The sequence below is a fragment of the Candoia aspera genome, chromosome 3 (assembly GCF_035149785.1).
Source record: "Candoia aspera isolate rCanAsp1 chromosome 3, rCanAsp1.hap2, whole genome shotgun sequence".
In the NCBI taxonomy this organism is placed as follows: domain Eukaryota; kingdom Metazoa; phylum Chordata; class Lepidosauria; order Squamata; family Boidae; genus Candoia; species Candoia aspera.
Genome location: NC_086155.1, coordinates 94,615,272 through 94,759,450, shown reverse-complemented (window position 1 = coordinate 94,759,450; position 144,179 = coordinate 94,615,272). Strand labels below are relative to the sequence as shown.

Here is a 144,179-nt window from a genome sequence, read left to right as displayed (position 1 = left end):
CATTATGGCTGCTCATACCAGCAGACTTTGGGCAGCTTACCAAATCCAAAAACAGTAAAAATTGTTAAAAACAAAAAACGCAGGCAACCCAGACTAAAACAGCCATAACACTAACAGGAAACCACAACAGGGTCCCCACAAACACATTAACCCAAGGCCTGGAACCAAAGCCATGTCTTAAGGCTCTTCTGGAACCCCAGGAAAGTGGATGCCATTTGAATCTCTGGGAGGATGCTGTTCCAGAGGGTGGGAGCTGGACAGAGAAGGCACACTTCCTTGGTCCCACATGATGACAACGTTTAATTGAGTGGCCCTGGAGCACTGCTAGAATGTACAAAATAATTGGGCAAAAATAATTGGAGATAGGTGGTCCCACAGGTAACCAGGCCCTACGCTATAAAGGGCTTTATAGGAGATGACTGGCATCTTGAATTGCACCCGGAAGCTGACTGGCAGTCAATGCAACTCTCATAGCAGTGGTGACACATGGGCATACCAGGAAGTGCCCACTGCATTTTGAATCAGCTGTAGCTTCAGCATGGTCTTCAAGGGCAGCCCCATGTAGAGCACATTGCAATAGTCCATTGTGAGGTAACCAGAGTATGAATAACCAACTGAAGTAACCATCATAATAAAACCAACATTTTAATGCCCATCCAACTAGACTGAGGCTGTCCTTTTATAATTCTTTGGAAGCTGTTCCCTTTCTTTAACTATTGTGAATAATTTGATGTGAGCCACAACTTGGCCATTTTGGAGGTAATATCCTGTGGATAATAAAAGAAGTATGTTAACACATTCTAAAGCAAAAACTTCACTTTTTATATTCATCCATTGTGAAATTGATTTGTTGATTATGCATCAAGTCAGTGTCAACACTTAGTGACCACAAAGATAGATTTTTTTCCATGATCTGTCCCTAACCTGGTCTTTCAGGACTCCCAATGGTACACCCATCATTCTTACTCTCTGCTTGTTTGTTGAAAAGTTACTATTTGATCCCATGACTCCTAAATTTGCTTAGGTGCTTTTGATGAGGAGTTTTGTCAAAAGGTTTTTGAGGACCTTAAACCGTAAACTATAAAGAATCATCTTTACTGATACACAATTTTGGAGGCACGATATAGGGCCTTTGTTCTGTGCCACTTAACTAATTTCCAAAGACCTGGGAGAGAGGGCTAAAATCTGAATCTAAAATCTAATGTTGCTCCAGCAACTGAAAGCTATATTAATAAAAATACTGTACTTTTGTTCCTCAGAAAGCTTTAGTCTTTTTTCAGTAGAAAGAGTGATCCACAGCATTAGTGAAGTTGGCATATTCATTAAGGGCTTCTTCTCTATTATGGGATCTAAAATTAGCATCAGGTAATAATTTCCTTGCTAAAATTCACAGAGAAACAATAAAGCTAGTGTTGCTTCGTCTTTTAATTTGCCCAATTCCCTTTATAAAGATCTATTGCTCCTACAGAATAATATTGATATATAATTTTGGAGAAAAAATAGAACTAATATATATAAGGGCCTTTTGCGATGATAAAAGGAGAACCTATGGAAGACTACTGCAGGATATGGTTTGAGGGCATTTTCTCTGTCCAGTAGCACAGCTGTCCTTAAAACCACAGGGGACAAGAGAGACTCCAGTCCACTAAGCCGAGAAATCTGCACCAGGTTTGAGTCACCACCCAGTTCTGCTAGAATAAAATCTTAGCAAGCACAAATGCTTTTTAAATCGAACTCTGCAGGTTTGCTGTTCATGCTGGCAAGGGGCAGAAGCAGAGATGGCATGCATTGGACCCTGTCCCTTGACTGTCTTTCTGGGCTCAGGGCAGGAGTAGAAAGCAACAAACATCCATGCCCTGTGTAACTGGAAACTTTGAAAGAAGATGTTCTATTGGGATGACTAATATGGCTCAGTCAAGAACTAATTTTCTTCTCTTCTACCTCAATTTCTTGCTGCTCTTCAGTTTAAAAAGTAAGCATTAACCCTCTTTCTCCTGTCATTGTTTAAGGCCTGTGTGTCTGAAAAGAGCTAAACTATTCTAGCACTGAAGGTAATTTCCATATTTTAATTTTAAATATTGAAAGGGAAGCTCCTTAGTCACATGAATCCATAGAATAGATGGTTTTGAAGCCACTGGAGTTCAAGATGTTTAATCAGACAGGAAAAAGTTTTGAACAAATGGCACTTCTGGAATACTCATACATACAATAGTGTTAAACTTCATTGTTTTTAGATACATGTGTGCACCATTATAAAAGCTCACAGTGTTTAAAATAATCTCTTAAAAGGTGCCTCTGTGTGTGTGTGTACCTCTATATATACAGGTATATCCTACTATTCTAATGTAATAACATCTATTTTTGATTGGTTTCATTCTTAGATTTGTTATAAATTAAAGTAATAAAACATTATTAAAAACCTCAGAAAACAAAGGACTTAAAAAAAAGCTTTAAATATCATATAGTTAGTTTCACCTTTGTAAACATGATGTTCCATTAGGAGGACAAAATAAGCATGTGCATTTGATTCTTCTTTTTGTTATGGTCTTTTTAAAGAAGCCATTTGAATAAACTCCTGCTTTACCGGAGAATATTTTTCTAAAGCTTTCAAAATGGTCTTCTTTCATCATTTTGTCAGAAGGATGACAGCTATGTACAAGATGTAAAAAAATAAAAAGAGGTCAAACTGGCAAGATTGATGCGTGTTTATGAAAGAAAGGATCTGCTGAACAGGTCTGGAAACTGCATGTGTTTGAAGAGGCTGTTGTGATTTGTGCCTGTCGAATGTGAATCTTAATCAGAGAAGCTTACAGCAGCTGCTGTTAAACAAGATTTGGTATTAGCATACAATGCCATGTAATCTGGGTCACCTTCTGTTGCTGAATCCATCAGATTGTTGTGCTGAACATAGTTTTATAGTTGGGTATAAAGCAGATGCTAAGACCAGTTAGCCATGGACAACTAAATAAATCAGTAGAAGGAAAACTTTAAACAAAGAGTATGGGTCTGAGTAACTTTTTGAACAATTCTCTCCTATGAATGACTTAGTGTCACCATGGCTAATATAGCAACCTGGCATTCAACTTTTATCTGTTTGATAAAGAGTTCTATATTACCAAAGAGTTTTGCATCTTTTTATTTCTATGAGCAGTGATTTCCCAAAGATAGAAATGGTTGAATCTGTAAGAAGTTAAGAAAAAAGACAGTCATGATGAACTTTTCCATTTATGTCTCTTTTGTAACTTTCTATCTTCTTAATCCTCAGCTTTTTAAAGTGATGTTTTAAAAACAATTAAAATACTTACTTCCCATTCACACTTCTCTTATCCAATCTGTAACTTACCTGACGTCTCTCATGTTAAGACTAAAAAGAATAAATATTCCCTTCCCTATAATTTCTTAAACACTCAAAAGTTCAGTAACAACATCCAAGGCACTTAGTTTTTGTCTGTGTTTCTTTTTTTACTTTATGTTATGTTATTACAAAGGCTTCCATTATAGTCTCCAGAAGTAAAGCACAGCACTTTATGTGCCTTGGATTTGCTGTCAAAGAGACGTGAGATAGAAGGGGAAAAAAAATGGGGAAGGGAAAGGAAAAAGGCAGGTTCAAGCATGATTTCACAAAAGTAATTAATAGTTCTTATAGTTCTTATATAATAACCAAATGGAATAGAAACTCTTTATGGGAGAGGAAGAACCTAGCACTGCTGATGTGTCAAAGGATTTGAAAGATGGATAGAAAAGCCCTGCTTTCAAACTCTTTTTTTTTTTTTTGCTGCAGCTGCTGAAGTTGCTGTGGCCTGATGATAGTTCAGAGAGGAGCTCAAGTTTGTATTAGTGGAGACTGAAGTGAAAAGAGCAGGACTACCACCAAGACAAGACTGTGGAATGAATGTCTAGGGCCTCTGTTAGAAGAATGAGCATATAATATTACCTTCGGAAGCAGATCCTTCTCTAAGGCTATTAGTCAGAATATAAAATTATCAAAGCCCATCACTGGGAAACAGCAAGGCCTCATGGTGGGATGAGACGTTGAACACTAATGACACTAAGCCTGTGCTTTCCTATCATTTGAATATGTGTGAAAATCGTTTCTGTGGCATGCTTTTATATAAGTCAATTTATTTCACAATATGTACCTGTTATTTTCTCAGGCATAGAAACAAATTATCTCCAAATATATTGTACAGCAAGTTGACTATCAGCTTCAGGCTGTGGGTGCCTACTTTCAGTATTTAAAGTCAAAAGTCTTCTAAGCCCCACTAGCTTTTGCCAGTGTTCAAGGAAGATAACCATGAAGTGAAAAACAATCTGTAAGAACTTTGGTTTGATATCGCAATCATGCCTTCAACTAAGCTATCATTGAATTAGCCCATCCTTCTTCCAAAGATTTCAGAACATTTTATGGAACAATTTGGCCTAACCCAATTCAGTTTCAACTTTCCTTGACCATGTGCAGTGGACTCAGTCCAGATTGGGCCACCAGACAATTACTCATAGAGAAAATTAATAAGGGCATCTGCAACTGCATATATAATTTATTTGGTAGTTTAATCCATTAAAATGGTGGTCTCGGCATGCTTGTGGTTGAGTAGGAATTTTGACATAGCTCTTCCCAGTCCAAGTCCTACAACTTTGCTGACCATTTCTTTTTCCATCAGACCAAAGGGAATATGGTGGCATCTTCAGAGAGGGTGGGCTGACATGGTTATTCTTTCAGTATTGGTGGAAATATTAAACTGTAATAGGTACTCTAAGTCTATTAAGGATTGAACTCACATCTTTTCTTTAGTGTCCCATCAAAATGATGGGCTGGATATAGTATGACTGTTACTAGGCAGTATGGTTGTGCCATGCTTTAGATTCAGAAAAGTATTTCATATCCCATAGGGCATGAATATGACATCTGATTACAACTCTTTAAAGTAGACATGTCTTGTTGTCAGCTAGGGAGTATAGCCACACAATCCTGGGAAAAGATTGTGTTGGTTTAATGAGTTGCTGACAAATGCTAAGTGCCATGTTATAGGATGGCATTAGAATTGGTCTACTATTCAAAAATCTGGGGACTTTCTAATGCTTTATACATAATGAACATTAAAACCCCTAACTTCCTGTACATGAAGTTTGTATTTACAAATACGAGTGAAAGGACTGCTACTAGATGAATCCTGCAGAACATACTGGTCAAGAAGCTATCATTGGAAATGAGAACTGGACTGTAGGATAATCATAAGGTGAATATCTGAAGCAATGGGACAAGAACAGTTGTCAGTGGATAGTATGTCGTTCTCTACAGAAAACACAATGAGAAATGTATCCAGGAAAGCATTCACTGCAAACATGTACATGCGAATCAGTATATGGGGATTGATGTACAACACAGGGATGGGCTACCTGAAAACTATGGGCCCCTTTTGCATCTCCTTTGAAGAACTACTAAATTTCAGCAGGCAAATCTTTAGAAACTTCAAGACTGATCTGCTCTGTCAGTTTTCATATAGTAGCAATCCTTCCACTCATTTGTGTAAATACAAATTTCATCTAGGGATATAATTTTGACTAATTTTAATATGTCTAGAGCATTCGAAAGCCACCAGGTTTTTTTGGACAGTAGAGCAATCTCTAATGCCAGCCTGTACCATGAGATCCATTTTAATATGCCTTTCTTTTCTTACAAACTTTCCTGCTCCTCTTTGGTTTCCTTATTATCTTTCTCTGAGTTATTATAGGCAACCAGCCAAGCATGGTGAAACTTTATATGGATTGTATACAAAGTATAAGGTGTACACTTTATACTGTAAAAGGGAAGAAATGTCATCATTAAATTTTTCATATGCAGTATCAATAGCACATAGAAAACTGGTGTGTCTTTTCAATCTAAGCTGATGATTTTTAAGCTTTCTGTGCTCAGGAATATATAGAAAAGCATTCCATGATGACATCTTCACCTACATCTAAAACAATAAAGCCCAAGAATCTCATATTTTGTAATATATTTGAAAGGTATTCTCTTTCTCACTCTTTTTCTCTTTCCATCACATATAAAACTTAAAAGAAAAATAAAGAGAGTCGTGGTGGTGGTGCTTTAATATGACTCACCTTGGATCAGAGCAAAAGACAGATCCATCAGTTTAAGACTGTGCACACAATTGTCATCTTTTGAATTGGCCATTGTAGTGGTGACCTCACTATAACCTTGATGCACCTCCATTAGCAGGCAATAATAGCTATTTCCGTGCTGTGAAAACTCTCACCAGCTAAGTTCAACAGAAAAAAAAATGCTGCTAAAGGCACATGGGTAGGCTCAGTTTTTATGATTAGTTGGCACCCCTACCAGCTTATTTGTCTGGCATCTCTTTGACCATGCATGGAAGTGCTTTCATGTTCCAGCAAATGTGAAATACAGCCAAATGTTACATCTGGGCACATTTGTGAACATTTTAAAGTGTTCTAAAAGGCAATTGGAATATGTTCTCAGTGGTTCTATATCCTGTGAAGAGGAACGCAAAATAATATGTAATACAAAGATCTATTGATTGGTTGTGAAAGCCAACAATCCCTTAAAACCACAGCAGCACAGTTTTCCTCTTTGAACAAAAGGTGCGATATGATTTCCTAACACCATATTTTTTCAAGAGGACAGTTTCTGACACTCTGCAAAACATCTAATTAATGTAATTATTGTGGGAGGATAAGAGGTCAATTGAGAAAGAGAGATGTAGTTGTTGCTCTGGCTGGTGAACATCCCTTGCTTGCAAAGAAGGCAGAGAGAGGCACCATCGTTGGGTGACCAGCTCCTATGACTGCTGGTGCTTCAGTGGACCATCATTAGCTGATACAGAAAGAAATGCCAGCATGACTGATATTCTGAGGACCAGGGCTATTCCTGTAGGCAAACTGGCTGGCTATCAGAAAATATTTTACCCTTAGTACAAACAAACACAGCCTGTGTCCTTGGGTAGCTTCTCAGAAAAGAAAAAATATATATATTGTGTGTTAAACAAAAGTGCCTGGATAATGAGCTAAGTCGCTATTTCACTTCTTTGCTCTCACTTTCATTAATAGCTCCCCTCATCAGTACATTCAGACCTTTCACCCCGGTCCTTTTGTTTGAACCCAGCTGGGGACAGTGTTTTAGCATCCTACTAATGTAAAATTTGATTCCTTCAAAATGGAGTCAGTTCAAACAAATAGGGCTTTTGAGCAATTACCTCAGCAGGTAGTAACACCTGGCTAACCTTGTCATGCTCAGGCCTGGTTAGTGCTTGGATGGAGATCTTCAGGGAATTGCAGGGCTGTAAACTGGACCAAGAAGCCACAGAAACATCCTGCAAGTGGCAAACCAGTCCCATGTTGTTCCCAAAATATTGGCATGGAGTAGTCCATGATATCACCAGATTGAGAGTGGCTCAAAGGAAACTTTTTTCATGTCACTTTTTTTGAGCAATTCACTCAAAATATTTGTTCCTGGAATTACTTTGGGTTACTATAAGAATTATGGAAAGAGTCATAACTGAAATAAAATAGGACTGAACCATTTGATATCCTCAGACTGCAAGGCCCACCAGTCCCAGCCAGCATGAACAATAGTAACCTGTAGCCTGCAGGTTCATAGATTTTCTGTCCCTGATTGAAAGCATATTGTTGCCCCTTTGTACAGAAAGTGGGAGGGGGATGAAATTTTAAATGAGAATTATTATTCTCCTCTGATTGTATTTCTGCACTTTACCTATTCAGTGAGGATGGGAGAAAAAAGACTCTCTAAATTTGTTGAAAAAGTTGCAGCAGTTCCAGTAGTTAGGATGGCAATAACTACTGGTGATAATCATAATTATGAAGAAACTTGTGATAGTAATAATGATTATAATAATAGTAATGTTAACAATAATTATGAGGGAGGTACAGTTTTAAAGCAAAGGCCTTTAGCACAAGGTACTTAGGGTGTTATAATGCCACACCCTTGCTACCAATGTTTCAATACTTTAAGTATTCTAAAATATTTATTTATTTGTTTGTTTGTTCAATTTATAGAGCTGCCCATTGCACTTTTATGTGACCCTAGGTGGCTTGCAATAAAACAAATAAAAACACAAAATACATAATAGAAAACAAAAATAAAAACACATAGCAGGCAGGCATGATCTAACCTATCATCCATACAACCGGGAGACAGGCTCTAACCCACATCCAGGGCCCCAGGCTTGGGCACAAAGCCAAGTTTTCAAGGCCTTACAAAAGGCCAATAGTGACGGGGCCAATCTAATCTCAGGGGGAACAATGTTCCAAAGGGCAGGTGCTGTCACGCGTACTGATGGTGAGCAGGAGGGGGCCACTATCCAGGGGCGAAAACACATGCGTAGTTTAGAGAGTTTGAGCTGTCATTCAAAAAGACACAGAACAGACCTGCCTTGACTCTTGGGGGTTTATCTGTCTGGGTTTTCCCACGCTTCTTCAGTTTGGTAGGATTTTCTGTCTACTATAGCAAAAATAAAGCACTAGAGACTTCATCCACACCTCGGCGTGGTTCTTGCTTAGTCAGGACAGGTGCCAAGGCAAAAAAGGCTCTCCTTCTGGGCCCCGCAGGTTGACACTCCCTAGCTGATGGTATCTGGAACATGCCCTTCCTGCCAAATCGGATAGGTTAGGTAGAAACAATTGGGGAGAGATGGTCCCATATGTAACCCAGTCCTAAGCTGTGAAAGGCTTTAAAGGTGAAAATCAGCACCTTGAATTGCACCTGGAAGCCCACCAGAAGCCAGTGCAGCTCACAGAAGAGTGGTGTCATATGTGCCAAGTAACTGGCACCAGTAACTGCCTATACTGCTGCATTTTGCACCGGTTGAAGGTTCCGAATACTCTTCAAGGGCAGCCCCACATAAAGCACATTGCAGTAGTCCAATCTGGAGATCACAAAGGCATGAGTGACCATAACCAAGGCCCCCCAGGAATGGGTGCAATTGACGCATAGTCCTAAGGTGTGTAAAGGCCCTCCTAGCCACAGCAGCCACCTGCTATTTCAGCAGGAGCTGTGAGTCCAGGAGAAGCCCCAGATTGTGCACCGGGTCTGTTTGAGGCTGTGTCACCCCATCCGGAACCAAAGATGGAAGGTTCCTAGAACCAGGAGGTCCAAAAATCCAGAATCACTCAGTCTTACTTGGTTTGAGCTGAAGCCTGTTGTGCCCCATCCAGGTCTCCACAGCCTCCAGGCTCTGAGGCAGAACCTCCACGCCATCACCAGGCAGCCTGGGGTGGAGATAAAAAGCTGGGTATCATCAGCATACTGATGATACTTCACCCCAAACCATTGGATGACCTCATCCAGTGGCTTCATGTACGTGTTAAACAGGAGGGGAGAGAGTACTGAGCCCTGAGGCACTCCACAAAGGAGGGGCTGCAGGCTGGATCTCTCCCCCTCCCCCATCAACACTGACCAGAACCAACCCCGGAGGAAGGAGGAGAACCAGCACAACACTGTGATGCCCACCCCCAACTCCCAGAGCTGGTACAGTGGGATACCATATTGATTTTAAAGGATATTTTAAAATTCATTTAAATTAATATCATAGATAAGTTACTGCTTATCTCTTAAGGCTGTGAACCATTCTTGCCATAAATATAGGAAAGAATAATTGTAAGTATTGCTAATGCACTCTCTGCCAGCGTTCACATAGCAGTCTTAATCAGTCACAAACCTAGCAGCTGCATTTGTGCAACCTGCTAAGATTGCTTAGTTTTAACCATGATTACAATGCTGCATTTTTTGCTGCTGCTACTTAGTGTGTTACGTGAATCCAATCCATTTAGTTAGTTTATTGTTCAATGATTTATGAAAACCCAGTCATTATTTAATTTGCTACCATGTTTTGCATTACAGTGACAATCCTTATAGACTTGTGTTTCTCAACCTCAGCAACTTTAGAAGTGTGGACCGAATTCTGGGAGTTGAAGTCCATACATCTTAAAGTGCTGAGGTTGAGAAACACTACAATAGACTCAGTTCAAACTCCACTCTGTCAGAAAGCTGATTAGGTGATCTTGGGCCTGTCAGAGTAGCCTTGTTCAAGACATCCTGTAAGTGGAACTGAAGAGCGTATAGCAATCTTTAGTGGGAAGTTTTTGCGTACAAACAACTCCAAAGTTTGCATGTGTTTTTCTGTTCTTTCTTCATGTTGTGTCTGTCTGTGTACAATAATGGACTTTTCATGGCCTGGGAAAGAGGATGGCAGTTTGCAAACTACAGACAAATTTTGTATTTTTTTCCAATATCAGGAAGTCAAGTAGCAACCTGCCCACTGCTTTGAGAGGCAATCAGCAAGAGGATCAAAGAATCCCCACCTTAATGCATGTACTGATAAAAGGGGAGCTAAAGTACACATACTGAGTTTCCAAGATTAATGTCAGGCATTAATTTCAACCTACCTAGCCCTTAAATATTTTAGTAAATTCACACACACACACACACAGTATATATATATATTGTGTGTATGTATGTATGTATGTGTGTGTGTGTGTGTATATATATATAAGTAAAATCTAATGCAAACTAAAAGAAAAGGAAATAGGAGTAAAAAGTGCAAGGAAAAAGAAACAAGAAAAGAAAAAGAAAAGATATAATAAAGAGAAAAGAAATATATAAAGAAGTGACTTCCAACCTTCATCACAAGTATAAACAAATCTAGTAATTCTTCACTCTCTCTAATGTTACGAACATTTATCTCTTCATCCCCATCTCTTATCTATAAATAAATCCATAAAATATAATCTTTTCAGTCCTGGTGTCAGCAGAAAGTCCAAAAAGGGTAGCCAGAAGTAACAATATATCTTGTTTTAACCTTGATCAAATAAACCAACTTTATATTCCTTTCTTTTACTTCTAACAGTCTTAATCTTTAGTTTGTTCAAATAGTGTTTTAGGATTTGACTTCTCTTCATTTCTTCTTTGTCCCATTGCACAGAGTTTTTCAAGGCTTTATCAAGCCTCTTTCGTAAATCCAGTAAGAAAAATTATCCAGGTCACTGTCTTGGTTTGTCATTTTTATTTCCTTTTTAATTTATATTTCCTTTCTGTTTCATTTGTATCATTTGTATTTCCTTTCCATTTCTTTTGTAGATCCAGTGAAGGATCCTTTTCTATATCATTCTCTTGGCCTGCCAGTTGTAAATCCACTTTTGATACCATCTCTATCTTGTCAGATAAAATTTGTTCTGCATATGATATTTCTTCAATAACATCTTTTGGACATAGTCTATCCATAGAAACAGACATCATTACTAACATTGTTGATATTGTGGCTACTACTTTCTGATTCAATTCTTCAAAAGTCTCCTTCAGTATTTTTATTGTCATAACCAACTTGCAGACCTGTATATCTTTCCTCTATGTAAAAACTTCAGTCCCCTTTATTTATCTATGTTGTGTCTTGTAAAAACCAAAACAGGATCTATTTCCCACAAGAAGCTGTTTGTACTTTATAATTAATTCCAAAATCTTATTGTAAAAGTTTCAATATTCCAATTTTATCTGGACCCTTAGTCTGTTTATAACTTTCTAAGATCAAAACCTTATTTATCTTTTTGCTGTTTATTTCATATTCTTTAAATTCTTAAGTTTATAATTAAAGTTTTCTTTTGTTCAGGATTAAAGGCAGACTGGCATTTTCAAACTTGTCATTCTGAAGGTCTGTAAGAGCTTAGAAGTAATTAATGAGCAAATCCCAAAAGTGATTAGAAAGTGAGGCTTGTGAATTTAGTGTCCTTTAAAAGTCTCTGCAACGGTTTCAAGCAAGATGGCTAATCCCATCATCTCCTGGCATTCAGAGCCACAGAAAACCACTGTCCTGTGGTCTCCTCATGAGGAACAGCTTTCCAGAGCACATGTGGACGATCTCCCATCCTTCCCTTATCTGGAGTGGTTCCAAGGGACCGGTCTACTCACTGGTTCCTTGGTGTTTGCCAAGGCTGTTGGCTCTCTTTTGCAGAGCCATCTTCAGTTTGCCATACCTCCCCCAGAAGCCCCGATTCAGGAAATGTATCACTTTTAACTGATTGTGAATTGACTCATTGAACTTATTGAACTTACATATTACCAAAATCTCAATAACCGTCTTTTTTATTCTTTCGAACCCAATGGATGTTGGAAAGAAATTATGTAAAGGCACTTGAAACTTTGTCTATCATAGGATAACTCTCTGAGAACAGAACAGAACAGAAGCAAATTTGGTATGCAGGGGAGAAGCCAGTAACAGAAACAAATGAATTTAAAAATGGACTGGATCAGGCCAGAGACTATGGAGAAAAGAAAAAAAAATCATACATATACAAAATACCCACTGATGCTACATGATGGGAGAACAGAAACATACCCAGAGATATAACATATTAGATTGTAACATAGAAAAAAATATAGACACCTTCTAGGCCACTGATGGTACTGGGCTGGAAAAAAAAAATCAGAAGCCATGTGCTGCATGGTCTCCCTTCCTTATTAAGAAACTACAAATATGTGAAACATTTCCAAACAACAAACTGAATGGGGGGGAAAGCTTCCATTTTCCTTCTTTACACTTACTGTTGTGTTGGTTTTATTGTTACATGTAAAATGCAGCTTCATTGTGATGTTTGAAGAACCTTAGTTAAATGAAAAAAGAAAATGACAGGATGACAGGATCAATTTTCCAGAAGTGCTAATAACTGTAACCACCCTTCTCATTTTCTGTCTTGCTGTAAACCCATATTATTTATCATTTCCAAGAAGCGAGAAAAGAGGGAGGAATAAGAAAGCATTGCTCAGCAGCCTCTGCTACAATGAAGAAGCCAGCCCTGTGTTTGAGAGCTGAATCCTCCTTGAGATTTGCCACACAAAATGTCTTCTAACTCCTATAGCATTTATTCTCATCAAGCCTGCCACTAAACCTTTCAACCAGCAGGGACTCTAAGGAGCAACTCCTCTCCCCACTACCCCCATTGGCCCAGTAAGACCCAAGATACACTTTGGTTGTGAGCAAACCACTTTTCTTTGCTAGTTGGCATTCAGAACCATAACACTGAAAAGAGGTCCCCTTTACTCCTTGCATTAAAACAATAACCATAGAACTCTACAGCCAGATTTATGCAGATACAAGAATAACCTTATGCAATAATAGCCAATAAACCTCTCACCCCAGTCCTGAGAGGCAGACTTGGAGAATTCAGCCCCTCTCTGTCACTCAACAGCCAGGTATGCTCTTTTTAAAACCCAGTATATTTTAAACCTCCAACATATTCACACAATTTAACAACATTTGTCATCATGCAAAAGTCACATGGAGCAGTTTCCTCTCCGTTCTTCCTGGCTCTGCTTGAGTCTCTTGCACCTCCTTCTGGCTGGCCCTGATTCAAATCCAGGTCAGCTGCTCATTGGGTCTTGCAGCCACATTCTGCTTCCCCAGCCCGCACACGTGGGGTGCACCTCACCCCCTTGACCTGAATTCTCTCTCCAGCTGATACGTTGGATTGGTTCCCTTCACAGGAGGAACTTGCCAATGCATCTCCCTTGAACCCAAGCTGTAGGCAGGCATGCCAGCAGGGTACACAGCAGGGGGACAAACTTGTGCATTCTCCCTTCATCTCTTGCTCATAAGTAATCTTTCTGTCACTCCCCCAACTGGAAGGCTTTGTCTGTTATCTCCCTTTTGTCTTTTGCCTGACTCACCAGTAATTTCTCTTGCGCTTTAAAGCGTTGTTCCCATCTCCCTTACTTTCTTGTGCTTTTCCTGTCTCTCCGACTCATCTATTTCCTCAGGTTGCTTCACAGAGCTAACCCCTTCTTTTTCCTAACCATTTCTCCTAAATAGAAGAAATAGAGTCCCTGTATCTGTATGATTTTACAGCTCCACACTTTTTATAATTTCCCAAACTCTGAGTTTCATTCCTCCCTCCCAGCGTTTCCTTATCCACTCTCAGAAGGACCCCAACTCGTTCCTTGCAGGCTCTACTTTATGAGCTAAGGTGCCCCTTATCTCATCCCATGAACCTTATTTCTCCTCTTAACTTCCTCTTTCCTACTGCTAATTACAAGGCCTGGCACTCAGATTAGTAGCACCCAAGGCATTTCCTTGCTTCTTACAGCAAACCCCTACCACTGTGCACTACCTTCACTCATTTCCCCAATTTTATTGTGACTCCCAGGTTACAAAACGATAGCAGGAAGCTTGAATCAGGGACTGAGGACAGGAAAGGATATTATATGACTGAAAATCTAAATATCAGATACAAAAAGTCAACAGGTGATAAAGATATAAAAGCATATTACTCATAACTGCACAATATCCGTGTGCAAGCGCTAACATTTTGGGGCCAAAATTGTAGTGGAGGATTATTCCTGTCAAAGCCTTACTTGAAAACCAGTTAGGGATGTTTGGCTGCTCACTGTCAACTATATCAAGGCTTTTTTCCTACTTTCCTAGAATGAAACTCCACTGAGTACCAAAGAACTTACATAGTCTGAACTGATAAAGAACTTTATGATAAGGAGAAGGGGTTGTCCCTTGATCTGAGCAATCTTAACTTGGAAGCCTATATTTCATTTATGTAATTGATCACATGAATCAGAACCCCACCCTTGTCACTGCATTCTTAATGCAAGTATTATTTGTGGATTCAGAGGAAGATCTGATGAGGAGTATCTTGTTTTATATATATGGGCTCCCTTGTAATTCATAATTCTTTGTGATCAGAGTTCCATATCACAAGTGAAATCTATGACCCAATATATGATCAGCAGATGGAGGATTTGAGGACCCAGGCTAGTAGATGTGGTCTGTCTCCAGGTCCATGCTGTTATTTATTATGTGGTTTGAATGTAGGTATACCATATATGACCTGCAAAACTCCAGACAATTGATAGATGGCAGCAAAGAGCTAGCATATTCCGACTGTTCATCTGGATTTTTGCAGCCCAGCTGTATTATGCCTACTGAATGTCCAAATATGGTTTATGGTTTTTCTCAACTTCCAATGTAGTAATTCAAACCTGAGTACTTGAAAGAGTGTGTATGTATTTTACTAATAGTCCAAAGAGAAATCTTTATCCTCAACTCTTTGCACAAAATCAAGTATTCTTGATTATTTCAGTAGCAGTACACAATCCTGCTCTGTGTTATGAAGCAACAGGGAAATGATAAAAAGCATTAGAAAAGTATTTTTCATTGTGTGATGAAACCAAATGTATTTGGAAAAGTTCCATTTAAATTTTAAAGTGGGGAATTCTTGTAGATGCCCTGCAGTTCTCCCACTCTGAAAATATCTTGGCAGCCTAGATAAAATAGAAAGAGATAATGAAATGTTAATGAGCATGTAATCTTTTTTCTGCCAGAGTTTTAAACACATGGTTGAAAAATGATCAAGACCATTAGTAATAACAACTGCAAGGGCAAAATAAGTTCTTACTCTTTAATTGAAGGAGAAGTACAAACTAAACACCACACTGAAAATACAGTGGGGTACTGATACCTTTCTGGAAAGAACATTTGTCTTGAGGATTGCCCTTGAAACAACTGAATCCATTGTAGCCTCTCATTGGTGACACATTCAAGAGATAAATCAAGACTGAAGATGTGCTGCAAGAAAAATTATTATTCATTTATACTAATTTATACACCATCTGTCTATTTGAATAAATGTTCAAGGCCACTAACAGAATAAAAAGAACAATAAAAATGAAAAACATAAATTAAAGCTAACATTAAAATCAATTAACAATTAAAAAGAGTTGGGCATTTACAGATTTTCTAGATGCTAAGAATGTGGACATCAAAAACATTCTCAAGAGAGTGCTTTCCATAGCTTGGAAAACCTGTCTTGTATGCCAGATAGATCAGCCTCAGATCATGGGGTCATAATTGGAAGGACCTCTCCAGATGATTGCTACTTGAGAATCCAAGGGACTTGCACTTTCAAGAAGAGATCTGCTTTTTCAAGCAGAGTGCAACTCTATCCAAAACAGGCTGAATCCCCATCTCATAGTCCATTTCCTGTTTACCAACAGCATTTCTGTTTGATATGGATTAATCACATCTTGTCCTCTCTCTTCCAGCCTACTTTTGAAATTATTCAACATTCAGGGGTATCAGATGCTCCAATGGGTAATTGGATGGCAAAGAGTAGCAGAATTTGGGTGTCATCATCCAGCATTCACAGAAGTTTCATGTGGAAGTTGAACAGGGAAATGAAATAGACCCTTGTGTGACATCATAGGTCAATGGCCTAGATGTCAAACAATAATCCCTTAGCATGACTTTCTGGCATGGCTTGCTAAAAAGGACCAGAATCACTTCAAAATAGACCACCAAGAAGAATACCATAATTTCTGGCATAAGTAATCGACCAAGGCAAATAAAGAAGTTTCAGAATCATATGCTGGCTGAAAACCTAAAATGGATCTAGAAAAATCAATGTATTCAATTGCAACTAGAATTGCAAAAACGCCACCTTCTCAATTAGCTTTCCCAGAAATGAAATGTGGGTATCTGAGAATGTATAAAAGAACAGAGATTATGGGAATGATCCATTCTCTCTGTCTGTCTCTCTCTCTCTCTCCCTCTCTGTATTCAGCCATGAAGGATTGCCAGCATCTGCACAAAATCTATATTTATTTAGCTTTATGCTTTATTTAAGAATGAATGAGTTGCAGCACCTGCTTTACAATTACATTGTTTATTTCCATCAACTAATTTATACAGAAAAGGTTGTTGTTGTAGACATCAAGAATACTTAGTCACCAGCTGTGCTTCCAGCTTTGGATGTCTTTTTTTCCCTGGTTGTGAATTAGACTGAAATGGAAAATGTTATTATGTGCCTTCATGGGAGTCTGCTTTTTTTTCTGCAATTTATCATTTAAAACTTATACTTTCCAAGGCTACTGCACTTAAACTGCACTTAAATAAATCTACACATTCATACATGCTCATTTGGAGAGCAAGTGGGAGAACAGTAAAACTTCAAGAACAATTCTGAGAGCAGCATACAAAAAAGCAATGACATTTTTCTTTAACTCTAACTCATTGCTTCAAAGAGGTTTATAATTTAGATTTTTCGCTGAACAGCTCCTCTTGTTGAAAATATTTAATAGTTTGTTTGTTTATTTATTTGCCCAATTCATGTACTTCTCATCTCAAAATGGTAGGAAATCACTCATATAATTTTCTGAATTCTGCAAAATTCAGCAGTAGACCCCTGAGCTACTATTTGGTATTAAATAGATACAAAGAGCCAGTTTGGTCTAGTGATTAAGGCACCAGGCAACTGTGAGTTCTAGTCCTGCCTTAGGCATGAAAGCCAGCTGGGTAACTTTGGGCCAGTCTCTCTTTCTCAGCCCAGCTCACCTCACAGAGTTGTTGTTGTTGTGGGGAAAATAGGAGGAAGGAGTATGAGGTATGTTCCCCACCCTGAGTTATTTATAAAAATAATAAAGGTGGGATAAAAATTCTAAAAAAAAAGTAGCAAGTTGTCCATCTGTGATGTAGATTTATGCCAAGTTCTGAGTTATCAAGCAGAAGATATGGGGTTTTTAAAGTATTTTTATTATATTCCCAGCAGTTACCCAAGTCATGAAGGTCATCTCAGCTGCCCAGTTAAAGCAAGAAAACACTTAAGTTGATGGTGATATAAGATCTCTATTTATCTATCTATTATCTATCATCTTTCTATCATATAAACTATATAGTTGAAGGCAATGGCAAACCACCCTGCTATAGTCTGCCAAGAAAATGTCATGAAAGCGGTCTCCCTCCAAAGGGTCAGACATGACTCGGTGCTTGCACAGGGGACCTTTCACCATTTATCCAAAGAACTCCTAGGGCCTACCAGATGACACTGCTCCACTGATGGGACATAAGAATGCCTACTCCGCCAGATCTAGAGGGATGGGAAGAAACCACTGGGGATAGGTGGCCTTTCAAGTAACCTGGCTGCATGCCATGTAGAGCTTTTAACAAGCAGCACCTTGAATTGCACCCAAAAGCCCACTGGGAGCCAGTGCAGCTCATATAGCAATGGTATTATGTGAGTGTTATTGAGTGTATCATGGTGCATCCAACACTGCACATGCCACCATGCTTTGCCCAAGCTGAAGTTTCTGAATGCTCTTCAAAGGCAGCCCCATGTTGCAATAGTCCAGTCAGGAGGTGGCTAAGGCATGAGTCACTGTGAGAAGTACTTCACAATTTGGGATGGGAGAAACTGGTGCACAAGATGCACCTGTGCAAATGTCCTCCTGGCCACAGCCATTACTTGCTCCTCAAGCAAGAATCATGAGTCCAGGAGAACCCCCAGATTGCATACCAATTCTACCTGTGGGAATGTGACTCCATTTAAGTTAATTATGAAAAATCATTAGATATGGGTGACCCTAAAACTACAGCCAGTTAGTCTTGTCAGGGTTGAGCCAAAGCCAATTCTTTACCATCCAGTCCTGCACAGCCTTCAGGCACCGAGAAAGCACTTCAGTGGCATCACTTGAATAGCCCAGAGCTGAGATGTATACAGATGAAAGTTATGTACTGTAGATATTAGCTAGGGAAGTTGAGTTCTGTGGCACACTCCTAAGCAGAGGCTTAGGACTGGACCGCTCCCCACCAACACTGACTAGAACACCAACACCAGCACTGACTAGAAATGACCTTGCAGAAAGGAGGACAGCCAGCAAAGAACCATACCTCTCACTGTCAACTCTGTTTCTTGGTCTTTAGCAATCTCTTTTCACATCCATCTTTTTTTTAAAAAATTCATTCCATGGTTCTTTGGTTCTCTATCAATGAGATTCAGGTCTTCAAAACCATTGCTGATGTTCTTGAAAATTGTGGATATGTGGTCTAGCTGAACTGAAGATGAGCATGGTTTTAAGCAGGAGGAATAAGCATCAATAACCTATGCTATGCCGATGACACTATTCTGATGGCTGAAAATGTAAATGATCTGCAAGTTTTAGTAATTTAAGTCAAGGAGAACAATGAAAAAATGGGACTAAAATTAAATATAAAGAAGAACAACTAATAACAGGTACAGCAAGCATCCTCAGAACTGACAATAAAGATACTGAAGCTGTGGATAACTTTTAAGGATCAACTATCCTGCCAACCTAGCAGTTTGAAAACATGCAAATGTGAGTAGATTAATAGGTATCGCTTCGGCGGGCAGGTAACAGCATTCTGTTTAGTCATGCCGGCCACATGACCATGGAGGAAGTGTCTATGGACAAACACCGGCTCTTCGGCTTTGAAACGGAGATGAGCACCACCCCCTAGGGTCGAACATGACTGGACTTAATGTCAAGGGAAACCTTTACCTTTACCTATCAACAGTAAAGGAACCAGCACTCAAGAAATACACTGCAGACCAGTCCTTTGTAGGGTAGCAATGAAGGCCTTGAAAGGGATATTCAGATGCCATGATGTGTCTGTACTTACAAAGATCAGAATCGTCCTGGCAATGGTTTTCCCTGTGACACTCTATGATGGCAAAAGTTGAACTTTGAAGAAGCAGAAAAGAAAGTGTATTGATGCTCTTGAAAATTGGTGTTGGAGAAGACTTCACATTAACTCAGAAGTAAGTCCAAGGCATCTAGGCAAGCATGTTGCAGAATACAATCTTGTAAAGAGATTTGACTTAATTTCTACTCAGAATTAAGCCCTGCTGAATTCAAAATAGCTTAGATCAAAAAGTATATTTAGGACTTTATATTTCACAGAAAGAAGCACATGAATTTTTGGTATTTCTAAGAGGTTTCCCCAAACAACAGGATAAGTGATCAACTTTCAGTGTGCCATTCCTCCCTTATTCCAGCTGTTACATGCTTCATTTCAGTTAATCTCTTTTAATTAGTTCTGCTTCTCAGATAATTTCTTTAAAAAGTAAACATTTCTCCATGATGCTCAGGGCTTTGATTGCTATTCTGTCGGCAAAGCTCATTTTTCACGGAGTGCTCCTGATGATGAATCTTATTTCCAATTGCCTGGCAAGACTTTCAAATGACATTTTACTAATCACAGTTAATTAAAACAGAGGTCAGGACTAAAGTGAAGCACAGCTTTATCAAAAGGCTCTAGTGCTTACTTACAATGCTCAGTTTGGTAGTTTTTTTTCTATTTATGCAAAGAGCTTTAACTCCAATAAATAAATCAGAGCTACCAAAGTTTTCAAGAGTTGAAATCCATCACATCTGGAGGTCAGCAGATTGGAAAAATCTTCTGTGGAGAAAACAAAACTAGAGATGAGATAAATTCCCTAAGTGTTATGAAACAGCTCCCACAAAATAAATAGCTGAAGTCCAATGAGTCAGAGGATAACAGCTTTTGTTAGGGTTACCATTAGGGTTTCCCATGTAATGGCTGCAGAAATATGGACAACCACTAGATAACAGCAAAGCACTAGAATTATCTACAAGTATATCTCTTTGCTGCCCATCTAGTGATCATCCAGATTTTTGCAGCCCAGGTACAGTTGCCCTACTTTCATTTAGCCCTTGAACTGAGTAGCTTTACTGAGTTTCTTCTTTGTCTTTCTTTTTAAAGGTGATATAGCACACAATTTTATACAGGAGGAAAGGTATTTATTTTTTAAACAAGAATAATTAAAGTTCAAAATAGTGACGTTATTGGTTTAGATACTTATTTTATGTGACTACATTTCCTAATTACTATTTCTATTTTTTAAGGTCTATGTTGATCTGCAATGATTATTGGCTTGACAATTGGTAGATGACATGTTAAACTTTCAACTTTTGGTTGCTTTTCAGTGGTAAACAAAAAGTATCAACCATACTATTTCTGATTATTATTGATATCTCCAAATACTAAGTTAATAAGGCAGGGCTTACTTATATAGAACACCATTGGAACTATTTTCCAACACTAACCAGGTTTACCTGATTTGCTTTTCAAGATCAGCAAAGGTCAGCTAGGAACCACTACTTCACTGGGCTAGTATGGGAATAAAAATGGCACTATCAGAGAAAAAAACATGAAGGACCGTAATATAATGTAATATATTACATATTTGTACTTAGATATACTAACTAGAGCTAAGGAAAGGAGAAAAAAATCCCACAAACTACAATAAACATATAGCTACAGCTTATAAATATTCTAAAGAAAAATATTCTAAATTATATTGAATTGAACAAGGAGAGGATTGTCTTTTTTCCCTTTTTTATGCATACAATAGAATAAAACATACAAAAAATGAATAAAAGATTATTGCTCCTCCAAGACCTATTTTACAAGTAATTTGTCACACTGAAAAACACTTGCTTTGTTAGGGTTTTTACAAATGTACTGTGTGAAATTAAGATAGCTCAAGTATAACTTTTAAAAAGAGGGGAAAATCTGAAAAATGGCGTGATCACAACCTGTGAATTCCTAGGATACAGACACTTAGGAATTAGATAAGGTAAAGGTAAAGGTTTCCCTTGACATTAAGTCCAGTCATGTCCGACTCTATGGGGCGGTGCTCATCTCCGTTTCAAAGCCGAAGAGCGGGCGTTTGTTTGTAGACGCTTCCATGGTCATGTGGCCGACATGACTAAATGGAATGCCATTACCTGCCCTCCGAAGTGATACCTATTAAACTACTCACATTTGCACGTTTTTGAACTGCTAGGTTGGCAGGAGCTGGGACTAGCAATGGGAGCTCACCCCGTCACATGGATTCGAACCACCGACCTTCCGATCGGCAAGCTCAGCAGCTCAGCGGTTTAACCCACAGCGCCACCACACAGGAATAATTTACTTGCTTAAATTCATAACCATTTATAGTGAAGCTTCCTAAGAAAGCGTTAGTTGGAAGGGGCTTGATATGAGCTTGATATTTTAGAAGAAAGAAAAAGAAATATGTCACCTTTTATATTTTTGTTCTCTCTAAACCTCACTTCACTTCACCTCACCTCAGTTTTGTGCATCTCCAGACTTTATTTTGACAGAGTCCATTGGAGTTGGGCAGCTAATACCTTTAACATAATAATGATAATGATAATGGTATATAGTGATAAAACCCTTATTTTACTGATATCTAGTAAAACTTGAAGCCTCTAGTTTTATGCCTGAATTTTCCCCTTCCATGTAACGCATCCCCTACAATCCAAGAGGCATATTGGAGGCTGTTTGGACCTTGAACAAAGGCTCTGCAGTCAGATGTGTGTCCCTCTTCTTTTACATATTAGATAATAAAACAATGATAAACATTCAGTGTGGCAAATGCTACCTAAATAACTAGTGAATTGCCTTAAATGGGTTAAGAGATTAGAATAGTTCTTTGACTATATGATACTAGTATCAACTTCGTTCACTAACCCATTTCACCTTTGATAGGAAAACCTGGGATGGAGTTTCAGAATAAATGTTCAAACAAACCTTCTTATCTCTAAGAATCTATAAATGGTAGGCCTGGAGAGTTAATGTTCTATGAAAAATGAATACTACTGTCTCCTATGAGAAAGGAAGAATACATTACATTTGAAGGCTCCTGTGGTGAACTCACAGACTGCTCTCTGCTATAAGTCTGCTTAATTCAGCATCTTGTTCTGATCAGGAGGCATACCAAGCACAGAAATTCCTGCAGATACATAAGGAAGAACTTTGCTGGACAGGGGATAATTCTTATTTTTATAAATTCCAAAGATAATCCCCTGCTCTTTGAGGCATGCCATGTAATTGCACCACCACAGTCTCAGAAGTTGGCCAAATGTCCTTATCCATGAAGATATTTGAAAAGGTCAGAAAGGCATTGGCTGCCATCCTATTTGAGGTAATGATAGAATGGGAAATGAAATTGTATACTCCCTCCTTTAAGCCATTTCCCCACTTGTAATCTACAGCATCTTCATAGCATCACCAAGAGATCACTGAAGTAATCTAAAGTCCTTCTTCATTATTGTTATTTTGGCACAATGATGATTGGATGAATGGATAAATTTGAGAGACTCCCTGAGGGTATCTGCCTGTCCCCCAGGTCATATAGCTGGGTGCACTCCAGTCCCCATTTCTTAAATGTTCACCTAGTGGAACCTAGGAGGCATGACTTCTCCATATCAGCTTCTGGAACAGCCTCCCTCCTGAGATCTAGAGAGCCCCTTTCCTCTTAGCCTTCCAGAAGACTATGAAGACCTGGTTCTTTCCCCAAGCATCGGGCTGTATAGGAGTTGAACCCAGCAAACATGGAGTTGGTGTGATGATGTCAGGGTGCCATGGTAGGAAGTTTGATGTTCTTTGTATAGTGTGGGATTATTGTTTAATTTGTTTATATTGGGAATTGTTGTGAGCTGACTGGGGTTATTGTATATAAGATGGGTGGCCATGTAAGTCTTTTAAATTAATTAATTAAAATATTGTGTATGATAAAGAGACTCAGAGTAACTCTGTGTTAATAATGCTATGTATAAAATTGATCTGGAAAATTGCTCTGGCAGGCTTTCAAGTTTCTATTACATTACCCCACTAGCAATACAGATCATTCAGTCCAAGTGGTTTCTGTTTCCTGAGTTTGCCAGCTTTGAAAAGCTTGAATGTTAGATTGCAGAAGACACTTGATTTTGTGAGGAATCCTCCTTGAATCCTTCTTACAAATAATATATCATCCTTGGAACATCCTTCCCCCAGAGGTGAGACAAGCCCCCTCGCCCCTGGACTTCCACAAAAGATTAAAGACCTGGTTTTGTAGGCAGGCTTGGAATGGGAGGGCAAATAATTACACCTAGGGATGGCTAGTGCCATGAAGTGATCCGGAGAGACCTACCACACTGAAGGACTGATTAAGATCTCTTCACCATGTAGATTTTATTATATTTATATTTTTATTGTATTTTTAATTGTGATGGTTTTATATTTTAATCTTGTTTTATTGTAAGCCGCCCAGAGTCCCCCTGTTGGGGAGAGATGGGCAGTGAATAAATTTATAAATAAATAAAATAAATAAATAAATATCCATCTATCTCACTATCTCTCTATCATACATCTATATATCTATATCTATCATCTGTCTATCCTGTTGGGATATTGATCAAGTAGCAGGTAAGGAACTTCAGATAAATGATTGTGATGATGAGGCCAGATTCCCCACCCGCACCCGCTCTTCCTTCTTCTCCATTAATGATCCTGTATCATCAGATGCTGCACTGTCTGTCTTTTTCCTGTTTCTGTTGGTGTGCTTCCATCGTTGTCTGCCCCTAGAGTTCTTCTTGATTGTTTTGGCTTTTCTTACAGCTGACTAAACCTCATGGCTACTCATTTGCTGCATATACAGTACAGTGGATTTGGAGGACAGGGAGGGTACAGAAGTCTTGTCTTATTAGTTGATGGAGTTCTGGGACGGGCCATAGCTGTAGGTGCTTAAACCATTGGTGCCGTAGAGCTGAAATGATGTGAGTCTAGCAGGGTTTGATAGATCCCTGAAGGACATTGGTGTTATCAGAATACTAACTGGGCTGTTGCTTGTACTGTGATAGAGCTATCAACCTCTTTTGTGGAAGAGAAGATGATGTTGCCTAGAATGTTTTGCTCTCGGAATACATTATCAACGGTTTAAAGGCATCTCAACTCTTCCCTTTCAATATATTTGATGTACAAAATCCAGTGTAACATAGCTAAGGTGGTAGGGGAAGGGAGTGAAAATGAGTGATTTCGGCTCTCTTAATCAGCTGTCACATCATCACCAGTTCCCATCATCATCATATGACACAGTGGTGATGACCCTATAATGGTAACAGCCCAGAGGGAGTTTCAACAGTGCCGGCAATCAACATTAGTGGTGGCAGATGTTGTCACTCTACCTCCAGTCCCTGCTTGTTGCTCGTTTTCCAAACCTGCCATTCCATTTGGAAAGATCCATATGGTAGGCCAGAAGTTGACTGGTGCAAATTCTGCAGGCCTCTGGTCCATTCAAATTAGTGTCACCCACCCACAATTCCTTTGCATGCACACATACACATTAAGTTGGGCTTACTTTCTGAATAGAAGGCATACTTAAGAATAATTCTTACTTGTATATATTCAGCATGCCTTCAAATTTAATTTTAAAAACTTCCATTAAAAAAAATAGAAAGCACTGGTCTTAATGATGGTAGGATTGGACTTTGGGTTGCCCTGCAATCTAAAGGCCCCAAAGACCACACAGAGCATGATGAACAGGGTAGCAGTAAATAAAATACATTTATTTTTTGAACTAGGGCCCCATCTCTGATGCCTGGCTGATTTGGCAAAGGAAAGAGGCTAGTGATATAATGTTGACCTAGCTGCACTCAGCACTGGGAAGGATGTCCAAGTTTCAACCATAAAAAAACCCACTTGTTCCCTATGCATTAAAAGTTGGGGAACAGTGCTTCTAGAACTGAGCAGGAAGACCAAGCTAAAAGAAGAGAGCTTGCAGCAGACCAAGCTGATTTTGCTGGTGAACTGAAGCTGACCTTCAGGATGTTTTGCTGCCATGGCTACTTGATTCTTATATCATTTACACACCATGAGACAAGGAAAAACTTTGCCAAGTGACTCCTTTCTATACATTCACATTGCACCACTGTAAGCAAAATCGAGCACGTGGTGACTGTTTTGCAGAGCAAACCGTCATTTTACATATCCTGTCTCTTGCTGGTACCAAAGTTGCTATATTTGTAAGACAGGCTCAGGCTGATATACAGTACTTCTAAGATAGGAACAGCAAGGACAATACATAAATAAAACAGTAGTGTAAGAAAAGGAACCTTACAGTTCACATTGTCTTCTCCTCCTCCTCCTCCTCCTCCTTCTCCTTCTCCTTGATGGTTCTTAATGATTGTTTTTTCAAGTTGTTGTTTGCCGCTCAAAGTCTGTATGGATTGGGAAAGCCTATGAGTAGTGGTTTGGGGGGGGGGTTAGATTTTTTTATCCTGCCTTTATTATTTTTATAAATAACTCAAGGTGGGGAACATACCCAATACTCCTTCCTCCTCCTATTTTCCCCTCAACAACAACCCTGTGAGATGATTTGGGCTGAGGGAGACTGGCCCAAAGTCACCCAGCTGGCTTTCATGCCTAGGTGGGACTAGAACTCACGGTCTCCTGAATTCTAACCTGGACCCTTTTTTTTAAATAGTAAATTTTATTAAGTTTCAAGAGAAGAATAAAAACTACAGAAAAACAAAAAGCTACAAAGAAAGGAAAAAAACTAATTTTTTTCAAATTTACAAAAAGACGTGGCTTCTGACTTTTAACAGCAAGGATATACAAAATTTTTCCATTATCAATCTCTTACTCTATATTAAACCAGAACACCATATTATTTCTATAAATCATTCAACTCTAACACATAATAAAATCACTAAGTATAGTTACTCCTCCCCCTCATATTAAAATAAAGAAAAAAGATCATATAAACCTCCTAAACATCTTTCTCCCCTCCAAAAGATTACACCTATTTAATTATTCCCTTCCTACCACTATTTCATACATTTCTGTCTACTATAATAATTTTTAATCAAATTAAAAAGCACATAAGTTGTCTGCTATTACACTTAATAATAAAACAATTTTAATAATCCCAATCTTAATAAACCCCAAAAACAAAAACAATTCAAAACAGTAATTCCATATCTTTAAAAGTGAATAACATCAATTAAATCCTTAAAGCAAACCAGATAAACATTCTTTAACCCTAATACAACAGTTTTAATAGTTTTAATCTTAATAAACCCAAAAAACAAAGACAATTCAAAACAGTAAATCCAAATCTTTAAAAGCAGATAGCATCAATCAAATCCTTAAAGCAAACCAGATGAACATTCTTCAACCCTTATCCCACTTCAAAATAAACCAGAGCATTTATATATCCCCACAATGTGTGCAGAGCTTTCCTCTTGAAAGAATCAAACAGCCCAACTGTGCCCCGCAAAGATTCCAGGTTCTTTTCATGGCATTCCACCAGGAGACTGATTTTACTTATGGCTTGCAGATCACTCTCTCCCTTAGATTTCTCCAACTCCACTATCCAATCTTCATCCAGCATCTTGATAAAAATCCCAATCAAACTCTTTTAAAAAAAGACTCTTACTCTTAAATTCCTCAGTTTCATCCACCACATCCCCAACCTGATGGCACATTTTAGCTCTCATATTTTCCATAATTTCCTGGATATCTTGCATAGAAGCTTGATAGAAGTCAGAAGAAATCTCTTTAAAATCCTGGTGAAAGTCAGAAAGAATCTGTTTGAAATCCTCCATGTCTCAGGCAGTAGATTATGGCACCCCCTAGGAGCTTAACCAGCGAAAGTCAAAGATATGGAAGAGTTCCAGAGTGTGTTTACATAAAGTGAAGGTGAGATAAGCAGACATTCTCAAGGGTAAGGGAGAACAGAAAGCTGAAGGTTCAAATCAGCCGATTCAACGTGTAGGAAAATGCTAATATCTTCAAATTTAATTCAAAAATAATAACAGAAAGAGAATTGTTTACTCTCAATCCTCCTTTATATTTGGAAGGAAAATGAAATCCAAAACTAAAAAAAAAATTTAAAAAGTAATCCCAAAAATAATGTTAAGCACTTTCCTCGCTGTAGAAAGCCTCTCTTGGGGTACATATACTTAAAAATATATATAAATAGGTGATGAGGTGGCTGGTCTTAGTGTCCCTTTAAGGCTACAGCACAGCTTGGAAAGTGATGAAATCCCTGCCTCCCAGCTGGCTCTTACCAGTCGAATGCAAAACAGTGTTTGCGATCTTCTGGCTGCAAGCAGCCGTCCAGAGGACAGATGGGGTGATTCCAGGGATTTCCTTGATCCAGAGAATGTTTCTGGGCTTCAGGAAAAGCTGCCTGAGCCCCAAAAAAGTTACTGTGTTGTCAGCTCCAACTGCTGAACCCGCAGACACAGCGGTTCATTCCACCATTCCCTCCAGAAGCCTAACCTGGAGCCTTAACCACTACACCAAACTGTTAATAAACAAACCAACAAATAAATAAGGCTTCAGGGGCCATATGTGGCCTGGGGACCATATGCAGCCCATTCCTACCTTGTATCATTCTTGGGTAATTCCATGACCAGTTAGGCTAATTTTGGCTTTAGAAAACATTTTTCTCTCTTCCAGCCTATGTGGTTTATTGCATGGATAGACAGCCTGCAGTCTGGTGTTTTATACACAACCCCCTTAGGCCCCTGTCCCCCTTTTCAGCTTCTAGTTTTAGTAAATAAGTTACAATTAAACTTAGAGCTCAGATGGGAGAGTCTGGGGAGGGGGGATAAACCCTTTGCTGAGGTTTACTGTATTACCCCAGCTTTAGTATTTTCAATTAGTCACTATTTTCACAAGAGTAAAAAACAATAAATAAATAAATATAGAATTAGACATACAGCTAGCAAATTAACTAAAACATAATCAAAATGCAAGAATAAAAAGCATGGTCCATCCAAATTGAAAACATACCAGTTTGAATGCCAAATATTATATTAAAATTCTCTGCTTTTTTTCAATTGTTTGTATTATCATACCAGATTCTCCATGCTAGACAATGTTGGTGTTGCTTTGTTTTTTCACTTGTACAAATATGGAGTTTCCTTTGTCTTTTCTGATTTAAATGCTTTTGGGGAAATAAAATAATTGGCTCTTCCTTACGGAAACAGAACGGCTTCTTCCTTTTATTGCCATTGCTATTGTTTTTGTTGGTTTCCATGGCAATGTTCTTCATTCAAGGCAATAAGCCACGCATAAGGTTTCCATGGTAATCTATGAGGATGCTTCAAAAAACAGGCCTGGAGTAAATAAATTCTATATTTAGTGCCTTGATGTTTTTATGGCCATAATGTTTCTACATCTGCACAAGGCATGACCCAAAGGCTTGTTCATTTTTCTTTTGTGATCCAATTTGTCATTAGCCTTCTGGAAAATATAAGGAATGTCTTCCTAGTTATTTATTTATTTACTGTCCTGCTGCTGCTACTCTTCATCTTTTCTTTTCTTCTACCCCTCCTTTTGTATTTCCAATCTTTGCCTCACTATCTTCACCCTTATTTGGGACAAAGAATGGATATATTTCCTCCATAGCTGGAATTTGCTACAAAGTGATGCTACTTTGAGAGCCAGTTTGGTGGCACCAGGCCAGAAAGCACCAGGCCAGAAACCGGGAGACTGTGAGTTCTAGTCCCACCTTAGGCACAAAGCCAGCTGGGTGACCTTGGGCCAGTCACTCTCTCTGAGCCCTAGGAAGCAGGCAATAGCAAACCACTTCAGAAAAACCTTGCCAAGAAAACTGCAGGGACTTGTCCAGGCAATCTCTGAGAACTGGACACGATTGAACGGCTTAAAAAAAAAAGCTACTTTGGAATGTGGGGTGCTATGAGTCTTATATTTTCTAGCCATCAGGGCAAGTCTGGCCTGGAAGAGCAGGAAGTTATAGATCATTTAGAAAAGAATATAAACACAGGGCATAACGGAAATAAAATGGGTTGCAGGATGGGAGGAGGAAAGAGTAAAGAAAAGAGCCTGCCAATGTTGTAGCTGCACACTTAGATCACATGGGTGAGAGTTATGGACTTCGTCATTTGTCTGTTGGAGTTGAGAAGATTATTTAGCTCATACTCCATTGGAACAGACAGTGCATTTGTATTTTGTCTATGAATGTACAGCAAGGGGCTTAAGTGAGCCTTACTCCTAGGAAAAAGATGCTAAGAACAGGATAATGGACATGATGAATGTGATGGGGCTAAGTCCTGAACACACAGTCCTATAATCAAAGCCAGTCTTCCCAAATCTGACATAAAATGCCCAGGATCAGGTTGTAGCATGCCACAAACTACAGCACCACCATATGCTTATCAACAGTATTGCCTGTGATACACAACAGAAAAGTTCAGCAGCTACTACTTTGTGATCCAGAAAGAACTTTGGCTGGATAAAAATGTCAGATTTGTGCCTTTCTGTTGCCCCTCTGCACTAATTTGTGTTTTCTTTGGCTTATTTTTATGTGTTGCCTACTATTCTATGTGATCCAAATATCACATCTCTCTTTCTTTTCATATTGTATATGACTGAGAAACAGTATTCTTGTCTCTTAGGCTCTTCATAATGTTACATGCTTATGTTCTTATTCTTTTTGGCACTTCCTTAAGAGCCATTATGTAGCACTAGAAAACTCAGGATAGCATAGCGTACATGGTCTTCTGGGTTTGATTTGCCAGGGAGTTGTTAGTAGATTTACAGGATGCCCTTTCCACTATCTGTCACAACCTATTGCAAATAAGTTGACACATGCCTAGGTGTATCATATACCAAAGCAAAGAATTTGCTAGTGCCATGCTGAACACCTTGGGCAATAAATATACGTCCAATAAAATATGTTGCTTCAATTCCTATTTAGGGCCAAAGGATTTGAAAATATTTCATTGGCACCATGAATGAATATGGTTGGGTATAATCTCAATGGCAGGCTGGGTTCCTTTAAATAACCAGTTGAGCACTAAGAATATTTTAGTACTATGCTAAGGCTTGGCCCCATGGAAGAAAAAAAACTTAGCTGATGCATAGAAATCAGGTCTAGTTGTGGCTCAGTTTAATTTTAGGGACTATTTCAAAAGTGTTTTTATTATTTACTGAATGTTTATCTTGCTAAACAGTTATTGAGTCCCCAAATAATGGAGATAATGATATAAAAAGAGGAATAAAGTCTGTTGCTGTTAGGCTCAGTTTAAAAAGTCAAGGTACACAAGGAACTGGGATAAAGGAAGGAGGGGCACTTTCAAGAAGGCAAGTATAAGATGGCATTTATAATGAAGTGGCCTGTTGGATCTTCTCTTACTACTTTTCTTTCTTGAACAATTATCAATAAGTTTTGCTCAGTAAATGCTGAAAGTCCTGTCTGGAAGGAAGGAACAAAGTATGTTTGCTGCAACTACAGTACCAGTTCTTTGGCCACAGTAAGGGATACGTTCATTGCTATGATGTTCTTAACCAGTTGCAAAGCATGGGTTTACATGAATGCTACTTGCTGCATACACCACTCTAGCCTACCATCCTGCAGAACATTCCTTACTATTCTTGATTCCTTTTGTTATTTTCCTGAACAGTGGATCCACATCCAAACACAGACTAAGCAGTAGCCACCAGTCATTTTTATTTTCTCAAAGAGTGAATGGAAGCCATTGGAGGCCCAGGGGCACCCTTCAATAAAAGATTATGTTAGAGCTGACTGTGGCCAAATAATTGGTACTGTAGTTGCAGCATTGCAGCTTAACAGTCCTTAAATTAAATTATTTTTAATGTAGAAAAATTATACATATCTGGAAGCCAGGAGGTGACAAAGGAGGTGTCCATGGCTGCATTGGCACTCTCAAGTGCCACATTGAAAATTCTTGCACTATGGCAGGCTGATATACAGTATTGGTCATTGACAGCCCAGATGGCCACTGTGTTGATCTTTCTGGAAATACTAACAGGATTTGCATAGAAGAAATGGCAACTATTATTGTATGCTGGGGTGCGATTCTTAAGATATTTGTGTCCATAAGATGAAACAAATGGAAGGCTGAAATTGCATACAAGCCTAGGTACAGTAATAAAATATAAGTGTAAATATAACTTGTGAATTGAGAAAAAGGTAGGAACATTGGAATTTTTTTTCATATACAATATGAATTAACATTTTATGTGTCGCCTTCCCTAATATCTAAACTACTGTATACTTGTCCCATCATACACATTTTTATACATTATATTATATTATTCTAGTGGATTCACTAGAATAATATAATATACATATATACATAATTACAGAAATGATGGATTCTGTTTTGGTTTATTACACCATTTCACTTGAAAAGAATCCATTATAGATTATTCTGATATCTCTACTCTGGCATGAAAAAATGATCCCTCTCTATGGTTTCAGTTCCCTGTAGGTCTGAATTCTCCAATAGATAGAAGGATTCACAGGCTGGTACATTCTGGCAAAGTTAGCGACTACTTAATGATCTAGGGAAGGGAGTGAAAAGCATGTCCCATAGGCCCTAGAATGTCTTCTATTACTCCATGAGTCCCATAGAGTAAGAATTCAGAGATTAGAGTAGAAGAGGAACATTAAGACTTGCAGAGATTTAAAGCATTCATTTCATGCTTTAAAAACCCTGAATACCTACCCTAAATCATTTTCTGAATATCCTGCCCACCCTAAGAATGCAGACCTCAATATAATGCATGTCTGATGCATCCCTGGAGCCAACAAAGCACATTCTTGATCTAGAAAAAAAATTACCAAAAACTAAAGTTGTCCTTAAATTGAACCCAGTTTCTAGAGACAGATAGATTTATTACTTTATTTATTTATTTAATTTCTGTAGCCGCCCATCTCACATTTATTGTTCTGGGCAGCTCACATAAGTAAAATAAGCAAATAACCAGTAAACAAAATACAGAAACCAATAACTAACACAATAACTCCCCTTTAAAACCCAATTAAAACCCAAAGTTAAAATTGAGAAACATAAAAGACAGGTAAGTGAAAGTCATGGATCAACCAGTATAGTTCTGAATCATAACTGGATCCCCAGGCACATTGACACAACCGTGCCTTTAGAGCTTTTCAAAAGGTAAGCAGGGTTGGGGCAAATCTAACCTCCTGGGGGATGATATTCCAAAGAGCAGTTACTGTGGAAGAAAATGTTCTCCTCCTGGGTCCCATCAGATGACACTCCATAATAGATGGGACCTCTAACATACCTTTTCCTCCAGACCCAATGGGACAGGAAGATGTAACCAGGAAGGAACAGTTACATGGAAATCTTCATGCAGTTTTCTTGGCCTAGTATAGAAGTGGTAAGCTAATACCTTTTTTTTTAACTTTTCAATATAGCCTACAGCGTTGGATGGCCCAGATGGTCCCGCATCCAAATATTGACCAGGGCCAATCCTGCCTAGCTGTCTAGATAAACAAAGATCAGCTGTGTGTTGCAGAAACCCATGAAACAATATATTTTGTGTTCAGCTTTGTAAAAACTAACTGTTCCCCTCAAAATTGCTGTAATCTCTTATAAACACTGTGACAGAGTAGAAGTCCCATTCAAGAATACTTGATAATGTAAATCTTGAGGACATTTATAGGCAATGAATGCCTGATTGATTGATTGATTGATTGATTGATTATGTGCCATTAGATCAGTGTTGACTCTTAGCAAGCATGTAGAAAGACCTTCTCCAGGATGATCTGTCCCCAACCTGGCCCTTCTGGTCTCCCAGTAAATGCACTCATTGCCACTGTGAGTCCACTCACCTTGTTGCTGGTTGGCCACTTCTCTTTCCTTTCATCTTTCCTAGCAATGTGGATTTCTCAAGGGAGCAAGGGATACACAACCTTTTTTTAGGCTATGTGCTGTCCTTTGCATTTGAATGGTGTGCAGAGATCACATTCCAAAAAATGGAGAAAGTGAGTAGAAAAAATACATTTCATTTAATTAAAATATTATCTTGATTAATTTCAGTTAATATGATTACATCCCATGTATTTAATAATTTCCTCCCTTCAATCATATTAACAATTACAATTTAGCAGCAACTGTGCAGACTTCTCCCATGGCTTTGGAGGAAGGTCACATACCACCCTGGGGCATCCTCTAATGTGGGAGATAAGTTTGAGAAAATGAAGATCTCCATTTTCAGAATATGATATTTAATAATAACAATATCTTACAAAGGCAAGAAGCTGCCTTATATTGAAAGAGACTACTAACCTGTTGATTGGAAATAGCTTTCTGAATCTCAGAAAGAGAACTTTTTATTCCTGAAGACAAGATCCTTTCAGCTGGTGTTACCAGAAAGAGAAGCTAAAAAGATATGCAGAGCTTGTGCCCTGAATTAAGACCTTTCTCCAATGTTCTTCTACATCTTGGGCTCAAAAACCAAATCTTGCATGTAGAAAATGTAATAACAGTTTTGCAGTTGCTTTCAACATTTTCTGAAGTTTCTCAGCTGTCTGATATATATGTGAGCAAGCTCAAGAATTCAAAAATGTTGGTGTTGGTTATAAATACCTTTAGTTAAGCAGCGCTGAAAGAATATTGTTTTAATTTTGGTGCAGTTGAATTTGGTCTGTATATCAGTTCTAAATGCCAAATGACCCATTTTTAAGCAAGTAGTATAATAGAATAAATTGCCTGAAATCTTTCCTTTCCTTTCCTTTCCTCCTTCTAAACTTATGATTATTTTTATCATATTTAATTTTCTATATATACGTGTATATTTATTTATTTATTTCATATGGCATAGCAGAATGCAGCATTGTTGCATAAAAATCACAAAACCAATATATAAAAGTGTATAAAATATAGGACATTGGGACAATAAATTATTTTAAAAACACACAATAGAAATGATGCATAAGAGTATGAATAAATTAAATGTATATTATATATATGTCATCATTTTAGATTATAAGTTTTCGATAGAGAGATTTCTGCTGATTTTTCCACAGTATTTGGCTTCCTGTTTTATACTAATTATGTTATAATATCAGATGTCAATCTTTTTGTGGGCCTTTTTTTTTTTTTTTTTTACAAAAAACAGATTTCTGATATATCTTGGTTAATACTGATAATAGCCAGTAGATGGCAATCTTTAATGTGAACAAAATCTTCCTGGGAAAACTCATCATTACTTCAACAGTAATAGATTCCATTTTCTAAGCGGGAAAATCTTCTTGCCAAGCATCTCAGTTACATCAAAAGGCTTTAACGATGGGGTAAAATGTTTGGCACTGATTATTTGAGTAATTAGGTTAGTGCCATAATGTCTTTTAAATAGACTCAGAGCATTACTTCATGTATCAGTCAGTCTAAATTTAGAGTGACTGGCAGGTTATTTTAATATTTTTGGATCTTAAAATTTTCTAAGAATTTTTGTCAGAGCAGGTCACTGCTAAGTGATCTTAATTGGCTGAGAATAGAAGAGAATTTGTGTGGTTCTTATTCAATATATGAAGCTGCTAAGACCCAGCTCCCATCATCACTGCAGGCTTTAACCTACACCCCATCCTTTCTCTCACACTCTTTTTACTCCCTCCTGACAGTGTTAATTGGGACAATATTCTTATTTGAAGAACAGATGTTTGTAGCTCAAGCATGAGGAAACACTTGTGCCTGTACACAGCATGCTTTTACCCCCTAGCAAGGGTTACTCACAATGCAGGTCAGAATATACAGGAAAGGCAGTTCTCATGGAATCAGATACTTGCTTTCCTGTACAAAAGGGCCAGACACAGGGAAGTTATCTAAGTTTCCTTTTCAGTAAGATGCATATGCCAGTTGAGCACTGTGAAGAGGGAAATTATGTCTACCTACAAAAGAATTTCCCATATCCTCTAAAAATCCAGACTTTTAACAAATGTTCGTACATTTTGGACCAGTTCACACATGCCTTTTCAGTATATCCTTAAAGACTTGAGAGCTGGGATGCTAAACTGAACACAATTTATATTCTAAAGTATACTAGGAGATACAATACTAAGGGTCATGCAATATGTCAGGGACCAACTGACTGGATTTAGCAGATGGATTTCTGTTTGTTAGGTCAGGAACTGATGTGGTTGGAATTGGTATTGTTTCAGGTCTTGTTCCCAAAACCTCTAAGTACTGGGAAGACTAAAAACAACCTAGAGAAAAATGTCCATCCAGTTTTATGACCTATCACCAGCCATCTCCCCCTATATTCTTTTAATCTCAATTTACTATTGCCATAGAAGAAACTGCTGCAATGAAGAGATAACCTCCTTTTTAAGCTTTATTTTTCTTTGAGATGCAATGCTTGCAGCGTTCTAGGTAATCACTTGGATGGCTGGTATCGTTATATATAAAATAGTTTCCTAGGCAAGGGTTGGAAAAAAAATTTGCAGGAGACAGAGGGAGAGGGAGCGACTCAGTCTGCAGCTGCATACAAAGCAGCATCCTTAGAAACTAGAAAGGTCAACTTTACTTTGTGGTGGTTGATGCCTCTTCAAGGCTATGGCCTATCTAGGTACCTGCCCAACACTCTGTGCTTATATTTTAAATTATTGATACTGTAAGGTTTTTTAAAAAACACATGCACACACACACACACACACACACACATTCGCCCATATTACATTTTACATTGTTTACACTGAAAGTCATCCCATAGAAAGTTTGTCAGACACTTCCCACCATGCAACAAATTGCAGTAGGTGCATGAAATATTATTTTCATGTTTAAATAGATCGAGCATTATGCTCACTGTTCTGCAGAACCGAAGTAAGGTCCACAATCTTGTTCTACTGTCTTGAAATCCAAACAGAATATAGGCAGAGTATTTACCAAGGAAAGGGAATTAGGAGAATAAGGGATGGGAGAGGACAATGGATGGGAATCAAAATGAGTTTGTGTGCCAACTGCAAAAGTTCAGCTCTTCTTTTTTTTTGAGTGCCTTGAGGGTTTGCAGTTTATCCCTGTAGCAGCAAACTCAGAAACCTGAGTGCCTACTCATTTGGAAATGAAACAGGGCCACACAAAAATAAGTATGCCAAAATAAGTAACTGTTAAAAGTTATATGTATATAAATGTAAGATAATTTGTCCCAATATTGGCTTGCAGATGCTCTGAGGACTTCCTTATTATGCAGATGTATTTGCACTTTTAACCCTGGACCTAAAGAGCCTCTATTAAAGTAGAAGGAGGGAGTGCAGGTTTTTCTTGCAAGTCTCACTTGCTGATGTCCTGAAAATTCTCTATTAATCTCTTTCTATTATTTTCAGAATCACTTTGCACGAATGATGGTCCCAGGTGCCTGTCCAATTCTTGCCAAAATGACTCTGGGTGCAACGCTGCTGCCATGGCCAATAGCTGCCACTGTCTGGACTCATCAGCAGACATCTCTGCAGAAGATTGTATTAAAGAAGCTTTTGATCCTTGCTCCTCCAACCCTTGCCTTCACAATGCTACTTGTACAAGTGCTCCTGGAAACCTTGACTTCACTTGTGATTGCCCCATGGGGTACACTGGCACTGTTTGTGAAACTGCCACTAGCACGTGTGACTTGTATTTCTGTAGGCATGGAGGCACTTGCCAGGATGGCCCTAGTGGTCTCACCTGCCTCTGCACCGAAGGATTCACAGGGACACACTGTGAAACTGACATTGACGAATGCCTATCCAATCCTTGCCTCAACGGAGCCGTGTGCAGAGACAAGACTGGGGGGTACTCCTGCTACTGTGTCCCAGGCTACCAAGGAAAGAACTGTGACCGGGAGGTGAATGAATGTATTTCTGAACCTTGCCTGAATGGTGCCACTTGTCTGAACCTCATAGGGAAGTATGAATGCATTTGTCCTCTTGAGTACGCAGGTAAGAACTCACAAAATTAGTGATACAAGCAACTTGCATTTTGCAACCCCAAAGGCACATTCCAGGCTGCAGCTCAAGTCCCCCTGCCTTGTCAATTGTTTGCAAAGTGTGTGAATGGGCTGTGGAATCCTCTTATCCTATAACTTCACCCTTAGCAGGGCAGCCAGTGAATTTGGAAGTTGGAAAATCAGCTGTGGGTATATCAGCATGCTATGTACCATCTGTGGAATACGTGGAGAAAAGATTTTCCTGTTTGATGTTAAACTGCAGTCCTACCCACTGATTCCACCCAAGTTTAGGTGTAATTCATATTACAGATTTTGCAAACCAGAGTATCCCAGATAAAAACATTTGTTCCAGTAGAAGAGAATATCTGTAACTCAGGGTTGAAATGTGGAGTCTTTGGTGCTCTCTGAGCCTGGTTGTTTGCTTGCAGATGTTTCATTACCCATATGGTGTTATTTAGTTGGGTAATGAAACATCTGCAAGCAAACAACCAAGCTCAGAGAGCACCAAGGACTGCACAAAAACATTTGTTTTAATATTTAATATTTGCTGTGTGCTCCTGATCAGCTGAGTGTACCTCACTCTCCATGGCAAGTATTTAGGCTTAGTGTAGGAGGTACGTTCTTCTCAGGTCTCAGCATCCTCCTTGAATTCCTTTTCCTTCCCATCCATTTCCCTTTTGAGAAAGTTTGTTGAACAAGGTATAACTATCTGGAACTCTCTTTCTTATTTGAAGCTGTCCTTCCATAATTTCCACTGCTACCCATCTTTATCCTCCATGCCGGCTTACTTTTCCTATTGATCTGCTTGACCTACAGTACTGTACACAGCCTTCTCTCTCATGCTAGGAACTGTCAGTTTCATGCTGCTTTCTCCACTCAGCAGTGCTACACACTGTTTCCACATAACATATGCTGTGGTTTCACCTTCCCTTCATTTCACTTTACCAGCCATAGAATGCAATCTCGTTATGGACCTAACACTCCCTTACCATTTCTCCACAAGATTGCAGCTGCAGGGATCCTGATAAGAATCATTCTAAATTATGCATCAGACTTTCAGATCAACTTCATCAAAGGCCACCTCTTTCACTACCTCTTACCAAGAGATATTTTCATATGTCCTGACAAGATGGTTATGTATTCTGAAGCATTGCCTTATTGAGCCTATCTTATCTCTCATAAGGCTACATGTTTTTCTGCAAATGGTAATATTTCTGTGAACCTTACATTCATTTTTGATTTTTATGTGTTTATTTATTAGATTATTGCCTTGCCTATCATAGGAAGTACAGACTCCTCTAACCACTGTTCAGTATGAATCATTCATAGTGTAAGATCACAAATCCCAAGAAAAAAAGCACAGTTGGAGATCAATGCAATATGTTCTTGGTAACCCCATTTCACACAATATCATGTGAAATCTCACCATGACATTTCTGATAATATTTCTTAATACTGGACATTGTTTTAATAGCCCATTCCTTCATTCCAGCCACAATACATGGAGAGACAGAAGATGTTTACTTGCAGCTCAAGTGAATTTCTTGGCAAGTACGTTCCATTAAAATCATTGGAACTGATGTATATAAGGGGCACATCTACCATTATTGAAATCAGTAGAATTAATTGATGCTATTTTGATGTTGGGACTCTTTCAAACAAAATGCCTGCTTTTTTTCTTAAACATTCTCATTTAATTGCAAACTAGTAGACTATATTTCACAGGGTGATAAATCTAAAATAGTATTTTGAAGACCAAAAATAGAATTGAACTGAAATTGCTCCTGTTTTTTATGAAACTGGTTCAATTTCATTCCTTGTGTTTATCTGATTAAATGTGTCCTCCAGAACCTCACTGACATCATCATGTAGCTACACTTAATTGGCCCTATTGTATTACATCATCCCATTCACCCTATAGTTTCTGAAGGGTAGAACAGCCATGTGTTTACTTTGGAAAAGAACCAGTATTGAAAGAGAGGGATGAAAGCAAAACAGGATGCATGCTAACTAGGTTTTGAAAGTAGAGCTTTCCACACTGCTCCTATTTTCGTTCCCCAGATCCTCAGAAGCAGTTCACTCCTGCTGACTTGAAATGCTAAAAACAAAGGGGGAAATCGCTGCTATGCCCCAAATTGCTGTAGCAACAAAAATATCCTCCCCTCATTCCACTCAAAAAGGGAAGGAAGGAAGGAATTTTTGAAGTCCAGTTGACACAGTGTTGCAGGTTCTCTCTAAACTGTAGAGGGGGAACTGCAAGACCTCACAGGACCTGAACCTCAGAGTCAGGAAGAGCAGGAAGACAAGAGTTCTCACCCGTGGGAAAATGGTTTGCAGCCATTTTAGCTACACCACAGCTGAGCTGGAAATAAATCAGCTCAGCTCTCCAGTGCCATTCATGTCCTGGGGACACAACAGTCTGGACCTGCTTTCAAACTGGCACAGAATCTCATGCTGAAGTGCCCTGAGTGCATTCCTGAATGTATGTTGTTGTCATGGAGAATTGTGTGGTTTCAACCTGAAAAGTTTAATCAGGAGCATAGCTGACATCTAAAAATATCTTTAAAATCTAAAAAAAAAATAAAAAAAATAACCCTCTAGACAAATTAAGTTTAGTGAGCAATTTCTAGAGAGATAAGGAGCTTGGTAACAGATAATGCATAGCATACAAAAGTATTATGATGACTGTAAACACTGCATCCCATCTCTTCTCTACCCCTGGGAAATAAATTGTCAAGGAGTACAGGGGTTATGTCAAAAAGTAAAAGTAGATCTTTTCTGTTGAGTGGCATAGACTTTATTTTGACGTCTGCCTTCAGTTAAGATCCATCACATAGACACCAAATATTAGTTCAGATAAAAAATGTGTTGCCTTCCTGCCACCCTGCTGCTACCAGTATGTGTCTCAGTCCAGGGCAAGTGATGAGAAGAACTACAGAGCCACAGGAAAAACAGAGAAGAGAAAGAAGGAAAAGCCCATTAACTGCTGGTATGACTGCTCTGAAACAATCACATTCAGCCTGGACCTCCTGTTGTACTTAGGAAGCTGCATGACATGCCTCTGTTAACCAAACCAAAGGCAATAGCTGCAACCCAGGAATAAACTCCTTGATGAAGGGGGAGACAGGATCTCCATTCAACAACAAGACAAAAAGTAGCATTAAAATGGGAAAGGGGAAAATTAAATCATTTAGACAGGATTGGGATTGCTCAGCAGGGCTGGTGACCTGTATCATGAAGAGAAACTTCAACATCAGATGGAAGAAAGGGTAGTATTGTTCCGCCTCCAAACTACCCCCGTTTTCCTTTTTTCTCTTAACTTTTCACTGAGCATTTGGCTTTAGCAATCATCGTTTACCAGGAAATGTGGCACAGATGGAAACAGGATTGCTCTTGTGAATTTGTTCCTTCATTCACCTTACAAAGTACAGAAGGCTTTCTACATTAACATTCACACTCTGCTATCCCCCTCCTGCCCTACAGGGCATGGTGACAATCAGAATTGTGTTTATCTTAAAAAAAAAAACTTTAATAATTTTTTAGCAGGTTGTTTATCCTTACAGTGGATCTGGTTGCCAGCATCATTTATTATCTGTATAGTTGGTCATGTAGAGGTTGGGGGAAGGAAAAGAAAGAGGAGGGGAGAGGAGGGGAGAGGGAGAGAAGCAGTGCGTATTTTCTATTCCGTGCTCATATTCTGTATTTACAAGCACTGGAATCAAGCCCATTGTCTTCCATTTTTATCATAGTTGTTAACATAATTTACTAAAAAGAAAAACCCACTGTTTTCAGTTAACCTTACTGACTAACCCTACCTTCCAGGAGGAAAGTAGAATTGAAAGTTTAAAAGATTTAGCTTCTGCAAATTTAAGGAGAGATCAGAACCTTGAAATAAGTTCATGACAGGATTTCAAGTATTCCCAAGATGTGGTCAAGCTCGTTAATGACAAGCAATTCAAATTGCTAGTCACCTTGTAAAAATACGTAGTACCTCTCTAGGATGGTTTTGTTGTATTTATTATCTTAATCAGGTGACTGCTTTGGTAGACACACTTTTAATTCAGCTGTAGTTGAAGTCAAAATAAGCCAATCAAAAGGACAGTACCTATCAGGGAAAACTTTGAAAGAGAAATGCCACCCTGCTTCTTCTAACACCCTCATAGTTTGCAGTTTTCCACCCAACTGAAAACTGGGCCAGTCCTGGGCCATTTTGAAAGTCCCTTTCTGGCAATTCCACCCTTTACTGTTTCCCACTTCACCACAATATCAAGTTTAGACACACTAGGAAAAAAGAAAACCAAGGGAGTTCTCCCCAGCTGCTAGTCCTCTTGCAGATTCTACAGGTGCTGCCCGTTTTGGTTTGTTTTTTCCTTGTCCAGTTCAGTAACTTTGTTTAGGGAAAAACAAGAACCCTTATGAACATAGAATTGTCAGAAGGGTTAAAAGCAACAAAGAAAGTGAGGCATAAACCCAAAGCGATGTGCTGAGATACCACTAGAAAATAGCTTCTAGCAGCAATGCCTAAAATAATAATAATTTCATAAAGGGGTGGCTTTCTGTTTCTGCAATAGCAAAATAGTGGATTTTAAAGCCCGCTTAACAGGATGATTTATCAGCGGCTCCTGTTGTTGTTCTGGTGGTTGTTTAGTTTTCTGCAGCTCACTGTGAGTGAGACGTGTTAAATGCATGAGCCAGAGGGAATCTTGCATGAAACCCCCAAGGTGTCCCTGCTGGTAATAAAAATCCTCATTTACTCAGTCAGAGGGAGCTTGCCTATTGCTCTTAGCCCAGCCTGACACCATGAATCACAGTGGGAAATCATCCACCCTCATCTCATTTCCTCGGGATGTTAAAAAGCTTATAACTTTTGATATGTATGCTGAGAGCTCGCAATAAATCGACCGCGGTAATGCTAACCAAATGCTCTCGTTACCAGCTCTGGGTCGCAACTTGCTCCGTGGGCTCTCCAGACGGCTTTCTGCAACTGATCTGCTAGGTGCTTTTTTTTTTTTGTTCCCCTCCACCAAAGAGCTAAGAAATGTCTCACATAATTTTCACTAGACGGAAGGAGCTTAGTATGCCTGAATCATAGGGAAGACTGAGCATTTAGGCAGTCAGGAGAGCAGTGGGAGGAGAAACTGCATTTTTATTATGCTCATGCATGAGATGATAAATGATAGATAGATAGATTGATAGAAAGATATGCATGTTTTGTTTATGATGCGGGTGTTGGACAGCTGTTAAATAATAGAGTGCAGCTGATGCTGGATATGCTGGAAATCAAAAATAGTTGTGTTTCATTATGTAAATATTTGTTAATTCTCAGAAGAGAATATAGAATTGTCCAGAGAGAGTAGTTTCCTGTGTTCCTGCTGGGGCATTATAAAGCATAGCTAAGATGTACCTTGAAGAAAAGTGGTGACTATCCAAGGAAGCATTTATACAGAAGGATATTGTAGATTTTTGATAGGTATAGGGCCAGCTAAGATATTAAAATTAAAAGATTGAAAATCAGAGTCTATTATTTTTAAGATGGCTAATAATGCTTCTTCGAGGGTTGTCACTCCAACTTTGTTGGATTACACTTAGTACTTTTATTTGAGTAACTGGAGTAACTATTTTATCTGCAAGAGTTTGGTAGGTGACAATTTTCTTTATCATGTTTTTTTCTGAACATGGAGTACGAGGTAGACTATTGTTCAGCATATAGATGGGACATAAGGCCACCACGTAAGTATTTGCCCAAGTTCCCATGCTACCTAACTGGGAGTAGGGTGCTATTTTCCTTTATTATCAAAATGCAATTTCTGATTTAAAATAATCGAAACCACCCACCCATTGAAAAGTGCTGCTTCTTAAATTATAAATTATTATAAATTATTACAAATTTATATATATTTTTAATCTTTTTTCTTTCATTCAGAATGCTCATGTTTAAAGAAGACATTGAATAAGGGTTCTGCCAAATGTCCAAGCAGTGATCAGGTGCTCAGACAATTGGTTCTTTTAGATCCAGAGACATTAAACACACCAGTGAATAAAGAGAGTTTAAGCTTTATTATAAACTTAAGCAAACAAAAACACAGATTAACCAAAAACACAGTTTAGGCAGATTAAACAAAAACATAAAAAGCATAGCATAAAGAAAGGAAATCATAACATACCAGCAAGTTGAAACCCTGTCCCTTAAGCTGTCAGGAGCCTCTTGATCAAGACAGCAGAGATACCCCAGGATGGCTCAATATCCACAGCACCTAGCACTCAGGTCTGTGCAGAAGCTCCCAAACTCAAAAAAAAAAAAAACACCTCTAAGGTTTTTATCAAAGTCTGGCCCTAAAGCCTCGTGACTCTGTTTCCATAGTTGCAGGATCTGACCTTGATGGGATAGTTTCCAGGGTCTGGAGCACCTGTTCATGACATAATCCAAGAGCCTGGGAAGCTATACAGGTAAGCTAGTGCTTAACAAAAACTATCTGGGGGTGTTCTCTTAACTCCCCCCTATTCCAAACAGAAATAAAAAACAAGCCAGCTAAACATTAGCATAACTCAAAATAAACTCTAAGCTTCTTTGTGTGAGGGAGAAAATCAAAATATGTCACTTAAACTCCTCCAAGTAACAATGGTCTTCCACGTTGCCACTACAATAAGTCAGTGAGAAATATAATTATAGGACTCCTGTGTTCTTTTTTCCCAGAATCACTTCTATTTATGGGAAAGCATTGCATGCCAACATAAATATATATCTACTCCTCTTCCTTCTCCTCTACCATGTCTCTAAAATCCCATGTCTGGGGCACAATGATTGCAGCTGTAGAGACCAGGGGGAATTTATATATATACATATTCATATATATTCATTCCATTGCTCCATTACAGTGGCTAGATTTTTATAGATGGAAAGAGCCTTTTGCTCAGTTGCCTAAGGCAAGTTACTTGATTTGACAAACCAATGGCCTGATCCAGCACAGCAAAACCAAGCCATAGTTTCATGTTAATGATCAGGCAGGGGTGGGCGTACTTTTAATATGGCTTAGATACACAGTGCATTTATTATTGTCACTGTGTTATCAAATGTTTGCAGGGAACTGCTGTTAACAAGTCCTGACAGATTTACGGTCACTAGACAGCATTTGGCATGTGTGTGTGTGTGTGTGTGTGTGTCTGTAAAAATCTATTACTTATGACAATTTTATTGAGCAACCCCCTGCCCCCCCCCCGCCAAGATTTGCCTATTGTTCCTTGGTATAATCTTTTTGTTGTTCTTTTTCTCTACTTCAAATCATTTCACAAATTGCAAAGCATATAGATTCTGTATACCTTGTGACATGAGAACTATTCCCAGGGTTAGATATATTCCCCATAGCCTCCATGCATAGAATATGATGTGTATGTCTAGAGATTTTTTCATTAACAAAATGGAAAACCTGATTATACAATTGCTTGCACACATGTTTTAAGAATAAACACATTCCTTGGGGGAAACGAGAGAACATACATCTCACAGAATATACATGCAAAGCCCATGTGAAGCAGTTTTTAAGGTACTTCATATATATCATCCATGGTTCCCACATGCTAGGCAAACACCATGCTCCTCAGTGCATTACCTGCATTAAAATGAAATGGCTGCTCTAGCTCCTGGCTTATTTTCAGGCACAGTAACACAACAGGTTTGGCAAGTGTCAAATATTTATTAGAGCTGTATGAAGCTTAGAAGTAGTAATCTGATTTGAAGGAATTGCTTTATATCATCCCTTCAACCTGAATCTTTGAACAGAAACTGAATCCATTTTACTGCTTTGAGTCACTCTAGAGAGTTAAAGGTGATTTGGAAATTCATAGAATCATGAAGTTGGAAAGGTTCCATTTAGGAAACTGAATTCAGCCCTCAACTCTGTGAATAAATTTTAATTAATGTTTCCATGACATTTGACTGTCCAGACCTTGTTGAACTCTTCCATTGAAGAGAGGCTCACCATTTCCCTTGGTAATTAGTTCTACTGTCAAACTGCTCTTACTGTTAGGCAATAATTTAATGCACTTTCTTGGTTTTCAGCATATCAAAGATTATAAGAGTTTTCTTTCCATGCACTGGAGAGAGTATTGAACAATATAATGTGTTTCCTGATACTGACATATGTAGCTGCCAATGAACTTCATCATCTCTACAAATCTTCCCAGACAGAGTGCTTCGAGGAGTTGTACTATTTATTTCTCAGTCTTCTGTTAGAATTGTTTAGGCAGGCTCACCTGGAGAGACAGCAAGAGATTTAAATGAATTCTGCCATTTTAAAAAAAAATCTGATTTCCTCTTTCTTGTATAATCCTTAAGATTTCCACAAATCCATATACTTCCATCATTATTCCTTAACTCAGTTTACCATATGATCTGTAGTATATTTCCTGTTAATCTCTCTGTAAATTAGTTATGCTTGCAAGCCCAAAAAAGCTAGTGGTGGTAGACTCTTTTATCTTTTGTAAGTTACTTCAACTTTCAACAGTTGTTAAACGTTTTTATTTAAAATTTGGACTAAGACATTTTCTGCATTTTCTATAAGCTCTTTGTTGGGCACTTTGGAGATAGCAGTACTGTCCTTTCATTAATTCTATTATATCTTCCCCAGAAGACATAACTGAAGTGGCAGAGGGAAATGTTTCAGAAGCCTTTTGTTGTGAAACTCTTTCATCTATCTAGATGACGCTTTGTCCTGTAAAGGATCTACCTACTATTTTCATCCCATTCTGTTCAAAGTTGAAATAGATACAGTTATTTTGATATTTTATAGCCTATGGTTGAATATTTTGTTGAATCAAATCTTCAATTGGATTATATCAAATCTTTATGCCTTCAAGCTCAAATATGAATCAGATCTCAGCTGATGTGAACACCTCTGATGTTTATGCCATTACCCAACTAACTTTTGCCCATGCTTTGATCCAAATCATGTAAAAGTATGATATCTTGTGCTTATATTGTAGAAACATCTAAAGCCAGTTTATCTCAGCAACTGAACTGTATTTCATTGGCAATAGACTGGGGTCCTCCATTGCATCTGAGACCCTAGGCAAATATAGAGTTTAGAAGACAAGCCATGTAGTGCATGTAGTGATATCCTACAGGCAGCAGTGATCAGGAAACCCAGGAAATGTCCAGAGACTGCCAGCTATGTCACCTGAGACAGTTGCTTCACTCTGCCTTATGGCAGGGTTTGACTGGCTGACTCTATGGAATTCATTAGCTAGTTATTCCAAGGAAACAGCCATCACAAAACCAGGCCTGATGCAACTTTTTAAAAATCATATTTATGAAAAAAAAATTCATATAATAATAACAATCAGCCTGATGCAACTTTTTGATACAACTAGAGAAACAGATCATATTAAGTAGCCAAGTTTACTAATTTTGGTGATAAATGTTGATACTTGTAGCAAATCCAAGTATGATAACTTGATACCAAGAGCTGGTGTCCTGTTATCCTGTTGTTTGCATCGCTACTAAAATAAACATCACAACACAACCAAATGCCTGAAAAGAGCATGACTGTTCAGGAAAATAGACATAAGAAGATTTAATCCATTAGCATCTCAAACTGCATGTCAAGCAATAGCAATTTATATAGTGGATAACGGTCAAATCCAAGTGGCTGCTTGGATTATTTCAGCAGTTTGAATTAAAAGACCAAGGTGGCTGTTTGTTATGAAAAAAAAATTAATGATGAGTAGACAAGACAACTTGTTATTAAAGGGGGGAAAAAATCAAAGTGCACACATACACATTACTCCTTTTTAGGGTAAGCAGTATTATGCAGAATCAGAAAAGGAGTAAGAAATAACAACAGAAATTAAGACATGAGATAAGAAAAAGAAAGGCAAACACCTAAAACTAGTTAACATCCAGACTTTCACAATACTTCTCCATGATTTTCTGTCTTTGCAAACCATTCTTGCTTCCATCTCATTCATATCACATCATCCATTGCTGTTTTTTAAACTTCTTACCTCTTTTTCAGGATCTCTTCCTTCATACGTTTGTTTTGCAAATCAATATTCATTGTCTTTCTGACCAAACCACCTAATACACTTATTTCATCACTCACTTCTGTTCTTAGTCCACATTTATTCAGCACTTGCTCATCCTAACCTTATTGCTTCTTGTTTTATCACACACACTTGTTAAGTATCCCATTCCCACCATATTCATCTTCTCCTGACAGACCCAATTCTCACTTGCATATAACCAACTGAGCTGAAGAACACTATTATACATAGCAATTGTTGCTTCTTTTGATAAATATTCATTTCTTGCAACAAATCACATAATACCACTTTTTTACTAGCATTTGCACAACTTAAAATTTCTTCATATTCTCATCTTAAGTAAGCATTCTACCATGGTATAAAATTCATCTACTTGCTCTAGTTTTTCACAGATTATGTATAACTTGTAATTGTTCACTCCATTTTTCTTGTCAAACACAACTACCTTGGTCTTTCATAAAATTTTCAGATTCAAATGGCTTGTTGCATTGTACAAGCTATCTAACGTCTGCAGCAAAAGCATTTGGAATTTGCATGGCATTATCTACTTAGACATATATCCACATCACCACCCAACACACAGCTAACATCAGTACAAGTACTCCTTATACACTTATCCATTAAACAACTGATGGGATATCACTCATCCTTGTCTTATCCCAGTTCAAGGCTGAACCATTCACTGAGCATTCAATTTATTCTCATATGTCCTTTGCTTCTCTAATACTCCTTATATTGCATTCAGAAACCAAACTTTAACTCAATTTCAGGTAAAACATTCCATAATTTGAGTCAATTGACTTTATCATACACTTTCTCTAAATCAACCAGTGTTCAATAAACTTCCTCACATTAATACATTTTTCAAAAATCTTGGTCTGCATACTCCCTACCTGACAGGTCCATACAGGTTTTTGCAACATTTTCAGAAGTGGTTTGCCAGTACCTTCTTCTGGAATGTTTTTTGATCTTCCATTTAGCTGGCATTCATGCCTGAGAAAGGACTATAGCCTACTGGTCCTAGTCTAGCACCTTTAATTACTATACCAAGCTGTCTCTCAGTAAATTTATACATTGTGGCAAAAACACAAGAATAAATTCAAAGGTTCTCTATAAAAACATCAACAAAGGAGGACTCATAATTCTAACTATTAAATCTTATAATGATGCTAACCACATCAATAACAATTTTGGTTTGATAAAGTCTGGGTAAACATGGAATGTGCTATATAAATATACTGTTAGTAAAAATTAGGGTACTTCCTTTCTCCAAAATATTCATAAAGAATTGAAACACGTTCAGTATCTATATCTTCTGAATATGTTCAAAATTTTGAAAACAAGGGCGCCTAAGTTAACAGCACACCCCTTACCCTTCAACCTTTCATCATACCTTTTTTATGAAGGTTGGATCAGGGTTGGAGGAAGTGTATCATTGTTTATATGATGGAATTATTCCTAAAACAACAATTAGAAATAATTCTAAGGGAATTTGGTTCATTCATGTTTTCAAATATATCAAATGGTACACTTCACTGCAATCTCAGCAGTTAGAACTGAAGCGACAAGAGCTATGACTGTAGTAGATACAAGGCTAAATTCATCAGCTAATAGGAAGAGCTTCAAAATTCACAACGTTCTATTAGAAGAGAAGACAAACATATCAATTGAGTGAGTTGAAAACAATATGGGAATCAGATATAAAAGCCTCTTTACCTAAGATTTATGGTTATACAATTGGCAGAGAAATTGATTGAAATCAGTTTTGGCCAAAAATTAGGGAAAACTTAGAGCAAGTATTTTACAAATGGTATTTAATGCTAAAGGAATTTAACATGATCCATTATAGCAGAAGTCCCATTGTTGGAGAAAATGTAAAGAAATAAGTACATATTATATGTGGTGATCTTGTTCAACAGTTTTGGACTGAAATCTTCATTAAAATAAGAGAAATTACAACTCAGGCTGTTTTATTAGTCCCTAAGTTGGCCTAATTAAGCTTTTTCAATAACCCAAATGACACCTTAGGGCACGAAGAGTTCATATGTTTGTTGTTGTTGATTGTAGTCAGACAGGTAGTAGAAAAACAGGAAAGGATTTGAACATTTCCATACGGTAGCAAATATGTTGGAAAACTACTCTAATGGAAAAGTTGACCCCCCCCCCCAAAAAGAGGGAGAGAGATCAATATTATGATAATTCTGAAGATTATTTTTACTCTATCTGGTTTAAAATTATGCACAACAAAGGCAGAATGATTTTTCACCACCTGGTTCCATGTTCCTTTTTAATTAAACTATTTTTCAATAGCATTTATGACTACCTTTTCATCAATTTTTTCTTGGTCACTAACATAGCTTTCTCTCCATCTATAATTAACAATCAATCATGCTTTTAGATTTACGTTCATTCCCTTGCCATGTGAACGTATAAGTAGACTCATGCCTAAACAAATATTCAAAACAAACATACTTTAAGCAGATACTCACTAGTTGTGATTCTCATTTACTCTTGGATCTTCAAATGACCCAACCGCTTCTTCGGTAATCTTGCATCCCGTCTTCACCCATTCATTCATGTTACCTGGCAGAATATTTTTCAACTGTCATGTGCCTTTATTCAGAACATTGCACAATTTCCCCCCAAATAAATATCTAATTATCCCATTGACTGTAGTATAATAATTATCCCATTGACTGTCACCTATGCATTCATACTTTCATACATACCCATGACATTACCAACTCATACTTTCTGACATGCTGTATATTTTAGGTCTTATTCAAAATTAAACCTTCATCTTTACTTACCTGCATGTATTCATCAGCTCTGCTATATAAGATCAGACCACCTTCATTCAGATCTATCACATCCTTCCCTTTCCTTTTAGTTTTACAGATACACAATATATTTATTTTTCTTTCATTCATTTCAATCATAAATTAATGTTCTTTATAATATGATCCTGTTATATTCAAGGTCACAATCCATAAGTCATTATCATAATGAGAAGGGCCTTACTGTATTTGGTCAATTAAGACTTTCACATAATATAGAGAAAACTAGGTTACTAGCCTTACTCATACCTGTGCCACAATGAACATTCTCTGCTAACGGTAAGGGCAGTATCAAACACATTTGGCACAATTTGACCTGCATGCAGGGGTTTCTTCAGAGGGGGTAAATGATGTGAAAATGGTGGACATAACTGAGCAATCAAAGCCCACCCCTTTCTGTGTGCATACAATGCATGCAACATATCTTAAAAAGTGGAGGGGCTTAATTGCCTGGTCACACCCACCATTCTTCTGTCATTGATCCTCCCTGTGGATGTCCCTGTGGATGTCCCTTAAGATAACTGTGTGAACCTGGTTAGTGAACAGGATAGGATAATATTATACTTCAAAGCTGTCTCCAAGGAAATAAGGAAGTGGTCGGACTCTACAAACAACAATTTTAGAAAACGAGAGCTCTGCTTTTTGTCCTCATTAACATCTAGATTTCTGTCTCTTCCCTCAGATATAAAACAAAAATAATTGCAATAATAATCATTGTAAGATTTGGGAACCAGAAGATTTTTCACATCATGTATAAGCCTATAAATTGTCATCTGTGTTCAGAACAGGCACTTTTGACATGTCTTTAAATTCAACTTTCACTGCAGGTATCAACTGTGAACTAGAAATCAATGAATGTTTGTCAGAGCCTTGTCTGAATGATGGAGCCTGTCATGATATTCTAGGTGGCTATTACTGCTCCTGTCCACTTGGCTTCCTTGGTGATCACTGTGCCATCAACAATGATGAATGTGCAAGTCAACCATGCCTCAATGGGGGACAGTGCATAGATTATATCAATGGGTATGTCCTCTCACATACTGGATGACTTGTTTACAGCAGATGCCAAGTTTTTTTTTCCCTTTCACCTAACTTTCTGAAATCACCTCTAGATCATGTAGATAAACACGTGGATTTCATGACTGGACATTTATTCACTGACTGCAACTGGGACTTGGATGAATTTGGAAATATAGCAAAAAAGCAAAGCAAAACCCCAGGCTAACCTTATGCTTATTTCAGCAGTTTAATATTTAAGATCCATTTTCTCTATTTAAGATCTATAAATTTTAGTCCCAATAGTTTGGTTCATAAGGTTGCTTTCAGTTTGAATATGTATTATTTCATCATTTTTTACAAGTTACCAATGTTATAATGAATATTTTTTTCCTGTATTTACTTTGCTATACTGTATAACACAGGGAAAATTCTTATGAATTATTTAATAAATCAAATTCAGAAGTCTTTGCATCAGGCAAGAAGCAGCTGTGGGTAACAACAACAACGAAAGGTTGGGTTTGTACTAATGTCATGAAATTTGAATCATCAATAGAGGAAGGCACAGACTGACATGAATTAGGCAGTCCTAGATGTCATATGTGCAGCATTTGAATGATCTTGGCCGATCTTGAAAACCACTGAGGATTGGACCAGGAAATGCCAGGGCTGTAGTTTAGACTAGAGAGCCAACAACCAACAACCATTTTGAAAGGAGACAATAGGAAACCACTCCCATATAGCTCTCAAGAAGACAATATGGACGTGTCCATGAAGCCAGCAGGAGTTGAGCTCAACTCAAAGGAAACTTTAGTGAGGCTGTGCAGTGATCCAGATTCAAGGGAGAAAAGGTGATTCTGAGTACGTGTGTGTGTGCCTGAACACGTCTTTTCCTGGGATTGCAGAGCAGAAGTGACATGACTCCAGGAGTAGACACAGCTTCTTTAAGGATTTGCTGAGAGGTTTGACACAAGGACACCCTTGTGCTCTGAATATCTTTTTCCCTTTTGAATCTGGATCATAGCACTACTCCAGACTTCATCTTAGTCGCCATATGGATTTCAGGTTAAAAAAACCCCATTCATACAATAATTGATTTCTGCATTGTGGACAAATAAAATCTAGTACAGTAGTTGCACCTGCATTGCATGACATCTTAGGATTCTCTACCCGTTTATTTGTGTGTATGTATGTATTTAGAAATATTAATCTTGTGACTTACCACCTGTAGGCTGATTTTTTTTTTAATCCATTAAATTGTGCCCGATTCTCAGAGACTGTCTGGACAAGTCACTGCAGTTTTCTCAGCAAGGTTTTTCAGAAGTGGTTTGCCATTGCCTGCTTCCTAGGGCTGAGAGAGAGGACTGGCCCAAGGTCACCCACTGGCTTCGTGCCTAAGGCGGGACTAGAACTCACAGTCTCCCAGTTTCTAGCCTGGTGCCTTAACCGCTGCATCAAACTGCTCTCAGGCTGAAATAATACAGCCTACATTCCCAAACCCAAGTTTACCCCTTCCATTGGTGAATATGGAATCTTGCCAAAAGAGCAATAATTTTTTGAAATTATTGCTGCTTAATAACCAAGAACCCCGATTAAAATGGAACAGTCCAGGGATTTCTCAAAGCCTTATTTCCCATTCTTTCTCTCCACTTCTTTTTCACATATCCCTCTAATACAGCATTGCACAAACATTGAGTTTCCCCAAACCTAATGATTCCCTCCCTTCCCTTCCTCTTGCAGGTGGGTGGGGGGGGGGTGATTTCATTACATAAATAAGGACAGACATTGCCTGAACACCAAAAGTAGGAATGATGGTTTTGATAAGGTTAGGTTCACCCAAAACCAATTGGGAATTCAAGCTTCAAAATATAAATCCGTACATTCTCCTATCAGAAAAGACCAGAGATCACACTCGGGTAAAATATCCTTTTCTGTTTGCCTTGAACAATAGCTTTTATTTATGCTGTTGTACAAGAAACATAATCAAGCTGTCTATTGAACTAATGGTTCTGGTGACAAGGTCAGGGTTTCTGCTCCTGTCAGATAAAAATTTGCAGCTTTGTGCAGGTCACTCAGGTTGGAATATGTGGATTCTCAAAACTCCAAGTCATTTTGTTGTTTTCCTTGGCAGAATAATTTTTGAGTCCAGATGTTAGGGTAAGAGATTATTAAAAAGTTAAACAAGCTGGAAGAGATTCCTTGGCCAATGCTTACCTTTAAATAAAGCTAGTACAGTATCTCAGCCCCTTGGTTAAGTTTTGGGGAAGAGAAAAATGAATACTAGGAAGTTGTTCCTTCTGACTCATTCATCCTGCCACAAATTCCCCTGGTGAACCCATGCAGAAAATGCTGAGCATTAATTGCTAAAGAAATTAATGCAGGCACTATGCAAAATACAGCAAAGTGCTTTTGAATGTTTCATGGTGCTCTTTATGTGCAGATATTCTCTGTATGTAACAGGTTGTTTCAACAGGATGTCTTTACCAGTGTTCCAGAGAGTAATTTCTTTGGTATAACTTCGTCTATCTTTAATAGCATTGCACAACTACAGTACAAAATGCATAACATATTCCAGTTCTGCTGCTTGTAAGTGTGAACGTACTTTTCTTCCACGACAATCACATACTTACAACCATGCAAATGTTTATGCAACTAAAAGCACAGATACAGCAAACAGACCATAATAGCACATAAATTCAATGGAAATACACACACACACAACACACACAAAATATAGCTAAATATTCCAAGAAAGCCAAGTTAATATGATATAAATAATTATAGCTTGACTTTCACTGTTGTGGACAACTTAAACCATTCCAGTCCTCCTTAACACACACACACACACACACACACTGTATGTGTGCATGTGTATGCGTATGTGTATATATAGGGAGATAATAGTAATCTTAACAGTCACATATATGATTATATGTATGTGTGCGTGTGTTTAAATATATTTGCATATATACACTTGCTGTATATAGCCTTTGTTCAGAAAAACAGCATTGTCAGATCTGATCCTCCATATTTTTTCAGATTTTTCAGTCTCCAACCACTCAACTGTACAACCCTTGTATTCAAAAGAATCCATTGAATGAAACTTTCAATTAAATTAAGTTTTCTTTTATTTTCTGTCAATCTTTTCTTAAAGTCTGACCTACATATATAGCCTCCCACCCTGTCACAGAAGAATATACATCCTGCCTTAATTTCATGTAGTGTATTGTTTTAATGAATATTTTTATGGAAATTGGAATAGATGAAAGCCCCAAATTATCTCAGAGGAATTGTGGTAGAATATATTTTATAATGCTAGTCTCAGCAACAGCTTTGTTTTCAGCTTGGTCTTGAAGTTGGATCAATGAGGAGTGATTATGTTTGTAGATAATTAGATGCAAATTCAGGAATATGCATAGAAATACAGATATGAAAAAATAAAACTAGGGATCTCAGTGTTTCCATTTCAGTTTTGAATAACCAGTAAAACATGGAAAAAGTTTCATCTCTTTTTAAAATGATTTAAAAAGAGTCCACCTTTGAAGTGACCCATCACTGTTCAGAGTGAAAATGAAGGATTGGATTAATAGGTGAAATGGAAAAAATGAAATGGAGGTTTCTCAGTGGTGCTGGGAAAGACTAGCTGAAGAAAACTCGATAAAAAAGGAGAAGTGATATGTGGAAATAGAACTGAGTCTCCAGCCTTACTGATATGCACCCATTAAACCAGGGGCAGGAAACTTGTTGCCCCAAGATTACTTCCTAATTTTGAAGTTATTCTGGTAAGAGCAACCTGCCCCTTCCCTGAGCTGAGGGATGATGGGAGCAGAGTAGAACAATGGGAAAGGATTGGCTGCACACCTTTTACTTTTGTGACTATTTATTTATTTATTTTTTAAAAATGTGAACATCACGCTTCAGAACATTGTACAAGTGTGGCTTGTAACACATTAAATGTTGTGTTCTAACTGAGCTTTCCACTAGCTTTGCAGCCCCAAAGCAGTGATCTAAGCAATGTAACATAGTCCTACAGAACAAAATATGTTCCCCACTCCTGCATTAGACCATTTCTACAGGCCCACTGCTAGTCATACAGGTTTTTTTTAATCATAGGACAGAGAAGACTGCACAATTGTTCAGATCTGAAGTATGGATAAAAAAAACAATGTCACGTCTGTGTTTCTTTTATTGCAATACAGATATAGCTGCAATTGCACAGGCAATGAATACACGGGTCTGCATTGTGAAATATCAGCTCCCTTCTGCTGGTCACATCCGTGTCATAATAATGCTACCTGTGAAGATACAACAGAGGGTTACGTGTGCCACTGCTGGCCAGGTAAGCTCCGCATTATTTCACAAGCATGCATCTCTGCTGGTCATCTTTTACTGAATGAGTTGCTTTTTAAAAAATCATACACACGCACAGACAGACAGATATGAGAAGCTCTTATATGTACAGGGGATTCCTTTCTTTTTCTTGTTTTTATTACGTTTTTATTTTTTTGTTTTATTGTTTCTCTTTCTTCTGTTCTATTAAAGTGAAAAAAAATGCATCTCTCTAAAAGTGGCACATACATTGCGTAAAGCAAGATGTAATTTTAAAAAATTTCAACTTAAGCAATATAGAAGCCTGAACTATATTTCAAAAATATGCAGAATACAACAGACAAATAAAGCACAGTTCCATATACTGATTCAGCATACATGATTTATTTTGTTGCTGCTCACTGTGAGGAACAAACAGGGGCAAAGTAGGCCCTGATCTTGGATCAATGAACGTAGAACTCAGCCTGTTTGGATGATTCTTCAAAATGCTAGCAAGAAACATTTAAGCTTAAGGCTTAGCCCTTTAGTATTAAAAGGGCAATGAAGTTGCCTTTAAAAATCAAAACACAAAGAGGTAAAAACTTGATTTTAAACACCACCTACTCCTACTCCTCTTACTTCTGGCACCTTCACTGAGTTCCAGTGACTATCTTGCTAATTTTAGACTGTGGCCTCACTTGTCTTTTGAGGGAGATCCTTTGGGATGCATTAATTGGGAAAGGGCACCATTTTGGTTTGCAAAGGATAATATATTTCTGAAGTACAGATTAATGAGCATCTGAAATTGTAAAATGATTCTAAATTTAGTAAATTCAGTAAGAAGAAAAGGGTGTAGCATTGGTCCCACTGGATCTCAGCATACCATTCGTTTGGAAGTGATTTGGGAAGTCATTAAGCAAACACGGAGGGCTGCTTTCTGAGGTCTTAGGATGAGGATTTGGGTTGTGTCCTAGCTGCACTGCATCCCTGCCTTCGCTTCCTGTAATCAGAAAAAGTACATATCAAGGAAAAGGGAACAGAAAATGTGTTTATGGAAATGGTAGATTTTGATTACTCTCTAATCAGACTGTACTGACTGTATTCTATACTGTAGATTAAGGCTACTTTCAGGTATCCCTCTAGCTTGTAATATGCTTGATGCTTTGGCTTAAAATATTGGGTTCATAAAGTCATTGTGATTTCTACAACATGGCGTTTAGCTTAGGGGCCTTCCATGTACACTCCTTTTCAGTTTTGGCTCCAGACTTGCCAACCCCACCATATTGGCTTGTTTCAATGGCTGAATCAGTATTTTTCTGGCTCTGCACTGATTTATATGAAACTGGAGAAAAGCTTTAGGGGGGTTTTGGGGGTGGGTGGGGAATGCTTGGCCCTGAGGCAAGTCTACTTTTATATTGGTATTGCTCTTGCTTCTTCATGCCTCCTGCCTCCTGGATACAACAAGGCCTTGCTCAGCATCCTTGGTGGGAAAGGAGGTGAAGCATCTACATTTCTCCTCCCTTACATTCTTGGTGAGTTGTCAGCCAGTGGCCATGTTTAGGATGGCCAATTTATTTGGGGAAAGGGTGAGTAGGTGCATAGTCCAGTATTTTTCCTATGAAATCCCTCAGATTTGCCACTCTGGAGTATGTATGGGTGAGGTCAGGCAATGTCTTGTCATGCGAGCTGAGACTTCTGACATGGATAAGTGCTTTCTAGCATGACTTCTGCCTCCTGTGGGCTAGATCCATGCCCTCCTGATTCCTACAAGGGGCTGGAAGGCTGTGACCAGAAGACTGTCAGTTTGTCTCAGTCTGAAGGGGATGATGTCTGCAGCCTTGAAAGAGATTGTGGTATGACTTCTCCCTAAGAGACCATCCTTGAACCCAAACATATTTGATATTACTTATTTTCCAATGTGTCCTTTAGGGAGAAGATTGTTGAGAGAGTGCTGAGGAGCCAGTTACAGAATGCAGCAGAAAGAAGTGGACTAGCTGGACACTTTTCAGTCAGGGTTCAAGTCTGGGTATGAAGACAGAAGTGGCATTACTCCCACTGGTAGATAATCTATGTCAGGATCTGGATGAAGGATATGACCCTCCTGATTGAACTAGATTTCTCAGTAGACTTTATTTATTTATCTATTCATTTACGTATTGTTTTCTGGCCTGCCTGCTGGCCTACCTGCCAGCCTGCTGGGGTTTATATACTGCTTTAGTCCCAAAGGGCTCCGAGTGGCTTACATTCCTTTTTTCAACAAGATTAAAATAGGAAACACTATAACGAAGAAGCAAACCAGGTTTATAGCTGTCATGTATGTGGTGACCAAAGAACAATAAATAGCCAAACATAACCCAGAGTGAAGTCTTCCCACATATGCCAGATCCATTCACAGGCCAAGTTGCTATGGCTCTCCTAAAAACCAGTAGGGTGAGTTTTAGTCTGATCTTCGTAGATAAACTTAACCTAAAATGGGTCTACCAATGAGAAGGTTCAACTCCTTGGGTCTGTTGAAGAGAAGTGACATGGAGCAAGCCTGCCTGACTCAATCTTATTGGATGTGGCAGATGTCACTGAAGTAGGCAATCCTATAGATTTCCAGGCCCTGAACCATGTAGGTCTTTAAAGGTGACGAGCAGCACCTTGCAGTGCAACTCTCTGAATAGGTGAAACTTTGGTACTTCCATCACTACTGAAGCAGAGAAATTCTGGACCTGCTGTAGCTTTTGGATAGTTTTCAAGGCATCCAGCACTGTGCAGAGTGAATTGCAATAATTTAAATGGGACAGGATAAGGTATAAGTGACTTTGAGCAGAGCTTCCTGATCCAGGAATACTAATAACTGGAGCACCCGATAGAACTGTGCAGAAGTCCCCTTGGCCATAGCTCCCACACCCTCTGTGAGCAGGATCTGTGAGCCCAAAGGGATTCCTGGATTAAGAACCAGAACAACCCCATCCAGAACCTTCTGGATCAGCTGTGAGAGTTGGGGATTAGGGACACTGTTAATCTGCTGGTTCTGCTCCTTCCTTAGTGGGAGGTTCCCATCAGTGGTGATAAGGAAAGAGAGATTGGCTTGGCAGCTTTCAGTTGTCAAGTGCAACAGGACTGGGTCTTCCCCCTCCCCCCCTCCCCTCCCCTCCCCTCCCCTCCCACTTCCCCACCTCTAATATCTTAATGAAGCTACTAGGAGAGGTCATCCATTAGTCTGGGATGCAATATTATCAATGGTTTATATCATATTATACATTGCCAATCCAGGCTGAGTAGGTGATGCTACTGAAGTCTTGTCTTGGTGCCTGAAGGATATTAGAGTCTGGATGGGATGAAACAAGCTGAAGTGTAACCCAAGCACTGCTTAGAGAAGAAATATCCCGAGGAGCAAATGCATGACATGGGGTGGGGGGGTGTCCTTCTGGACTCCTGGCTACTGCTGAATGGGCAGGTGAAAGTCGCCTGTATGCCAGTTGCAGCCCTGCCTGGAGTTGGAGGATCTTGCACGCAATGGTTAGTTATGCCCTCATCACTACTCATTTGGGCTAGTGCAACACACTCCACATGGGGCTGTCTTTGAGAACCACTTGGAAATTATACTGTTGGTACAAAATACAGCAGCCTGCCTATTCGCTGGTGCTGGGTGCTGTAAACATATTATCCTCTACCTCTGCTGTTGGCTTTGCATTGTATGCTAGTAGTTTTTTGGGTGCAATTCAAAGTCCTGGTGCCATATGGAACTGCCCTTTGTGAAATATATCCATCCAATTATGACACATTCAAGTTGTAACACAAACAAATGCATACAGAGCTAAACTCTTTTCTTCTGTGATGCCTCTCTTAACCCTTCCTTGACCCTTCTTTGAAGCCCTTCACGTATGCTCTAATACTTTCTCGGGTAGCAAATTGCATTGTTACTTTCAAAGTTATCATTCGACCCCCCAGTCAGAAATAAGAGCAATCATTGCCAATTCTTCCTGTTGTTTTCCATACCACAGGGTATACAGGTTCTTACTGTGAAATAGACATCAATGAATGTAGCAGTAATCCATGTCTCTGTGGGAGTGAGTGTGTGGAATTATCATGGTCAAGTTGGTATGGAAAAATTCCAGAACTACCCTCAGTGTTCAGCTACCATAAAGCATCGGGTTATGTGTGCAACTGTCCTTCTGGATTCACAGGTGAGCCTCCAGATCTGAGAATTTGGTACACTACGCTTGTGCTATAATCCAAAGGGTCCCCCTGGTGGACAACTACTGCAATAGCTACTGAGAGTTGTTTCATTAATTCAGATGATATCTCCGTATAGGAGATTCCGGCCGGGGAATTCTGGGAGTTGAAGTCCACACATCTTAAAGCTGCCGAGGTTGAGAAACCCTGATATTATGTGATGTGCAATGGATAAATGTTTCTAAATTTTTATGTGCATATGCTTAATATGAAAAAAGAAGTTTCTCCTATGAGCTGCTATCACATATAATGATGTATACTCAATTCTCTGTGAATATGATGTTGGTATCTGTGTAGCAATGGCACTTCAGCTACTTCCTGTAGTGGGGTGTCTTCCAAACGTTTTGAATTAGAAACATTCCCAAAAACATTTTCTGTTGCCCTAAATCAGAATGTAATTTAACATATTTATTTATTTGACATGTGGTTCATTTGCTTGGTATCAGAGATAGAACTAATTAACTGATAGATTTTCATGCGTTCAAAACTTGAAACTGTAGGTTTTAAAAATGATGTAAACTTTATTAATTCTGTATGCAGTATAGGTAACTCAGAAGTTCTTTCTACAAAAAGTATTTTGGAATTGAAATGAAAATTCTTAGGAAAAATATCCAGATGTAGCTTAAATGCCACACTAAAATCAGTTCAGAACTTCATCTTAAAGAACATTTCTAACTTTCGTGAAAGGCCACCTAGGGGAAGGGCTGTTAATTGGAGCAGGAGAGGTCTTTGTTGGGCGAGAGCCATTGGCAATGGAACAGAAGCTTCCAAGACATTTTAAGGCATTCTTTCTTCCCTGGGAGGATTGGATTCACACTTGGGGAGTCTCTTGGCAATGTTCTTTCTGATATCAGTAGATCTTCAGCCATGCCACATTTTAAAGTTTTTGTCGATCTTCCCAAAATAGAGTCTCCAATACATTGTGCAAAACTAGGCTGATAGCCCCCTCAAGTCTCTCAGCTTGGAGGTGAAGGGGCAGATGTCAGCACTAGTGATCCTTGGACAAGTGGGCTCTGATAACTGGCTGAGGATGCTGACCTTAACACCAGGCCTATTCCCAGAACAGAGTTTAAAAACTACTCCAACTTCTGAAGGACACTAGTCTTTCTGAATGGAGCTGGAAAAAAATAATTTTCCCTTTCATAAATCAAAAATCAACTTGTAGAAGTGTTACTTCTAAACACAAACACACAGACACACACACAAAACTCTTCTGTTGTAGGCTTCATTACAAAACAGTACTCACTAAAAACTATAGTGATGGTAGTAGTAATTCTATTTCACAGAGAGATGTACAGGCTACCTTCAGCATCACACCAAAATGATTTGAAGACTGAGTGAATGGGTCCATGAATAACCAGTTTTTCCCTGTAGCAATGATCACCCATTAATAAACTTGTTCCCTAGTAATTCTTCCAGGATCAGTGACTGAACACTCATATTGTTTATTTCAGTCATGGACCATCATAAAACCCACAGCATTTTTCACCAGATTGATCAATCTGTGTGATAATTTTGAAATCAGCTGCCGTCTTTGACAGATGAATTTTAGGATTTATTTAAAATGGGTTTACCAATAGTTATGGCCAGTGAGCTTACGCTTACTTCAACAAGTGCTTCAGTTTGATAAAGCTTCAGTCAAATCACCCAGCTGAAGCAGATTCACAGACAAAGCAATGATTTGCTTTGAAGCAGTGAATTGAATCAGGTGCTTTTGAAATGCTTTGTAGCTTTTCAAAGAGCTTTGCAGATTTAGTGGCTTTTCTACCGCTTGTGGCCAGCTACAAGCTTTAACTCTTTCACTTGTGTTAATGGAATGTTCCACTTCAAGCTAGTTCTGCCAATAGAACTAAAATCACAACTTAGCTCTCAGTATTTTAAGCATGGGTCCAAAGTTGCCCTTACTTTGCAATTTTGTACAGTCTGGGCAGGTTTTAGTCTCTTGACAGTGAGTAAATTGATGCCAGGTTAATACTTACAAGCAGTGCCCAAGCCTTTCCTGTTCTAAATATAGGAATGGGGTGTCAAGTTTAAAAATACTTTTTTCTCAGTGCTGGCACTTTCTCTGTGCTGGTTCTTGTCAATCTCTGTGAGATAGTATTTCACTGTGCCAACTACTTCTGCTGCCTTTGCTAGCTAATTAACCTAGAGTAATGCCACCAACCCACAACTTTGACACTACCAAGTCCTGCCACTTTCTAGGACAGGCCAGCTTGTCAACCAGCTATGCCAGCTCTTCTGGCATCCCAGAAATCCCAACAGTTGGAAACTGCAATGCTGTATGCCCCATAAGGGCAAGTCATTAGTCATTCTCCAAAGGCCTGCCCAGAAACAATCTACTTTTGCTAATGTGCTCTATGCAACCTGGCCTCCCTTAGAAGCCAGTTATTATCATAATGGACCATATTTGCCAACCAAATATGATAATTTACAAACCCCACAGAAAAGTCAAGTGACATGGAATAATAAATTACAGAAGAAGTCAGTGGTCATTCTTTTGGGCCATGCCTAGCCTGGCATCCAGAAAAGCAAATGGGAAGTTTTCTGCATGGATTCAGACAACTTCTGTCTAGGAACTTTGCTGGATAATCTGAAGAATGTTGTGTTATCCTTTATTCATTCCTACTATCTCTACCCTAAAATTGGTCCAGGACACTATTTCAAAACTTATTCCAATAAACCTTTGAATGTATGTATCTGAAACTTGGCAGGGCTAATTTCCTCTAAAGAGTACACAATTTTCATCCAATTTTCTCACAAAAATAAAGCAATTAAAGGAATCTTGAGGTCTCAGATCTTTAAACCTATTAGAGTCACTAGGAGTCAGGCGGCATATAAATTTAATAATAATAATAATAATAATAATATCAAATCAGATTCCCCTTGAATCTCAGATCACAAACATGCTCATGACCTCTTTTAGCCTTAGATTTCCAATTTATATTGAATTAGGGCTGATTTGTACAAGCCTAATGGTCAAGAAGTTGTCACTGAGTTGTAAGCTTACCTGACTCTAAGCATCAGGCTTAAATTTTGATTCCCCCGGATTTTTGATGACCTATATTTCAGTTGCAGACTCTTATCTCTTGCTTTTGTCAGTTAATTCACCTAATTCAGTTTACATTGATAACATATTTTATACTATTGTGCTATTATGGATCTGTTTGATTTTTATGTATGCTGATTTTAAATTGTTTCAGCTTTTATTACATTCTAATGCCTAGGGAGACATCACATATTAAGTGTCTAAGAAATTTAATAAAAAATAAGTACAGGACCATTTGAATTGGGAGCTAGTTCAATTGCAACTTAATCACAATTTTACCATGATTAAGATTCAGTTCAGATGTGCTCAAATTACTTTCTAACCATAGACTGATCCTGTAGCAGGTTCTATGCACACATAAAAAAAATAGCAATGTTATGCCATTTTGTGAGTGTTTGATCTACACGAATATTATCCACTGTTGGATTATTTTGTAATCCAGCCTCAAAATATGATGTCATGGAGGACAGGAAAAAGAAAAAGAAAAATTACACGAAAGGATTCTTTTGGGAGGGTTTTGTTTGAGCAAAGACGACTCCAGTTTCAGCTGCTGGGTTTAAGCTTTTTTTCATACAATAAGCAAATAACTAGGTTTCTATACTGGAATGGCTTTCTAACAGAATATGATGTAAGATAAAGGCTTTTGGACACAGACATCTCACAGAAAAATGAAAATAAGGCTACATTTAGAAAAGCCTCTCTGAACTATAATAAAGAGATGTTTCAGCATTTGTTATATTGTTCTCAGTCTAATTGCCTCCAGATAGCATTTGGGGTGTGTCTTCCATAAGGAAGGCTCTGACTGTACTGTCTCTTCCACCACCTTTATTGGTCTTGGCATCTTCAATCCCCAGAGGGGATCCTCAACATCTTTTGTCTTTTCTAACCAAGTTGAACCAACATGAAAAAACGTAATGTAATAGCACTTGAACCATATGTGTATTAATTCCTTAGCTAGAGAAGGTTGTGATATTCCCTAGAGGTGACAAACTGAGCAGCAAGCTTAAAGGGGAGAAGATACAGAACTACCATTGCCACAGAACCACTGATAAGAATTTCTTACCCAGCCTTCTTCAACCTGACCCTTCCAGTTGTGTTGGGACTGATACCCAGAATCTGGGACTTTTGTGACTTGCAATCCCAGGACATCTGGGGAGTACTATAAGCAGCCTCATCTAGAACAGATTTAAAATTCAGATCTTTATTTAATCAAGTGTACCTGCAAGCTGAAGTACCTACAGTGGCGGTTCCACGTAGTCATTCTTCTGGCCTCTAGCTCAGTGAATAAGGAGCTGGCCAAACCTGGGATTGTTATAAAACTAGCTGAAGAGCTGGACTTTCTTCTTTATAGTGGGCCCAAGGCTAGTGGTCAGTATCCTCACAGATATCTTCATCCAAAACTAATTTGCCTCTTGCTTCAGCATACATAAGAAGCATGCACCCAGAAAATCACAGATAGCAAAAGTATTTCCTTTAATGCTGGGAATGTGATGGGAGTTGGTGAGCTTTTTAAGGATTATATTTCTGAAACAAAAAAATTGGGTAATTAAGAAAAGGTAGACTAGAGCAGGAACCAAACAAACTCTCATGTTACATGGAGCTCTCCATGGTGCTGCAAACTTCAGTTTGCCCTGTATCATCAATATTGCTGCTCATCGTTCAGTACGATGATTGTATGTCTACATGATGTACTGATCTAGCATTACCACATCTAATCAGCCTGCACTGGCATTCATTCACTATTTATGCAGAGAAATAGCAAAATAGCTAAGGCAAAGGAAAGCCTGTCAATTGTCTCTTTGTATAGACAACTATTGTATGAACAATTATACCTTACTTGACTTTTTCTAACCAGTAACTAAATTGTGAGTATGTTGGACTAGGATGAGGAGATCCAGGTTCAAGTTCACCCTTAGACATGGAAGCCCACTGGGTGGTTCCAGCCTCCTTAACAATGTTTTTCTTGCAGGGGAGGGGTATGGGAGGAGGGAGTACTATGTTCACTGCCTTGAGCTCCTGAAGGAAAAGCAGGATATAAATCTAACGAACAAACAATGCAGATGATAATTGTTGGGCTGTTTTGAGGACAACTCACTCTTCTTTTGCATATCCTATATCCAAGGTGAGTCAGGTTTCAGTGCTTTTGTGCAATTAATGCCCATTGTCACTTTCAGCTATTGATCATTAAGACAAATCAAGATCTTGAACCATGATTTTTTTTTTTTTGCTGAACAAGATGACTAAATATATAATGGCAAGTGCCTTAAAAGGGTAGCAGTAGTATAACTTTATCAATTAGTCAGTTGACCATATCAAAAAATTGGGCATCAGCTGCAATAAAATGCAGTAACATAAAGCAGGTAAGATACAGTAAGATAAGATAAAATAGACTAGAGTGAGATAAAATAGGATAAAATACTATAGAGTAAGATAGGTGAAATAGAGATAAAAGAGTAAGATAAAAGAATATAAGATAATGCAGAAGCTTATAAGATGATTAATAAAATACAAAAACAATATATGTTTAGGTGAATTCATCACCTTTGCATGCCAGCCCAATGTGTTCTAAAAAATGTGTTCAGTTGGACAGCCCTGACTATAAACTTAGCCATTCCAGTGACTACATATGTGTTTGTGCCCTGAAGGAAGTAGCATAATCATTTGTTACAGTCCCAATATATGGTTCTGTCGAGTAGTGTCTGTAGGTACTGAGCCCTTGCTGGGGCATATAATTGGCAGTTAAATAGGACATGTGCAATGTCTTCTATTTCAAATGCTCCACAGACACTTAAAAGGGAAATAAGACAGTTGATTCCATTTTATCTATGATTTCATTGCTGGTCTTTAATAGAGACAAGGCAGGTAGGAAACCATTGAGGGGAAAAAGGACAAATATGCAGTACCAGATTTTGCATAATAAAAGAAAGCAAAGCTCTTAAAGCTTCTTTGTATTGTTCTTTGAACTTATGATCCTTACAGCTGTGGCTATTTTCTCTGCTTTCTCCCTCCCCACACAGTATTAATTCAGACCATTGACATGGAACTGATGGCAATAGTATCTGTGAACATCAGGCTATAGGAACCAACATTCACTTCCAGTCATAACTGTTGCACCAGTATTAGTTTGCTGGGTTTTCCTCCAGCATGAACTTCTAAAGTTATGGATATCAAGTCTCAATTATTTCTTTTTCTTCAGCAGTCCTGAGAGGTAGATTAGAATGAGATATAACAAAAGCCCATGCCATCCATTGATCTTCATGTCTGATTGGAAACTGGAAGTGAGATACTTTGGTTCAGATTAATAGAATTCACTGGATGACTTTGGGCAAACCATTATTTAAACTTCTTACAAATTTATTGTGGGAAGAAATGAGGTAACCTGTAACATAATCTGTCAAATGTGCTATGAATTCCAGGAAGTAGGGTGGGATACAACTGTGGGATAAATGAATATGACATCAACATGAGAACACCTGTGCTAACAGGTGGATGGAATTATATTTAATTTTTAAAAAGGCACAAACTAAGCCATGTTAGCTAGTCAGTCCACAATCCATGCCAGATGAAAGGCCACATTTTGTCCCGCTTTACTGAAAGTTACATTTTATGCAGAACAGGCTTCTTAGAGCTTCATACAGAATTGATAATCTACCTAGCTCAGGAATTCCCAGGCTTCTAACAAGTGAGATTTCTTTACCCTAACCACCTCTACCCCAGAGTTCCAAAAGATGAATGAATCCTAATCATTTGAGCTACTTCTTGAAAGGCAATGGCCAATTAGTTAAATCCTTCATTAGTTTTCATTACGTAAATGGCAGACAAATGAATGGCAGGCATGTTCCTGATAGGCTTCTCTGAGAAAAACCCAGCAGAAGGTTATTCCATACCAATGAAAAGGCACTGTTCCATGCTTCAGCAGATCTTATTTCACACTTAACTGAAACTGCAGCAGATCTTTACTGCTTAATGAGAAAGAGCAATATATTTCATGTGGGAGAACTTTTTCTCTAGACTATAGATAACTGCATATTATGGAGACTTTAAAGCTGTGATCAGAATTATAGGATTAAGAACTGCACCCCTATATATACTTACCTGTCAATAAAATTAACTGAACTCAGGGAGTCTTACTTTTGATTGCACTATAATATGTTAGCCTCAACAGAGCATCATGGAAACTTACTAAGCATTTGCTGACTGAATTTTTAAAAAATGAAAGAAAGAAACAATTAGCACTTTAAAGCACTTTTCCCTCATTCCAAAACCCTTTGATCTTGAAAGAGCATTTGGACAAGTTCAAAATAGATCTTAAGATTTGTCATTTTGCCATCATTTTAAAGCCTTTCTTTAATTCATCACATCCTTAATAGGAAAAGCTGTTAACCTTGACTTTAACTGCATATACTATTTCTTTGTCTTTTTTCTTTTTGCCGTCGATTTTCAAGGGATCCATTCTGATTTTGAGGAAATTCTGACCAGGTGTTCTCTTTGAATCACTTAACCTCAGTCAGGAAATAGGAATTATTGAGAAATTTGCATATACCTATACCAATAATTCATTTTGCTAAATCCTAGTTTTCCTCTTCATTCCTTGGTTCTTGCTTACCAGGAGATAAATAGTACTATATATTTATATAATTCCTAAAACAAAACACAGAAGAAGTGCATGATCTTTTACTAAATTTAGGACACACATTTCTGAAATTTTGGGGTGTTTTGTTCCTTTTCTAAAGAATATGCTTCTAGTAGTTTTGGATCTGAAGAAGTGTTTGAAAGTTTGATTAATGCCTACTAAAGTCTCAGAACGTACAGTATATGGCTAGCTGAGTGCAATTTCTAAGGCCTGAGATGAAGCTGCAGAACTCTGTTCATTCTCATTGCCAACACTTGAACCCCTTTCATATAAGGAAGAGAGGGAGGGACAGGCATTATTTGTTCAAGCAAAATTGCTTCCCAATAAACACAAACAAGTAGATACAGGATGGTAGTCACTATGTTCACAATGAAAGCAGAGATCAAGGTATAAACTTGCTAATTTAGTGAAAGTAGCGGATGTTTGAATTCAGTTTTGTGAATTAGGGGAGAATAACAGAACTTTGAAAGCTTGTCACAGCTTCTCTCTGCCCCATCTTATATCAAACTAAATCAATGCAGTGTTATTTTGAGTTTCTTTCCCACACTATCCTCTTCCTCAGGACTGAGTAATCTGTTTCTGAAAGTCCCCCCTTAACAGTTTGCTCATTCGCTCCCCATTCCTAAGACCAGGTCTACATATTCCCTCACAGCTGCACATCTTGGCCAGGCAACCAACAGTAAAAGTAAAGTCTGTTTCATGTTGAGCTTGACTAACCAGTCCTGACCCTGCTTAGCTTTTGAGGTTAGCCAAGATCAACCAGTTGCTGCCACCTACCAATGCTGACCACTAGATAGCAGCGAAAAGTTAGTTTTCTGCGCCTCTTGTTGCCATCTAGTGGTCACTTAGCCAAGGTATTTTAAGCCTAAATCCCAACACCCCATAGATTGCAAGTTGCTCATGATTGCATTATTCCCTCCAAGGTATGTGCTACATAATACCTTCATTATTTATTTATTGCAACATTTCTATGCAGCCAAAACAAGTTGATTTACATATTAGAATCAATCAAAATAACACAAGCAGGTGTGCAAGTGTCCAAATTTGCATGAATTCTTCTTCAGACACAGTGTTATAAAACAACCACAAAAAGGAAATAGAGCAGGAGAAATTCTAAAACTTAAGCTAGATATTGAAAATAGTGAAGTTTGGCATTCATGTCTATCCCAAAATGGTGTTGCTGGCATCACATTACAGTCCCTGTTAAGGGACAAAGAGAATAGTGATTCCCTTTGCCCTGCAAATACAAAAGACTATGAGTCCCCAGTATCACCCACCAAGTGCCTTCACAAGGCAGAGATCAATACAGAAACAAATTACTATTTCTATAAACAAAGACAAATTATGTGGTGCTATCTAGTAGCTAGATGGAACTGAACACCCCGAACTTAAGTCTGGCACATCTTCCTGAACAAACAGCTGATTCACAGAATCCATTTAAACCCTCAGATCTACCTTATCTGAAATGAGATGTGAGAGAAACAAGTAAATTGCCTAGAGGGACACCCTAAAATTAGGGGAGGTTCGCTTATTCGCTCTTTTAAAAATTATTTGCAGCTGTGACATGGCCTTAAGGCACTTATACTGAGTTGATAAAGGGTTAAGTTTATAATCTGCAAAGTGTTCGATTTTATCACGCTGCAGTTATGTGAAGAGAGCAGATCTGGCAAACCATTCAATTACAATGCATCGGATATGCATATGTCAGAGGAATGTAAAAGCCTAATTAACAGGAAGATAGATCCATATATAATATGTATAAATACATATATGGAATCAATTTAAGTTTATCAGTAAATCTAGAGCATATGCACTATCTTCTCACTTTTACAACACAAATACTTTTCCAAAACAGACAACAAACTGATATCCTGGATCTATTCCTTAAAATCAGGAGAGCGTAGGGTTATCCTCTCCGCTGTACCTCCAAACAGCCAAAACTCTTCATGAGATTACAAATTACATGTTTTAGAAATATAATTCAGTTTCACTCTGAGATCCTTAAATTTAATATTCCTTCCCAAAATCATATTAACCTATGTATCTGAAAACAAAAGAAAGCTACAGTATAATAGGGCAAGGGCAAGTTATGTGAGTTTTAAAAAATCTTCAAATTTCTTACATTGCCAACATAAAAAAAACCTAATGATCATCCTTTTTGAACATTATTTGAGGGGTCCAATAGACCTGAAATAATATTTTTGATGAATGGATTTCATTTTTAAATCATAGGAAGTATATTTCATGTTTTTTTTATACCTGGGCCCATTGATTTTCCAAAATTGGGTGTTCCAATTCTTCCTTCCAACGGTCAAATATAAAACTGATACTAACTTTCATTTTACCTTTTAATATCTTATAAATTGAATTGCTCATTTCCATTCAAGCACAGCATTCCTTAAAGAAGCTAGAGTTGCAGGTACCTCGGAGACTGCTGAAGCATCGGCTGCACTGTTTAGTTGCTGTATGTTTCAGTTGTATATATTGCCAAGCATATAGTGGAGGTAAGTCTAACTCCAATTGCAATCTCTCAAAAGCTTTAAAACAGCCATTACAAATCGTATTAATCCTTTGTTTAGGCCAAGCATTCCAATAGAACATCTTCCTCACTATTTTCAAAATTTGAGTTATAGTGCACTGTCAGCTTCTTGTGTGATCTGGGATCAAAATGTAACCATTTAGCTATTAATGACCAAATATGCCTATTAGCTTTCAAAGGAGTGTATGAAGGAGAGACAGTTTGGTCTAGTGGTTAAGGTGCTGGGCTAGAAAGCAGGAGTCAGAGAGTTCTAGTCCGGCCTGAGGCATGAAAGCCGGCCGGGTGACCTTGGGCCAGTCCCTCTCTCTCAGCCCCTCACCTCACAGGGTTGTTGTTGTGGGGAAAATAGGAGGAGGAAGGCACATTAGGTATGTTCGCTGCCTTGAGTTATTTATAAAAATAATAAAGGTGGGATAGAAAATAAACAAATATCTGGATCCTAAAACTTCAGAGGTGTTACACTTTTACTCTTCAACTGAGCCCAAAGAGGAAAGAAATCAGTGTCATTCCCCACCCCACCCTCAAAAAAGATGCTAAAGTAAAAGCCCATCATATAACTGAAAATCTGATAGGTTGAAACCACCATCCTCATAAGAGATATTCTAGGGGCAAAGAAAATGGATTATCTGGGCCCTTTTCAAGTCTGGACATGGAATAGAGATGGCATTGATTGCACTAGTAGATTATTTTTGTCAGAATCTGGATGGGGGAAGTGCACCCATCCTGACCTTTCATCAGCTTTTGATAGGATTGACCTGGACTGCCTGCAGAGGTTGAGGATTGGGGTCACTGTGTTGCAGTGGCTTCAATCCTTCCTCAGTGGGCAGTTTCAGTCAGTGGTAGAGGGAAAGAAAGATCAACCTGGCATCTACTCTTTTCTATTTAACATTAATATAAAGCTTCCAGATTTGAGGTTCAGTATCACCAATATGCCGATGATGTATCATTGCCCTAGGCCAACTGGTAACAGCATTAAAGTCCTGCCTCAGTGCCTGGAGGCTGTGGAAGAGAGGGAACACACCTAAATTAAATAGTAGAAAGATGGAGTTACTCTTTGTCCACCAGATTTTTCTTTCTGGCCCTGTGGTATCTCTTGACAGGGTGTCACTACCCCTGAAGGAGCAGGCCCACAACTTGGACTCTTGACTCCTGCTACAGCAGAAGGTGTCAGGTATGGCCGTGGGGACTGTTTCCTAGCTTTGGCTGAGGCATCAGTAGTGGCCGTATCTGGGGTGAGAAGATTTTGCTACAGTGACTCATGCCCTCATTACCACCTCTTAGACCACCAAGTGCCCTCTATATTAGGCTACCTTTGAAGATAACTTGGAGGTTACAGCTGATACAGAATACAGTGGCCTGTGTGCTGAGTGGCATTTGCAGGCCCTACCCTAGTTACCACTAGGTTGTTGGGTACAATTTAAAGTGCTGGTAGTAACCTATAAAATCCTACATGGCTTGGTGCCTGGTTATCTGCAGGACTGAATTCTCCTGATGGACTTGGCCCAACCAATTCTATCTACCCAGGAGAAACTGCTACTAGTGTGCCATTATGGGATGCTGGTTTTTTATCCCTTCCATCTACCATCTAAAGTAGCATTACAGAATTTTTCTCTCCAAATCTAACTGCACCTATGTTTTAGAAGTCCCTCTTATTTACCATTACTCTCCTTTCTTTTCCTTTTCTTCTTTGAGCATGCATTCACATTCCCCGCCTGTTTTGATCAACAGTCAGCAAGTGGTTACAGTTGAGCATCTCGAAAGAAGCTATTTTGCACAGGTCTGGTAAAGGGTGGGGGGTGGATTTATTTTGGAAAATCACATACACAAGACTCAGTAGGACTCCTTCCCCTAATTTTTAAACATTCATAGGTGCCAATTAGAGAAGCAGCTAGGGTCTTTTAGTAAGCCATGAGCACACAGAATTCCAAGCTTAACTAAGCTTTGTCACATTAGAACATTCTTCACCTGCAGTTTCATCCTCACAGTCATTCATCCACTCATTCACCTGACTGTTGCAACCTGGAACTGGTTGTCTAAGAGCACTGGGGTTTTTCCATCCAGACAAAGAGGTTCTACGGGAATCTTTTGTTTCATGTCTTTTATAATCTACTGGTTGCTGGGCTGAATTGCCTTGCACAATGCTGCTTTACAAGCTGTCACTTAAATGTTTATTTCTCCAGTCCGTATCCTCATTCCTCTGCAGTCTGCTTCTTGCCCCCTCCCCCTTGTCATCTTGGTATGCCAGGTATCTGGTGAGATGTAAACGTGCTGCTTTCATTTTCCAATAATAGCATCCCGGGCTCTTTCCTTTCCTTTGGTACTGGCTATAGATCTTTTGCGGAGAGGAAAAGTCCTTATTTTTATTATAGTAGCAAGAAAAATACAACTCCCATGGTAAGGCAAAAATACCCCAGTGCTCCTTTCAAGGAGCCATGCTTTCCTTCAGAGCCAAAAGAGTGACTGGATGAGGAGTAATCACTGCCATGGCATCATGATGTCACCCCACCAACAGACAGGAGAGGGGGCCTATGAAAAGCCAAACAGCTTTGTGCTTTTGGGAAGCACAAAGGATCCTGGGGCTTCATTTCTGCCCCAAGAGAAGGGAAATCTACAAGAGCCAAGTGGGGAGCCATTTAAGCCTCCTTCTGCATCTGATGTACTTGTAGGCTACTGCAGCTTCATGCCTTGACCATGAAGATGAAATCTAAAACAAATCATTCAAAAGAGCTTTTTATAACCCTACAGAACAATGCAAATTATGTACTTCCACACACACACACCATCTTTTTCATCATTTATACAGATCTCAAAATTCAGGTTGGGGGGGAATATTTGAATTTCAATTTTATATAGCTGAAAATAATTAAAAATCTATTTTACCTGGAACGTTTCCAGCCCTTTCCTTCATCGCAGCTGGCTTAAGGAATATGGCAAAGAGAAGTGGATGATAACAGAGGCTTTAGAAGGGGTGAGGTTGTGACAGTGAAGCTGAGAGGTGTTAAGAAAAGTAAGGAAGCTGCTCATTATGTCTAGTGTTGTTCATGCACAAGTTCTCAATTAGCAATAAAGAAACCTGTCCTGATGCAAGCACACCACTAAGATTCAGGTATGTTAATATATACTGGAAAATGTGCATTTTGTCTCCCATATTATCTTTTTACCTAAATGGTTTCTCTACACAGAATCCTAAATACTAGCTAATAACAGCTGATAGTATAAATTGTTTTCATTGGAAAGCATTGCATTTCCATCTAAGCTCTACTTACTGTATATGCTATTTTTCCTGGTGTGTTTTTTAGAGATAATTGAAAAAGGAAGTACTTTTAATGGGAATTTCAGCAGGTAGAGTTTGTCAAGAAAAGTAGGCAATCGCTCTAAGAAGGTTTAAAATAAAAACAGTAATACAAAATGCTTCTCATTTCTATGGGGGATAATTTGTAGAAGCCCTAGTATAGTTTAATGATCATAATATTTATTAACAACATTCAACCTTCTTCTGTTCTTGAACAGAACCAGAATTTTTTTTTTACAAATGAAAAGCAGATGAAATATCCTGATAGTCAGATCCACATTTGCATCAGTGTGAGAGCTGATGAGTAAGTATAAATATGCATTACCATTCACATTTTTATTTATCTGTGAATATTCTACAATTAGGAGCTGACATGCTCAATAGGAGATTGCCTAAGTAAAAAGATAACTGAGATGACATTGCCAGCTCATATATACATTCTCCAGTATCTGTTAACACACCTCAATATGGATGTCTCATAATAGGCTCTTGTGTTGCAGTTGTGCACTTATTCATGAAGCTCATTTATAGCAATTAGACACACTAATGCAAAGAGCTCCCACAGTGTATGGGAAAACCCTAATTCTTTTTCTTGACTTTGTTGGAGGAAAAGCACCACCTGATTCATCCCCTGATAACTACAATGATTGATCCCTTCCCATCATTCAATGGAGAAAAAACTTCCATAATATCCAATGATGGGGTTGGTTCCAACCATCCAATCTGCTAGGAAGGGATTTCAGAATACTTAAATATTAGTTTAAAAATGAATATATTTTCAGGAAAACTACAATAGCTTTGGCATCACCAACTATCATGGAGAATAACATTTGACCTAAATCTGAGAGATCCTGATACAGCAAACTTAGATTGCAAAAGTGTTGCAGAGGTTGGGTTCACCTACTTTAGTTCGAGCACAACTACTGCATCTATTACCATAACAAGGTTTATATTTCATGGAGCTCTTTAGATACAGTGCAATCTTTCAGACCTTCTTACCTCATCCCAAAATATATCATATACACATATACAAATTGGGATAGTCATTCATTCCAGACAAATTCCATCCTTTTCAATGCTACTCCTATTGCAGTTCTCTTTTTTCAACTAGTTCATCCTTATTAAAACTATCATTTTCTACCTTGCTGGCTCTTAGACTATATTATAACATGATCTGACAATGAGGTTATGCAAACCTAGCCACTTTTACATAGTATACATGCGCATTGCATTTCTACAATACACAATTCTCACAAACCACTGAACTGTTTTCCCCAGCTGCTATATCCCTGGGCAAGATTTAAAGGTAGGAGCAGTTTCACACAAGACAGCACAATGGATGTACATGCCTATCTCAATTAGAATAAACAAGAAACAGCCAACAAGTGACAAGATACACAGACGTTTTCACAGCAGATTGGATGTTGCCCAAGCCCTTTGTGTAATTGTATTCAATTGCATGCAAGTGAGCATGCTTTAAAACCATAAGTGTTTTCAGGGGTGAAAATGAATTTTCTTGCCAATCCTGGTGCAAGATCTTTATTCCAATGAATTTTGAGCTTACACAATCTGCACAATATTATGAAAGCACACAAAAGGCATTGGAAGTTATATATCAAACAAAGCAGTCTTTTTCACGCCTTCCCCCTTCCCAGGACTGAGTTATCTTTTATCTTTTATTTTCCCTTAATGGATCCTGCATGTTTTCACCAACCATTAACTTTACATTCCTCCATACCAGTGTTTCTCAACCTTGAAAGTTTTAGGCTTTGTGGACTTCAACATTCCCTGGGTAGGGAATTCTGGGAGTTGAAGTCCACACATCTTAAAGTTGCCAAGGTTGAGAAATAATACTCTATACAAATGTCTTTAAGAGGTCATATTCACTCTATTCTGCATCCCATCCCATCCTCCTAATATGCTCTGAAATGTTGGGGAGCCCTCTGGACAGATGTGGGTAACAGCAGGAAGGGACAACAGAAGGACAAAAAGGAAGGATCCCACCATATAAGCAGTATATTATAGTTGTAGCCATGACTGCTATTCCATTCAAAAATAACTTCATGCCATAACACAGTTAGAAATGCATTAAGAAATACAGAATCAGAAAAGAAGTCAAGTTTATCATGACTGTCAACAAAATAGAGCAAATGCCCAGTGACTCTTTTTAACTTTATTTAACATTAGCCATGATAATGTTTGCATTCTGTATTGTGATTATTTATTGTAAACCTTTCTGAGATATATAATAATGAGAAATAATATAGAGACATATTGAATAAATAAGCATACTCATCTTCTAAGAAAACAAAATTAAACAGCCCATTTGTCCTACTAATTTTTTCAAGATAAAGAACTAGATTCTGAGCTGACTTGACTTCATATTCACAAATTGCATTTTTTCCATAATCCCTAATAATTCTGCCCTTTTTCTGTTGTGATGTGCCCGTTCTTTAAAACTTACCTTACGTACATTTTAATTCCTGTTCTATCACAAATTTTTAGGGGTGGTGCAGATGACTTGGCTTCCACTTACTTTTGGATCTTCCTATTCTGATTAGCAGTACTAGTGTCTTCCCTGTGGAAGAAGCAGCCCAAATTTAGGAGGGGGAAGATCACCCCCTTCCTCCTCCCGCACAACACAAACATGCAATGCTTACACTAATGGGAGTCTTGTCATAAACAGGTAATGTGGTCTCCTTCAGCACCAAATATAATTAAAGATGCCTGCTGATGCCCAGTTTAATGTAATTTGAAAAGAAATGGGAAGCTGGCATGCTACTACAAAGGGAAGCACCAGGCTTCAGTATCATCTTTATTTACCAGAATGTTTCAGGTCCATGTGTAAGCTGCAAAGGCCTTTCAAGAAATGAAAAATATAGGCAGATAGAGATGACAGATAGAGATGATAGATACAGATGATTGATAGATTGATTGATTGATTGATTGATTGATTGATAGAAGGTAGGTAAGTAGATAGGAAGGTATTTGTCCCTTCAAGTCAGTGTTGACTCCTGGCAACTGCCCGGACAATTTCCTGCAGTTTTCTTGGCAAGGTTTTCGGAAGTGGTTTGCCATTGCCGCCTTCTTCCTAAGGCTGAGAAAGAGTGACTGGCCAAGATCACCCAGCTGGCTTCATGCCTAAGGCAGAACTAGAACTCAAGAACTCCTGGTTTCTAGCCTGATGCCTTAACCACTACCCCAAACTGGTTCTCGAGTAAATGTAGCTCAATGCAAAAATATAAGTGTAAGCTGAGGAAGCATCATGGAAAGCTACAGAGGATGGCAAGAAGCAAACCCTCCAATTTGCCATTTGGTCAATAAGTCTTTCATTACAGGCCATTCTCATGCCAGCCACTCTATGAAAAGGCTGCTCCCTCCTGACACCACCTCTGTGAGAAAATCCACAACTTAGTCTCCTAATTCCAGATGTGTCCCTAGCATTTCAATGTATATGGCTATAAACATAGCCTTCATGTTCCTCAATAGCGGGTGACAGTCAGCTGAAGCATCTGAACTGTCACTCAGAATGAAATTTCACTAAATTAAATGGGGCTTATACTCTCACCCTACCTATCCAACTTGTATGCAGAATACATCATGCGATGTGCTGGGCTTGAGGAATCCAAGGCTGGAGTTAAAATCACTGGAAGAAACATTAACAATCTCAGATATGCAGATGATACCACTTTGATGGCTGAAAGTGAAGAGGAACTGAGGAGCCTTATGATGAAGGTGAAAGAAGAAAGTGCAAAAGCTGGCTTGCAGCTAAACCTCAAAAAAACCAAGATTATGGCAACCAGCTTGATTGATAACTGGCAAATAGAGGGAGAAAATGTAGAAGCAGTGAAAGACTTTGTATTTCTAGGTGCAAAGATTACTGCAGATGCTGACTGCAGTCAGGAAATCAGAAGACCCTTAATCCTTGGGAGAAGAGCAATGACCAATCTCGATAAAATAGTTAAGAGCAGAGACATCACACTGACAACAAAGGTCCGCATAGTTAAAGCAATGGTGTTCCCTGTAGTAACGTATGGCTGCGAGAGCTGGACCATAAGGAAGGCTGAGAGAAGGAAGATAGATGCTTTTGAACTGTGGCGTTGGAGGAAAATTCTGAGAGTGCCTTGGACTGCAAGAAGATCAAACCAGTCCATCCTCCAGGAAATAAAGCCAGACTGCTCACTTGAGGGAACGATATTAAAGGCAAAACTGAAATACGTTGGCCACATCATGAGAAGACAGGACACCCTGGAGAAGGTGCTGATGCTAGGGAGAGTGGAGGGCAAAAGGAAGAGGGGCCGACCAAGGGCAAGGTGGATGGATGATAATCTAGAGGTGATGGATTCGTCCCTGGGGGAGCTGGGGGTGTTGACGACTGACAGGAAGCTCTGGCGTGGGCTGGTCCATGAAGTCACGAAGAGTCGGAAGCGACTAAACGAATAAACAACAAAAGTCTTAGAGAGCCAGTTTGGTGTGGTGGTGAAGGCATCAGGCTAGAATCCAGGAGACCATGAGTTCTAGTCCTGCCTTGGGCACAAAGCCAGCTGGGTGACCTTGGGCCAGTCACTCTCTCAGCCTAGGAAGGAGGCAATGGCAAACCACTTCTAAAAAACCTTGCCAAGAAAACTGCAGGGACTTGTCCAGCCAGTCTTTGAGAATTGGATACGATGGAACAGCTTAAAAAAAAAGTCCTAGGTAAGGGCTCATAGCATTTCAGGCTAAGTGGCATTTCTATGGATTGAGGAGTAAGTTCCCACTGAATTTAGCAGCATTCCACAGGACCAGGTTACAAGACCACCCTCTTATATTATGCTAGGCACAACAACAAGCCCAGTGTGTGTAAGCAGTACCATTCTAATGGATTGTGTACAAGATCGTTGAAACAGGACATCTACCTGAAGTACAATCAAATAAATACAGCTTCTCGAGTGCAGGCATGGCTTGAGATACGTATATGTTTTTCCAGACTTCCTTGTTTTCCCAACTCTATTTCCAACAGTTCCTTCATCCATTTAAAAAAAAGTTTTTGCAAAAATTCATGTGGATTTCCACAAGCACATTTCTTTTTCTCTCTCAAAATATATACACAAATGCACACAGGCTCACACACATTTTCATAATGGGGCTGTTTTTGACAGTATTTCAGTGTGTACTTTTCGTTCCATCCAGCAACTAAAGTTGAATTGAAGGGATGAGAAATTGTTGCTGATTCTTACAGAAAAGACTACACTTGTGCCTGAAGTATAAGGGTTAATTATTTTAGCCTGGCTGGTTTTACTTCCTTGCTTACCCACTTCTCCCCACCCCTCATAAAGTTCATTTCCTCCTTTCAGCAAAGAGCAATTATCACTTGACAATTAGCGGCACAGATGCGGTAACATCTGAATTTTCTTGATTATTCAATGAAATTTGACATAGCAGTTCAGGATGAACAAGCCTTTGAATATACTGAGCCTTAAAGAATGGGGCTGCCTTTTGATTATATTTTCAAAAAGGAAGATATAAAGTGCTAAAATGGGGTAGGAAATTACATTGAAATACATACGTGTGTGTGTGTGTGTTCAAAGTAGTTCCTGTTGAGTTCACTATAATTAACTTTCATGGGATTAAGTTATCAGAGTGCAACTTTTCTTATTTTTCCTTTCCAAACTATAATTTCTAAACAAACCATTTACACACATCCATTTGCAGATGATTTTGGAAACCACAACAGCAAAATATAAAAGGATCTTAGCTCATGATAAAGCAGTAGCTTAGCATGGATCATTGGACCTTCAGGCAGAGCCAGAAAACTTCTGGAGTTGCCAGTCAGTGTGGCCCACATTAAACTAGACAGATTCTATATAAGGAAACTCCATATAATCCTAATTGGATTGTAATACTATAAACCTGTGCTAGCTTTCTTAGCAGCAACCCCCTGGAAAACTGTACCACTTATTTAGAAGCATGCAAATACAGTCACACAGCTGCATTTTACTCTAGCCCACACTAGAAACAAGGACCGCCAATGTTTAAATATCATATATCTCATAGGGCAATGCAGATCTTTGGATTCAATTTCACAAGGTGCTTCAGAATAGCTGTATCTATTCCCAGGATATGTTTCTAATAAAACAAAATTTATAAGGGCAATCTTGCTCTAAACTCAAGATCCAAATAGTCCATAAAATCGTTATAGAGTACAGAGTGAAACCTTGAGTTGTCAGACCTTAATACAGGGGTCAGCAATCTTTTTTTGTAAAGGGATAGATTTGGTCCTTCCTCCCTGGGCACAGCTAGCAGGTCTGCTGGCCCTGGAGCGCAGCAGCTGCTGGATGGTGCTGGCTGCCAGCAAGAAGGCTGCTGATAGGCCACCCCCCATTCGCTATACTCCTGGCCCTTGGCCCTGCCCCTTGTCCTGAGTGCTCAGATGAGGCTCAGGCCTGGCCATCTGCCACCCGCCTCGCCATCCAGCCTTGGCTTGCAGGCCATATAAAAACAGGGGGTAGGACGCATTCGGACTGCAGGTTGTAGTTGCTGACCCCCTGCCTTAATATAACAGACTTGACATGCAATGGGCCACATTTCCACAGCAGTTTGCATTATTTGTGTAATGTAGCATTATGCAAATGACACATTGTTTGCATAATGGTGCCATCATACATATTGTATAAAACAGTACAAATGGCATAACTACACAAATTATATACATCGCTGTGGTCAGCTTACTCTGCAATTCAACAGATTTCTATGAATAACCCCCTTCCCCTAAATAATCTGTTAAAACTTAGTTTTGCAATCTAGTTTCTTTGACACCAGATCCACTGTAGTCACTCAGGTTGAAAAACTTCTCAGAAAATATCTCTCTCGTTAATGTCTCCTAAGCTGACTTCTCTGAGGTAGCTCTTCTGTACGACAAGTCAGTCTTCTCCAGTCTGGTGGCCTTCAGGTGTGTTCCAGCACTTTCACCTTGCGTGATCAGGTAGCTACAGCAGGTAGTACTGTATCTGAGTAGGGGTGGAATGCATAAGCAATGTGATGGGAAAGCATTATACATCTCAGCCATTGACACATCTACCATAAAAGTACATTGCTGTTCAAATTCTGTCCGAAATTAACAGCCAGTTATGTTTGGAATCGCACCCAAGCATATAACGTAGAACCATTGCGTAAGCACCATAATGAGATTTATGTTAAGCTTACCGGTCTGGTTTGATACATCGTCAATCTGCACTGGCAAATCAAGCATATTTACAGAGCCTCCAAGTCCTTATTTCAAAATGGATACATGCATGTCTCATGGAAATTGCAAATAGAAGAATCCCATCTACTTTGGGGGAAAATGGTTGGAGCTAATATACAGACTTGGGCTCTTTTAATGGCAATGCTCACAGGTATTTTTTTCCTTTTTGTTCTAAGTCATTTTTAACTCAGCATTATCTGAAACTTACAATTTGAAAATCAGTTTGCTTCTAATGTAGTATAATTAGAATATATTTTGAAAAACTATGGAAAAATAATGCTAATATGTTTTATTTTTCTGAAACCTAACCATTAATATACAAGTTTGAACTGTTGAAGAAAATGGTTATATGGAATATACATGGATTAGATAAGAGCATCTGGGCACTATCAAAGCATAAAATTAAATATTTAAGTGAATTACCAAAAGAAAATAGTATTTGTAAATAGAATAAAAATAGGATATGATTCAAATCATTTGAAAAAGAAATTCATTGGTATGGATTGAAAAACTACAGAATGTTGCAGAAAGAATGAAATGTATAACATATTAAATCAGAAATTTTAGTTCAATATAAATATCAAAAATTGAAGGATTTTTTGTTGTTGTTTTTCTGCATAAGAACATGCAGGACATTGGGATAAGCAGAAGCCTATAATGGCTGAAAACAATGAATGCCTTAAAAACATAATGTTTAATTATTTTCAAGCATGCAAATAACTTATAGTCTATGGGCCTCTCAATTTGACTGTATTGCATGCAGTGGTTCCATAAATGTTTCTTAATCCTAATAATAACAGTGGCCTTTGCGGCCAATAAAGCAATAATAGGCATTATTAACTGGCATATACAAGAAGATTTTGCAGAACTACCCATGAAAACTTAAAGTAGATGTATACATTGGTTCTTCCACATAAATGAAAACATTAGCTTCCAGATTTAAAATGAAACACATGAAATAGAAAAATACAATACATGCTTTCTATGAATTAATAATATATTTTCTATGTCCACTTCCTAGTAAATCATTGCCTTCCTGAATTTTATGTAGAAACATGTTATTTAATAAATTAATAAAATATAGACAGTTAAAAAGAAATAAAAATTAACTTGTCATTCATTCTTCAGGTTTCAGATCAGCTAGGTGTCTAGATAGTAAGTGAACAGCAGATGCAGCTTGATTCCAGTACACAGACATGTAACATATGTCCATTTGACTATTATGGAGCTGTATGATGCCCAGCTTCAACAAAGGATCGTTACCTTGTTGTGGTGCTGGAGCTTGAGCACCTCAATGTCCCTATGAGCTATGAAGGGCCACCCAAGATGGGAAGGTCATGACAGAGAGGTCAGACTAAATGCGATCCCTGGGGAAGGTAATGGCAACCCACCCCAGTATTCTTGCCGTGAAAACTAAATGGATCAGTACAACCAGAGATATGTCAGTATACCATCGGAAGATGAGACCCCCAGGTCGGAAGATGGTCACAATACTGGGAACAGAGGATGAGTTCAACTAGCCCCAGACGTGATGACGCAGCTAGCTCAAAGCCGAAAGGACGGCTAGCAGCCGACGGTGCTGGTGGTGAACGGCGACTCCGATGTTCTAAGGATCAGCACACCATTGGAACCTGGAATGTAAGATCTATGAGTCAGGGCAAATTGGATGTGGTTATTGGGGAGATGTCAAGATTAAAGATAGACATTTTGGGCGTCAGTGAACTGAAATGGACTGGAATGGGCCACTTCACATCAAATGACCACCAGATCTACTACTGTGGACAAGAGGACCACAGAAGAAATGGAGTAGTCTTCATAATTAATAGTAAAGTGGCTAAAGCAGTGCTTGGATACAATCCAAAAAATGATAGAATGATCTCAATTCGAATTCAGGGCAAGCCATCTAACATCACAGTGATCCAAATATACGCCCCAACCACAGTTGCTGAAGAAGCTGAAGTAGAGCAGTTCTATGAGGATCTGCAGCACCTACTGGACAATACGCCTAAAAGAGATGTTGTTTTCATCACAAGAGACTGGAATGCTAAGGTGGGCAGTCAAATGACACCTGGAATTACAGGTAAGCATGGCCTGGGAGAACAAAATGAAGCAGGACATAGGCTGATAGAATTTTGCCAAGACAACTCACTCTGCATAACAAACACTCTCTTCCAACAACCTAAGAGACGGCTTTATACATGGACTTGACCAGATGGACAACACTGAAATCAGATTGACTACATCCTTTGCAGCCAAAGGTGGCGGACATCTATACAGTCGGTAAAAACAAGACCTGGAGCTGACTGTAGTTCCGATCACGAACTTCTTATTGCACAATTTAGGATCAGACTAAAGAGATTAGGGAAAACTCACAGATCAGCTAGATATGAGCTCACTAATATTCCTAAGGAATATGCAGTGGAGGTGAAGAATCGATTTAAGGGACTGGACTTAGTAGATAGGGTCCCAGAAGAACTATGGACAGAAGTTCACAACATTGTTCAGGAAGCAGCAACAAAATACATCCCAAAGAAAGAGAAAACCAAGAAGGCAAAATGGCTGTCTGCTGAGACACTAGAAGTAGCCCAAGAAAGAAGGAAAGCAAAAGGCAACAGCGATAGGGAGAGATATGCCCAATTAAATGCAAAATTCCAGAGGTTAGCCAGAAGAGACAAGGAATTATTTTTAAATAAGCAATGTGCGGAAGTGGAAGAAGACAATAGAATAGGAAGGACAAGAGACCTCTTCCAGAAAATTAGAAACATCGGAGGTAAATTCCAGGCAAAAATGGGTATGATCAAAAACAAAGATGGCAAGGACCTAACAGAAGAAGAAGAGATCAAGAAAAGGTGGCAAGAAGATACGGAAGACCTGTATAGGAAGGATAACAATATTGGGGATAGCTTTGACGGTGTGGTCAGTGAACTAGAGCCAGACATCCTGAAGAGTGAGGTTGACTGGGCCTTAAGAAGCATTGCTAACAACAAGGCAGCAGGAGACAATGGAATCCCAGCTGAATTGTTCAAAATCTTGCGAGATGATGCTGTCAAGGTAATGTATGCTATATGCCAGCAAATTTGGAAAACACAAGAATGGCCATCAGATTGGAAAAAATCAACTTATATCCCCATACCCAAAAAGGGAAACAGTAAGGAATGTTCAAATTATCGAACACTGGCACTCATTTCACATGCCAGTAAGGTAATGCTCAAGATCCTGCAAGGTAGACTTCAGCAATTCATGGAGCGAGAATTGCCAGATGTACAAGCTGGGTTTAGAAAAGGCAGAGGAACTAGGGACCAAATTGCCAATATCCGCTGGGTAATGGAAAAAGCCAGGGAGTTTCAGAAGAACATCTATTTCTGTTTTATTGACTATTCTAAAGCCTTTGACTGTGTGGACCGTAACAAATTGTGGCAAGCTCTTAGTGGTATGGGGATACCAAGTCATCTTGTATGCCTCCTGAAGAATCTGAATAACGATCAAGTAGCAACGGTAAGAACAGACCACAGAACAACAGACTGGTTTAAGATTGGGAAAGGAGTACAGGAGGGTTGTATACTCTCACCCTACCTATTCAACTTGTATGCAGAATACATCATGCGATGTGCTGGACTTGAAGAATCCAAGGCTGGAGTTAAAATGGCTGGAAGAAACATTAACAATCTCAGATATGCAGATGATACCACTTTGATGGCTGAAAGCGAAGAGGAACTGAGGAGCCTTATGATGAAGGTGAAAGAAGAAAGTGCAAAAGCTGGCTTGCAGCTAAACCTCAAAAAAACCAAGATTATGGCAACCAGCTTGATTGATAACTGGCAAATAGAGGGAGAAAATGTAGAAGCAGTGAAAGACTTTGTATTTCTAGGTGCAAAGATTACTGCAGATGCTGACTGCAGTCAGGAAATCAGAAGACACTTAATCCTTGGGAGAAGAGCAATGACCAATCTCGATAAAATAGTTAAGAGCAGAGACATCACACTGACAACAAAGGTCCACATAGTTAAAGCAATGGTGTTCCCCGTAGTAACATATGGCTGCAAGAGCTGGACCATAAGGAAGGCTGAGAGAAGGAAGATCGATGCTTTGGAACTGTGGTGTTGGAGGAAAATTCTGAGAGTGCCTTGGACTGCCAGAAGATCAAACCAGTCCATCCTCCAGGAAATAAAGCCAGACTGCTCACTTGAGGGAATGATATTAAAGGCAAAACTGAAATACTTTGGCCACATCATGAGAAGACAGGACACCCTGGAGAAGATGCTGATGCTAGGGAGAGTGGAAGGCAAAAGGAAAAGGGGCCGACCAAGGGCAAGGTGGATGGATGATATTCTAGAGGTGATGGATTCGTCCCTGGGGGAGCTGGGGGTGGCGGCGACCGACAGGAAGCTCTGGCGTGGGCTGGTCCATGAAGTCACGAAGAGTCGGAAGCGACTAAACGAATAAACAACAACATGATGCCCAGATTTCACAAACTACAGATAGTGACTTTCAGTCGTTCATTTATTTATTTTTTCTACTATACTGTACCTTAAAGAGTGTCAGCCCTACAAGGTAGAAACTAATGTCATATAAGTCAGGACTACTTTTACTGTAACAGCCAAAGGAACAGAATGTTGCAAGTCTGAATGTGCTTCCTCCCTCCCTCCCTTTATCTTCCTGTGAACTGGGGAACGGCTTGTCTGAGACAGTTTCTCAAGTTATTTTCTTGGCCCAGGCTTAAACCCCTCTTACCCGACCTTTGCCTTCATAGTGGCTCTACCTCCTCTAAGGTCATTCCCTCTGCTCTCTACAAAGAGAAAGAGAAAAAGAAAGAATTTCAAATAATTTTAGGACCATGAGTTACAGAATAAATGGACAAATAGGAAGAGAAATATCTAAAGCTAGAGTTGCCACTACTTTCTCCAATTATGTAAGTTTAAATCCCCTGTGGAAGAGGAGACAGCCTCAGTAAACATTCTTTCCCTGTCCCCTTTTTCTCTCCCATTCTTTTCTGCACAGAACATTGGTGCATCTGTATACAGTTAGTTTTCACTTAACTCAACCATTTGTTTAGCGACCATCTGCTGAAAAAAACAACTTATGACCATTCCTCGCACTTACTGTCAGTGTCCCTGCAATCACATGAACGTGATTCGGACACTTGGCAACCGTTGTGCGTTTACAATGGTTGCAGTGTCCCGTGGTCACATGATTGCCATTTTCGACCTCCCCAGACAGGTTCCAATAAGCAAAATCAATAGGGAGCCATGTGATTCACTTAATGACCACATGGTTCATTAAGCAAATCATGCTTAGCAACATGATTTGCTTAATGACTACAGTGATTTGCTTAACAACCACTGCAAAAATTGTCATAAAATAGGGTCTGGATTCGCTTAACAACTGCATCGCTTAGTGACCTAAATTCCAGTCCCAACTTTGGTTGTTAAACGAGGACTGCCTGTATGGGAAGTGGGAGGCCACTATCCTGAGAACTAGCGGGGGAAGAGACTTCTTCAGTAATGCCTACTGTGGCCCCTGAATACCAGAAAAAGGCGTGGCTTCTGACCACCAACAGGTTCTCTCTACTACCATAGAATTTTCAGACTGGCACCTGGCTGCCTCTCTTGAACCCTTGCATTTTGTTGTTAACTACTGTGCTCTAGAAATCAGCCTGTTACTAATTTTGTGAACTCTGTGATACCACGTTTTACCTCCATGGTCCACATCCATACAACTTCAGTCCTCCTTTCTGACTCTATAAATGCCAACAGAGAAGGCAGACAAGTCCCATTCTCTGTCCTGCCCTCTCTCTGCTTTTCCTCCAACTAACTGTCGATCAGACTGCCAAACATCCAGTTCTGGTGGTACCCTATTTTCAACAGCAGAATGTAAGTCAAAGTCATATATAGAACACAGTGACAAAATCCAGGTTTTTAATGTAATTATAATTGGGTAATTGCATCTCCCCCCCCCCGCAAATTAAAAAAAAATGTTTTTCTAAAAAGAAAAGTGAGTAACTTGACTATTTTCTTATGTCAGTTCTCAAAATTCTGTAAATCTAGGAAGTTCACAGCTGTGTTGGGTGTTAAATGTTTTTTTATTCATTTAATTTACAAAAACTCATACACCTCAGTATGTCCATATGTGTGTGTATGCATGCATATAATAAAGTATATCACTCATTCTCCTGGTGACTACACTGTCATGTCCCTCTCATTTTCTTCTAAACAGTACGGCCACTCTTTGCCACTACCCCTTCTAGGATGTCCTGGTGGTTTTCCATCCAAGTTCTAACCAGGCCTAATCCTGTTTATCTTCTAAGCCCTGGTCAGGTACATTATAAGGCCACTTATTTTAGAATTTCAGTGTTTTGTTCCTGAGGAGGTACAATAAGTCTGTGCTGGAATCTAAGGAGCAGCTTCACAGTGAGTCAGACCCTCTGAGCTCATTATTTCTATACTGACTTCAAATGGCTCCCCAGGTTTCAGATAGATGTTTTACTAGCCATACTTGGAAATGCTTCAGCTTGAACTTGAGAACATCTGTATATTTATGTAGTCTGCCACTGAACTACAACCTTCCCTTGTGTTCAAAAGTCAAGGAATAAGCATTATTCTATAGAGGAAGTGTGCCAGGGTCTGTCAAGTGGCATATAGAGAGATCACTTCCTATAAGCTTCCTTTTAACCAGTTGGTATGCCAGAATACACATGCTGAAGACCCAAGTGAGATTCATTCAGAACCAAGACAATAGAGCTTACATTTTCTCCATGTGTCTTAGAGCTATTAGAGTGTTTTTTCTGTTCATTGATGGTAGAGGATTTTTGTTTTGTTCTGTTTTTAAAGGATTTTCTTACATGCAGGCTGTTTAAAAGGAACCAACAAATCTTACTGTTGCTTCATATTAACTCTGTCTTAGTAAATGTCTTGCACTGCATTGGCACGTTTGATTACTTCTCATAATTGAGAAGCGTGCTACTTAATTTAAAAGGTGGAAAGTAAATGTACTGAATTTACAAACCAATGTGTTCCTGGAACTGTTTTCTACCAGACATATTTTTAAACACACCATGTTAAAATTCATTTTAAATAATATACAGCACCATTTATTGCTGCCTTGCAACTCAAGCAAGTCATTTGCACCTGCAGAAATGAATATAAAATGAATAAAATAATGTTTCCTTCCTAACACAGAGACACTTCTTGGCTCTTTTGTGCAGCTTCCTCTAGGCAAGATGCAAGAAGATATGTAAAACAGCCCCTGAATGAATTTGCCTTGCTAACTGTAGGCAGAGATCCCCACTAATTTATATGAACCGTAAGAGAGATTTCCAAAATGTGAGCTTGACCAGGTGGGGAGCATTAAAGCCCAACATAGGCATGACCAGGTGAACTGAAACGGCTTATTTGTATGTCACTCTGTATGGCTGGTTTCCCACTGAAATCAGGTCCTTGACTGTGGCACATGACTGTTAGCTTGCCCACAGCTTGCCCTTTGAGTCTGCGGGTGCCTGGGTGGTGAAGTATTTGTTTAAATGAAATAACACACCCATGGCTAACTGTAGGTGGAGAGAGAGTCATTTGTGGCAAGGATGAATTTCAGTTATCCTGCAAGAAAAGATAAAGCACTAATTTCAACATTTGCAGTAAAAAAACAGTATCAGAAAGCAAGAGTGATTTTAACTATTATCTTTGCTAACTTACTGTATAACCTCTACTTTATTGAAAGGCAAGAAAGTAAGAGTTAGTGTACCAAACAGAAATACTGGTGGCCGTGTTAGACTCATGAACTCCAAGGTAGGATTTACAATAGACTGAGAAGAATAGATTTACTGCAGGCTGAAGAGCAGTTAATTACACAGTGGTGCAAAGTCTTTGAAAACAGCAGCTGACACCCATAGAGAGCCTTCCTAGAATGGAAAGGTGAGGGCCACTTTTCCTGTACTGTATTTTCACTGCATCTTGGCACTTCTAAGATGCCTCCTTGCCTTTTAGAAGTCAGAGCTGTGTGGTGGCAGATCCAGCCCCTGGGCCATATCCCATATTAATGCTAAACAGGACCACAGCATCTCTGGTTCATCCATCTGAGCAGTAACTACACATTCTGACTCTTCCCTTGTAGATGGATCCTTCCTGTGCAAGATTACTAGACAATTACCAAGGGGTACGGACTCTCAATAGGGTGATCCACCTGAGTCATCCTGCTCAGTATGAAACATCACATTTAATGAAATCTGGATGGGCCAGCATGCTTTTTGTTTCCATTTAAATAGATTGGATGACTCTAAAGTAGCCACCACCTTCTTTTCCCCCCAATGTCTTTAACCCCTTTTATCCTTTTATATATTTTGTGGTTGAGTCTGAAGTCATAGAAGGCTAAACTCTGGCTAAGCATTATTTGCAAAGAATCAAAAGCCTGACAAAGCTGGAAGTGTATGGGAACCAATTATTACACTAGTTGAGATAAAGCATCCATTACCCCTTTTCTGCCTTCCTAGTCTGAGGATGTAGCTATTCCATAATCAAAGAAGAGCTCAGAAATGGAGAACAATTGTTACATATTTCTGCAGTTTCCTAAACACTGGTATTAATGACTTCAGAAAAAGCCAAGGTTTAGCAGCAAGCAGGAACAGACCTAAGGGCTCACCCTTCTTTTCTTCTTAAAGCTTCAGCAGAGGATAAATCACTAGGCTCCAGATTAATGCGTAGGCTTCTTTTAACATTTTGCCTTCAAAAATCATTTTAATTATACATAGAATCATGAAATTATTGATACATATTAGAGGGTGTTGCTTTGTAATTTGGATGTATATGCCAAGTGGCTGGATATGTCAAATAAACAACCCAACTACAATTTCTTGCAGGCATTCACTGTGAAGAGGACATCAATGAATGTCACATGAACCCTTGTCAGAATGGAGGGACCTGTGAAAATTCTCTTGGAAATTATACCTGCCGTTGTCTCACTGGAGAGAAGGATGGGATCTTTTATGGTGGTCAGAATTGTACAGAAATCCTCTCTGGTTGTGTTCAACATAAATGCCAGAATGGGGGATTGTGTATTCCTCATTTAAGAAATGGACAACACAGATTTAACTGCATATGTTCAGCTGGCTACACAGGAGTACACTGTGAAACCATGACCACACTGTCTTTTCAGGGGAATGGATATCTTCAGGTAAACAGTGTTGCAGCCTCCTCCAAGGACTACTTTTATAACATAAACCTTAGTTTTTTGACTGTTCAGCCAACAACTTTGATATTTTACCGAGGGGACAAAGACACATTTGTGAAACTGGAGTTACAGAATGGCTGTTTATACTTATCCATGCAAGTCAACGATCAGTTAAAGGCCTTTTTACATATAGCCTATAATGTCAGTGATGGTGAATGGCATTCAGTAGAGGTCGCCATAGCCAGAGCAGTTACACTTCAGTTACTCAAGAGTTCTTGCACAGAATCATGTCTTAGTAAAACTGCTGCCATAGTAGATAGCAGGCAGGCAGTGACTGCTTTCCAAAACATATTTTTGGGTGGCTTGCCAGTAGGGAACAATGACTCGTTTCTAAACATCTATAGTACGCATTCTGCACCTTCGTTTGTAGGCTGCCTACAGGACATAGAAGTAGATTTCAACTTTATTATCCCAGAGAACTTATCATCTGACACATTTTTAAATGTCAACTCAGGCTGTGTTAAAAAAGATTGGTGTGAATACCACCCTTGTCAAAATAAGGGGCGTTGCAACAACTTATGGCTGACCTACCAATGTGATTGCTACCGGCCCTATGCTGGGCCCATCTGTGCTACAGGTAAGAAAATTCTCTCAAAACTAGAGTTCTTCATTATCATTGAGACTGTATTGTAAGCCAGGGTTTTTCAAACTATGTTTGGCAGAAGCCTAGGGCACACTAAGAGTCCCCCCCCCCCACCCGCCCGCCCGCCCGCCCGCCCGCCCAAATTTCACTTGAACACAGTCAATATTCTATCACTAGAGCTTTGCCTCTTGATCAGGGATTCTGGGAACTGTCTTTTAAACTACCAATTCCCATGGCCTGACAAAGTTTGAAAACCTCTGTTGTAAGCCTTATGTGGATAGACTGCAGAGCAAACCCATGCCTATATGGACAGAGCTGTGATACTGCCTCTGTGTTACACCTATCTTGGCCATATGAATGCATCTACCTTGAATTTACCACCAATTAGCGATAGCCAGTTCAAGCTGTTTGTCTGTGCAATATGAACACTAATGAATGAAGCTGGAAAAGGTACTGTTTTACTATTTTATGGATTTTTCTACCTCTGTGGCCTATTATACTAAGCCAAACTTGCTGTGTAAGTGATGAAAGGCCACCAAAAATTCACATTGGTGACCTTTCATCAAGATTATGCCCCTCTTTGGTAAAGAACAGGTAGACACATACACATCAGATTAACTCAAAGACATGCAACACCCTGTCTCAGATGCACATTCATGCTTGGTTCAAACATATTCACACTGAATAAACATTTCCAAGAATTCATTGTCACTTACTACTCAGTGGAATAGCTCCACTTTACATATGATCTGCAATTGCTGGAGCTGCAATACATACATAGTGGTGAATACATGGATGTAAATTATGGGCATATGTATGCTTGCAAGTGCAGCTCCTGATCCACACCCATGAAGCCCTTGAGGTCAAAATGACTGCCCTCACCTGCCACAAACCTTGTAGAGGGTGGGAGATTTTAAAAAGATAAAGCCATAAAATGGTAAAACCAATTGCAGACATATAAAAAAGCAATAAATCCACTGGGAAAGCCTCACACTCTATAATGTCCCTAATGATATCACAGCATAAGAAGATATGAGGGTTGCAAGATATCATTTGAATTATATCTGTTTTGTACAAAGAAGGGTGTGGGGAAATGTTAAAGCATAGCATGATGGATGAGAGAAAGTAGTGGAACTCTTCATCCAGTTTGTAACTTCCTCAGTGAAAACACTCTTCCCCAGCCACCTTGCTTTTGGCAATGGGTTACACCTAATCACCCAGTCCTCTCCAGGAGAAAAAAATTGGCAGGAGCACTTTCAAATGGAAAAGCGTACAGAGGTGAAGCAGCATTTCTCACATGTTGCAGAGATGTGTTATACTCCACACTTTATGCATCATTTTATTTGGTATATATTTAGGATGCCTATTTGTGAAAACATCAGGCTAACTTACTGAAGATCATCATCATCATCACCTGAATTAAATATGAAATTATATATAAATAAATGGAACAGGAGAAAAGTCTAAAAATTTGATAGAAAAGTTCAGTGACACAGGCTAAACCACATCAAGCTGGCTAACAGTAATTCTTAAACATTTGGGAAAATAAAACCGCTCTGCTTGATGCTGACACAGCACCAGATATGATCAGGCAAGCCTCCTTGGAATTCCACAAACAGAGCATCCTAGTCGGAAACATTTTTCTCCGTGGTTGCTGGGCATTGCACTTAAGACGGTACTAGAGATATGGAATAGATAAATACTGGTGTTGGGCAACACTCCAGAATCAGATTTTTAAAAATGCTTTGGAACACACAGACAGTCATTTAGCAGCTGTCTGCAACTCATTAAAGCAGCTGCATCTTCTTCAGAAACTACCCTCCATAGGTGCTGTAGAATCCTGAGGAAAGATGCCCTTGGTTGATTTGCTGATTTTTTTTATTTATTAATCAAATGTATAGGATTCCTCAATCACAATTCACAACCATAGACAGCTTACAACAATTGAAGTAAAACAAAAAACGAAAAGAAAAACCAACAATAGCAAAACTGTTTAATTTACGAAAGCTCATGTTGGGGAAGCAGGAAAGCTGCATGACAAAATTATATAGACATACCTCAGGAAGTAGCAGAAGAAAAGTCTTCTTGCCCCCTGGCCATTTGGGAAAGCCAGGTTTTCAAAATTTTATGAAAACACTGCAGAGTTGGAGCTCTATAGACTTTGGGGAGAATACTGTTCCATGGGGCAGGTGAGGCCACAGAGAAGGCCCATCCATGCAGCTTTGCCAAATAAAACTGCTTTACCAAGAGGCCCAGGAAGGAGACAATCCTGACAGATTTTACCAGACAGGAAAAAATAACCAAAGAAGGATGGTCCCATAAGCATCCAGGTCCTGAGCTATGGAGTGCTTTAAGGTGACGATCAGCATCTTGAAGTGCACCCAGAAGCAAATCAGCCACCAGTGTAAATTGCATAGTAATGATGTTACATGAAGAAAAATCTATAACTACTCCTCATGCTATTGCATTCTGGTTCAGCTTTAGCTTCTGAGTGGTCTTCAGGGATAGCTTTATATACAGGGCGCTGCAGATGTCTAATGCATGAGTGACCATGGGAAGGGTCATTTGGTCCAGGTAAGGTAACTGACACACAAGATGACCAGAGGTCATTTGCAAGTGTAATCAGTGCCATGTTGGTACTTTACCCAAGTCTAAAGCTGAACTGGAAAGCATCCAGATAATCCTCCAGAACCCTGTGGAGTTGAAAGTGTGGAGTTCCATAAAGAGAAGGTTAGAGACAGGTCAAAAATTATCCAGTGCCGCTAGATTCACAGATGGCTTCCTGAGAAGGGAATGTACCACTGCCTCCTTCAAGGCAGGTGGGACCACCTCTGGTTGCAGACAGGTGCTATATGTCCAAAGTATCTTTTTGCTTTTAAATCCAAAGTGCTGCATATCCCTAATAAATATAGTCCCTCTGCTATAGGGCTCAAACCATTTAAGTTGTTATAGGGAGGTGCACTGGTACTTAGAATGATAACCTAAGTAACTGATAGCATCTAATTCCCAAACAAATGTATGTTGTTCTCAGATTCAAAGACAAGGATGCAAAATTAAATAAAACCAGCCACTACAGACCAGAGAAAATAGGAAAAATATAGCATGCAAATTTATACCTCATTACCTGAGAGTAAGTCCTAATGAACTACATAGGAATTCATACTGAGCAGGCATGTGTCCAACTGTACCGAGTTCTCTGAATATGCTCAGCTTTCCTCTCAAATATGTCTGACAAGTATATTTGCATTCAAATATATTCATGCCAAAGTTGGAGCTAAAACATTCCTACAAGAAAGGATGACGTTCCCCCTACCAGATAGAAAAGTAGGGAGCTGGAATGTGCCTGACAAATATCATTATGGATCTTTGTTTCAATCCAGATGCCACATTTCTTGCAGATATGGCACAGTTGTGCTGAATATAGCAATTTATCAGAATTATAGGGATTGATGTGAGTTTCTCTCTGGTAAAAGTATTTGCTAATCGTTTTTGTTTGGAAAGCTTCATCTTCAAAATGCATTCCTATATTTTAAAAATACCATATTTTGTGTGCTGTTCTTCACAGTCCACACCTTCATTTTTTTCCCAGTTGTCCCTATTGCAAAATGACATTGCAGGAGCCTTAATTGTAGTCGACGGCTTTGAAGTTTGGCAGTAATTTATCCAAAGGTTTGAAAAGCAACTTTGGCAAAGAGGACTACATCTGGTAAATACATTTGCTTCTTTATGAAGCAAAATTAAAACCATCCCTCTCCAAGAGGGGCTTTTGCTTCCAATAGAGCTGTTGTGAATGATCAGAAAGTATTTGAGACGGTCTTTTCTTCCTGACCACAATATTCTTCTCAATTCACAGCATCCAACATTTTAAGAAAATACACACACACACACACTCACACATACAGAGGGAGAGGAAACTAGGAAGCAATCTCATTCTTTTATTCACTCAAATCAACATTAATAGGATACTTTCCTAATCATCCTGAAATCTGGTCCCCCAAAACAATCCTGATTTCTAGAAAATAGGGAAAAATTATTGTAGCACTGTACTTCTTTTCTTGAAAGCGTATTTGAAATCTCTAGATATCTGAAACCTTGTCTCACAATTTTCCTTCATACCTTTTTGCCCACAACACAGGCCAGATCACCATTATAAAATAAGGCGAACTGAGTCCCTTTAAAAAGTAAGAATAATGTGTGTGAAGAATGTGTGAGATACAGCTATATTGATGGAAAGAGATAAGTCAAAAACTGTTTACTATATATACTATATGCTTCCATTTCCACTTTCTTTAATAGCAAGTGTCAAACTGGACAGGACACTGAAGATCCGTAATCATAATATTGCATTTCTTAATTTGGTTTTTCCTTGGACAGAGGGAAAATACTGGACATCGGCATTGGGAGACCTCATTTAAACTGGAATTTTGCCAGTGAAAATGCATTGCAGTTGGAGCTGCCTATATACTTTTTCTAAATAGGACAAAATAAAAGGTTTGAAAGGGTTTCCAAAGTCTTAAGAAAGAGGAGATTTGGTCACAGATCTCCATCGTTTCTAAACTATTGGATTTCAAACATTCATATTGGGAGCCAAGGGCTAATCCTAAGCAGGCAGACAGAATTCCAGGAAAGGGAATGTTTTTTGTAAACCGCCCAGAGTCCCCCCATTGGGGGAGCGAGATGGGTGATAATAAAATTTGATTGATAGATAGATAGATAGATAGATAGATAGATAGATAGATAGATAGAACATTTGTTACATTACTGAAATTATCTTCCTTTTGGAAGGCCAGTTTTAAGTGGCACCAAGAGAGAGGGATAATTGAAGTCAGGATGATTCTGGTGCAATAATTCAGTGTATTAACCCGATGGGAGAGAATATAATTTGGACTCAAATTTAATCAAGAAAAGTTGACAAGCAGTTAACAAGTGCTGAGCAGCCTTTTCACTACACGCTGAACCGTAACAAGTTGCATCCATTGATTTATTTGGATCAGCCTCCAAACGTGATGGCTCAGGAGGTTAATTCTGACCAAGGTTATGCTAAATTGCAGATCATATTCAGCGTTTCTTTTGAAGCAGTATAATGGAAAACTGCATGTGTGCCTGGCTACCTTTTTGAAGGCTCCCCTTGCTTCCTCTCTTTGTAAGGTGGTGGCTCTTCCTGTCGCTTGCTGGCTTTGCTGCATCATATGCATTCACCCTTCAACATGAAAAAATGTCTTTCAAGTGCTGCTCCCTTAATAGAGGAAAAAAGAAATTGCTGGGTGGGGGAAGTGGACATGGGCTCTTTTATAGCTAAAAACACCCATTTCAGTCTGGAGGGAGGTTTATGCACATGGCTTTAACAAGCACATAGAGAAAGAAATGGAAGGTACTTTCATTAACAAAATCAAAACATTTTTGCATTTGGTTTTTAAGTGAATTTTTCTCTCCAGGCTCTGGTATTTATTTGCTCCTCTGAAATAAACTGAAATAGCTAGGAGGCCTTTGAGAGTTGCAGAAAGGATTTTCTCAGTGACCGCTCTCCTGTTTCCATGGGTCTTAGGCGCCTTCATTAGAATAAACTGCCGCAGGCAAACATAAATAAATAAATAATGTCCTGCAGATATCTCAGCCCCACTGTTTTTGGTGCCGCATATGAAAGAAAAGTCTGGTAATGGTGTTTGTGAGGCACTGCTTTTATGGACTGATTGTGATTTTAAATACTTTAATACTCTTAATGCTCCTTGTTCTATGAAACACAAGTGCATTACAGAACTTAGTTCTAATTAGCCTTCAGTATTTTGCAGCCGTGAGCAATATGTACACGCATGAGCATACAGTGAATGTGTGCTTGTCACAGTTTGGCAACAAAATAGGATAACGCTTTAACAATTCTCACTCTATCATTCCGGTATTAGTTTCTTCCTTTTGTGGAAACCCAATTCTCATTACTCTGTGCCTCTTCCCTAAACCATGTTTTTTAAGAACAAAAGTTTTGGATAATTTGCTCTGAATGATACATTAATACAGTGGGATGGGGAAAGTTTTCACAGGGTCCAGGCCTATGTCCTACTAGGTTGGCATGTGAATTATGGCAACTCCAAGTTATATGGAACTTGGAAGGGGACTAGCCTCAATTGTTGGCTCAACTGAATATCTGTGGCTCCTTCATAGTGATCTATTTCTAGTTGTGTTGTTAAAATTGATGAAGTGTACCCCTGGGACCATAAGTCAATTCTGACATAAGAAAAGAAGAACAGAGCTTATGATCCAGCCATGAGGGACATTAAGAGAGTTTGGTGCTCATCCTTAATGTCTCTTTATGTCACAAAATCATATAAATAAAAAGTCCTTCTAGGCCAAAGACTCTCTTGCACTGTGAAACTGTCAAACTACTTTCCTTTACTGGATCAGTTCTAGTGGGCTTCAAGTTGTCTGGATGGTAAATAGTTCCATTTCCCTTGATCTCAGGGCTTTGCGGCTTGAATCAGGTTTCCAGTATTCTGAGGCTGAAATCTACTTTGGTAACCCTATTTGTTCCTCAAAACTTTCTTCAAGCACATGTGGATACAGGAAGGTACAGCACTAGCTCCTGTAACTGATAAATGGTATGAAGCCATTGCACTGGTCTGGATAGCAGCCTAGTCAATAGAGTGGAATTGTCTGTTTATTTTATTTCAGGTTCCAGCTTCTCATACTAGAGGCTGACCTCAGGAACACTCAGCTGGAGAACACCCACGTGGGTCTCTCCTCATTTCCCCTTTTTCCTCCTTGGGTGTCAGAGAAAGGCCATCAGGAAAGTCAGAGGAGAACTCTGGCACTGAGGTATCTAACTGGAAATGAGGTGATTGAATGCAAGTACTACATCCTTTAGTGGTCAAAAACTATTTCAACTGAAGACCAAAAGGACTCAGTCATCATTTTGCTGATTTTTCTGCTTTGAACTGTGCCAAACTGATTGACTGATTTCAGCCCATGGCCAGAACTATAAAAACATAAGCATGCATAAAAAAACACTCTATTTTAACCATTTCAAATAATTTGCTAACCTGTTCATGTGTTTATCTATTCCTCATCTGATAAAAATCTTTCCTTGATGGACCTTACTCGGTACAGTATTTGACAAAACCTAGCACTGTTGTCCTGTCATTCATATTTGATAAAAGATAGTTTACACAAAATATATCCAGCTCTCCTGTATATCCCATTAGGAAAGCCAGCAAATAGTGAGCATGCCTATCTTTATAGAAAGCACAGTATAGTAATATTCTTGTTTCACTGTTCCCTGGGTTGCATAGGCAGTAAGGTTTATCATACAGTACCTTTTAATTTTTTTCTTCAAATACCACTGTATACAATGCATCAAATGCTCTACAGTATATTGGGACTGTAATTGTTCCAAGGTATCTTGCTGGTTGAAAGATAAAGATCTGATTTCCCAAAGTAAAAGAGTTATTCAGATGTATTTGCCCGTCCATATCACAAGCGTATTTTTTAGTCATTGACCTGATTTTACCCATCACATTAAAACTAGGAAATCTGAGGAGAGCCAGTAGCAATACAGTTGCCTCTCTAATGAACATTTCCAGCTGGATGAAAATATATCTGATAGTACAGGAGGTGCTAAACCAGTAGGAAGAAAATTTAACGTCATTCATCAGTGAAAAGTACCCAGCCCCTCTCCAGTGTTCCAGTCTGGCAATCAGCCATTCCGTGTAGTCCATTTTATCTCCAGCAACCCAAATCTGATCTTCCATTCCCCTACCTCTGTGCAATATATTATTATTGTATTGTATTGTATTGTACTGTACTGTATTATACTATAGTATCACCATAGCCATAGCAATAGAACAATTCTCGCTGATATGCTTTTCAGGGGAACCTGCTAACCAGTCAGATTGGTTTTATCGATAAATTTGTGTTTATCAGAAATATAGCTTTGCAGGGTAAAAAAAAAAGTATGTTCCACATTTGGCCAGACTCCATTCATTCTATCCTGACTCTGCTCTTTTCCTCCCAATTCTATCCTTGTTTTAGAATCCCAAATCTAGCTGGCTCCACATGGCCAGGTTCTGCTGCAGTTTGACTCAAAGGACATTGTATTTTAAATCAAATTTAGCAACTCTACACACCAGCCAGTTCAACAATTCACTACTCTAAAATCAGGTAGCAAGGCTAATTTTCATTTTACCACTGAAAGTATAATCAGTGTCAAATATTTAGTTGAAATTCAGTGCTGAGCATTGCTGATCTATATTATGATGTTAATACTCAAATAGTACTTTTATATTAAAGAGGTCATTACTTTCTCTCTTTTTCTCATGCGAAAGCAAGAATACATTCCAGGAAGATTTGGTCATGAGGAAACCACTGGGTATGCTGCTTTTCCCATAGAAGAAAGTCATGAAAATGCAACAATATCAATGTTTGTGCGAACACGCAAGCCTTCTGGCTTGTTATTTGCTCTAGAAAAAAACACATCCCTCTTTCTTAAGGTCTGGCTAGAAGATGGGAAACTTGCAATGTCAGGTCCAAGCTCCAACAAATTCTTAGGTATACAGACTATGAATGATGGAAATTTCTATTTAATATCTTTAAAAATTGGGCCAAATAAGACGGAATTGTTCCAGTCATCACAGAACTTGGGCTCTGTTTCTACACCCTTAATAAAAATACAGAGAAGGGATACGCTCTACATCGGTGGATTACCAGACAAGCAAGAAACTATTGTAAATGGTGGGTATTTCAAAGGCTGTATTCAAGATTTAAGACTGAGCAACCAACCCCTTGAATTTTACCCTGTCGCTGCTTCACTGAATTCTGTCAACAGCAAGAGCACACTGATCAATGTAGTTGCCGGATGCATTGGAGATGACCTCTGCAAGGTAAGAATCCTGTTTTTCAAAGTGCTGTTCCCATTATTGGAAGGAGTTCCCCTTTGAACTGGTAGAGTTCCAAAGCAACATGGGACAGTAGGAATATCTCAAGGCTGTATCTGAAAGAGGCAGGTAAGATCAGATTTTGCAATTTGTGGGCAATGATACCACAAAGTGTCTGGTAGACTGGAAGGGCAGTTCCTAAATCTCACAGTAATGACAACCAGTAAGCAAAGCTGCTGTTCATTAAGAGCAACTTGAACTCACTGTAGTTTCCAAACCAAAATATTCTCATAATTACTTTAAAACCACACTTTACAGAACAGGCTATCATAGGGCATGCTACGGGTATTAGATCTGGCATCAGGGTTCATAAAATGTTAAATAGGAAGTGAATGTTCTATCAGTGCAGAAATATAAAAGCAGCCTAAAATGGATTAGATATAGCAAAAACTTCACAGCCTTCGTTTAACACTTTATAACATGGCATTCTAAAAAACTATCACCTATGAATTACATGCAAGGGAATATACAGGTTTATAGAATATATTATACTGTGGATTCTATGTTTATACAATGTCTGTTTCACATTAAGCAGCTATTCATTTAAATCGCAAACATTTAGGAACATTTTAATGATTTCCTTATAATCAAGCCTGATTTCTTCTCAAGAGTTTGCCCTGTTTTCAACTTTTAAATTATACCATTGTATTTTCAGAAAAAGATGACATTTCTTACTCATTTTCACTTCTCCTTGCCATTTGAAGCCTTAGAAAGAAATGGCAACTGAACTCATAACACGCCTAAAGCTTGTCCAGGCCACCCTTTTTCTGTTCTTCTCTGTTATGTGGTTTCTGCTGCTTTCAAACGTTAGGACCAGTTCACACCAGTACTTCATGCATTCTCATTATTATTATTATTTTTTCTTCCTTTATGAGTGACAGCTGAGGACACTTCTACCTAAGGGGTTTGCAGCAATGCAGAAGCAGATCTGGTGCCTACTCACAGACATTTTTGCTTCTCCCACCATTCCATCCACCAGAGCAATATGCAACCATGGTTAATGCTATCAGGACATTGTGGTTGCAAAAATGCTGACAAGCTATTATTTCTCTTCACAACTTGAAAGAAGTATTTTAATGCAACAGGAATGGCATTCAGGTCCCCCCACAGTAACTATTAAGATTTTGTTTCCTTTCTTTTCTTTTCTTTTTTTGGAATGGAAACCAGACAAATAGATCCTGAATACATGGATGGAGGAGAGCTAGCAATTTATTTTATTTTTGTATGCAGTAGCAGAAAAAAAATTTGTTTTTCCAGGATCTGCAAGAGTTCAGGGAAGTGGGAGACTGATTATATTTTGTTCTTCCAGTGTTCAGATGGAGGTTGAGCACAGATTGCCTCCTAGCGTTCCTGGTATGTTCCTAGTATTTCTAGGCCTGCAGAAGTAACTACAATTATAGATTGCTTCAAACTATTTGGGGAATAGAAAAAGTAGGTTTGGGAATGCCCTGAGTGCATGAATGGAGTCCTTTGACAAGCATGCTATTTGTGATCTTGGTTCTATGAGGGCTTACACATTGTGCTACTTGATGTCAGAGCTGTTAAGCAGTGAACAGAAAGCCAGTCTTGAGAAGCCCAACATTATCTCCAACTTCAACTGGACTCCTTGCCTTCCTTCAGCCTTTACATCCAAGTATTTATGCATCCATTCATCCATCCATGCATTCAGTTGATACCTATTTTCTGGCCCAGCTGAATACACAAGGCAGCTAATAAAATTATACAAAAATACAAAAGATAAAAGCAAGATTTTAAAATCACAAATATTAAAACACATGCTCCTGTTTTACTAATTTTCTGTTTGCCTTCTCTTCAATTTGTTGGTAGTCCAAAAGACAAAACCCCCAAAAGAAGAAGCATTTCTACAGTTAGGATGAAAAAAACATGGCTGGTTAGAACTGTTATTTCTGTATAATAGAGTGCCTTTATAATAGGCAGAACCATTATTACATCTACCAATACTATCTGTATTGACAAGGGATAGAAATTCTTCATTTGAAAATAATATTTATTTATTTATCATATTTCCTTACCACCCATCTTGTATTACAACAACAGCAGCAACAACAACAACAATAATAATTTAAAAAACCATCCATGGGGGTGGAGGCCTTTGTGTTGTGGGAAGCAGCAGGAGGAAGGCTAATATTTATTTTCTGCTCTGCTCTCATTGCTTTTTGGATCTAATCTACCCTCCTCCCAAAGTTATTAGCCCATAGCAGGAAAAGAAATACAGGCATAAAAATGTTATCCATGTTCCCCACAGCAACTCCCAAGTGGGTCTCCTAGCAGCCTTAGGATCTAATTTAGAGAGAGAAAGTGGCATAGATGATTAAACTTCCTTTCTCACAGTACTGCTATTCTCATAAAAATTGGACACCCCCCCCCCCCCATGGCTGTTTGAAAAGGCACAGAAGTTGAAAGACTTGATCTCAGATTTCTTGCTTCCTGTCTATTTCCCAGTTGAGGGTGAAATTAGAGGTCTTCACTAACTGCTACCGAAGGTACTTCAGTTGGTAAGGTCAGGGCATTAACTGAGAATTTTTTGACATTCAAAGCAAGTATTTTTCCAATGAATTAAAGCCACCACACTTCATTGGTTTGTTTGTTTGTTTAGCAAACAGATAAATATTCTGTAGTCACTGCCAGCTCCACTGTAAACTCTGTATAAAAATAATGGACAACATATGGCCTGCAAGAGGTTGGATGGAAAATTTCCTTTACTCCATTGGCCACCCTGGTAAGAGCTGATGATAAAGTTACCCAACATCTGGAAGATCATATATGACCCATCCCTGATTAAGATACAGTATATGAAGAAAAAAGATGATTAACCAACACTAGTGAAAGTGAGAGGAAGCCAGGAGAAAGGCAGATTCTTCCTTCTCCCTTGCCCTCTTCCCTTGATTGGAAAAACAGAGATCTTTGCTCACCTTTCATTCCCATCTTTCCTGTTTAGTCCACTCCATGTCAGAACAGTGGTGTTTGCTATTCAGTCTGGGATGACTTCACTTGTACTTGTCCACCAAATACCGCTGGGAAAGCTTGCGAAGAAGTGAAGTGGTGTGACCTCAGCCCTTGCCCCCCTGGAGCCCAATGCCTGCTGGTGTATCAAGGATTTGAATGCAAGTATTTCAGCATCCCCAATCATTTGTATTACCTTTTGCAAATTAAGTTAACACAGTAACTGTTTTCCCAACTCTTTTAGGATAAATGGGCGTTCCACTTTTTTTGCTATGTTTGGTTGCCTAATTATTGGAATCACTAGCATACTTTGTGATAACTTTAGTTTAGCAGTTGATTCCAACTGAGGTGAGCATGATCAGTAATTTAAAGAAATAGAAGACCACAAATAGGCAACTTAGGTCAGCTGAAGGGCTGCACAAGGCTTTGTGTGAGATGCCAAGGATCACACTCCAAGAGTGAGCACAGTTGAGTCCATTTTGGGAGACAGTTGCTAAGTTGTTAAGATGCCTTAAGCTTCTACAATCCATTTTGCCCCAAACTCCAAAAATACAAAAGGGGCTGAAATGGAGTGTTTTGATAGGAGTGGCTCAACCATTGCCCTGGGTTACACATCATGGCTCCAGAGATAATGTGCTATTCACAAGAAGGGATGGGGATGGTCAGCAAGGCTCCCTCATCTGTGGGTTTTTTGTTTTTTGTTTTGTTTTTAAGATGCAGGGGAACTTATGTGAATGCATCTAATGGAAATTTGATGTCAAATTTTGGCATACTTGCTGTTTCATGAAACACTGACTTAATTATATATTTTCCATTATTCTGAAAGTAACATTAGTATCTGCCATACAAAAGCAAACTGAATAAAGGCCTAATCCTTAAAAGCCATCAGGGCTTTAGCGTGGACTTAAGATGATGGTGGATTGCATTCTGTAGTAACACATAAGGGGAAAATTGCAGTGAGTCTGTAGCTCTGCATAGCATATGGAAATATATATACACATTTGTATGGCAAGATAGGAGACAGGAGAAGGTGGCATGAATAAACATCACATTCCAATACTCATCTCCAAGGCAAGATTATGGTTGCGGAGATCTGCCATGTTTTTATTATACTCCAAGATTCATCAAAATAGAGGCTGGTGCAAAATACACACACTTAACATTGGAGAATCAGTTTTGAACGTCAGAACTGAACACCCCTTCCACACAAATCAGTTTCAAATTACCCCAATTTTCTTTGTTTTAGCAATATAATTTAGGACATGTTTTTATTGCTGTTGTTAATTGACTGGGAGTCGGACATCCCTGCTACTACAAATCCCAAGTGATCTGCTAGCGGAGTCACATAAGAAAACACTTTATATGTGTTCTGTATTTTGAAGAAGGGGTAAAGATGGAGAGAGAAGGGAATGATTAATTTTGTAAATAAATCATTTCAAGATTTTTTTCTCAAAAAATGCCGAATATTCTTAATGCCACTAAGATTTGAAGTCCATAAACATCATGTACAATAGTGCCATCAGGACAGAACAGGAATCCACCACCCTGTTCAGCAGAATGAATAAGGCCGATTCCTCTTTCTCAGAAAGTTCTGAAATTTAAATGATCTGCCTGTATTGCTCTACTTGTACCATTAGGAGGGTGAAAAGGGAGGAGGGACACTTAGCTATCAGAATGTTGCCCTTGGACTTTTCAATTATTAATGATATCTACTTAAGGTAGGGCTATTATGTGTGGACTGCTAAAACTGGATGAACCCTATGTGGTAGCAAGGGGATCCAGAAAAATCAGCTCTTTGTTGCAATGTTGTGATCATCTGGAGTTTGGCAACCCAGATCTTATAGCCCGAGCTAAGGTGGTTCTAAAAACAGTACAGTGCTTTCTCAGTGCTCTTGTGCCTCTGCTTTAGGATACAGTGAGATAAGAAGGTTAATCCTTTACTCTGACATCAGATAGCCTCCTCTCCTTCCCTTATTCTCTTCTGGCAAATTATTCCAGATGTGTATTTTCATGCTAATTAATTGCAGGTTTTTTTAATTGAAACATGCAACAAAATCTTAAGCTCTACCATCACACTAACCATGACAAAGCCAGGGCAGTTAAGGAAATAATAAATATGGGCTGTCAATATCTCAGAAAATAGGGAGCCTATATCAATACTCTAACTCTTAAGTTTCACATATGTGTGCTTTTTTATTGCCAAGCACTTTCTGGTTCAAGTAGAATCTCCCATGAATGTACAGAGATAATAACACTCCTCTTATGTAGTAAGTTAATTTTTGCCATCTCTGCTCAGGTATTTCCAATGCCATTTTTCGTGGCAGAAACAGTGCCATCTTTTATAGAAGCAATGGGAAGATCAGGAGAGACCTCACTAATATAACCTTTGGCTTTCGGACCCGGGACTCAGATGTGATCCTGCTTTATGCCGAGAAGGAGACAGAGTTCATCTCCATCAGCATTCAGAATAACAAACTGCTGTTTCAGATGCAAAGTGGTAATAACCTTTTTACACTGAGCCTGGCTAGTTCACTAGCAGTGAATGATGGGAAGTGGCACCAGGTCACCTACTCTATGACAGAGCCACTGTCTCAGTCATCAAGATGGCGTATTGATATACATGATGAGAGAGACCATGCAACAAGTACCATTGCCACTGGAAACCTCAACTTCCTAAAAGAAGAGGCAGATATCTATCTGGCTGACAAACCTTTTGATAATCTAGATGGACTGAGAGGGTGCATGAGCACTGTAGAGATTGGTGGAATCCATCTCTCTTACTTTGATACTGCTGGTGGCTATAGTAAAAAACCACAAGAAGAACAGTTTCTCAAGATCTCCGCCAGTTCTGTTGTCACTGGCTGCCTTAAGTTGGATGCCTGCAGCTCAAGCCCTTGCTTGAATGATGGGATCTGTGAAGATTTTTACAGCTATTTTCACTGCACATGTGTCAAAGGATGGACTGGAACCCAGTGTGAAATCAGCGTTGATGAATGCTCATCAAGCCCTTGTGTCCATGGAAATTGCAGTGATGGAATATCAGCTTACAAGTGTGTATGTGATCCTGGATACAGAGGAACAAGGTGTGAAGAAGACATAGATGACTGTTATGGACATCTCTGTGGGAATGGCGCCATTTGTATAGATGGAATTAATGGTTATTCATGCCTGTGCACTGGGAATTTCACTGGAAGATTTTGCAGGTATAGTAACAAAGTTTTGATGGAAATATTCATCCACTAGGAGTATAGTTGGAGATCCAGTTTGGTGTAGTGGTTAAGGTACCAGGGCAGAAACTGGGAGATTGTTTTAGTCCCACCTTAGGCACAAAGTCAGCTGGGCAACGTTAGGCCAGTTACTCACTCTCAGCCCTAGGAAGCAGGCAATGGCAAACCACTTCTGAAATCTTGCCAAGAAAACAGCAGGGACTTATCCAAGCAGTCACCGGGAGTCAGTACTGATTCAAAGGCACACCAAACAAACAAACAAACAAACAAACAAACCCAGAGTATAGTTCACCTGGCTACCAGTTATGATACTGTATTAAGTTATAGGAGGTCTGACCATGTTTGGGGCAGCTATTCCATGCATCCATATTCATTGTTATTAATGTAGGTAGCTGTTGTTGTATATGACATTTTGCAAAGCAAGTAAAACAGACAAGACAATTAGATGGAGTAAGGTAGGAACTTCAGGTAACACATTCTGTGGGTCATGGAGCAGTGCATGTGTGATATGGCCTGGCTTGTAAGGAAGCCTGCTGGAGGATGATGGTTCCATCAACAGCACTGAAGTGAGATTCTTAAATGGAATGGAGGTGTTACCTTTGCTATAGTCCTGGCCCATTTCTGAAAAGCACCCTCCCCATGAAAGTTGCAAGCTGAGCTTCAGAAGAAGGAATACAAAATGGGGTGGAATATTAAGAGCATTAGGTCATAGACTGAGGAATGGAAAAGATATGAATGAGGATAATAATATTGAAATTTATTTCATTAGTTAGTTTCATTTATGAGTATGAAGTGACAGGTTAGACAGTTTCTTTTCTCTGGGACTAGAATATGTGATTCATGCCGCCAATATATTTCATGCTGCCAAAAAGGTATGGAGTTGGGATTGCAAATAATTACTGTAGATCAGGAGCAAAATAACTGATGTGCAACAACTGAAAAAAAAATTCATAAAGAAAAGAAGGTGTGGGAAAGGCTCTTAATGCACAAATGAGGAGTGGCTCCTAGCTTTTTCTCTACCTCTCTCTTTCACATACCCGTAATACATACAGTTCAGAGGGGCCATTTGGCATGGGGAAATAGCCAAAAGGGGGGAGGGGAAGAGAGAAATAAGTATCCACACTGAGACTCCAGAACTCAAACTAGCCCCCACCTCTCCAAGGCTCTTCATTGACAAACAAACAAGCAGCCATTGAGACTTAAAATTGCATTTAATGCATTATCTAAAATGCGAACAGCTATTTAAAAGCTTTTCCAGAGATACAATTCTGGCTGTGGCAGAAGAGATCACTTGGATTTCATTGTCTTTGTTTAGTCACTTAGGTTTGTTTATAGTATTGGAGGCTTTGTGTAATTTATACACATTATTTTTTGCTGATACCCTTGTTTTTGGTGATACTCTTGTACAGCCTTTCTCAATCTCATGACCCTGGAGGAACCCTTGAAATATTTTTCGAGCCTTGGGGAACCCCTGCACATTCAGGCTCAAATAGAGGCCAGAAGTTACAAAATTATTATATTCGTTTCATGTGTAGGCCTGTATATATGCATTAACAGTGCTCTTAAACTAAAAATAAAGAATGAAACCTCTTTAATGTGAAGTTGCCCGAACTTGAAATAATTTTTTTAAATAAATCATGATCTCTCAGGGAACTCCTAGTGATCTCTCGCAGAACCCTGGTTGAGAAAACCCTGCCCTTGTATCTGTCTTGGCAGCTAACCTCTAAGTACTTCCATCGATTAGATATCCTATCAGAAGAATAATATTAAAACAATCACATCAGAAAAAGGGGTGATGAGGGGTGAAATTTTTCCTGGCAGAACATCTTGTAAGAATATATTTACAAGGAGCTCATAAGTGTGGCCCCCAACATTTGGACAGTGTGAGAAGTTGGAAATACAGTCTTTAGGATATACAGCAGAAACAATAGGGGGAACTGAGTATGCTGGAATTCAAGGAAGGTTTAAATGGATTTTAAAACATGCTCTTCACAGGCCAGGTTAGTTCTGAGATGAGAGACCATTAAAGAATTCCAGAGCAGAAGACTAAGCTGGGAAGTTGGACAAGCTTCCTGGAAGAATGTAGTGGCAAACCACTGTTGCCAAAAGAATTTTGTGCTTTTGTCAAGGTAGCCACCAATGGTGTCTTTCTTAATTATGTAAGTACTAGAGATGAGAGAAATGATTCTGAAGAAATGCTTCAGAACACACCTTTCTGCTATTCATTTTAAGCAACACAACTTTTTTTCAGTCTTCCATGAAAGCCTAAAAAGAAGTTGCATTAATTTCAGTGAGTCAGTTCCTAAAAGCAGCCACTCTTTTTTCTCTGGCTGGTCCTCCTTCCAACTGCCCTCTCCCACTCTAGGAAAAAAGGTGCCCACAGGAAACCCCAAGTGGTCCCCTATTTATATATCTGGTATCTGATTACTTGGAAGTAATCCCTCTATTCAGTCTTACATGAATCTAAGAGAAGGCTCAGTAGATTTCATATGAGGTTTTAATATGTTAAAAATAGATATGCCTTGAAAGAATATTGGGACATTATTACAGGCTTGTTTTCTTCCCACTATAGGCACATACAACTGCCTTCGACAGTGTGTGGGAATGAGAACAGAAATCTTACCTGTTACAATTATGGCAACTGTACTGAGTTTGAAGGACGCTTAGAGTGCATGTGCCTCGCAGGCTTTGCAGGGCCACAGTAAGAACTTTTGATGTGTCATATCTGATTTCTTTGAGAATGAATGTATAGTTTTTTTCATGCAACTGCACAATGCCATTGCTAGTTGCTGTTATTCCAGTCCAATGCAACAAACACTAGGCTTGGCAGAAATATTAGGTTTTGTTTATTACAGTAGTGTACCATCTTGCTATTAATTCATTTGTGGAAGCAGTGGGAAAAAACAAAACAGAAACCACGAGAATGTGTTTTGAAGGACTCACTCCAACATGAGGGTTTCACACTGAAAAGCTAGTTTGTATAAGATGGGTTTTTTTTTAAAAAAAATTAAAATTATTGGCATGAAGGAACTTAGTTCGTGAATGATATTACTCAAGTTATAAAATGCTGTAACTTCAGAAAAGCTGGGCCATATTACAGATCAAACCCATGCCACAAAGGCTATCCCATCCCACATTGTTTCTCTGCACATGTAGATCAACCCTACATGTAGGACAAATCACGAGCATCTTTATATTATGGCTTTCTATTCACTTCAGCTCCACATATACTTCATACATACAGTGAACAAGATTCCTGAAATCCTACATTGTTAGATTCCAAATAATCCATAATCTATGGGATTCATCCTAAAAATACTATCCACAAGAAATGCCTGCAACCCATCTTAGTTCTCTCTAGATATGTGGACTCAACTCTCAAAATTTCAATGTGAGTAAGAATTCTGGTAGTTGGAGGCCACAGATATAATGAGAACATAGACTGGGGAAGGCTGATGTAACTGATCTCTACCTGAACAGGGGAAAATAAAATAGCCTGTAGGAGAACAATAAAACTCTGTTCACGGCCTCACTCCACTGTTCATATCTGAATCACTTTTCTTTTAAAAAAAAAATGAAAGTGAATTGTATACATCTGCATGTAATGTTTAATTTGGAACAGAAATGATGAATGACGTGAAACATTTCTGGTTACCAAGGCAGACAGAATTTGGCATTCACAGCCATGATGTACTATATGGTCCAAATATTCAGGGAAAAAAAACATTAAATACCAGCCCCTGTAGGTTTAAGAATGAATTAAGGATATTCAAAAAACATTAGTACATTTTTTCCTTCTCAGAGGTTTATAACAAGAAGAAAATGCATGTTCTGCTGATCTAAAAACAACCTAATTGCTATAATTTAAGAAATTAAAATCTTTAATCTTTCAACCTTACTAGCTAGCAAAAAGTTTTAGTTTTTCAGTAATTAATAAATGGCATCGTGTACCACTTCCTATATTCTTGAAATATAATAAAGGTACCTGTATGTTTTTGGATTATACTAACTGAACACATATTCCAAAGTAATTCTGGAATATTTATCTGTCCAGAGTCTTTTTGATGTTGTGTGGCCTTAAAAAATGTAATAAATAAATTCAGGTCAGACCAACATTTTTAATTTTCCCCCTAGATTGCAATAGGCATATTATATGAATTAAACCTTGACTCATGTTTGAAATGTTTGCAGTTATGTTTAAGAGTTCTCAAAGTGTCTGCCATCTTGGGACTCTTGTTACAACACTTCACACCACAGGACTTCTGTATGTCTGTTTCTAGAGCATTATCAATACTTACTGGATCCATGTAATCATGTCCAGTATATCTAAATGTAAGTTTCACTTTAAATATTATTCCTTCATGTCAGTGTCATCTTCAACATTCTCAGATCTGGAATCCATCCATAACTCCAACAAGCAATGTGGGACAATCCATTAGTTTTTATTATTAATATCTATCTCTCTTTTCTGAATTTTTTCCCATCTATTTTGTCTTCCTCTCCTCCCACCCCAGTTTCCTTTTATTAAAATATAACTTTTAAAGAGGAGATTGTCTTGGTCTCATTTACAGAAAGTACCTTAATCTTGACCTCCAAGGAAGATCAATATTGTTAACTCACTTTCCTCGGTGAGATGTTTTGTACTTCAGTAATACCCAGTCATGGACCATGATGACTGGAGATAATGGAAGGTGAAGTCCAGTAAATCTGGAAGAAATCAGGTTGAGGAAGGATGGTTTAAACATTTCAGAGCCACTGGAAACAGAGCCATATTGCTTCTCTTTCACTTTCTGTTAGGGCAGCTGGTCTAAATACAATACTTATTTACTTATCTAATTTTTACTTTGCAGGTGTGAAGTGGACATCAATGAATGCAGCTCTAACCCATGCCTCAATGGGGGCCTCTGCCAGAACCAGATCAACAAATTTTACTGTTTCTGTGATGTGAATTATGCTGGTGATCGCTGTGAGATAGATGTAAGCGACATCTCCTTTTTTGTCTCTCTCTTGCTCTGGCAGAATCTTTTTCAACTTCTTTCTTACCTCATTCTGCGCATGGATGATGACCCAGCAGTGGAATGGGGTGAACCAGAAGATTAGTAGCCATGAATATGTCCAGTATTATTTTAAAGCCATCAAGGCACAGCAGAAGATATCTTGGCCAAAGTTAAAATAAAAGTAATAACAAATTCAATACTTCTAACCATGTTTTGCAATATTTCATACAGATGTAAAATCCATCACTGCACATTATTTGGAGTTGCTATTGCAATGGTAAGCACAGAGGCTGTGAGATAGATTTGTGATACTTGAGCTTTTAAAGTGACGGAGAAGCAGCAAAAGGTTTCCAAAGCAAATCTCCATTCTCATCTGCTGGAAATTTCTTCTAGTTTGGGTCTGTTCACTAGTCTGATTTGTATGCTGTCTCCTCCCTTAACATTGTAAGATGCAAGAACAAACAACTCTGACTTTAAAACAGGATATGCAGTCTACAGCCTCCGAGTCATATAGAGCTCTCCCAAGCGATGAGAGTTGTATCTGGAGCCCTTCCAAATGTTGCTGCCAAACTGTAATTTTAATGCGATAGAAAGGGAAGATTGTGACAGGGATAGAGATTAATCGTATTAACAATAATTAACACTTTGAATTTAATTTTGATTTCATTTTACTTAAACCCAATTTAGGTTTCCTTTGGTCTTCTTTACGTTTTGTACCGTGAGCATCAAGATGCTATTCCCTTCCTGTTTTTAAAAAGGAATGTGGTCATTTTCTTCCAATACTTTGAAATCATGGACTTGTGTTTCTGACTTTCAAAACGTCACCACCAGTCTTATGTGTCTTAGTTTGTATATGTGTGTGCATACCTGTAGCATGTGTGTGGATGAAAGAAGATGTGTGTATGTCTGTAGATATATACATGCACTCTTTAACTGTAATTCCTTTGTTTCACTACTCTTAAAACTACTCTGCCTTGCTGCAGTCTGGACATTTGTTATAGTGGTGTCATTGAGAGCAAAGATTCAGTTGCAACTTAAAATCGTAATTATTTTTTACAGATTGATTCAAATATAATGATCAGGTTAAGATGCTCCCAAATGGCATTTCAAGTCGCAAACTGAACTCATGTCATAATGAAATCAGTGATAGAATTGGACGCTTCTGTGATCTTAAAGCACTCACTTCAAAAAGGTGCAGCTCCAGATTGGCCTAATAATGTAATCAGTCTGGATTCAGATGATTTAAGAATAAACAGCTGCTCTGTCTTGCTGGGATTTAATATGAGCCTGCTTTGTCCCACCCGATTCCTTACAGTCATCACACACTAGATCATGGTTTCCACAGCATCTTCTACTTGGCCCAGGCTGAAGATCCACCTACTGATTATAGCACACACTGGACCAATGGATGACTTCTCCCAGGAGTTTTATATGGATGTTAAATAAAATGGGGAGTGGGGTGGGGACCTGAGCCTTGGCAGCATACCTCATAGAAATAGCCAAAGGGTTGATCTCTCATCTCCCCACCAACTGCCCACTTAGGAAAGAGTAGAACCACTGTAAAAAAGTGCAACTCCCAACCCTCCCAGGCAATCTAGACGTAATCATCAATGGTTACACACTTTCCTGTACAACTAAAAAGTCTTTAATTTCTCCATCCAAGTCCTACTGTAGGTCATCCACAAGAGTGTCTAATGTCATTTACAATCCCATGTCCAGTTCTGAACCAAATGTATGGGATCCAGATAATCCACTTCTTTCGGGATCCTCTATAGACAAACTCCCACCATCTTATCAACAACCTTCCTGAAACAGAGGATATTAGAGATGGGACAGAAGATGTCTGGATCAAGGGAGGTCTCCCTGAGAGGGTGCATGAATACCTATCTTAAGGTGGTGAATACCCTTTCCTCCATCAAGGAAGCATTAGTCATCCTTCTAATTCACACTTGTCCCCTTTCTGGCAGCTTGAACCATCTAGGATAGGCAGTGATCCAGCATACAGGAGCTCAGTTCATAATACAGAGGACCTGTCTACTTCCTCAGACTTTACATCCTCAAAGCAATTCCAGATGACATCACCAGACATTCTCCAGTCATCTTAGTAGATTCTTCTCATAAGATGTCCAGCTCCAAGAAAATATAAGTGATTTTTTTCCCTAAAGTGCTTTGCAAACAAATCACAGCACAGCAATTTTTCCTGTTCCCTCATTCCCCAATACAATTCAGGTCATCTTAAACAAGGCTGCCAGATTACACTTTGGGGTGGAAAAGTATTGCTGCTTCACCACCTTTTATCACCACAGTGATAGACCTTAATGTAGGCTTGTATTCATGTTCAGTCTTATTCACTCACTGGTTTTGTCATCAATATTCTAGGTGCCACTTCATCTCCAAAGCATTTCCATAAACTGTGGGTCACCATTGGATTAGGATACACAGAAAAGCCAGTCAGGGGCACCAATTACCTTTTTCCAGAGCTCATGTCTCTGCTGCATACATAAAGTGCAACATGCATGCATGTTTCTCTGCTGCATGCATAAAATGAGCATAATACTGAGCTGAGTGACCTAGAAGAAAAATTCTATTATTAATACTATATAATGGTGGTCAGTTCTGATTGCTGCACAAAAACATTTTGGGTATCTTGCCAAAAGGAAAAAAATAGAAAGTATCTAAGCAACACAAAGGTTGTTGCAATAATAAACTACTTTATAAAGGGTTGGAATATGGAAGCATCACAGAATTTGTAAGGAGAACTATTGCTCTCAAAGATATCCTTCTACAACATGTTGCTATTTCACAAAATGAAAAATATGTCCAATGCAATTATTCTGTAGAATAGGCAAGGCGTATATATAGATTTTTCCCCTCCTCAAAATGTATTTTGAGGTTGTGGAATCAGATACTAGGGTGCAAATGTACATTTAGGATGTGTCATTTAAAATCACTAATAGCCATCCCTTCTTATTGCATGTATACATACTGCTAAGCCCATTAACTCCTGCAATCACGGGGAATGACTGCTTCTCCTAACACCTTGACATCAAGTCCATCCTCTAACTTCAGGAATCCGTACATCTGTATTCATTTACCACTTTCTGCCTGTATTAGCATCTCTGTCTTTGTGCAGATAATAAACCTTCTGCTTTTGTCATGCTGCAACTAACTTTCTAATTTGTGTCTCTTTGTGCTATTCTCATTTGCTTTAAGCATGTCATGATTTATAAAGGGTTTGCACATGTCAGATACATGCTGCCTCGAAAGCTGAAGCAGGGCTGTTTCCAAACTGCATTTCACCTGAGCCCTGAGGTGTGTGATTACTTAAACATCTCTCAAGACAAGTGGCTTTAACTAAAGACTAAAGCTAGGAGGCTCAACCCTCCCTCAGGACAGAAAGCCTTCTTTTCCAATTCCAGAATACATTTGGTGCCTGCTATTTTGATTTCACCGAATGTCAACTGAAATACACACACACACACACACACCCTCTCTCTCTCTTGTTCTCTGACTCTGTTTCTTTCTGTGTGTATATATAATATTTGTGTGGGTACTGCATGGGATTTATCTGCTTACATTTTAAATTCTGTCTCTGGTGCCGACCCACTACTTTTCTGAATCAGCAACTATCTTACAACTGTCAGTCATTCATTTCTGTCAGTAAAGTAAACAGTCCTTAACTAGAGCCATACAAATATGGCAAAGGCATGAGCTGGGAGCTGGGCTGCCTCTCTCTGCTCTGAAAATGCAGCATGCAGGGAGTAGTAGTCAAGGGCCCAGATTAGAAGTCTACAGGGTCCCCTTCAAACTTACCTTTTTCTAGTATACAATAACCAAAAGGAATGCTGGCTTGTATTCTGGGGGTTAGCATTGTTGCATTCTTTTTTTAAAAAAAATTGACAGCAGCATATACTGTACAGAGTTGTGCTTCTAAAAATGTTGAAACCATGAATATCAAATGACAGTCATGATGAATTCAGAACTAAAAAAAATCACCCTTGCAGAATATGAGACTGGGATTTGCCTCTTGGAGGTGCCTTGATGTATTCATTAATTGCAATTGGTAGTTAGATGTACACATCCTAATGGCACTTACATTACGATAATAAATGCCTGCCACTTCATAAATAATTTATTCCACATTTGCATAGTTGTTCCTATGCAGTTATTCCTAATTATCATACTGACGAAAAAGGTGTCAAACCCTGAATAACAACCTTTCCTTCCGTTAGGATATCCTTCCCCTTCATCTTGTATGTTCATCTTTCATTTTGACCTTACTGCCTTTCCTATATACACTCATTTTATAAAAGCAAAAAAAACAACAACACCCTGATTAAGATAGAAAAGAATAAGCAAAACGTTCTTTGAGAGTGCTAACTTGAGGGATTTAAAACAGCTACACTAGAATATTCACCCATACAAGTCAGATGGCCTTTGTATAAATATTTGTTTGTTGTATTCATGGACAACACTTCAGATTCCACTAGTGAAAGGTAACATAAAGGCTACTTTTGACTACAGCTTGGCTCCAGATTACTTCACAGACATATCTATGCAGTATGGAAGTATCTCCTGTCAGAATGTTTTTCTACTTAGTCTAGCCTATAGCTCTGGAAATCCCCCCTCCAAATACTAACCAGGTCTGATTCTGCTTAGCTTCTGCTTAGCTTTTGAGCCTGATAAGGTCACCCAGGTACTTCCACCTGGTGAGACAACAAGAAAAGGGGAGAACAACTGTTTGATTCAGCAGCTTGCAGGGTGCTGTAAGAACCTCTGTTGTGAGAAGGATTATAATTATAAATACTGTGAGGTCCTTGGTGGTCTCTGAGCTTGGTTGTTTGCTTGCAGACATTTCATTTCCCAACTAGGTAACATCATCAGTGCGCTACAAAAGAAGTCCACATCATAATGCAGAAAGAAGTTCATACTGCACTAATCTATTTTACATTTATAGCATCTTTGAAAGCAGAGGTAGATTCTCAAAAAGAGTTTGGCAACTGCAAACAAGCCTGAGATCTCCCAGCCATGCTGCAGTGCATACCTTGTCATCCCTCTCCCTCCCTCCCTCTCTGCCTCCCTCTTGAGCTTATTTTCCTCCCTGTTAAAATATTATTATAATCATCATATTCAGCTCAGAATAAAGAGGGTTACTTTTTAGAGAATAAAAAGCATGGATCTTTGACATGCTAACCTAATACCACTGCTTTGCAGGTTGCAATGGCTTCCAGTAGAGTTCTGGGTACAATTGAAGATGCTAATTATCACCTATAAAGTCTTGTATGGCACAGGGATAAGTTACTTGTGGGACCACCTGTTAATGAAGGTTTTTGCCCATCCCACCAGATCCTTCAGAGTGGGCATGTTCTGGGTCCATTCCATTAAATAATGTCATCTCGTTGGACCCCAGAGTTATCCATTCTCTGTGGCAGTGCCTGCCCTATGGAACAGCATCCACTGGTAGTTCTACCCCATCAGTCTTGGCTACCTTCCCTCTCTTTACTACCAACTGGCCAGGTCAGGGCCATCTTGGAGATCCAGATGGCCCTGACCCTGTTAGCCTTTCATATGGTGCTGAAGACCTGGCTATTTCACCAGGCATTTGAGTCAGAAGGTTATTGATGTGGGTTTTTTTATGATTGGGGGTATTCTTTTATCTTTGGGTGCCAGAGGTTGTATGCTGTGGTTCATGTTTTTATCCTTGATTGCCACCCAGAGTCACTATTGTGAGATGGGTGGCCATAAATCATTTAAATCAATCAATCAATTGATTGATCAACTTCTGGAGGTCTACCTACAATTGGGGGAGGAGCTATAGTTCATTAGAAGTATATCTCCTTGGTTCACATCCTTGGTATTTCCACTTAATAGCCTTAGATGGCAGTTGAGACTTCTACCTAAGACAGGCAAGTATCAGGAAATACAATGTCTTTAGAAAATAAGGCCATTAAAACTTATCTTTACAGAACCATTTCATCGTATTTGTATTTCTTTTTTTGATGTATTCCCACATTTCAGTAAGCCCCACCAGATTCTGTGCCCTGGCTCAGAATGAAAACTGGATGTAGTGAATTAGTCCCTTAAAATAAGAATAGTAATAGGTTTTTTTAATAAGCATATTTGATGTTAAGATATCTTAAAATCTAATTTAGAACAAAGCTGGCTTCCTATTCAATGAAATACAGTCATATTTACTTCAGAAAGCATTTTAGGAAAGATTCAAGAAATATTCAAGAACTTTTTAAATAATCTGTTCACATGCTAACAGCACTTGCTTATTTTTTATTGAGACTGTAGAACATATTGTGCAGTGTTAGTTGACTCTCTCGTGTGGATTTCATATATCATTAGTTATATTTTGAATTCTCAGTGTGGGGAAATTGGCAGAGGACTAAGTAGCTCTGAAAGCAAAATCATACTCTTCAGTAATAGAGGCAGTATCAGGGGCTCAGGGCTGTTTGCTCTCTACCAAGACTGCAATACTGTAGCAACCCTGCTTATCCACTGCTAATTGTCAGGAGTTACTGTGTCTTCTCCTTTTTTTTTTTATTGCTGCTTCCTGTTTAGCTGCACTGTTTTTTCCTAAGTACTGCAGGTCTGTACATCTATCTGTACACAGCACATTAAAAAGAAAAGGCAATCCCCTCCCCACAAAATTATTTATTTTATTTATTTAAAAAATTTATAAGGCCACCCAACTCACACAGGGTGACTCCAGGTGGCTTACAGAATGAAAAACCATAAAACCACACCAAAATTTAGCCAAACTATTCCACTGACGTTATTTTTCACTCAGTAAAACCTCTTTATAATAGTTTTAAAAGATAGGTTCATGCATTACTGAGTCACAATTTTGTTAAATTGCAACAAAAGCAATTCTTTACCATTTTTTGCCATCTTCACCTTTGGCTTCAGCTAAAGAAATATTTGTCCTCCAATTCTTCTCCTTTGACAAAGAGTCAATTTTCCCCTTCTCTCTCCTCAGATCCTCAGATTTTCAATACATCACCACTGCACAGTTGCATAGGTATAAATAACAACACAATCTTTATATTTTAAAATATTCACGATTATTCAGGTGTTGTGCAATAATAGTCCCCCTTTTAAATAAAAAAAAAAAAAAAAGAAACCTGAAATGGCTTTTCACTGTTCCTGCAATTGCAGCCCTACATTTGTGTTTTGTGGCAGATCCTCCTGCTATAAATACAGATGATAAAGCTAAAAGATTCCCCTATAGCTATAACAGCTGCATTGGTATGTTGCACTTGATAGTGTTAAAAGCGTAACAGATGCTGTGCTGTATTCATTAACCATACGTGTGTGTGTCTGTGTGTCTGTGTGTATATAAATCCCTTCTTACCCCTATGGGTGGTAGGTACAGTATCTTCCTCAATCTTTGGTCCTCTACCAGATATTCACCAGACCCTGCCTAGCCTCTTTCCGCCTGGTGTACAGTCTCTGGGTGTTGGACTTGGGGCGGAACCTCTATACATTGGGAGGAGCTCCCGGGTCTTCACATCAGTGGCCTCCATGTCCTCCTTTGGCCAGCTCACTATACTGGCAGGGTATTTGATGACTGGAAGGGCATACATGTTGATGCCATGGATCTTGTTCTTCCCATTGAGCTGGCTCTTCAGGACCTGTGTTATCCTTTGATGGGACTTGGATATTGCTGTCTTCCTTGCCTCCTCATCATGGTTCCTACAATGTGACTGTGGGATATCAAGGTACTTGTAGCTGGTCTGTATATCTGCTATGTGGCCTGCTGGTTCTTCCACCCCATCAGTCTTAACTACCTTCCCTCTCTTTACTACCATCCGGCTATACTTCTGTAGTCCAAATGAATCCCAATGTCCTCACTATAGATCCGTGTCAGGTGGATCAATGAGTTGATGTCTCATTCACTCGTAGCATACAGCTTGATGTCATCCATGTAGAGAAGGTGGCTGATGGTAGTTCCACTCTTGAACTTGTATCTGTATCCAGTCCTTGTGAGTATCTGGCTGAGGGGGTTCAAGCCTATGCAGAAGAGCAGCAGGGGCAGTGCATCACCTTGGTATGTGCTGCACTTGACAGTCATTTGTGCGAGCTGCCTTGAGTTGACTTCCAGTGTTATATTCCACAGGCCCATTGAGTTCTTGAGGAAGGTCCTTAGTGTCCTGTTGACTTTGTATAGCCCCAGGCATTCACAGATCCATGTGTATGGCATTGAGTCATAAGTTTTCCTGTACTCAATCCAGGCTGTGCTCAGATTGGTCTATCTAGACCTTGAGTCTTGAGCGACTGCTCTACCTATGAGCAGCTGGTGTTTGGAGCCTCTGGTGTTGTTCCCAATGCCCTTCTCAGCTGTGCTCATGTGCTGGCCCTGGCCCATATGGTCTTGCAGCTTGGTGGCTATGATGCCTGACACACACACACACACACACACACACACACACACTCTGTGCTCACCTTGTTTGCTTCTTCTGGGTAGTAGTGTGGTACGCCCTGAAAGAAATGCCAAGGAGATAAACAGTGGCATTGATCTGTGGAAATACTATGCTAAATATAACCTGGAGACAATACTGAGTAAAATATAAAACAATATGTTCTAAGAAGGAATTCTGGAAATTGGTGACTCCCTAATAAGGTTTAATTAAACTTTATAACTCCACTAATTCTGATAAAACATACTTTCAGATGGTTGGGTTCTCCTGGCAGAACCAGTTAACTTCATCTTGTTTCATTTTTAAAAAAAAGAATAATAAAGTTTCCTCAAACTGCACCCCTATTTTTCTGCAAGCTTAGCTCAAAACAGTTCCTGCTTGCAATTGAATTGCAAATATTAAGAACAAGTGCTATGTTAAATATGACAGAAAGAAAGCAAAATCTGTGGGAGCACATCAGTGTAGTAAATGAAGTTTTGTTTTATTATTTTGTTAATCATCCCATTTAATGTGGATGGCCAGTGTCTCAGAGGTGTCTTATCTGTACTTCTGTAAAACCAGCTGTTCACTTTCTTTGAGAAGCAAAACAACCACAAAATATAGAAGTAGAGATCAAAAGGAAGTACAAAGTGTATGTGACTACTCCCCTTGCTTCTTTTGAGAGGTAGAAAAATGAAAACACACTGCTAGTTAAAAAGAAGCACAGTTCTATTGGTTTGGGGGTAATTACAGATAATGATGGGATGGGAATAGATCATTTCAGCATCTCGGAATATTTTAGGTGAAATCTTCTCCCTTGGGATTCAACCTGTTCCTCCCACCACCTCATCCCACCACTTCGCACATTCCCACTGGAGTAAGAATTTCAGGTACCAGGAGAACTCATGGGGATCTTCTAAGCTTTATTTACATTATAAACAAAGATTCAAGAGGGAGTAAAGGCTACATATAGAAGGTAGTTGGGGAGATCCAGGCTATAGTACATTTGTTTCTTTAAAATCTATGAACTTGATCTCAGATTAGAACCAAAAATGGGGACTATAGCAAATTTTCATATACAGTGTCTGATATATCAGCACCATGCAAAGGAATTAAATACACAAGCCCCTCTAATGTTTGAAAAATAGTTAATTATGATTAAAATTATCTCCTGAGGAAGAAGAACAGACTTGGGATGTATCATGGATATATGTCAATCACAAATTTTGATATGAACCAATCTGACTTTGGCTCTATTTAAGGCTAGCCTATCTGATTTGTGGACAGATCAAGGTAGAGATCTAGATGCCCAAAATTAACTATTATGGCAGACTTGCCATTTTATTTATTTTTATTTTATATGGCTGTAAAATTTGGATTTTATTTCTGCCTCTTTTCATGTCATTTTTAGCTGCTAGAACTGGCTGAACTTTGGAGACAAACCCCTGCCAAATCCGATGAAGTAAGCTGAAGTTCATGAAAGCTTATGCCTTTTAATAAAATTTGTTAGTTGGAAAATTAGTGCTACCAGACTCTTGATTTTTTTTTTACCAAATGTTGAAAGAAATCAATGCAGGCAATTGGTGCCAGACTTCTTTAATTATTTTTTAAGGACTTGTAACTTTTTAAAAATAGAAATAGATTATAATTTAAGGCATTTCTATGTCATAAAAGCTATTAAATTTCAGACAAGTAGGTGCATGGGATTCTACAAGAGTAGTAATATTTTTAAAAAGATCCAGAATTCTTCTATTGTCTGAAAAGAGTGAATATTGTGGTGCCACCTTCATTAACATTTCAAATTGCAGCATATTAAGTTTAGGGGGCTTTTGTTCTACATTTGAATTACTACATATGCAGAAATTATAACAAGAACAAGACAGATTTTAAAATAACAAATTAAAAATAAAATTTCAAAGGAACATTAGGTTATGGATAGTTTGGAGTGGAAAGAATTAGTGGAGCAAGAGAAAGTTTGATCTATTTTTAAATATGAGATAATAAAAAATTGACATCCATTTCTGTTCACCATTTTTGTCACTGGGTAACATACATAGATTTTGAAAGGGGAGGCTGTCCTTCGTTACATAGTTTTTCCTAATGCAGGCTTTTTAAACTTACCTTACTTTGGTGTAAGCTATTTTTAAGTAAATATTTCCTTGCATGCAATTCTTAGAAGCAAGTTTTCTTGACACTGTGACTTTTGACCAGAAAGAGTTGTATATTACTAGACTTTTCATTGTTAAAGAGCCTCATGTGGTGCAGAGTGGTAGGCGGCAGCATTGCAACCGAAACTCTCCCCACAACCCGAGTTTGATCCCAGAGGAAGCTGGATTCTCAGGTAGCCGGCTCAGGTTGACTCAGCCTTCCATCCTTCTGAGGTCGGTAAAATGAGTACCCAGCTTGCTGGGGAAGGTGACAGCTGGGGAAGGCAATGGCAAACCACCCCACTATAGTCTGCCAAGAAAATGGCACAAAAGTGGCGTCCCCCCACATGGTCAGACATGACTCAGTGCTTGCACAGGGGACCTTTCACCTTTCACTTTCATTGTTGCCCTCCATGCTATTCATGGAATCCATTCTGAGGGATCTTACAAGTCCTTTTCATAGAAATCTATAGCAGGTTTCTTTTACATCCCTAGTCACAACTCTCTCTTTCTCCCTCTCTTTCTCTTTTTCTTTTTCCTTTTTTTTTTTTTTTTGGTGTGTTCTTTGGAGTCAGTGTTGACTCCTGGCAACTTCCTGGACAAGTCCCTGCACTTTACTTAGCAAGGTTTTTCAGAAGTGGTTTGCCTCCTTCCTAGGGCTGAGAGAGAGTAACTGGCCCAGGGTCACCCAGCTGGCTTTTGGCCTAAGGCAGGACTAGAACTCACAGCCTCCTGGTTTTTAGCCTGATGCCGTAACCACTGGACCAAACTGAGTCAGTAGAGTCACAGCTCTGCTATTTCATACACATCACCAAAACTCTTCATTTCATGTTCATGTGAGGTAGACCTACCAAAGGACAGAGAATAGGAAAAGATATAAAATTTGACATTGTTTCTCCAAAGAACTGTGAACAGAATACCTCACGCAAGAACCTTGCATTTCAAAAGGGGTGGGTAACCCCACCTCAGATACCATATGTCCCTTCTTCTTTTTCGGCAGGTTTCTCAAGACTGCCCCATGGTCACATTGCCAACATTTGGCTGTAGGCTATTGTATATTGGTGTGAAATCATGTAAAATAATTGAATTAAGCCTCTATTAGTTTTAATGAACCTATGGCACCTTAAACAACATCACTGCCCTCCCCCATTATGAAATAATTAGAATTAAAATAATCACAGTCCCCAGCATCTTAAAGGATTTGTTACTCAACGACTCTTTCCCTCTTCAATAATAGTTTGTATATGGAAAATACAGGATCTTCAGCCCAGCATGCCAGATAATCATTGAAAAAGCTCAGATGGGTCTGCTGTCCCATCTTTCGGATCATATCAGCTTTCTTGTAAGAAATGATTCATAGCAATAATGTTCACAGAAGCTTGCTAACACAAGCCAGTTATTTATATCTCATTAAACAATGAGATAGCAGGGAGTCACATGTTAGACACAAGGCCAATAGTACACTGCCTTCTGCTATATTTAGTTGAAAGCGGAAAATGGTTGCAATATAAGTGTTACAGCTACATAGATGAGTGGTTGTCTTGATATCTAGCTGTGACAGCATGAAATATTAGAAGTATTTTTCTAATCACAGATTCATGATAGCAGTAGATAGGGGTTCAATATTATTTGCAGAATCCTGTCACTGACTGGCTAGGACAGTTTTCTCTGAAATATGTTCAACAAATCTGTGTCATACACATAATTATTGAAGAACCAGTTAATTGGAATGATCTAAAAGTGAAGGTACTTGCATGTTGTACATTGATTGTTCAGAAAGATAGGCAGATGTTGATGGAGAATGAGATATTTTGTGCTAGTTGCACGTTTCTCAAATGGCATTGAGAAAAAAACTTGACAAACATATTCAAAAAATGCAAATGTTGATGTCTTTAATTTTGCAAATTTCTGTATGATTCTTTAATGCTATATGAAAGAAAATAATAATCTCTAGCCATAAATAACCTTAGATGAGATACAATATTATGGGTTAGTTGAGACACTTCTTAATCTTGGGCATTCCTTGTCCAGCCTTGTGCCTTTATATTCCTCTTCTTTGGATGCAATGATTGAGATAGCTGTAGTTTCCAAATCCAGTAGTTATAGAGTGTAGATTTTCACAGCTGCTATTTATTGATGTGATGACTTTCAGATAATGCTCTGTGAGACAAGGAATTCATTGTTTCGCACAGTCTTACACAAAAGCCATTTCGCCAATCCACTAATTGTTGAATTGAGATATACCAGGAAAAAAAGAGACAGAGGACAATATAACAATATAGAATCTTGGCACCAGGCTCATATATATGTTGGCTTAATAAATCAATATATCTGTTCACCATAAAGAAAGGTATACAGATTTTTAAACCTTGCAATGTGCACATGTGAAAGACAAAATGGTCTCAAAGACTCCATTATCCATTCTATTCACTTAAATTTGACAATTTTGCCAACCTACTTAAAAGATACTCTCAGTAGTGAAAAGAAAGAAAGACTATAATTCACCAAATCATAACCATTAAATATTTATCATAGGTCATTTCCTGTTCATTACTAAAGCAATATAAAACATGTCCTCATTACTGCTATGGTAGCACAATGGTTAGAGCCAATGGTCTAGAAGATGTTGTAAGTTGCTAGAGGGAAATCTCCCTAGTAGCGACTTTAAAAAAAATGAAAACCAGAAAATGCCAGTGCAAATGTATGTAGAACATTCACTTTAATAAAAGAAACTCCACAACCAAAAGCCACCCTTTCATTATTGAGAGGGTGGGAAAGACTACATTTCTGAACATCAAGAACGGAACTTGAGAGGTCCATAATGATCGCGCCACTGCCGAAAAGGACTTCATGCTAACAGCATGGCTCTGTTCCCGTTTTAACTGTCTATTAAATCTGTCAAACTAACAGGGAAACACAATATAGATGCACACATCTAAAAGTTTAAAAATGCTATCAATGCAAAAATAGAAAAAACTAGTTCTAATACATGAGCCTGTTTTCTCTGACATATCCCAGCATAACAATCAAAGTGATCTAAAAGAATGCCTTACCAGGAAGTCAAACTCCAAACTCTGCTTTCAGTTCTTCTGGCAAACAGGCAAGAGAATAAGATGATAAAGCATGATCACTGTCCCTTCTATTGCTTTTGCCCCATTGTTTCTTCCAATAGTAACTGTTAACCATGCTACCATTCACCATCATGTACACAAAAGTTTTGACTCACAATTAAGAGTTAACCTGATCTAGAGACAGATAAAAGTATTTCAAAAAGTTGATTGTGGTTTGAAAGATGAATAATACTTAGCAATGGTGCTTTCTAAGAACACCTATTTCTTTTAATGAGACCTATAAAATAAATCAATACTATTAACCCTAGTCCCTTGATTTCCCTTGGTTTCCCTTGATATGGATGTAGGGGAGGTAAAGCAGAGAAAAAACGACTTTATTACCTTCCTACAATTTATTTATTTATTTAAAACATTTGTATAGCTGCCCATCTTAAAACAAACTCTGGGGGGCTTACAGTCAAGAATAAAACCACAAACAGACAATACAAACTAAAACCAGTAATGAACCAGATCCATAGCTATAGAGGCATTTGAACCAGCAACCTTCCAGCTCATAGTGCAAACTGCAGAAGTGCTTCAGCTTTTATCAGCTACAACTCTCTGTTGGCACATTCTAAAGTTCAACCTAAGTTGTGACATTCATATAATAAATGGCTATTTTAGCTTGTATGCAGAATAATTTGTGCATTACATATATTACATTTATATTCCACCTTCCTCTGAGGCAGAGTTCCCAAACGGAAGGGGATCATGAAATATCAATAGTACCACGAAGCTGTGAAAAATTTAGAAAAATATTCTGTATTAAAAAAACACAGTAATTTGCAAATGAAGATCTAATGTACAGGGAAGATTAGTGATGGTGGGCAGATTAATGAAACAGTTGGAAGGCACTGTGAAGATTAGCAGATGTGAGGTGGGAAAATTAGTGGGCATGGGGGTTGAAAAGACCTTAGACATGAAAGCCGGCTGGGTGACCTTGGGCCAGTTGCTCTCTCTCAGCCCAACTCACCTCACAGGGTTGTTGTTGTGGGGAAAATAGGAGGAGGAAGGAGTGTTAGGTATGTTCTCTGCCTTGAGTTATTTATAAAAATAATACAGGTGGGATAAAAAATTTTTAAAAATGTATACTTTTATCCATATGCAAAATGATGGACAGATTTAATGGACATCTGGGTGGAGAGAAGGGATGGCATCTAAAAAATCAAAAGGGAGGCACGATTTTGAAAAGTGTAGGAATCCTTGTTCCAAGGCAAGGATCATGGAATCTTTTGAACAGTGTCTCAGGGATTGTATTGCAAAAGGTGATATGGCCACATTAAAAAGTTTTGAAAGTTTGTGGGGGATGAAAATTACAGTGAGTTAAACATTAATCATTAAAAAAATCTTAAAAAACACTGCACTTACACTGATTCGCATCTCCTCTTATCCCAAGCAATAGTCAGGTTCAAAATTTAAAGATTATGTGAAGGAGGAGAGGGGAGGGAGGGAGAATAAAGGGAAGGGAAGGGTGATGCCGTGGATGTCCTGACCCAGTGCCTGGAGGCTGTAAGGGCCTGGATGGGGTGCAATGGGCTTCGACTCAACCCAAGCAAGACTGAGTGGCTTTGGGTTTGTGGGCCTCCTGGGGCTAAGGTCTTTCCACCTTTGGTCCTGGATGGGGTTGCACTGCCCCAGACGGACCCAGTGCGCAATCTGGGGGTCCTCATAGACTCACGGCTCCTGCTCGAAGAGCAGGTGGCAGCCGTGGCTAGGAGGGCCTTTGCACACCTTCGGGTTGTGCGCCAGCTGCGCCCATTCCTAGACTGAGAGGCTTTGCTCACAGTCAATCATGCCCTCGTGACCTCCCGTCTGGACTACTGTAATGCGCTCTACATGGGGCTGCCCTTGAAGAGCATTCGGAAGCTTCAGGTGGTGCAGAATGCAGCTGCACGGATAGTAAATGGTGTTGGGTACTCGACACATGTAACACCACTGCTCTGTGAGCTGCATTGGTTGCCAGTGTGCTTCCAGGTGCAATTCAAGGTGCTGGTTGTCACCTTTAAAGCCCTTCATGGCTTGGAGCCGGGTTACCTAAGGGACCGCCTTCTCCCAGTTGTTTCTGCCCGTCCAATTCCATCTAGTAGGTTGGGTATGCTGCGGGTCCCGTCAGCCAGGGAGTGTCAGTTGGTGGGAACTAGAAGGCGTGCCTTCTCCTCCGTAGCGCCTGCCCTCTGGAACATCCTCCCTCCAGAAATTAGGATGTCCCCAACCCTGTTGGCCTTCTGTAAGGCCGTGAAGACCTGGCTTTGTGCCCAGGCCTGGGGCCTCGAGCATGTGGATGGTCCTGTGTCTTGGCTGTATTAACATTCATACATTGCTCACTTGGCAGCCATGTATATTTATTTTGTATTTATTTTATATTTTAACTGTTTTAATTGTAATTGTTTTAATTGTTTTATAGTTTTATTGTTGTAAGCTGCCCAGAGTCACTTGCTGAGATGGGCAGCTATGGAAATCAAATAAATAAATAAAGGGAAGGGAAGGGAAGGGAAAGGTTAGTTTGCTGCATCTGGGCAGTAGAAACCTGCAGAACGTAGAGGCCATCTCTGACTCTCTAGCAGATCTTGTCTGTGTCCCATGAGCTGAAAGTTTTACTTCTTTTCCAGTGGCAGCATCAGGACAAGACAATAGAATATGTGAGAGAGCTGTTAATCAGGGCAATGATTACTTAAGGGCTTAGAGCATTTTGAATATTTCACAATATCCATTAGAAATCCCTCTGAGTCCACAGTCTGAAATTACTGTACTGTACCTCAGGCAAAGTAGTATAATTAAGTTCTCCCACCCCACCCCCAGAATACCCCCACCATTTCATTCTCACAACAAACCTGTGAGGTAGGCTAGGCTGAGAGCTAATGTCTAGATTCAGATCACCCACTGAGCTTCCTGTTCAGTGGACAGTAGTTAATTTTGTCAGTTTTTAAATCTAAAGTTATATTGCTTTGCAAAAAAAGTTATTACACTGGAAAACCATGGCAAAATAATTTATAATATTATATAAATTGTATTTATTTATGTCACAATTTATTCTCCAAGGAGTTAGATCACATAAACCTTCAACTAAGAAATAGGGAATTATCAAAACACTGAATGAGCTTTGGTTCTAAGTATGAATGGGCACACGCTGTCTGAGTTTTATATAAGCAAACCTCCTTTAGTTTCTTTTGAAAATTTTCACATGCTTTATCTGAGCAGGAATCTGCAAGTTTGCTTCAAATTTCTCCTGTCATTTTTTAAAAAAAGGATCCCTAAATCCCTATAGCTTTTATTCAAGATTTCAGAGCTCTTTCGGCTTCCCTCCAAACTCCTCTGATGTTTTGCCTGAGGCAGAGCCCTTAAATTCATTTCTCATTTTGTTTGAGGTGAAAATGCGGGGGTCTCCCTGCTTAACATTCAATCCACAGCTTCACTGTTAATAGAATTAGGGGCAAAGGTTGCTCAAGAAATGCGAAAAAGAGGCACTGCCATGTTGATAAATACAAGGCCGAGTTCTCCATTCCCACAATACAAATTAATCCAGGCCTGATCCAAAGAGCTCTGACTCCTTGAACATGAGCAGAGTTGGCCTTGAGCCCATATTGCTCACCATCTGGTGCCTCAGCATCGCCCTAATCTAAGAAGGCTGGAGAGGCTAACAATCATCACAGGCCCTGTTGTGAATCCCCATTGGCTTCCAATGGTGAACGATTACTGACATAATTGGAGCCTTTTGCTGAAATAAGAGCTCTGCTACCCAGGCGAGGAATTGACCATCTGGCAGCTGGTGGCACAAGGTGCCTAAGCTGAGCCACAAGGAGAGAGACTCATGGTGCTTGCATCCTCCTTCGATGCTCGGAGCAGAGCCACAAGCTCTCTGTTTGGACACTGACCAAGCTGAGGCCCATTCAGGTGTGACTTTGTCAGAGTATCCTTAGGGAGGGCCTGGGGCTCTGTGGTGGGACGTGCTTCGTAGACAGGTTTAGTTTCCAAGGTGAAAGAAAAGTTCCTCTGTTGCTCCTACAGCATTCTGGTGGCTGTGTTTTCGGCCAGTTTCAAGTTCCGAAGCATCTTTAAAGGCAGGCCAATATATAGCACATGGCAATGAGCCAGGCTTGTTGTAACTAGAGGGTGGGGCACAGAGACAAACCACCAGCTATGTCTTAAGGAGGCCGTGGTAGGCAGAACCTCAGAAACTGCTAAAGGTGCTTCTAAGTACAGACATTGCCTGAACATCAGGGGATGTGCCAGTCCTGTGCCCCACATCATTTCTGATTCTTTAAGGAGAATACAACCCCAGCTAGGGCAGGATAAATAGGTATAAGATAGATAAACCCTATCATGGGCAAAAGAAATATTTTGTCCTTGTGCCTAACATTTCCAGAAAGCTCCTCTGATAATAAACTTATTTGTTTCTAAAAGATATGGCTGAAAGATAATTATATATGAGTACAGCCTATGGCCATCCACTAAATGTTTAGACACTGCTGCTTGTACACTTATTGTAATCATTTGTTCCTGATGTCTAGAGTTATTTACAATGCTCCTTTACCATCTCATCACAGAGATGGAGAAAGAGAGAGAATGCACAAGCTTTAGAAACAAATTTGATCTACAGCTAATACTCTTTTTGTGATTAAACAACTGCCTCAAAGAAATATCCAAAAATCTCCAAACACTTAACATGGTAGGTTAAATGTGGGCATCAGGATGAAAGAGAATTTAAACTTACTTTAAAACAAATCAAACACTGTAATTAAGAACCCAAGCTGAAATAAGTTAAAATTTAAAACAATGAGGAAATTAACATAAATGATAAATGGCTCATCTTAGAAAAGGTTTATAAATACACAGGCATTTTACACACACCATCAAGGCTCACCCAGAGACCTCCTTTTGGTACCTTTCAGGCCCTAGAGCATGGTTCTTTTCTTTTCTATTTTTTAAGATTGTTTAGATAAATACACAAATAAATGGGAAGTGGCAACCCTATTAGGTAGACCAGACTAAGAAACCAGTGTCATATGGGTCATGCAGGACTGCTTTCATTGTGACAGCCACAGTAACAGAATCTTGCAAGTGCAAATGTGCTTCACCCTTCTCTCACTTTATTTAAGTGTGAACTAGGGAGGGGCTTGTCCAAGACATTTACTCAAAACTAGTTTCTTGGAATGGGTTCAAGCCTCGCTTGTCCGATCGTTGCCTTGGCAGTGGCTCTTCCTCCAGTTCTTTGAGGCCATTCCTTGGACAATTGGGCAATGCCTGAGATGGCAGGTAAATGTTCCATTCTAAGGCACACACCCCTTCCTCTTGGTCATGTGAACAGAATGGAGAGTATAGAGCCCACCATGAATTTTCCCAGGCACACATATGTACGAATATATGGACACTGCTTGTAAAAGTATAATCCCATAAGCCATGGTTTATATAGTTTCCCTACCTTGTTAGATCTAACAAGAGCATCCAAGTGCAGTGAAAAAGGAATTGGGAAGACTGAATGAATGAATGAGAGAACTAAGCTGAATATGAGAATGAATTAGAGAACTAAGCTGGTTTAAAAAGGGGAGGGCTGTGTAGCAGGCTGTGTAAATTAGCCAGTGTTTGGGTTTGATTTTTTTTTTTTTTTAAGAATGATTACTGAAACCATGTAAGCCAAATTTTCTGAAACATTTGTAATAAGGTAGGGATGGAAGTTTGGAACTCAACTGTTTTAGAAACCAAGAAATTATCTGTTTTCAGACCAAACTATGAAAAATAGTTTAGGATTAACTAAGCAAAGTGTGTACAGAATCTCACAGCTTCAGTGCTCCAGCATCCTCACTTATATTATATGAAGTAGCAGGTGATGGGAAAAGTTTTCCCAGGGACCCAAGAGATATGCTATCAATCAGAGTAGAAATTCCTGAGTTAGAAGGACTGTCGGGTGGGATTAAAGCAGCTTTGTATGTTTCCATCACATTAAGTTCTTTAAAAACAATTCCCATTTATGCCTGAGAGGTGCAAAATGTGGTCTCCACCACACTTGCAGGGTGGATCTCAGCATGCTGGCTGAATTACACCCTTGTGAGTAACTGGAGATTAGAAATGCACCCACAGTAGCTAGGAATGGAAGATTTCATACTGGGGAAGACTCCAAGAAAGGAATTTAGGAAGGTGCTCAGCTAAGGTCATGTAGACAGGAATTTGGTAACTTGCAGTCCTAACATGTCTGCTGGGCAAAAGATTGAAGAAAACTACTGTAAATCATTTCCAAGCCATGGGCAGAAAGGAAAAAAAGCTTAAATCCTGAAATAGAGTGAAATGAAACATGTTTTTTCCAAATGTTTAAGAACTTATGGTGGAAGGATACCCATTGTTTCTTATCTGCGGTGGGATTGTTATCTAATAAAGGTGAGATTGATGTGGAAAATAACAGATTTCCTTATAATCACAATGTATTCCATTTTCCCAGGCAGAGGAGAATTATGAGGGCAGGATCATTAGATCCCTAACGAGATACCTGGAGCCAAATTTACATGGCTTTTATTTTACATGGACAACAATCTATTTGGTATCTGTCCTGTGGCACCGTGATTCTCTTATCATGGGAAAATAGAAACTAGATTACTGTCCTTCCTATAGATGCTGAGCCCAAACAATTTTGCTGAAAACTATCTGTACCAGTCAATGTGAGAAATACTGCTCTGCAGATACAGTCAAATTTGATTTCCTAATCAAATTGGCTTTTGAGAGCTTTGATCTTTTTTTTTTTAAACCTCCTGGGTTCTTCTGTTCTTAAACATTTTTGGGATTTAAAGTTATGCCCCAAGCATATAATCCATTTTTGACAACTCAATTGTCACTAGTATTCCAAATCAAAAGCACCAAAACAAAATTGGAATTGACAATCAAGATTCTCATAGGGTGATACTGTCCAGAATGTCTGTTTTCTCATGGTACTTTTAGTTATCTTTGTGCTTCTTGATAGAGATAGGGAAAATATTTTAATATCTTTCATAGCTCTTCAAATTCAAGTGTCCCTCGACAACTAATTAATGCAACTTGGAAAATATTTGATTTCAGTGGTTTTTATTAGCACTGATGCCATGAACATTTCCTAGCACTATATAAAATGTTGTATTATTGAATATAATGCAACTTTTTCCATTCCAATATCCAGTTTTGTTTATATTTTATTTATTGCTATTATGAAAGCTTCTATGATGCTTCAGTCATTTACAGCAAAATATACATTGCAATAATTTTAAAATTATCAGCTTTATCTAATAGGTACAACAACAAATAATATTAACATAAATCCAACGTAACCATAGCATCATTATAAAAACCACAATCTTTTATCATGTTTGACATTATAAAGACTGCAATGCCCACAATCTCCTCATAACTGATGGCTGGTGCCTTCAGGAAGCTTTAATCCTAACACCTCAGGAGAGTACCAGATTAAAAAAAAGATTCATATAATAAATTAATTATTCTTGCATGCTGTTGCCTTTATGAAGAAAAAGATAAACACTGGGAAACAACAGGGTGTCATTTATTATTAATAGAAGTGTATGTGGGCTTAGCTGTATTGATAAAATGAACTAGGGAACTCCTGCATATATAAAGCTCTGCTTGGAGTAACACTTGAATTTTTGTTTGTTTGTTTGTTTGTCCGATTGATTGAGGGCCACAAAGCTGGTGTTGACTTTTTAAAAACTTATTTTTATTAAGCATTTTAAAAAGAGAAAGAAAAAGAATAGACTACTAAAGGAAAGAAGAAAAAGAATAAGGTAAAATAAAACATGAAGTGAATAAACAGGGAATTTATAAGCACCATAGAATTAAGTGGAAATTTTCAATATTTCATTAATTGACTGAACATATTGTTTTGAAGACCTCATGTTGTTCTTAAAATCTAAGCAATATGGAAAGTATCAATAACACAGTCAGCACAGTATAATTCATAAAACAAGATTTTCTGTCTGAGCTACTGAAGATCTATCTTGACTTAAATGATCTTATAGACCTAGAATCTGGTACAAGTTCATACACAGTCTAGAAATGATTGCCAAGTTGAGTTAAATTCTGTGTCAGATTTACTTTGAGATACAAAGTTATTTTGGACATGGAGGTGTACTCTCACAACTTAATTAGCCATTCTTTGGGAGTGGGATTTAGTGTGTGCTTACAAAGTCTAACTATAGTTTCCTCCCAATGTGGTCTCTAGGAATCAAAAATTCTTTGATGGTACATAATCAATCAATTTCCAACTTGGAAAAGATTAGCCTTCTAGTCTTCAACCACAAGCAGCACATCTTGCTTGCACGTTTAGTCAATTTTAGATTGAAGATGACCATAAAACTCATCTGCCTTCTTTTCTTCTGCATCAGTGTTAAAACATAAACTTGGATAGCCATCATATTAAAGGATTGTCCACAAAGCCTAATTGATATTGACTATGTTATACCCCGGACTCATCCCTGGGGGAGCTGGGGGTGTTGACGACCGACAGGAAGCTCTGGCGTGGGCTGGTCCATGAAGTCACGAAGAGTCGGAAGCGACTAAAGGAATAAACAACAAACAACATGTTATAGCCCAGTACTGTCTTTGCTATATTTTTCCTGACTATGAGAGCAGCACTGTTGCTTGTTTTTCATGCCCTGAGTAATAAACAGTATGATCTTCTTACTGAAAGTGTCCAGTACTAGCCCATTTTAATTTGCTGATGCCTAAGGTCAATATATAGCCAATTCATTTCATTTTTCATTGTGTTGAGCTTTCCTATATTCATGCTTCTTACATTCCATGATCCCATAGTAATTCTGTATTTGCAGCTTTGGATTTTTTTTTTTCCTGCATGGTAACATCACCAACTAGCTGTCCCAAAGGCTTTAATCTAGCTGCCTCATAAACATTATTAGTAGTCTGAAAAAACCTCAGCTCTTCCTCAGTAGCATGTTGAGTGCCATCCAGCTGGGGCCCCATTACCTGACACTATGTTGTCAATCACTTTATCTTGTCTACAGGGCCACAACTACGGGGGGCAACCGGGGCATGTGCCCCGGGCACCACGCTGGTGGGGCGCCAAAATAAGTGCTGGGGGGGCACCAAAATGAGTGCTGGGGGGGGCGCCAAAATGAGTGCTGGGGGGGGCGCCAAAATGGGCGCGGAATCCATGTTTGCCCCGGGTGACACAGACCCTAGTTGCGGCCCTCCTTGCCTATACAGTATATGTGGATGATTTGGGGGGGGGGGGGTAAAATACAGAGTTTTCCATTTTTCCAATACAGTAAGTTGTCACTAATCATCTGCCTCCAGCATCTTCCTACATCACTGCTGTCCAATATAAGTCCCTGCTTGCTTTAGCTGGACAGCTGGGATGACCTTCACACCTTGGGTACTCTACTGGAAGTATATACTCTTACCCCTATCTCCCAGCATTCCTCACTCATCTCTCCTAGGAACCTTTCTCCCCCTCACCCATCCCCCACAGCAGTGAGATAGCATAGCAAGTCCTGAAACCACTTTCAGGGTTCAAACCTCATAAACATTTTCTCATGGCTAAGCAGTTCCACATTAATAAAAAAAATAATAGAATTAATAGTCTGTAGGTTTATATTACTAAAAAAAACTCTTTTCTTTTTAACACACAGTCTTGCAATTTGGAAAATGGTGTAGAAATTATTCCAAGTATATGTTATCCCAACAGTTTTCATTAGTATTGAGCAAAACATTTCTTCTGTATTTTAAAACCAGTCTTCAGTTTGATGGGAGAAATTGTCTCCCCCCGCTAGTTAATTTCATTGACTTGGTTGTGATGGTATGTGTGGACTTCTTGTACTTTTGACACAAGAAGACTAAAGAATGCATGTGAATGTCCTGCTGTTTATTGTACCTCTCTAGTGGTCTGCAAGCTACCTGGCCCCCCAGGCTTCCATTCATTCGGTGGTGAGGATATCACTGATATTTTCTACCACTGTAGCTTTGAAGTGCAAGAAGATGGGGAGCCAGCCTTATGGCTGCAACATGATGAAAACTTAGATAACAGAACAAACAAGCAGCAGCTATTGTCATTTTGCACAATAAAATAAGCTCAAAAGCATTATCCAAAGCACTCTTAGAATCTGGTAGAAAAACAGAAATAACTCTAACAGAAGAATAAACCTGCAGGAAATTGGACAAATTTTAATCTGGATTTTCTACACAGTTATTGTTGTTATTACTCAATTAACTCTGCAGCAGATATATTGAGATGTTGCTGTATGTACACACATAACCAGCTAGATTTTTGTGGGAGAAGTATCCTAAAATATACTCTTGTGTATGTTAGCCAGTTATTTCCATGGTGAAATTGTATATATTACTTTTCTGCTTCAATGGCATCATATTCTTCCTTCTTTCCATTCTTCCAGCTGACAGCTGACCTGGGCTCCAATATATTCACCTCCATTGGCTCAGTGACATTGGTCTTGTTACTGATCTTCCTTCTGGCAGTCATAGTTTCCATCATCACTGCCAATAAACGGGCCACCCAAGGGACTTACAGCCCCAGTCGCCAAGAGAAGGAGGGATCCCGAGTTGAAATGTGGAACATGGTACAACCTCCTCCCTTGGAAAGACTGATCTAACTGAAATTAACACTGTTCATCTCATTTAGAAACATACAGCAAAAATGCTTGTTCTGGATACTATGGTAGAAACCTAGAGATCATGAGAATTTCTGCCATTAAACTCAGAAACTCTGCTTATTAGTCAAAAGAGGCTTCAAGGTTGCATGGGACTTTTCAGCTTTGCCTTTCTGGTGGTAGCCCTTTCCACATTATGCCTGTGGAAGAAAGAGAAAATTAAAACAAAACAAAACAAAACCATCCTTCTGTCCTTGCATGCACATGCAAGGCTTGTCTCAAACTTCATTCTGGAAAGTATTCATGATAGAAATGACTGGATGCCATATCTCACTCTCTGGAATTTTTTATTCATTGTGCTGGAAATTATATTTAGAATACAACCAACTTTAGATTGTGATGACTCCTGGGATCTGTGTTAAGTGCCTGCATTTCAGATGTGACTGAAAGCCGCTTGTTTGGGTCTCATTCCCTTCTGGCCATCACTGCAGAAGAATATTGTCACACAATGCTTCATGTACACTCCTGGTCCTTCAGTTAGTACTATACATTTCAAATTCTTTAGAAGTAGAGGTGTTTCTCAGCAGTACATCAGCTTAAATTCTTTAAATAGGGATTAATTCAATATAGTGGGAAAAGGATCTTCTTGCAGCAAAATAAAGGTTTCAAACCATTCTTCTCTTTGGGGTGTTTTTGTCATCTTCTTATAGACTCTAAGACTTACACCAGAGGTACCTAAGCTATGGCTTATAGACCACATGCACCACCAGCTCCTGTGTTGTGGTCTCCCTGAGCACCTTCAAAGTGAGCAGGAACAAACATTTTTAATCTTTGAGGGATTTGGGACAGAGTTCTCCTCACACTGAAAATTTCCCTACCCACTCCAGTTAGGTCATGATGTCACTATCTACACCCACTGCGATTTTTGGAGACTACCTTTTCTTTTTGTAAAAGTTCATTTCCCAGGCACAAGGCTATTTCCTTATAGCAGCTAAAAGTCACACTTGCTGAGATGATTGGAAGTTGGAGTTCCAGCTGGAGTTCCAGTTGGATGCCTCTACTTTTGGAGAAAGTTGTCCTAATGTGTGTTTTATATTGCAATCCTGTGCATACCTGGTGGGACTTCCTTCTGAGTCAGCATGCACAATCTGTTATTTTCTTGGTGAATAAGGTGGTGGCCATGGTGTTCTTCTGTTCACTGTATCCTACTTTATGAAATTCAAAGCAATGTACAAGGGACGAAAAAGCCAACTATGTACTTCAGCCATTTGTCACTATAATATAATCAATAGGTCCCCATTTCACACATTCAATTCCATCATGCCTTGGTCACTTTCTGTTTAGATTACTGCAATGTACTCTACACAGAGTTGCCCTTGAAGACTACTCAGAAGCTACAACTGGTCCAGAATACAGCAGCACACCAGTGCTGGGCACTTCTAGGTTTGCCCACCTTACACCCCTGTTGTGTGAGCTGCACTGGCCCATTTCCTTCCAGATGGAAATCAAGGTGCTGGTTATCACTTTTAAAGCCCTACATGGCATGGGACCAGGTTATTTTGGGGACCACCTTTCCTTGACCGCTCCATGTCCCTTCCCTGAAATGTTGCCATCTAGCAGGGCTAAGAAGTATGTCTTTTCCTAACTGCCCCTACCTTGTGGAACACCCTCCCCCTGGTGATCTGGCAGACCCCCACCCTTTTAGCCTTCTGGAAGGCCCTCAAGATCTGGCTCTTTACCCAGGCAGTGGGTAGAGTGATGGTGTCTGTGGATGGTTGTTGGGGCATCCCAGGGGATGACTGAGGCCCCAGGTTTTTAGTTTTTGTTTTATGGTTTTATTAAACTGCCCTGAGTTGTGCTTTAAGATGGGCAGCCATGCAATCTTTTATAAATAAATAAATTTTAAAATGTGCCAAAATTCAGAATGAAGGTTGTCATGAAAATGTGGTAGGTATGTATCTGTGTGTGCCTGTTGCTTGGCTGCACTGTTAATCTAATTGGCTATTATAGACCTCAGAGGTGTGCATGTGAGAGACAGAGATATCCAAGCTATTCAATTATTTTTAGTGCACTAAGTTGAGCAAGCCTTTATTCACCAAGAATGTGTTCTTGCCTTTTTTTTTAAAAAAAATATTCCAATGGGAATGTATTTGCATTTTAGGATTAGACCAAAACTTTGTAATATGTTCATTTAAATCCATAGGAAAACAGTTGCTTCATTATAGTTGTTTTCATTTTGATTTTATTAGAAAATAATTTGCACTCTCGTTTTCAACTTGTTTCACAAAAACAATGCCATGTTTCAGCAATTCATCCAATGTTATCAAACAGCAGCAAGGCTGACAAGACCTAAATCATGACCTTAAATTATCCTTTTGATTGCCATACGTTTACCTGAGTTTTCATCTGGTTTTCATACTCTTGAAGACAGGCTTCAGAGCCCCACATTTTCTCTTCCTCAGTATGTGACTGGCCTTTCAAGTGTCGCCTGTAATTTCACACAAAGTGTAATTTCCATTGCCATGTATTGCTATAAAATGAAGATTACTAGAATTATGAGGGTCCCATCAAAATCCCCTTTTTTATCCACTTTTGTCCTGTGCCAATTCTTTTTTTTAAATGCTATTAAAGGCAAACTAAAGGTAACAAGTTGAACGAAAAGCACAGAAGAAAGTTTGGCATGCTACTGTATAGTCTAAAACAGCCATGCGGTCACTACATTGGTTAAAGAAGCCCATGTTCCATGTCTGCTGTTTCTGAATAAAAAGAATGGAACTGTTGACCCCTACATGTGAATAAACTGTCACCTATCCAAAATAATTGGAAAAGCATTAATTGTTTTGCTGCAGATAAAAATCTTTCGTATTTACCTAAGGGCCACTGAATGCCAAGAAACTGCCATGCATTTGAGAATTGGCCCTAAATTCATTGATTGGCTCAGAAGCACATGGATAATTTAGAGAGCTGCAGAAACTTTTATTGAGATTGTCTATAACAGCAGAATCTTGCAAGTCGGGTTGTGCTGTACCTCGTCCCCCTTCCTTCAGCTTAGTGAATTAGGGAGATGTCTGCTTGAGTCACTTCCAAATATTATCTTGTTGTGGACTTAAAAATGCTTCAGCCTCTTTTGTCTAGGCAACATTTCCTGCATATCTCCATCAAGGTCATCTTCCTTACTCCATATAAGAAATCAGCACAAAGCCTGCCTGATTTTTTTTTTAAGAAAGAGAATCTGTGCTCGTTGATGGATTTCATGCAGAATTTGTTAGAAAACCAACAACCTCCAGGGATTTAAAGCTTTTAGACTCTGCTTCTGGCAATTTCTCTCCCCCCACCCCCGCCCACTTCCCAATATTCAGCTGATGAAAAACCACAAAGTCTCTCCTTAGCTTTCGTTGCATACCAGGAAATCCACGTAACTGGAGGCACTGCTGTGGTTTTTATGTACACGGGGTGATTTGGGGGTGGGGGTGTTTTTAGTTGTCACAGTCAATCCAGATCCAAATCCCAGGATCTGATATTGTTATTTTTTCTGTTATGATAATTGTGATGATGAAAGTACAGGGAATCCTGCATGCAAAATTCTTTCTTCAGTCTTTAGGAGTTGCTTTGAATACCTGGCAACAGCGGAACGTGGATTGGCTTGGGATTACATACAGGGTAGAGAACAGCCACAAAGTCAGTACAATATTTCTAAAAGTATGGATGCAGAGGTCTATGAGTTTGTTGTTGCTATGGCTGCTGTTATATTATTGTTGTTGCTATTATTTGTGCTACTGTTTGATTGATTGCTCTGAACTACTGTGGGCATGTTTCAGCCAAAGAAGAATTTCAAATGGGAGGGTCAAATGTGAAATTCATCCAAACCAAGTGTTTAAATTATTTGGCTGAATCATGCTGGATTTTACCATCTGTTTTACTTCCATTTTACAAACATTTATTTGAGTTAATTCTCATTGATATAGAAGCAATGAATCAGAGAAAGGAGCTGACTGAAAGCTACATAATCATAGTTTTTAGGTGCAGCTCAGAAAAGAGTTTGCTTCTGACTAGTGAAAGGAATCGGTACTTGGCAGACTCACCTACGCCCAAAGAGTTATGCAGAAAGCTGCATGGACCAGAGCTCCAGCATCAATTTGAATCCATCTGAATGTGATTCTGCCAGGAAACTTCTTAAAAAAAAATTCCAGGAATATCCACATTTTTAAAGCATTTCTGAGAATTGCATAGAAACTGCACTATGCAATCAAGTATGTTAGGGATTGGCCAGGCCTCAGAAGTATTAACATAACACACACAGAGAAAAGTAACTTTTAACATACAGAGTAGTTGTCCTCTGAGTCATTGCTTTGATTAAATCAGGAAGCACTGAGCCAGCTGCACCAATCCATTGCCCCAAGCCTAGACATAATAGCCTTCTATACAATAGATGCAAGAGTTTTATAAATGGGCCTTGAAAACTTGTAATGTAGAGAATTGTGAGAAAGGGTTATAAAATTTTGGGGCTTCTTAGGTATGGTAAGAAAGAAGGCTGGGATTACCCAAGTGAATTGTTGGAAGCTACAGGTGGATATCAGTTGTGGTCTAAGGACATATAGTCCAGGGGTCTTCTCAAATTATGGAAGCTGCAGCAAGAACATCCAGAATCAGTACCCAGGATGGCAGGGACATTCATTCATTCATTCATTCATTCATTCAATTTAGACACCGCCCATCTCCCCCCAAAGGGGGACCCTGGGCGGTTTACAACAAAGATAAAAGCATTAAAATACCATAAATAAATATAATATTAAGCATAAATACAATATGAAATCCAGATGACAATAATAGTTGGAATATCATTCACATGTATCTAAAGGGACCATTTTAGGGCTCTAACCATCTCCAGGTGTGATTACATGTTAGAGTCCACCATTCCTGCAGCATCTTTTCTTTTTAAAAAATTCTCATCTGGTGTGGCCTGTATGTAGTTACTAATGGTCACTGTATATATATTGTTTAAAAAAATGTTCTCTCTTATGTGAAACTTCTTGTTATATATAGTTGTGCTTCACAACTATACAATTGTACAAAGTCTCCTCGTAACAGCACTATGGCATTCCTCTGTGGATCTTTGCTGCGGATTGGCAAAGATGGGGCATTTCAAATAAGAGATTTGCTACTTTGTAGTTCAGTCTCTTGATCATGTTATTCCGCCAGAATCTTTCTTCCAAACACAACAATTAATTTGTGGCACGCTAGTTATCAATGAGCAGGATTTAATTAGTTGTAAGGGAGGGAAAAGACTTTAAAGTAAGGATAAGCCTTTTATTATACTTGATCTCTTGATTCCTTTGTGAATAATTCTAGGCAGCCAAATTTTGAGCATGACGACAGATTATTGAACAAATAAAATGTATTTAGCTCTATACGCCAATAAAAATATAGGGTACATCCAATGGAGGAAAAGACGCCACAAGGCTGACATCACCACTGATTCTGGCAAGAGAAACTTGAATGGTATTTCTAGCCTTATAGCATTTATACATTTCCATCTTTTTATCTGCACACATGCATTCACAGTATGTGATGAGGATGCTTGCCACTGTAACTGTCAGACTAAAGCAATGACACAGTGGACGTGATTTCTCTTTCTCAAAAGACTGCCCAATGATCAAAACTGCTAACCTGGATGTGGCAGCTTGGATGCTGCTTCCTATGGTGGGCAGCTAGCTGCACCTGTCATTTGTTTCCAGTGAATAGTTGTTTGAATTCTGTACCAGCCAGATTACATGCTATGCCCACTTCATGTCAAATTCCATTTGTAGATGTCTTCTGGATGGGTTGCCATCTTGCTTAAACTAGGCTACATACACAGAAATACTGTGCCCCCACTGACAAGACTGAAAGTGGCGAAGTTAACTTTCAACTCTTCATAATCTCATGTTCTTTAACATGCACCACAACATGTTTCTTTATGGGTTCAGGAACACACAGGACTTGGCTGTCCAGGAGCTGTGCATCAGACACAGTGAAAGGCAGGGCAGTGAAAGGTTTTCATTTCAGAGAAGTCAGTGATTTGCTAAAAAAAACCTTTTTTCTTCATGTTCCTCAGCTGTCAAACTTGTGTGACAAGGAAGCTGGTTAGTAGGCAATTTAGAACCCATTTCTATTCTTCATAGAAGTTCCACAGTCAAGGCAGCAATGGCAATCTTAATATGTTCTCCTCCTCCATTTGACATGGTTGATAAAATGTGCACAACTTTAAAGCTCCCCATTTTGACTTCTGCACACTGAGAAATATGTTAAATATCATGGAAAAATATTGCTGCTTTCAAGCCTATTGATTGAAGCCTCAAAGACAAATGATGAAAGAAAACAACCTTACTTCAACATTTTTGAAGTTTTCTAAATTTTGTTTGTTTTGTATTACATAGAGGGGCACTTTATGGCAATCTGAAGTCCACCAAATATTTTGTACTGACATTAGCCCAAAGAATCAACTTAAAGTGCATTCGGAGGTGCTACAAGTTCCAGTCCTTACCCTCCAGAGCAGCATTTTATACTTTTTCAGAGCCAGGATCCATTTCTCAAACCAATTTATAATGTGGCTACCATTTTTAATTATCTAGTAATTTTACCTTCACCTGTCCACTAGAAAGCAGTTTAACAGCAGATCAAATCGTTGACCTATTATAGTTTCAGTTGTGTTTATACTGTTGGGAAATAGCTCTCCTGGATTTCAGGCAGGAATCATTTCCAACCCTTCCTGGACTGAGATTTAACTTCTTGTACACACAGCATGTCTGCTAAATTCAAACAATGTGTGTTTCCCCATCTTCTTCCCTTTTAAGAGCCAGGAGGACTGGTCCCTATGCATCCCCGGCAATCACACTGGCAAGAGGCATTTTTGAACATTTTTGGAGAGCAAGTGGTGGGAGCGCTCAAAAAATGACTGTCCTGGAAGAGGTTCCTATTCATAAACTAGTGGACATAGCAAATGACAAAGCACTCAGTTACAAGAATGTCAGTCAGCTTCCCAGAATGCTCTGCAATTGCACTAGGACCTTTGGGGGCCCAAAGGCACCGATGCAAATAAATTGCGAGAGACTGATGCTTTGCTGTGTATCTGCATCAAAGGGGGCTTTTTGGCAGATGCTGGACATGCTGAATTTCTCCCTTTTTTCAAAACTTGTTTAGCAGTATAAATTCTCTCTCTCTCTCTCTCTTGGCTACTCTATTCTTCATTTTCTCTTTTTGTAACATTTTTATTTCAGTATGTGCTAGTATAACTGGTGCAACTTGGCTTAACCATACTGGTTCATTAATAATGCAGGTCTAGTCCCTTTGCAAATAGTTTTGTATTGGTAGAAGAGAAGTAGAAACACATTCTGGAGCAAGACATCTTGGATTTTGTTGCTTAACCTGCAACATTTGTAACTTAATTTTAAAAAGGATTTCTCCAGTGCTGAGAAATTTTTAATAATAAGCTAGGCACTGAATGATTTGCTCTGTTCAGTCAGAGATATTCTTTTCTGCATTCTCTTCTTCAAGATAAAAGTTCGTAAGTATAGAACTGTGTTGCATCAGTGAAATTATGTATACATTGTAACAAGGTAAAGTACACTCTGCAACTACCCCTATTGCAATATAGGGAATGTGGTATGGAACTGCAAATTTATCACAGTGCTTATCTGCAACTTGCAATCAGGACTAGATTACACCAGTGCTTCAGTTAACTCAAGTAAGTTAATTTGAAGTAGCTCTTGATCAACTTTTAGCCATAGGAAGAAAATACACAACAAATATATAGAAGTTAATCGAACAAACAATTCAAAATGTAATGGCAACATCTATTGAACTGAGCAATCATTTATCACAACTAGAGATGTCACACGCTGGATCATAAAAATTATACATATTGACCATTCATTGCTATCTGGCATCAACTGTAAGATGCAGCTATTTATCTGCAAGCTGAAAGAACAGTGAGACAATGAGGATCAGCAATTACAAGTAAATTAACAGAATCCCATCCTGCTGTGTATTTATAATGTAATGTGGGCAATACAGGTATTACTAACTGTGAGCTTCTGCTGTCTACTAAATAATCGACAAAGTCTATGATCTGCATTATAACACAATAATAGGATGTCCCTACTCAATTTCAATCAACTAAAAACTATTTGCCCACTGACAATGTACTGTACTTGTTTTTATTAGACAACCGTAATGAGATGCTATGCACAACTTAACACAGTCCTGAAGCAGAACAAAATAGAAATACACCAGAGTGAAAAATAATCTAAGACCTACTGAGAAACAGATGCTTCTAATTGTCAAAACACATACATGCACGCACACAAATATAAGGAAGGAAAAATATTGCACAAAATCCAAGGCCTTTTAATCCAGCACTTTCCCTCACATCCTAGTTGATACTTTACTTATGTCTGAGATGTGATGAAGGCAGAGCAGAGAGAAGGCATTTACAAAGAATCAGTGTTTCAGTTTGGAAGTTTACATTAGCTTCTCTCTTCCCCCCTCCCATTAACACTGATTTTAGACTTAAAATGAAAGGAGTAAATCATTACATATTCATGTCTTACTATACAGTATATGGCACAAAAACTGGCCCATATTTCTACTAAACCTGACCCAATGTCAGGAAGTGGTAAGTATCTTAAGGACTTTTACTTAAAAAAGTATTTCAGATTATTGAGAACAATCTATTGTTTTGGTTATTATGAATCCCTACTGCCCAGTATTTTTGGAATACTGGGGTGGGGATAGAGAAGAGGCACTTAAGCACCTTTTGTTACTGGGATCCCTTGCACAGTGGCAACCCCACTAAGACAGGAGGACAAGGGCATATCAGAACAGGCAGGGAGTGCTGTTAAGGATGGTTGGATGGAACAAGACAAATTCAACTCTTGGGGGCACAATCCAGCTAGGCAATGTCTTGCATGAGGCAACTTGATATAAATACTGGGAGATAACCACACATATTCCTTATCCCCAGATTGAAAGAGTTGTGAGACCTTGAGCAGAAGGAAGCACCACTGGAATTTTCTGTCAAACAGCCATCCTTTTAAGTTCATGTAAGCCATGAAAACTTCAGCCTTTGCTTGCTTGAAGAGGAAAAGAAATGGCTCCTAGTAACACCAAGGTAAATTAAAGTGAAGGGGGAAAAAGGTAAAAGAATAACAAATCCAAGACTGTTTACATTCCTTCAGATGCAAATTTAAGGAGCCTGACAGTGATGTGCTCATTTGAATTCAGCATAGAAGTTTGTTGTTGCCCAGGGAGTGAAATCTTTAAAACTATTTTCTTCTTCTTTGGACAAAGTGAACAGTACATCCATCAAAGCCAGCCAATGTCCTGTTTGTGAATTAAAGCCTGATCTAGCCTTCCTCAAGTCTATGTCCTCAAGACATAATGGAATACAACTCCCACCATCCCCAGCCATCATGGGGCACTTGTTTGGATGTAGACTGTAGTCCTTACCTTTCCCATAGTAACAGATTAAGAGGACAGTTGCCCATCTTATTCCTTCTTCTCCTTGAATTATA

General features: G+C 38.9%; 1 protein-coding gene across 1 annotated transcript; it reads left to right on the top strand.

The window, feature by feature from the left end:
• The first annotated feature begins 36,213 nt into the window (after positions 1 to 36,213).
• On the top strand, positions 36,214 to 135,273 carry CRB1 (crumbs cell polarity complex component 1). The gene is made up of 12 exons (XM_063299879.1): positions 36,214 to 36,238; positions 36,739 to 37,326; positions 51,037 to 51,232; positions 55,405 to 55,544; positions 59,506 to 59,688; positions 89,315 to 90,262; positions 98,585 to 99,135; positions 102,149 to 102,314; positions 104,450 to 105,356; positions 107,953 to 108,081; positions 110,231 to 110,357; positions 134,416 to 135,273. Exons 1-12 carry the CDS (start codon positions 36,214 to 36,216, stop codon positions 134,629 to 134,631), a joined length of 4,176 nt encoding a protein of 1,391 aa, XP_063155949.1. The 3' UTR covers positions 134,632 to 135,273.
• The last annotated feature ends 8,906 nt before the right edge of the window (positions 135,274 to 144,179 follow it).

Coding starts and splice junctions, on each gene's coding strand:
- CRB1 (XM_063299879.1), top strand. CDS start 36,214: ATGCTCACTGTTCTGCAGAACCGAA. Junction 51,233..55,404: donor TGCATAGATTATATCAATGG/GTATGTCCTCTC, acceptor ATTGCAATACAG/ATATAGCTGCAATTGCACAG. Junction 108,082..110,230: donor GCAGGCTTTGCAGGGCCACA/GTAAGAACTTTT, acceptor TTTACTTTGCAG/GTGTGAAGTGGACATCAATG.